General features: G+C 35.9%; 8 protein-coding genes, 1 long non-coding RNA gene and 1 pseudogene across 9 annotated transcripts; 7 read left to right on the top strand and 3 right to left on the bottom strand.

The window, feature by feature from the left end:
• The first annotated feature begins 33,416 nt into the window (after nt 1-33,416).
• LOC113347910 (vacuolar-processing enzyme-like) lies at nt 33,417-37,131 on the top strand. The gene is made up of 9 exons (XM_026591598.1): nt 33,417-33,730; nt 34,597-34,761; nt 34,855-35,011; nt 35,146-35,231; nt 35,335-35,534; nt 35,654-35,702; nt 35,811-36,020; nt 36,135-36,341; nt 36,639-37,131. The coding sequence occupies exons 1-9, from the start codon at nt 33,521-33,523 to the stop codon at nt 36,819-36,821; spliced, it is 1,467 nt and encodes a 488-aa protein (XP_026447383.1). The 5' UTR covers nt 33,417-33,520; the 3' UTR covers nt 36,822-37,131.
• Nucleotides 37,132-37,879: 748 nt separating this feature from the next.
• On the bottom strand, nt 37,880-38,666 carry LOC113353443. The gene has a single exon (XM_026597043.1). The coding sequence runs from the start codon at nt 38,476-38,478 to the stop codon at nt 38,026-38,028; it is 453 nt and encodes a 150-aa protein (XP_026452828.1). The 5' UTR covers nt 38,479-38,666; the 3' UTR covers nt 37,880-38,025.
• A 13,948-nt stretch (nt 38,667-52,614) lies between these two features.
• Nucleotides 52,615-54,100, top strand: LOC113347909 (purine permease 3-like). Its single transcript, XM_026591597.1, has 2 exons — nt 52,615-53,413; nt 53,505-54,100. Exons 1-2 carry the CDS (start codon nt 52,625-52,627, stop codon nt 53,841-53,843), a joined length of 1,128 nt encoding a protein of 375 aa, XP_026447382.1. The 5' UTR covers nt 52,615-52,624; the 3' UTR covers nt 53,844-54,100.
• A 167-nt stretch (nt 54,101-54,267) lies between these two features.
• Nucleotides 54,268-58,236, bottom strand: LOC113347908. Its single transcript, XM_026591596.1, has 8 exons — nt 58,086-58,236; nt 57,019-57,279; nt 55,997-56,075; nt 55,803-55,831; nt 55,377-55,470; nt 55,172-55,261; nt 54,890-55,067; nt 54,268-54,701 (listed from the first exon to the last, which is right to left on the bottom strand). The coding sequence occupies exons 2-8, from the start codon at nt 57,273-57,275 to the stop codon at nt 54,289-54,291; spliced, it is 1,140 nt and encodes a 379-aa protein (XP_026447381.1). The 5' UTR covers nt 57,276-57,279; nt 58,086-58,236; the 3' UTR covers nt 54,268-54,288.
• Nucleotides 58,237-58,361: 125 nt separating this feature from the next.
• Nucleotides 58,362-61,719, top strand: LOC113347907 (IAA-amino acid hydrolase ILR1-like 4). Its single transcript, XM_026591594.1, has 5 exons — nt 58,362-58,798; nt 58,897-59,022; nt 60,096-60,410; nt 60,755-60,883; nt 60,968-61,719. Exons 1-5 carry the CDS (start codon nt 58,439-58,441, stop codon nt 61,376-61,378), a joined length of 1,341 nt encoding a protein of 446 aa, XP_026447379.1. The 5' UTR covers nt 58,362-58,438; the 3' UTR covers nt 61,379-61,719.
• Nucleotides 61,720-76,603: 14,884 nt separating this feature from the next.
• On the top strand, nt 76,604-99,243 carry LOC113351265 (annotated as a pseudogene).
• Nucleotides 99,244-109,844: 10,601 nt separating this feature from the next.
• On the top strand, nt 109,845-110,650 carry LOC113351264 (purine permease 3-like). The gene is made up of 2 exons (XM_026595281.1): nt 109,845-110,183; nt 110,375-110,650. Exons 1-2 carry the CDS (start codon nt 109,845-109,847, stop codon nt 110,648-110,650), a joined length of 615 nt encoding a protein of 204 aa, XP_026451066.1.
• A 501-nt stretch (nt 110,651-111,151) lies between these two features.
• On the bottom strand, nt 111,152-113,007 carry LOC113353442. Its single transcript, XR_003361289.1, has 6 exons — nt 112,948-113,007; nt 112,754-112,782; nt 112,334-112,427; nt 112,137-112,226; nt 111,886-112,032; nt 111,152-111,680 (listed from the first exon to the last, which is right to left on the bottom strand). It is a non-coding gene; the product is annotated as an uncharacterized LOC113353442 (long non-coding RNA).
• Nucleotides 113,008-121,688: 8,681 nt separating this feature from the next.
• On the top strand, nt 121,689-123,626 carry LOC113347906 (IAA-amino acid hydrolase ILR1-like 4). The gene is made up of 5 exons (XM_026591593.1): nt 121,689-122,082; nt 122,164-122,289; nt 122,429-122,743; nt 122,951-123,079; nt 123,159-123,626. Exons 1-5 carry the CDS (start codon nt 121,726-121,728, stop codon nt 123,570-123,572), a joined length of 1,341 nt encoding a protein of 446 aa, XP_026447378.1. The 5' UTR covers nt 121,689-121,725; the 3' UTR covers nt 123,573-123,626.
• Nucleotides 123,627-134,536: 10,910 nt separating this feature from the next.
• On the top strand, nt 134,537-137,553 carry LOC113347905 (IAA-amino acid hydrolase ILR1-like 4). Its single transcript, XM_026591592.1, has 5 exons — nt 134,537-135,010; nt 135,127-135,252; nt 136,225-136,539; nt 136,771-136,899; nt 136,973-137,553. Exons 1-5 carry the CDS (start codon nt 134,654-134,656, stop codon nt 137,378-137,380), a joined length of 1,335 nt encoding a protein of 444 aa, XP_026447377.1. The 5' UTR covers nt 134,537-134,653; the 3' UTR covers nt 137,381-137,553.
• The last annotated feature ends 6,626 nt before the right edge of the window (nt 137,554-144,179 follow it).

The following is a 144,179-nucleotide window of genomic DNA, read 5'->3' as shown; positions in this document are numbered from 1 at the left end:
AATGAAAAAGTGTCTTTTCAAGAAACAGGGTAGTCTGTAGGTTAAAATGAAAAAGTGATAGTACATTTTTTCTAGAAAATGGGGATAGTATGTGTGATTTACATAATCCACATAGATAAGAGAGATAGATTTCATCAAAATGAGATAAGCGGAAGTGGAAAAAGTGATTATGTGACCATTTCTTCGACGGTCGACTTGGTCCAATATTCTCAAGAATGTTGTTTGCTCTTTATCCGATTTATAAAAGGTACCAATATTAGAGGGAGTGATACATAAAGTACCAATAAAAACTAACATATGCTGACTGCCAAGTTTCTCAATTGATATCCCACCTGCTAATAATGGTATCCCTTTCTATAAATCATGGCTCTTTAGCCCTCACAATTTTTTATTAATTTGTTTCCCTCGAAGAATTACGATGTTTACGAGGAAATCTAGCATAAACTTAGAACTTTTTGGTATATGCATATTTCAATTTTAGGAGGATTTAAATAAAATAAAGAGATTAAAATATTATAAATTACTTAAGAAAATAATATAAAAATTAATTAGATTAGCATATAATAAAATTAATTGGACGAAAATGACTAAAGCCTAAATGGCTTGCATCATAATTTAAAAATAAGACACATTATTTAAAAAAATATTAGTAGTACTCTTTGTTTCTTTCTTCCAATTTTAAAATAGCCAATTCGTTCAAATTAAAAATTATTTATAGGCTTTCAAGAACAAATACATCAAATAACAAGTAACTCAATAACCTATTACTGTGAAAGATACAATAACCAAAAAAGATCGAGAAGAAGAAGATCGAAATGCCGCAAAATCGTATCAAATTCTATAAAGAGTTTGGCGAAGGAATGGTATTAGGAATAACTCGTTGTTTCGGATGGTATTATATGAGTACATTCCGGCTTCTCCTATGTAGGAATTACCAATAGGTATTATTATGGTAGTCTTAGTTAATGGCAGGTCCACCCACTAAAGCCCAGTAACCAGAGGTCCATAATAAAAAGAAAAAGAGGAAATTGGACCAAATTTTTTATCCCCTGGTCCGGTACACGTGCGGGATGTCATAATCCACTTTTAAAAATACCCAAACAACCCATTTCCTGATAGTACATATATATTTCTTTAAAAAAAAATCACCATTTTTTCCAAATCTGAGTTCCGTCTCCTCCTCTTTTCTACTTCTGCTCAATTTTTGCTCCTTCTTTTGGATTACGAGCTAGAGTTTTTTTGAAGATCTCTTTGAAGATTTAAAGGTATGTTATGTAATATCTCTTTTTGCTGTTCTTGTTTGTTTTTTCAACTGAATCTGTGAAGATCGGGTCGTTTTGATTACATTTTCACTTTATTGTTTCGTTTTTTGTTTGTTTTTTGCGTTTATTTTTGTTTTGGTTTGTTTTTTTATGAATCTTGATCGTAATTATTCAATTTTTTGGTTAGATTGTAATGTTTTTAACATATTTGAACTTTCGATTTGATTATCTTGTTGTTTTCGCTTCTTTATTTATCAAAATCGTGCTTGTTTGTTGTTTCAGGGGTATTATCCAACAGTACATATGTTGCATACTGATACAAATTGCTTTTGATTTTGTTTTGTTCTTAATTTTATCACTTGTTGTTGTTTGATTCATAAGTATATATCTTCGATACTGAAGTAAGACTCTCTCGATTATGTTATTTTGATAGATTCTTTACATACAATTATTTTTTAGTTCATGAATCAGCAGTACATATGTGGCATACTGATACAAACTGTTTTTTTTGGTCTAATCGTTGTGGTGTTTGATTAAGATTTTGATCTCCATGTTTGATTTCTTGATTATTTACTAGATCTAGATGAATAATCACGTTTTTAGTTCATTTCGTTATTAGATTTGATCATACTAGTTCCATTTTGTTGTTTTTAGATTTGTTTTTTTGTATGAAACAACAGTACGTATATCCTGTATTGACAGAAACCTAGCTTATTTTGAATGAAGAAGAACAAGATGGTGCATCGTTATGATTTACGAGGAGAGTATTTGTTTTCTGTTTCCAGGTATGCTTTCTAATCATCTTGTTTGATTATTTTGTTCGGTTTTTCTTCTTTTGATTTGTTTTTTTGATTGTATTCTGATAATCAAATCGATTTGATTGACGCTTTTATGGGTTTTAGGTTTGTTACAGTTGTTTTTCGTGTATGAATTGACAGTACATATATGGCGTACTGATACAAAACTCTTCTAATTTTGTTTTATTTGAAGTTTTTCCAATTTTTTTGGTTCGATCTATGAGTATGTATGTATAATACTGATAGGAAGTGCTATTTGCTGTGTTTTTGCTCCTTTTTTAGTCTTACCCTGTGTAGTCAATTTCGCTTGTACCGGCCGAAATATCGGCGGAATTTCGTGTACCGGTGTTAGAGCGAAACGAAAACACAAATATCGCGGTACGATATTTAGCCGATAATATCGGCCGATATATACGAAACGATACAGTCCGGTTTTCCCGATATGGGACAGTTTCGGAATTGTTTTGTGAACGTCAGGTCAATTTAGGAATTTTAAGTGAAGGGAAGGATAAAATCCCTAAATCTCATCGAAATTTTTGGCAGAAAAATCTTCAGAAACCCTTCTTGGCATCCGTTTTTTTCTTCTTCTTAATGTCAATGGCGAGATTCAATTGATGGTCGATCTGTTAACAAGAGGTTAGGGTTTTGATAGTTAATTTCTTCTTTTGCTGTGATTTGTATCTAATTATTCTTTGATGAATTATTTGTTAAATCTTGATACATCTTGATAAAATGGTTTTCATCATTAACAAATTAGTTTCTCCATCTTAATTGATAGTTCCATTCTTGTTAGATCTAATCAATTTATGTGTGTTCTTTCTGTATGAAACTATCAAACCAACTGTGAATTCTCCCATTTTTCCAATTTGAACTTCATACGACGACTCTTATGTTTTGAATGAACTTGTTTGTTTTTCTAAAATTGATGCATTTTAATGTTGTATAATTTTGTGTGAAACAATATAAATTATAGATATAAATTTAGAACCGATATCTCCCCGATATTTGAAACCGAGATCTCCCCGATACAATGTTGTACCAGTGTACCGGTCCTCAGCCGAGACAAACCGGTATCCGATATTGACTACATTGGTCTTACCCTTCAGTACTTATGTGAAATACTGTAATATGTCTTTCGATTCTCTTATTTTTCATAGATCTGTCACCTGTTGTTGTCATACTGTTGATTTGTAGTTCATGAATCTTAAGTACATATATCGCATACTGATAGGAAGTGCCCCTTGTTATGTTTAAGGAGAAGTGAAGAAGATGCAGGCATACAGTGGAGATGCAATAATGGGTGCTGCTGTACAACAACCCAATCTTTTTACTAAAGGTTCTTCAACTTTTTTCCCCAAGTTGGGTACTACTACTGCGGATAGATTACCTTCTCAAGTTAGGTTTAGTTCCGTGAAGACTTGTAAAGCGGCGTCTTCTTCAATCGAAGGGAGCTTGGTTACAGGAAGACCACCATTTTCTGTATCAGTTCTTATTCCTGAGATGGGAGGTAATCTAAAAAGAAGATTTTTTGAATGATTTTTTGTTTCCGTTATAGCATTTGTTGTTATTTGAATTTTAGAATGAGTTTTAATAGCACTTGCAAGCATTTTTGAGATGCCCGTTTCCTGTATGTAATCGGAATGCTTGAGCATTTTTAAATGGTATGATCTAGTATCAAACCAATAAGGAATCGGTTAGTGTTCTTAAATGTTCTAATTGGAATTCGTAAGCTTTTCGGTTGTTTATTGTTCTTTCATTTTACCCTTCTTTGAGCTGTTTGTTTTGGTCTATGTATTAGATTGGTTATCTATTATCAAACCTAGTACTAATCTGGTTTGGGTAGGCTTCAAAAGCCTAACGATAGCCTGGGTTGTGAGCCTGGGTTGTTCGCTAGATACCAAAGTGAATGAATAAGAATTATCAATTATGTGTTTTACCTGCATTCGTTGACTGGAAGAAATACCTAACGAGTTTCATGCCTGATGTCTTTTTGTATTTTTTTGTATTAGGTAATGGAAGAGGTTTTATAGACCGTAATTTGAGTGAGGCAGACCCTGAAGTACGTTCAATAATTGATAGTGAGAAGAATCGTCAGTTTAACAGCTTGGAGCTCATTGCTTCAGAGAATTTTACATCTCGCGCAGTGATGGAAGCTGTGGGTTCTTGTCTCACAAACAAGTATTCAGAAGGGCTTCCTGGTAAAAGGTAAAGATGGTGCTTAATGTTGTATTTTTTCCCTGTATTTGTATTGAAATGCATTTGATCATTTCATTCTGCAATGTACGTACTATGGTGGCAATGAGTACATTGATGAGCTAGAGACACTTTGTCAACAAAGGGCTTTGGATGCATTTCACTTAGACCCAAAGAAATGGGGAGTTAATGTCCAACCTCTGTCTGGTTTTCCTGCTAACTTTGAAGTTTACACTGCACTTCTCAACCCACATGAACGTATTATGGTAAGTTGAGGCCTCTTTCTCTTTCTCTCCAATTTTTTGAAATCAGTTTTGAACCCCTAAGGGACGTAATCAACTCTCCTTTCAAAATATGGGGTTGTATTAATTTGTTCATGTAACTGGCACAGGGTCTGGATCTTCCTCATGGAGGTCACTTGTCACATGGATTTATGACTCCTAAAAGACGGATATCTGGGACTTCGATTTATTTTGAATCGATGCCCTACCGTCTTGATGAATCAACAGGTGCTGCTCTGCATTCTTATACTGTGTAATGACTATGTGGTCTATTGTTGTTCATTATAATTCGTTGATAATTTGCATTCATTACCAAATTCACTTGCAGGCCTTATTGATTATGATATGCTTGAGAAAACTGCCACCCTCTTTCGACCAAAACTCATCATTGTTGGTGTTAGTGCTTATCCTCGTGATTTCGATTATCCTCGAATGAGAAAGGTATACACATATCTTTTGATTGTCAACAGTTGTGATTCTTAGTGATCAGAGAATCAGACTAGTTAACCCATTACGCACACCTAATTCCCTTTCCTGCTATGTTTCTTGAAGATTGCAGATTCTGTTGGGGCTTTTCTCATGATGGATATGGCTCACATAAGTGGTCTCGTTGCTGCATCTGTACTTGCCGACCCATTTGAATACTGTGATGTTGTAACAACCACCACTCACAAGGTACACCTAGTCCCATTCATGAAGTATGCAAGACTGCAACTACTGACACCAACACAAGCAACATTTGTTTTTATTGGTTTATTGGATACATACTCTATATGTAAGCAGTGAGGCAGATACATACTTAGATTTATACGTAGTGTAGCAGATATGTACTCAGATTTGTAAGCAGTGTACCGGATATGTACTCAAATTTGTAAGCAGTGTAGACACGCACGTTTGGTAGTAATGGGTATTATGGACATTTCCATGTTTTAATTATTTTGGACCTCCAGAAAAAAAAAATTCGGTTGGATCCTACTATAAATAATTATATGGGTCTAGGACCAAACAAGAAATTTTCCCTCTCCTATTTGTTAACAGAATTTAGAAAACCACTGATCAATTTTACTATTTTTTTTATTCCGTTTGAAAATTAATATGTGCAGGGCTCTTCCCTTTGCCTTCGTCCTTCCCAAAACTCAACTACGTTTGCAGGCTTGCAGCCCTCTTTTCTCCGCTCCATATTTTTCATTAAAATCAAACTCTTCTATTTCCCTGGCTTTTGTATTCAGACAAGCTAAAATTGATTAAAAGTTTGAGAAAACGAGATTTTTCAAGTTTCAACCATAAAAGGATAAGAGAGAAGATAGTCTAAAAAGCTTAGATCAGATCAGATTGAATTGGGTCCGGTAATTTTGTTAATCTTGCAAATATTTTGTTTCCGGCAATTAAAAAAACAATCAATGAAGTTTAGATCAGATTGAAGACAATATTTTCTGAGGTTCAAAAAGATAAAATGACTATTCATAATCTATTGAACATGATCAGATATTCGCCAACTAGTGATAGTTCGGATGCCGATCTAATATTTCTTCATGGCTATCAATTTATCATTCAATCAAACAATCATATAATGAGTTACAGACAATTCCGAATGAATTTCATAACCATTTTGATCAAATAAAAAAACGTGATTAAAGAATGTTAATATCATGAGAATATGATGCAAAAGTGATCAGATCTTCATCTGTGACTTCTTAAATTAATCTCGTTTTGTTCCTCTGCTTTGCTACACATTAACTGCATTGAAAATGGAAATTGTAATATTTATTACTTTCAAAAATAAAAAAATCCTTAAAATTAGGTTTCTCGTTGGTGGTTTTGTGCCCAATATTTATCCAATCAGGATGACCCCGGAATGTGCACCCGGATTTTGTGGGGGTGCACAAATTTACACTCGCTATTATATAGTGTGAGATATGTAAGAGCAAATAACTATTGGACTTTTGTTATTATCTAGTGTGAGCTATTTATTGGACTTATTCAAAATGAGAATTTTTATTCAAAAAAATCTAAACAAGTAATCAAAAAAACACCCTCAAAACTGGCACTAGCACAAAGGATGAGACCCTACAATCCAAAAATTGGTCTCTGCTAGTTTTGGAGGGGCGGGTCCAACCCTTATTTTTAGAGAGGCGGGGTTTAAGATAATCTATTTTTGGTTATTTGTGTATAATTACTTTTCCTTGGTTTTTCATGTAAGAATTTCTTAAAAAATCGGCCTCTTCAACTATATTCGGCCATCATCACACATCTATGATACCTTATACTAAGGGTCCGTTTGGCACGCTTAAATCGGAGGTAGTTGGAAGGCGTAGTGCAGTCAAAGGGAATAGTCAAGTGCTGCATTCAAATGTTGGGTGTTTGATGTAGTTTTTATGTTGTTGTAGAAAGTGGTAGTAAAGTATCGTTCGCTCGGACTTGTTGAGATTGATTTCAGACTTAATAAACAAAAATATATACAAAAGATGTCACAAGATCAAGAGGTACTGAGACTTCGGATTCCACCATTAATCACATTCAATTGGTTCATATGATGACTCACAACAATTATAGCTCTTTTTATGGACTCTATTTCCTTGCCAAGGTAGATTTCTAAAATATTAGATGTAAATCACAAGCATGGTGTATCAAAAGCTCTTACGTCTAAGCATACACCATCAAACGAAATTACAATTAATTAGTAAAAATCATAAAACAATTAAAATAAGTGCAAAAAGTCTTAAAGAATCAATTATATTTACCAAAAAAATGTGATAAGGCTTCCTCCGTCGTCCCAATGATGGGGTTTCGCTCATGATGTTAAATACTCGTTCAAAATAGTAATCCATGGCTCAAAAGATGTTTTATTGAAGAAATATATGGAAACAGAGTTTTGCAACGTTGTCACTGTGTTACAGACTTCACCGTTACAAAGGAATAAGACTGCAGAGAGAACGATAGTTTGTTATTGCAGCAAAATATGCGACTGTCTCCGTGAGTCAATGTTCTTCGTCTTCTCATTCAGCAGCAGCCGAGAGCTTCTCTGCAATTCTTATTATCCGTTCCTGAGCCCTCTGTTGGCTCTCCTCACACCCCCAAAACTCTCGACTCCCTTCCTGGGACTCTAAAACTCTTATATATACACAACAGGTGAAAGAAATCACGAAAATATCTTCCCTTTTCTTCCCGGCCAAGCTGCGATAATATTTCTCTGCACGCTTCCTACCTTCCCTGAGTTATCTAAACTCTCCACACTCGGTAACTAAATCCTGGAAGAATCCAAACACGATATCCTCTCCAAAATTGCACGTAACTTCCAAAAGAACAACCAAACTATCCCAATAAACTTTCTTCTTTCCCTGTTTCGGTGCAAGTCCGGTGAACTTCCATCTTTACCTAATCCAACTTCAATACCTTCCCTGTTTTGATGTACTGGATGATTCCCAGTCCATATCCAATAGAAATTCCACTAAATTCTCGTCCAAATGAATCCTGAAAAGTCCGCAACTTGTTTTCACCCTGTTTTATCGAGTACTCCTATTTTATTTCAATTCTGGCACACGTAGTAGTCCCGTTTTGTTGTAACACTCATACCAAGTCAAACTGACGAGAAAATCCATCAAAACTCCGATCAAATCTGCCAAGAAAATCATCGCTGCTAACTGACTTCTTTTTCGCCAAAACTCTGTTTTCCCGAGAAGAAAGCCTCCATTTTTGCCGGCCTGAAGCTCTACCTATGACGTGTTTAAACACGTATTAATCCTCCCTTTAACTGAACGTATTGAAATCTCCCTTTCTAACCCATAAAAACTCGGTTCTTAAATAATTCAGAATCATCGCGCGCCTGAAGAAAGTTTCCCGCCATTATCATATTCAAAAGGTGAAGGAGGTATGCCCCTATCCTATGATGGGGTGCCAATAGCCGTGAGGTGTCAATAGCAATTAGGGTATCCCTTATCAGTGGAGTACCCCTTAGTGATTGAGATGCCCCTTGTCCAAACTGAGAGCCCGAATAGTAAGTATCCCCCAGGTGCCTTTATCAACTTTCGAGTCGATTTCTCCACACATGTTTATTTCTCCAAAAAACACCTACAAAGACATAAAATACCAAAATAAGCACCAAATCGAGTACTAACATTACAGAGAATTGAGACTAATATAGACACATAAATGCGTCTATCAGTGTTTGGCATGGATCTAACTACACGACATAGCAACTACATGTAGTTCCTACTATATTCGTTGACAAATGTTGACCGCTTATTTTATTGTAGAATCAAATATATTTTTATTATATTCTTTTTAAACTTTATTTGTTGACTATTAAATATTCAGTTTTAATTTTTTCTGTTAATTTATCTTTTATTATTATTTTATTATAATAATTATTTATTTCTTTTCTTATAATTTTTCTTTTTTCTTTTTTATATTATGTTCATTTTTAATTATTTATTTTTTTGGTTTCCTTTTTTTAAATTATTATAATTTTTTTGGTTTCTTTTTATTATTTTTTGAAAAAAATTCTTTTTATAATTTTAGTTGTTATTAAAAAAAAATTATAATGTTTTTTAATATTTTTTATTTGTTTATAATTTTTATTTTTATTATAATTAGATTTTAAAGTTAAAAATGCATTTTTGTATTACATTTATCTTATTTTCATGCCAAACATCAAACATTGAACTACATGTAGTTTTAATGCATGACATTACAACTACATGTAATTGGCAATGTCATGCATTACTAATACTGACGTGCCAAACGGACCCTAATTGTTTTATGATGGGATCAGTTTACTCCAACATTTCAGATACCTTTTCCTTTTGACACAAATACTTCTAATTCAGATGTTTACAGATGTCGCAAACAATTTTTTCTTTTACGGCTCAACCACAACATTAGGTTTTCATATGATTATAGAGAGAAGCGAAAGGTGCATAAAATGAGCTTGTCACGAAATGTTCATGCCAAATTAAAAAAATGTGATTTAATTAATTTGTTTAGGCCGAAACAGGAAATGCATCGAACCTTAAGTTTTTTAGATACCAATTTTATTTTATTTTTGATCGATAAAGAATTTGGTGCTTGCGAGTTGCGAACCCGGGTCTCTGATATCATCACCCAGCGATTTTACCACAGTATTACAGTGACATCGGCTTTTTAGATACCGAATAGTGACCAAGATTCAATTTGAAGGGATACCTCAATATGATTTGAGTTTTTCTGACTATTTTTGTAGGTATATTACATTTATACAAATTTGCATTAAAAATCCTAAAAAGATAAAAAGAAAAAACAAAATCTTTTTCGGATCATTCTTCATTTGATCCTTTCAATCGATATATATGTACACAAGTAGATCATACCGGAACATACCCGGGTGAGAATTTGTATATTTTTAATCATATTTTTAAACAAAATTATTGCTGCTAATATCAATTTAAAACGGTACTAAAAGTTTCATTCATGCTATGCTGTGTGCATGAAGGTGAAGCATGTGCGACTGATGCCGAATGTTGTGGCTTTGAATGCACTGGTCATTTGTTGGTTTAAGTTTTCCAAGTCAGTTAGCATACATGAGCAACTTCCCACACATGTCCACATTTGGTTCTGCCTGAAAGTTTGCAATCTTCTTTAGCAACAAGTAAAAATACTTGCAAGAATAAAACATGATATAAGTCGCACATTATATCCTATTTCTTGAGATTCATTCATCAAAATGTTTAGATTGTTGGACACGTACATATTTTCATAATTTATAAAGGGATACCAGTTCTACTAAGTGCTGATATCGTTTCATATAGGACAAAAAGATCCCACCGATCCTGACCGTTGAATCGATGACATGGTATCAGCACTTAGTAGGACTGGTATCCCCTTTATAAATCGTGCATATTTTATGTCATTAGATGGATTACTTATGATTCATGAAATAAATAGTGAAAACCGAAATTAGCCTAGTATACAGGTTTTTAACAGAAGTCATAATTAAACTGGCTCACAATTTGGAGACAAGAAAAAGAATTATGAATTTTGCAGTTTTTGCTATATTGGTTTTAAAAATTGAGATGTTGGTAGAAATTGAGTTACGTTTAATTCTGTTGTATCTTTGTTTATAAAGAAATTTATTCTTCCATCTTTATGCAAACATGGCTAGATTTTTCCATGTTGAACGTCTGGGTGGAAACTCACATCAAACACTTAGTCTTATCCGGAGATTATATATGCTAAAGTGATTCTGTGACGCATCTCCCATATATTTTGAGAAAACCTAGAAATCACCTAAAATCTTTTATTCACTGGACATTATGTTTGAGATCGAATTACCTCATACCTTATTTCATGTACTTAAACCTATTAAACTATCAATCTTTTCTAATCAAGAGATTATCCATGTTTTTCTTTTTTAATCGAACAAACAAAATAGATTAAAAGCACACAAGCCGTAAACTGTGTTCTGGCAGATACAACTAAAGATGAGAAACAATTCAAAGAAATAATACTGAAACAAATCTAAAATTAAAGAGAGCAAATTTCTAAGAATGCAAAGAAGAAAACAGTAGAAGACCCATTTTGTCGAACCTTAAATCCAAAATGCAACTTGCAAACCAAAAATAAGAAAACTGCCTATTATCAAGTAGAATAGTCCTTAACATCCTCTATGATTAAAGCATTATGATATTTTTCAAGATCATTAAACATCTGTTGATTATTATTTTTTTGACCGGTCAAATAGAAGTTTCATGGAAAGAAGGCACTTAAGAGGGGTGTCGTAACCCAATGTTTACAACCGAACAAAAAAGGGGAACCGAAAGGGGATTCGGCTACCCAATTAAAAAAAACACAAAAAATTACGGAGACCGGTATAATAAATCCCATAAAAATATCACAATATTTGTCGTAAGCCCTAACATTCTTGTATTTGATTCGGATCAAAAGAATGCTTGTAATTCGATATCTCTAATGAGGCTTTCCAAAGTTTTCTTTTTGTTATTGAAGGTTTTTGCATTTCGCTCTTTCCATATACCAAATAGCAACCGAGATGTTATTCCATATGCGAGTAAGTCTTTAGTCTCCAAATTAAACTTCCAAGTCTTGATAGATACAATGATATTAGGGTCGTATGACCATCCAAAGTGGCACCCTTCAACAAAGTAATTTCATATTCTCCGGGTTCTCCAACAACCATAAAACAAGTGCAAACTCGATGCATCGTCTTCCTCGCAAAAACGACAAACACTAGAAACATCCATACCTCTTCTTAAAAGTTTATCCGCTCTCATTACCCGATCCTGAGAGAGAAGACAAAGAAAGAAATTGATTTTGTGAGGGTACTCATTACTCCATACAACATTGATTGCATAATCCGGCTCACCTTGATCGTCTTTACTTCCATCCTTAACCGTATATTGAACATGATCACTACCAACCGAAATTCGGGTATCCGTAACCCCTTCTTGAATAGAGATGAAAGAGAGAAGATTTGATATAGATAACACTTCACTTGTAGTGGTTTGAGAGTATCTTTGTCTAGGCATAAACGCACACCTTACACCATCTTCCCTAACTTCATACGTACTGAAAAGACGAGGGTACCCAAATATACCTCAAACTAAAAAAAAATCACATATAAGTCCTTTCTCCGAAAGTGATTGTCTATAGATTGAGTCGAGACAATACAACAAATCGGTTCACACTTTGTGTGATCATCTATGGATACGAGATCGAGACAATAGAGAAACGAAGTATGTTTACTTGATAAAAAGTTCGGACTTAACCAAACACAATAGGATTACTTATCAAGTAAATAGGAATCAACGTTTGTGTAATTTACTTTAAATTATAACAACAACAATTACAACTGCGGAAAATAAAAGTAAATGACACAACAAGATTTTATTAACGAGGAAACCGCAAATGCAGAAAAACCCCGGGACCTTGTCCAAAATTGAATACCCTCAGAATTAAGCCGCTATACAAAATCAAACCAACTTCGTATAGTTGAGACCAAGCAACTAAACCTGTAGTTGACCTAGTTCTGTCTGTATTCCCACGCCTCCGAACTGTAATAAGTCACGTACTTGGAACAATTCCTTTGGTTCGTATCCCAAACAGTAAAGGAACAACAAATCTGTTTGGTATTAACTCTTTTCAACCAAGTGATGTGAGTTCGACAAAAGGCTCTTCTGTTTATCTCAATAAAATCCTTTCTCAGGTTCTTAGATGTATCTTATTATCAACTACCAAAGTAATTGTTAAGATTTTGCAATCAATACTTTTAATCACAAAAAATTGTATTGATACCGATCTACACAACTAATCAATCTGATCTACCACAATGATAAACCAATTATAATTGGATCCTCTTTTACCGAAACAAGTATGTGCACACCAAAGATTATGAACCCAAATCAGAAATCTTCAAAGTATTCTTTGTCTTCAAATCTTCTTGGATCTTCAATAAACACCTGCACACAATCAACTTGAATCTCTTGTGATCAATCACGCACAGAAAGGAGTCTGTTAACAATGTATTATCACAAGACGTCTTTAGATCTACAAACAGTCTAAAGATCCTCGTCGAAACTTCGATCTAGTTTGAGTGAATCTTGTATCAGAAGAGAAGATTCTCAAGCATAAACAAACTAGGTTCAATCAAAGTTCAACCACCATTAGTCAATCAAATCAATCGAAAACAAAAAATAAACCGCAATTATCTAGTTTCCCACCAACGGTACTAATAGAGCTTCTCAATCCCAAAGAAGTCTTTAAACTGAGCGTCCTTAAGAGATTTCTCCTAATTAGGATACTCTCCTCTCCGAATAGGCGGCTTCACCAGCAGCAGCACAACTGAGATAGTTTCGTTGTCTCTGAGGATTAGTTTGCTCGAAATGCAAACTTTCATATTTATAGACCAAAGAAGTTTGGACACCAAGGAATTTCCAAAACCGAAAATATTATCAAGATATGTAATATATTCCATATTTGGTTTCCATAATTCCTGGAAATGCTTTGTCCAAATATTGACCGAAAATCTCTTGGAAAATCTCCAACTAGTAAATGCACATTACTATTTTTCATTTTCCTAAAATAAAATTAAAAACCTTAAATAAAAGATTCTCAATTTATTTTATTTGATCCGGGTTTTTCTTCCTTTAGATATTAAGGAATAACTTTCAACAATTAAAATTAGCGTTACTGCACATGTTCAAAGTATGTCGACATCCTTACTTTGTAAGTCTTCTTTCATACTTACAATCTTGAAACCGATTTTCCACACTTCCAAACAAGTTTAGAATTGGTTCATTTGACTTTCAAGAACTATGTGATTGATCAAAAACACTCAATCACCAAACATGGGTTTCACGGTTCTACCAAAACAAGTTTCGGTTCTACCTCCATGTGAGTACTTTTCATAGTCACGCTAGTTACCAAAATTCGGTTGACTAGGTACTAGGATCGGTTACCCATATATATATGGTATCTAACTTGTACTTGCTGCACATGTCCATAGGATCAGTTACCCTTTTCCTAATAACGTGTTGCACATGTCCATAGGATCGGTTCCCCTTTCTACTAAAAACTTGTTGCACCTCATACAAGGATCAATTCCCATTTGTGATAGGTTGCACCTCTTACTAGGATCGGTTCCCCTTTACCCAGAGTCAGTTATACCAATAACACAAAATCGATCATACCATCTCAGGTGATTACTTAAAATCGGTTTCACTAATAAAAGTCATACCCATACAAAAGTCAGACCTTTGTGAATAGTTTTACCAAGAACATAAACAAGTCATGAGTGGTTATACTAATCACACATATTGGTAGTTCAAAAGATATGCAATGAATAACAATACCAGTAAAGCCTGGCGATTTCTCTTTTGATTCAAAAAACAAGGTCATGAATTTACTTCCTTAAAACAAATGTAAAACATTGTTTCCTAAGATGAAATCTTCACCTTATACCCATACATAATCACAATAGCATTCAATCGATTATGTTGATGTATTATATACAAAGTTTAATGGATAAGCAATAAACCTCGTATTGTATTCCTTAATACTATGTCTAACTAGAGTATAATCATTCATTCTTCACAGTTTTGTTTTCAATATGCACGACTTGAAAGATACATTAGGGAATGAAACAGTTCAAGTCAAATATCACTAACCTCAAGTGGAAGGATGATGTTGTCGTTGTATCTCCTTTCTTATTTAGTTCTTCAAGTCTTCGCAATACTTGTAATGTCTCATATCCTAATACTTTCAAGCTAACCTATACGAAGTTGACTCTAGTACATAATCAAGCGACTCTTTAAATGAGTTTTGGCTCACTAAAATATGACAACCAAACTTGACATACCAACGCTTGGTGGGTTCAACCGAGCTATGCTCTAACACGTACTGGCCACCACAAACTTCTTGGTCCTTGAAGCTTCATAAGCCAAAGGATACATATCACACAATCTTCCTTCACAAAGCCAATAATCTTCCCAAAATCTAGTTTCCTTACCCGCTCCAATCTTGAATCTAAAATATGACAACCAAACTTGACATACCAACGCTTGGTGGGTTCAACTGAGCTATGCTCTAACAATATCCCCCTTTGTCAATTTTAGTGAAAAACTCTTACATCATATGGATAACCAAATTACAAGAATTCATTACACATACGCTTGATTCCCGAATTCAACAACATAATAACCTGTATACATTCAATCCATAAATGCCGATGTTGATATTATAATAACAAAGCTAATACTCCCCCTAAAGGTAAGATAGGTAGATTTTCAATACGCACGTCTTTTTTATTCCTTTGTAGTCCATATAACTACAAGAATCATATGATATGGTACTCCCCCTTAGTCTATGCTTTCACTCTTTCGTTAGATAAACGTTTAAACACCAATGTTCTTTCCCTTAGTGATACCAATCAATATAAATCAATACCAGTATCACTTGTTTACTCCATATATTTCTCTCCCTTTTTGTCACAAAATGACAAAGAAAAGAAAAAATAAAGGATAAACCGAAAAGATCTTACCAATCTCAAAAGACTTGTAACCTATAGAGTTAAGCACGAGGGTTCCACACACCATTTTTGATAACCAATATCAAAACTGAAACTACAAAGTAATTTTATTTTGATATGTTACCAAGGAAACAATTGCCCGAAACAATTTTTCCTAATAGTTTAGCAAACCAAAAATCAACTAAGCACCTTAGTTCCTTTCCTAAACCGATTGTACAAATACAATCGCTTGTTCGATAAGACCAAAATAAAGATAACTCTATTTTTCTTATCAAGTTCTAATTATCCATATAACTTAGACCTTTAATTTTTAAACAAGACAAGTACTAGGTTAGTTAACTAGCATTTCTTGTTAAGGCACTTGATTAGACTTGAATAACCGAAACCTCCCCTTTGATAAGTCTAACTAAGATCAGAATTAACTTACTTTCTCTTATCCGGAATCGAATTGGACTAAACAATTCATCCCGTAAACCTTTTCTTTCGTTAAGCCATAAATAATTCATGCAAACCAAATAAATAAACTTGGATAATTATTCACCTCAACCGGAAGCAATTGAAACAACATAGACATTAAAGCACCGCAATTGCACCGAAATTTTGTAAGCCTAAATGATTGATACCAAACAATAAAACAAGATAACAATAGTTTTTCTTAACCGGAAACAATTGAATCACACACACATCCATACACAAATAATGTAATAAAACATCAATTGTACCGGAAATTTTGTTAAGCAAAAGCAATAAATATACGCAATAAAATCAGTCTTTTCTTAAACAGGAAAACGATTAACTAACAAACTCGTTACCTCATATTTCGCATCTTCTTCTCCAATATGTTGCATCTTTTTCCAGGGAGAATTGATATAGAAATATCATTATGTTGTCATCCTTATGCAAAACAAAAGAATAACAACAACCAACCTTTACCAGAGAAAGGTTGAAAACCGGTTTTTAACTATTGCAAGCAAAGGTTGAAAACCCCGAAATACATAAGCTTTATGCTAAACCAAACGATTCAACATATTGTGACTTTTTCACATATTGTTTCAATCAGAACCCCTCATGATCCTTTGATAAAGCCTACCAAAATGGGATAGAACTTAATCCTTCTAAACCAAAAAGTCACCCAAACCATAAAGGTTCACAACATATGATATAGAATATCAAGGTTAGAAAACCGAAATCAAACATCCCATAAACATACATAGGAATAAGATAAAGCATTCAAGCACAAGCTATATAAATCAAAAACTATCACAAGAAAAATTATAAATCAAATAATTTTATTCATAATAGTTTTATTCAAAATAGACTTAATATAATCATTGAAAGAAATCAAAAATTGATGTCTATTATATTTTGCAACTCATTCCTTCATATCAGTGCTAAATGAAGGCGGATTATTACTTTCACTCTTCATCTTGTGAATTTCATCAAGTAGAAAACCTTGTTGCTTGACCAGAATTTATCGCTGGTGAGAAATTTTCGTGAAGGATTCTGCAAGAGCATGTAATTTTGTCTTTGATTGAACACAAAAGTGTGTCAATGCTTCAATACTCTGATCTTTACTTAGCGTATTCTCTCTTTCCTTCTTGCTAAGTCAATCTCCCTTTTTGATTTTACTCTTAGTATCAAGAGAAGATCCAGACTTAATCTTAAGTTGATCTTTCTGATCTAGCATCTTGCCAAGAGAAGATGTTGGATCCAGACTCATGGTTCAGACAAGGACTGACCAAAGAAGGAGAAGGATCTTTTTAAAATTTTCATACTTCCGAAAATATAATATTCCTAAAAATACGAATTGTTGATGGTGGTTTTTAGCTTAGGGTTAAAATTGTAAAACCTTGCATCTGATGTGACATCACTCTGTAAGGAAACGGATCCATGAGTGTCAACCTCTCCACTGGCATATTTATTGATCCGTTCAATATACTTACATGAAATTTATCCAGACTAGCGGATGTAGCAACAATCCTAGACACTCTGTAAATTTCGGCACCTCACAATACAAGACTCACTGAGTACTTTTCCTGTGTTATGTTCCCTGGCAGAACCCTTAATATCGGTATGGCATGAAGGATTTATGTTCACTCGCAGCAGAGTAGCATGGACCTCCAAGTACCAAAGTTAAGGCCATTGCACAAAATGCTCAGACGGAAAGCACACTGCATTCTGTAAACAAGGATTTTTGTGGCAGCACACAAAATCCAGCCAATTATTGTGATAACTCAAAAAAAACTCATAAACTTGACTAATTTGCAGAAATTAGGGTTTTCGCATCCTGTGCAATACATTAGACCCCACTGGTCGAAATTATCCATCGCGGATTAACTGGTGCAAAGTCCTGCCGCAAACCAGAAAACTTGCCCTACTAAAGATGGTTTCCCAAAACCGTGCCCACATGCTAATGGCTTGCCAAACCTGCCAAAACATGCCAGACGCGCATACCAGGTGCACATGCCAAAACATGCCAGACGCGCATACAAGGCGCACATGCCAAACGCGCATGCCAAAACATGCCATACGCGCATGCCAAACATGCCAAAAACGCGCATTCCAAGCGCACATGCCAACCGCGCATGCCAAACATGCCAAGACCCGCATGCCAGGCACATATGCCAAACGCGCCACTTACCGCGACAGCATGCTCAAACTTGCCTGCCCACTCTCCGTGCGTGACCAGCTTCACAATGGACTTCAATTTGGTTAGCCTGAACCCTAGGCGCGGCCATGCTCTAGTGGCGGTGGATAAAACCCTAATTCCTAATCGTGGCACAACATTATGCCACCTCGGGCCCGCAACATCCCCCCTGAATTCTTCCTGAGTTTTACTGTCGGGCTGGTTTCACCTCCTAGACGATCTCAAACCCTAAATATTACAACGTGAGGAGATAGGAAATTCTTTTCCGATAAGAATGGAGTGGAGGACCGTCAAAATTCGAGTTCGTATGAAAATTCTACAACGATTTTAGTAAGGGCGCTAATTAGGGTTTCAGCATGCCAAACCCTAATTTAGACAAAGTTGTCGGGCGCCGACATAAGGTAGCCATAATCAACGGCTACCCTTCCTCTTGAGATGCAATCTCATCCGTCCAAGTTGGCCACCAAACTGACAGACTTGTGGCAACTTTTAGGCGACCAGCCGCCTAAATCCAGTGGACATGGCCACGCCAGGCGCCACTTACATCACCATGCACGAGCCATGCCAGCCAAACCAGCCATGCCGTAATGCTGCTAGCGGTTTAAAGGCGCCACTTCCAACAGAAGGTAGCCATAATCAACGGCTACCCTTCCTCCTGAGATGAAATCTCAGCCATCCAAGTTTTCCACCGAACTGACAGATTCATGGTAACTTTTAGGCGACCAGCTGCTTAAATCCAGTGGCCATGGCTATGCCAGGCGCCACTTACGCCACCGTTCCACTGGCATGCACAAGTCATGCCAGCCATGTCGCAATGCCACTGGCGCGCGTTAAAGGCGCGACTACTCCATTATCAGGCGCCAACATAAGGTATCCATAATCAACGACTACCCTTCCTCATGAGATGCGATCTCAGCCATCCAAGTTTTCCACTGAACTGACAGACTCGTGGCAACTTTTAGGCGACCAGCCGCCTAAATCTAGTGTCCATGGCTACGTCAGGCGCCACTTACGCCACCGTGCCACTGGCATGCACAAGCCATGCCATCCATTCCGTAATTCCACTGGCTGTGTTAAAAGCGCCACTACGCCATTATCAGGCGCCGACAAAAGGTAGCCATAATTAACGGCTACCCTTCCTCATGAGATACGATCTCAGCGATCCAAGTTCGCCACCGAGCTGGCAAGCTTGTGGCAAATTTCAGGCGACCAGCCAATATGATCACATGTTATTTTCCTGCGGCAAGCCTCTCAATTTTAATTTTCCGCACGTAGCAAAGTGCTTCATGTTTTCCACGAAAACACTCGAGATATCAAACATGTCACAAATTGGGGGATGCTCATCAGGGTATTGGTCTGGCGGTTTACAGCATGCGGCGTGCAAAACGCCCGTTACAAAAAGTGTCATAAAGCAGGGCGGTTAGTAATGGCAAGGAGTAATGGCGTGAGCGGATCCACCTCCCTCATTATGGAAACATAAATCCCGACGTTACACATTACTCTTCCACCACTCAATCGCTTCCACTTCTTATGAGACCAGGGTACGTTTTATTTGCGACTTCTATAAATAGGTCCCGCCTATTTTCACTAAACGACAAGTTTTGGTCAGGAAAAAATACAACATCCAGAAATCATCTGATAGATTTTCATCCATCTAGCCAGTTCAACTTTCTGATACAAGTCATAAAACACCCACACTTCCAGAATGACGATTCTGGTCTCAACACTTTCTTCGCTTCCCTCCCTAAGACCAACCCTTCTCCTTCACTTTGTGACCGAAGCAAGTCTGGAACGACCATTTCTTGGTTTAGGCCAGATTTGTACAGATTGATCTCTCGAATCAAAAGTACTCCCGTGCAGTACATTGTTTAGGGTTTAGACTAAGTTTCTCAACCACACACGAAATTACCAAAATCAGCAGAAACGGTTTTCACCTATAAAAACGAATATATCAAATATTTTCAAATACTAGATTTTATTCCCATAATCTGCACATAAATGCCTTGATTATTCTTCTTCCTCACTCAAAATTCGGCACACATGGTGAGGAAAGAATTCTAATACCGATCAGGTGGTATTAGTATGAGATTTTCTCTCACTATAGAAATTTGAACAAACAGAGTGTCCTTGATCTAGCATCATATGAGAAATTCTCCTCTTGTAACCTCTAACTAGCGAAGTATCTTGAGATTGACTTAGGTTGCCAATGCAACTTTTAGCAGTTCTGTTTTTGAGACAGTTTTTGCATCTTGTCTCATTTTTCCCTTTTCCATTAGATGATTTAATAACATCGGAAGACATGTCCATTTTAAAAATGGGTAAATCACTAATGGAGGAGGAAGAAATAAGATTGTCAACTAATGCAATATTAGTTGTTTCCTCTTCTTCAGAATCATATGAATCGGACCTCTCATCTAGAGTTATAGCCAGAGCCTTTCTTCCAGTGTATTTCTTAAGATTGGGACAGTCTTTAGCAATATGACCAAACCATTTACACTTAAAGCACTGCAGCTGATATTCATCATCTTCTTCATGATCCTTTTTTACAGGAACTCGATCATGTAGACGACAAGATCGATGAGTATCCTTAACGAATCTCTTATTTCGCTTCTTTAAGATATCTTGAAAAGTAATAAATGATAATGATTGTTCAATTTCATCATCAGAATTTTCTGCAATCTGTTCATCTGAATCATCCATCTTTCTGTTCCTCTCCATTGGAGCTTTCGGAATTTTTGCATCTTTAAAAGCGATTCCTTTACTTTGAATAGACTGTGATTCATGATCAAAGATCTTTAATTTCCTAACGAGTGTGCTTCGTGAGAGAGTTGAGAGATCATTTTCTTCTATGATTGCATTCTTCTTAGAATCGTATCTTGGTGGCAAAGATCTGAGAATTTTGCACATTATATCCTTTTCAGAGATAGTCTTTCCAAGAGATAAAGAGGCATTGATTATCTCAGAGAGTTTAAGATGAAACTCTTCAAAAGTATCATTGTCATCCATTCGAAGGTTTTCCCAATCAGACGTAAGAGTTTGAAGTCTAGCTTCTTTCTCTGAAGTGTTTCCTTCTAATATGATTTGAAGATTATCCCAAGCTTCTTTCGAAGTTTGACATGTTGATACATGATGTTATAGATAACGACTTACAACATGTATTACAGCATTCAAACCATCTGAATTCTGCTTTGCAAGAGCCTTTTCGTTTGAAAAATCTACTAAGTGTTTAAACTCAGTTTCTGAATTTTCTATCTTTGGGCGAATGTAACCATCAACGACTAATTGCCATGTATTAAAGTATTGTGATTGAAGAAAAGATCTCATAGAAGATTTCCACCATAGATAGTTTGTTCCGTCAAATCTTGGCGATACGTTAATTAAAGTCGACTCATGAGAACTCGAGTTCATTCTTATAGGATGGATCACATCAAACACAGATTGTTATATCTTTTTGTATTTTCCTTCTCTGATACCAATTGAAAAAACGAGAGCACCCAAATATACCTCAAACTAAAACTTTTCCACCTATAAGTCCTTTCTCCGAAAGTCATTGTCTATGGACTGAGCCGAGACAATACAACAAATCGGTTCACACTTCGTGTGATCGTCTATGGATACGAGATCGACACAATACAACAACGAAGTATGTTTACTTGATAAAAGGTTCGGACTTAACCAAACACAATAGGATTACTTATCAAGTAAATAGGAATTAACTTTTGTGTAATTTACTTTAAATTATAATAAAAACAATTATAATTGCGGAAAATAAAAGTAAATGACACAGTAAGATTTTGTTAACGAGGAAACAGAAGATGCAGAAAAACCCCGGGACCTTGTACAGAATTGAATACTCTCAGGATTAAGCCGTTATACAAAATCAAACCAACTTCGTATAGTTGATACCAAGCAATTAAACCTATAATTGACCTAGTTCCGTCTGTATTCCCACGTCTCCGACCTTTAATAAGTCACGTACTTGGAAAAATTCCTTTGGTTCGTATTCCAAACAGTAAAGGAACAACAAATCTATTTGGTATTAACTCTTTTCAACCAAGTGATGTGAGTTCGACAAAAGGCTCTTCTGTTTATCTCAATAAAATCCTTTGTCAGGTTCTTAGATCTCTCTTATTATCAACTACCAAAGTAATTATTAAGATTTTGGAATCGATACTTTTAATCATAAAGAATTGTATTGATGTCGATCTGCACAACTAATCAATCTAATCTACCACAAGGATAAACCAATTATAGTTGGATCCTCTTTTACCGAAACAAGTCTTGTGCACACCAAAGATTATGAACCAAAATCAGAAATCTTCAAAGTCTTCTTTGTCTTCAAATCTTCTTAGATCTTCAATAAACACCTGCACAAAATCAACTTGAATCTCTTGTGATCAATCACGCACATAACGGAGTCTGTTAACAATGGATAATCACAAGACGTCTTTAGATCTACAAACAGTCTAAAGATCCCTGTCGAAACTTCGATCTAGTTTGAGTGAATCTTATAACAGAAGAGAAGTTTCTCAAGCATAAAAAAACTAGGTGCAATCAAATTTCAACCACCGTTAGTCAATCAAATCAATCGAAAATAAAAGATAAACCGCAATTATCTAGTTGCCCGCCAACGGTACTAATAAAGCTTCTCAATCCCGAAGAATTCTTTAAGCTGAGCGGCCGTAAGAGATTTCTCCTAATTAGGTTACTCTCCTCTCCGAATAGGAGGCTTCACCAGTAGCAGCACAACTGAGATAGTTTTGCTGTCTCTGAGGATTAGTTTGCTCGAAATGCAAACTTTCATATTTATAGACCAAGGAAAATATTATCAAGATATGCAATATATTCCAGATTTGGTTTCCATAATTCCTGGAAATGCTTTGTCCAAATATTGACCGAAAATCTCTTGGAAATATTCAACTAGTAAATGCACATTACTATTTTTCATTTTCCTAAAATAAAATTAAAAACCTTAAATAAAAGATTCTCAATTTATTTTATTCGATCCGGGTTTTTCTTCCTTTAGCTATTAAGGAATAATTTTCAACAATTAAAATTAGCGTTACTGCACATGTTCAAAGTATGTCGACATCCTTACTTTGTAAGTCTTCTTTCATACTTACAATCTTGAAACCGATTTTCCACACTTCCAAACAAGTTTAGAATTGGTTCATCTGACTTTCAAGAACTATGTGATTGATCAAAAACACTCAATCACCAAACATGGGTTTCACGGTTCTACCAAAACAAGTTTCGGTTCTACCTCCATGTGAGTACTTTTCATAGTCACGCTAGTTACCAAAATTCGGTTGACTAGGTACTAGGATCGGTTACCCATATATATATGGTATCTAACTTGTACTTGCTGCACATGCCCATAGAATCAGTTACCCTTTTCCTAAAAACGTGTTGCACATGTCCATAGGATCGGTTCCCCTTTCTACTAAAAACTTGTTGCACCTCATACAAGGATCGATTCCCATTTGTGATAGGTTGCACCTCTTACTAGGATCGGTTCCCCTTTAACCAGAGTCGGTCATACCAATAACACAAAATCGATCATACCATCTCAGGTGATTACTTAAAATCGGTTTCACTAATAAAAGTCATACTCATACAAAAGTCAGGCCTTTGTGAATAGTTTTACCAAGAATATAAACAAGTCATGAGCGGTTATACTAATCGCACATATTGGTAGTTCAAAAGATATGCAATGAATAACAATACCAGTAAAGCCTGGCTTTTTCTCTTTCGATTCACAAAACAAGGTCATGAATTTACTTCCTTAAAACAAATGTAAAACATTGTTTCCTAGGATGAAATCTTCACCTTATGCCCATACATAATCACAATAGCATTCAATCGATTATTTTGATGTCTTATATACAAAGTTTAATGGATAAGCAATAAACCTCGTATTGTATTCCTTAATACTATGTCTAACTAGAGTATAATCATTCATGCTTCGCAGTTTTGTTTTCAATATGCACGACTTGAAAGATACATTAGGGAATGAAACAGTTCAAGTCAAATATCACTAACCTCAAGTGGAAGGATGATGTTGTCGTTGTATCTCCTTGCTTATTTAGTTCTTCAAGTCTTCGCAATACTTGTAATGTCTCATATCCTAATACTTTCAAGCTAACCTATACGAAGTTGACTCTAGTACATAATCAAGCGACTCTTTAAATGAGTTTTGTCTCACTAAAATATGACAACCAAACTTGACATACCAACGCTTGGTGGGTTCAACCGAGCTATGCTCTAACACGTACTGGCCACCACAAACTTCTTGGTCCTTGAAGCTTCATAAGCCAAAGGATACATATCACACAATCTTCCTTCACAAAGCCAAGAATCTTCCCAAAATCTAGTTTCCTTACCCGCTCCAATCTTGAATCTAATATGTTTATTGAAATTTTCAAGCTCTTTATAGATATTAAACCACAAGCTACCACCTTTCGATCCTTTGGGTTGGAGAGTTTCCCAACCGGTAAATGTGTCATCAAAATTTTCAACTATGATCTTCCTCCACAACGCTTCTTTCTCTACGCCAAAGCGCCACCACCATTTTTTTAGCAAAGCCGAGTTCACTTGCTTAGCTCTTCTTATACCAAGACCACTTTTTTTTTTTTTTTTTGGTTTTAAAGATAATTTCCAACCAATATTGTGAGTTCTTTTCTTGTTTTGATCATCCCATAAGAAATTTCTCACAACTCTATCAGTTTTCTTAGTTATGGAACAAGGAACAAGAGAAATAGAGAGATAATAATGGGTAGACTAGCTAAAACGCTTTTGATGAGAATTAGCTTACCTCCTCTTACTATTGTTTTTCCATTCCAAGAAGTAACTCTTTTCCCATAAATTCCAAGTGGCTTCTCCCATTTTTAAGTGCCTTTTACTTTGTCTTCCAAAAGTAGGCCAAGATCTCTGGACGATTATTAAAGGTAAAAAAAAAAACAGACTATCCGTTTATCCTTCATGAAACAACGTGTTTACTCTTTTTAGTGGTTTCGTTTTGAGTCACCAACTGATTCCAGGCCATTCGGATTTTCATCCGCAAATAGCAATACGGATACACAAAAATTTAAATAATAATCTCTCGTTGTCATACTGTGCAAGAGTCATGGGCTATAACCAGTGATCCCTTTCATTGTCATCTTCAATGTTGGATTCTACAAGTTGGGGAGGAATCTTTGAAGTATTTCATTAGGGGGTGATGTAGCACGTAGCTGAAAACTTGATATTTTTTTATATGTTTCCTTTCCTTTTCCCTTTGAAAATCAAGTAAAGAAAATTATCACATTTATGAGCATAACGCCTCTCCATTAGCTAGTTGTCCACATCGCATATATATTCTTTATCTTGTCAATCATTCAAAAATAGTACATCTGATAAGACTCTAGTATGTGTGTGATCGGGGATCGCAATTGCTGAATTTGGCTCATTTGAGGTCGACTTATACCGCTTCCACAATCGACTTTGTCCATATTAGATGCTGTCATTTGAACATCAAGTGACAAGAAAAACACATACACCGTTGATAAACACTCTCAATAGGTGCTGGAAGTAGTAACTTGCGTAGGTGCATCAAACAGCTGGACAACGAATGCACCCCGTTGGTTTGGGTCTTACTCGTAATCTGTATCTGACTCGACCTGAATTTTTCTTTCGCGGTTGACTCAACCAGTGTTAGATGTCAAATCTTTTTTGTTTACTTTAATTATTTTCGGATATCTGCTTCGAGGTCTAACTTGGCCCATGCATCTGATCCGGGGCTATTTGAGCCCGATATCATTTAATTCCTGACTCGCTCACTAGGCACATTTCTGATAAGATTTAAAAATTTTCTATAACTCTATTAGGTTATATTTTTTGAGTCAAATTAATAATTCATATTCAGATGTAATGACTCAAATCTAGGTGAGTCATATCCATACGAATCACTTGAGTCGAAAAATAAACGACATGTTGGTCTAAACATAGATGCGTCATTTGAGCCTCCGTCTCCGTTAAGTATTAGCATGTTTGGATATACATTCTAAAGTTATTTTCCGACTTTTGAAAGTGGACTTGCTTGTAAAATTAGCTGAAAAAAAGTTCTGTGAAGCAAAATAGTTTTGCTTATATTTTCTGGGATGGACTTTTGATTTTGGACATTCTATTAAGGCCTTAGTAAAGATGCAAACTTTTATTTCTCGCACCTGAACATCCTTCCATGCTTCGAGTGATCAAAGATGCTGTAAACTTAAGCAGCTGCAAATTTTCCCCACGTAAGAACTGGACTCATAATCATCATCGCAGTACAAATCCGCCAATAATTTGTTAGAGAAAATGAGTTTATAAAAATTGAGTTTATAAAATAGTTTGGTTTTTTGGTCTTGAAAGGATTGGAACTTAGGACCTATTGGTCACTAAGGACACTAGCTCATTTTCGCTTATTGTGAATGAACCTTTAGTCCCACATAGGAAAAACTAAAGATGATACCTCTCCATAAGTATTGAATTTTTTGATATTAAGAGTGGCCCTTGGGTCATTAGCACTTTTGTGCGAGGGGGAGGACTTAGAAAATGGGCTAGTTGGTGCAACCACATATTTTCACACACGCGCGGTGCTTCGCACCGAAGCACGCACGCCGCCGTCCGTGCGTGCGGGCGGGCGGGTCGGGCTCGGGTGTGGGAAGACTTATCTTTTTGGCGAAACTTCCTTTGAATTATTATCTAAAAGATTTTAAATAAATCATTTCTTAATCGTTGGGGGCGTCTGACCCGGCGGATGTTTCCTTACGTTTTACAAACACATTATGATGCATGAAACGTGCATGAACGTTTTACAAACACATTATGATGCATGAACGTTTTATAACCACATTATGATGCATGAAACGTTTTAAATCAATACATGAACGTTTTATACTGTTTCGAAAAATTTGAATTAATTGAAATTAATTCCATTCGATTTAGTGCGCATCAATGAGACTTCTCTCACTTCTCCTCTATATAAACCGACCACATTTTTCATTTTCAATTTGTGTCTAGAAGAGCTACTATCCTCTTCTTTTCGTCTTCTCCCCCTGTGTGGTCCTTTATTTTCATTCCGTGCGCAATTGCTGTTGAGGTCGTAAGAGTGGGCAAGTACTGTAGTGCTAACAGTGCTTGCAACAGGCAGTTTTATCCTGGATACGAACTTGACCATAGGGTATAGGCATCACTCATTCTTGAGGCGTACCGGTCAAATATCGTGTTAAGGACAGCGTGTTGAACACGTGACTCTGTCCTCTGTTTGCAGTCCAATTGAGTGTTTATTTACTTTCCAGAAATCAATCCTTTTATTCTAACATCTCTCTAACATCTTTCTCGGGTGTTTTATTGTTACAGAGGCAACAATCTTAACACGATATTTCTGTTTTCTGTCTGTAACAATGGGTAAGAACGATGTTGAGAGACCAACAAAGTTTTCTAGAAAAGACTTTAAGAGGTGGCAGTCAAAAATTTTATTTTTTCTGAGTTATCATGAGTTGGACTCCTATGTTCTGAAACCGTTTGATGAGTCATTGAAGAATGCTGGTAGTGAGTCTCTTTTTGATGAATGGAAGAGGAACAATTACGTGGCTAAAAATCATATTCTGAATTGTTTATAGGATGCCTTGTATGATTTTTACAATGCTAAGGACAACTTTTCTGCTTTTGATTTATGGGCTGCTTTGGAGGCAAAATACCAAGCTGAAACTGCCGGAAGTAAGACATTCTTGGTAGCCAGACTTTATGAGTATAAAATGATGAATGAAAACTCTGTGGTTGATCAATTCCTTGAACTCCAGCAAATTATGAATGAAATTCTTGCCGAAGGTATGGTGATTGATGAAACTTTTCAAGTGTCTACTGCTATCGAGAAATTGCCTACTTCCTGGTCCGAGTACAAGAAGAAACTGAGACATGAAACTGCTGAAGTTACTATGGTTGAACTGGGTAAGAAAATTCAAGTTGAAGAATTGTTGTGCTCCAAGGACAAAAATGTATCTTCTTCAAGGGACATGTCTTACAAATCTCATGTGACTGAACACAAAGGTTCCAATGCTGATAAGAACCGAAACAACTCCAAGAAACCTCCAGGCAAGAAAGGTATGTTTCAGAAACCTAAATCTAGCATTAATAAAATTAAGGGTGATTGCTATGCTTGCGGAAATCCTGGCCATATGGCGGTTCACTGTAGAAACCGTAAGGACCTTAAAAAGAAAAATAATGCTAATTTGGTTGAAAACAACAAAGATGAATTTTCTGGCACGGTGTCTGAAGTAAATTTGGTAACAAATGTGAGGGACTGGTGGGTAGACTCTGGGGCTACCAAACATGTCTGTGGGAACAAAGAAATGTTCACCTCCTACAGTAAGGTAGGGGAAGGAGAGAAACTCTATATGGGTAACTCATCTGCAACTGCGGTTGTAGGAAAAGGCAAAGTTGGGCTCAAGCTCACTTCTGGCAAGACTCTCACTTTGAATGAAGTTCTTCATGTTCCGGACATCTGCAAAAATCTTGTTTCTTGTGCTGTTTTAGATGATAAGGGTTTTAAAATTGTAATAGAATCTGGGAAATGTGTTGTAACTAAGGGTAAGGATTATGTGGGGCAGGGTTATAAGACTGAGGGACTGTATAAGCTTAATGTAAACTCTGATGTAATGAATAATAATGGTTCTTCTGCTTATGTTTGTGAGTCTTTGAACGTTTGGCATGGTAGACTTGGACATGTAAATTATAAATCAATGCTTAAACTAGCCAATGTGGGTTGCATACCCAAATTTAGTTTGGAAAAGGAACACAAATGTGAAATATGTGTAGAATCAAAGTATGCTAGAAAACCTTTTAGCAAAAATGTTCATAGAAATTCTAAACCCTTAGAATTAATTCACTCAGACCTAGTTGACATGAAATCAGTTCAAACTAGAGGCGGTAAGAAATGGTTTGTTACCTTTATAGACGACTGTACTAGGTACTGTCATATTTATTTGCTTAGAGGTAAGGATGATGCCTTAGAAGCATTTAAGAGGTATAAACTAGAAGTTGAAAACCAATTGAATACTACCATTAGGTCTGACCGTGGTGGTGAGTACATAACTCCTATAGGAGATTTCTGTGTAGAACATGGCATAATACACGAGGTTACCCTTCCTTATTCACCTCAGTCGAATGAAGTAGCTGAACGTAAGAACCGCACCCTTAAGGATATGATGAATGTCATGTTAATTAGTTCAGGATTACCTTCGAACTTGTTGGGGGAAGTTGTCCTCTCGGCCTGCTATATCCTGAACAGAGTACCTTTTAAAGGATCAGACAAAACTCCATACGAATTGTGGAAAGGTAGACAACCTTCTTTAGCATACTTTAAAGTGTGGGGGTGTTTGGCTAAGGTTCAGATCCCTAAACCTAAAGCAACCAAGATAGGACCCAAAACTGTTGACTGTGTCTTCATAGGGTATCCTGAGCATACACCTGCATATAGATTTATGGTTGTGAATTCTGATGTTTCTGAAATTGGTGTGCATACTATTATGGAGTCTAGGGATGCTGTGTTCTTTGGAAATATTTTTCCTTTAAAATCTGACTCTCGTAAGAGATGTGTTGATCCCCTAGATGTTCCTTCAACCAGTCAGACTTTACTTTTAGAGGAAGATGAAGTAGAATTTGATCTTAGGAGGAGTAAAAGAGCTAGAACCAATACCTCTTTTGGACCTGACTTCATAACACTAGCAGAGTCTGATCCTCAGACTTATAGAGAAGCCATGACTTCTTCTGAAGCTCCGTGGTGGAAAGAGTCTTCTATTAGTGAAATGGAATCCATCAAAGAAAATGATACATGTGAGATAGTAGATTTACCTCCAGGGTGTAAGGCCATAGGATGTAAATGGATCTTCAGGAGGAAACGTAACATAGATGGAACTATTCAAAAATACAAGGCTAGGTTAGTAGTCAAAGGCTACAAACAAAAGGAAGGTGTAGATTTCTTTGATACTTACTCACCCGTTACGAGAATTACTTCCATTAGGATGTTAATTGTTATAGCTGCGGTTCATAACCTAGAAATACATCAAATGGATGTAAAGACAGCTTTCCTACATGGTGAATTAGACGAAGAAATTTACATGGAACAACCTGAGGGCTTTGTAGTGAAAGGTTGTGAAAACAAAGTTTGTAAACTGAAAAATCTTTGTATGGATTGAAACAAGCACCTAAACAGTGGCATGAAAAATTTGATCATGTAATGTTTTCTAGTGGTTTTAGAATCAATGAATCTGACAAGTGTGTATATACTAAGCTTGTAAATGATGCATGTGTGACTGTATGCTTGTATGTTGATGATATGCTTATACTTGGTACAAACATGGACGTAATTAATTCCACTAAGAACATGTTGAATGAGAACTTTGACATGAAAGACTTAGGCCCTGCAGATGTAATCTTAGGGATGAAAATTAGGAGAAATTCTATCGGTTATAATCTTAGTCAATCTCATTATGTTGAATCTGTGCTTAGAAAATTCAATCATTTTGATTGTAAACCTGCTTATACTCCGTATGATCCTTGTTGTAAACTCAAAAAGAAAAGAGGTAATGGAGTATCACAACTTGAATACTCACGAGTTATAGGAAGTCTGATGTATTTGATGAACTGTACTAGGCCAGACATTGCTTATGCTGTGAGTAGGTTAAGTAGATATACTTGTAATCCAGGGCAGGAACACTGGGATGCACTTTTTAGAGTGTTGAGGTATCTGAAATACACGTTGACCTTTTGTTTGAATTATGAAAGGTATCCTGCTGTCCTTGAGGGATTTTGTGATGCAAACTGGATATCAGACTCAGAGGAGTCTAAGTCTACGAGTGGATATGTTTTCACTCTAGCATGTGGGGCTGTTTCTTGGAAGAGTTCCAAACAGACCTGCATAGCTCGATCCACTATGGAATCTGAGTTTATTGCGCTAGATAAAGCAGGAGAGGAAGCCGCTTGGCTAAGATGCTTTTTAGAAGGATTTCCTCTCTGGCATAGGCCTGTGCCGGCTATATCTATACATTGTGATAATCAAGCTGCCATAGCTAAAGCTAAAAACAGCTACTATAATGGGAAGTCTATACATATAAAAAGAAGACATGATACCCTAAAACAACTAATCTCAAAAGGCGTTATTTCCATTGATTGGGTTAAGTCCAAGGAGAATATCGCGGACCCTTTGACGAAAGGTTTGTCCAAGGAGATAGTTAGTAATGCATCTAAGGGGATGGGGCTTAGGCTCATTAAATAAACTTGTCATGAAGGATACTCAACCTTGATGACTGGAGATCCCAAGATCAAGGTTTCGAATGAGAAACTAATTTGTGGCGGGTCAAGGTAAACACTATCAGAGAATTCATTCTCTGCCCCTTCCCTATGGTGTAGACGTGATAGTGTGACTGCATGTGAGGATGACTTTGTATTAAGTCTTAATGAGTTCTATAGTTTCAATTTTAGATTGAAGTGGGGTGTATCAGTAAACACTCTTGATGGAACTCACCTATCTGAATGTGGAAGTGGGTCGCTTCCTATGAGAAAAGAGCTGATTCTCTAGAGCATTCGGAGAAACAGGATTTGTCCAGGGCCAAAAAGGACACAACGACACGAACTCGACAGCACCTAGAGAGATATCACGCGTGGTTATTATCGCGAATTACACTAAACGATGGTAGTTCAAGACATCGCGTTCACTGTCCATCAAGTAGTTCCGGCAATTTGTTACTAAGCAAAGGTTCAAGACCTTATGGACACCTCTTGCCTAAGTGGTATTTCTCGTTTTCCGTTTTCTGATTTTTTATCGGTATTTCATTCATGTGGGGGATTGTTAGAGAAAATGAGTTTATAAAAATTGAGTTTATAAAATAGTTTGGTTTTTTGGTCTTGAAAGGATTGGAACTTAGGACCTATCGGTCACTAAGGACACTAGCTCATTTTCACTTATTGTGAATGAACCTTTAGTCCCACATAGGGAAAAGTAAAGATGATACCTCTCCATAAGTATTGAATTTTTTGATATTAAGAGTGGCCCTTGGGTCATTAGCACTTTTGTGCGAGGGGGAGGACTTAGGCAATGAGCTAGTTGGTGCAACCACATATTTTCACACACGCGCGGTGCTTCGCACCGAAGCACGCACGCCGCCGTCCGTGCGTGCGGGCGGGCCGGGCTCGGGTTCGGGTTCGGATGTGGGTGTGGGTGTGGGTGTGGGTGTGGGTGTGTCAAGACTTATCTTTTTGGCGAAACTTCCTTTGAATTATTATCTAAAAGATTTTAAACAAATCATTTCTTAATCGTTGGGGGCGTCTGACCCGGCGGATATTTCCTTACGTTTTACAAACACATTATGATGCATGAAACGTGCATGAACGTTTTACAAACACATTATGATGCATGAACGTTTTATAACCACATTATGATGCATGAAACGTTTTAAATCAATATATGAACGTTTTATACTGTTTCGAAAAAATTTCAATTAATTCCATTCGATTTAATGCGCATCAATGAGACTTCTCTCACTTCTCCTCTATATAAACCGACCACATTTTTCATTTTCAATTTGTGTCTAGAAGAGCTACTATCCTCTTCTTTTCGTCTTCTCCCCCTTTGTGGTCCTTTATTTTCATTCCGTGCGCAATTGTTGTTGAGGTCGTAAGAGTGGGCAAGTACTGTAGTGCTAACAGTGCTTGCAACGGGAAGTTTTATCATGGATACGAACTTGACCACAGGGCATAGGCATCACTCATTCTTGAGGCGTACCGGTCAAATATCGTGTTAAGGACAGCGTGTTGAACACGTGACTCTGTCCTCTGTTTACAGTCCAATTGAGTGTATATTTACTTTTCAGAAATCAATCCTTTTATTCTAACATCTCTCTAATATCTTTCTCGAGTATTTTATTGTTACAGAGACAACATAATTAACCAAGAGACTACTAGTGCAGTAACTCTAGTTGCCCTTGAAAGCCTTCTCTGATTTTTGACATCATCGGACAGAATCTTCGCTATAGAATTTCGAAAAATTAAAAAATCCACCAATAATTTCCCAAAAATATTACTCCAAATAGAACCTTGGGTCCCATTTAAAATCCAATCCGAAACAAGAACGGTCTACCTAACGGCCACGAATCATATCAATTCACTAGTTAAAGTCAAAAAGAAGTTTCTTTTCTTTTCTATAAAACACAAAAACAATTCTCTCTTCTATACATTCCTTCCTTCCTTCCTTGCACTGATTTAACAGCACACAAAATCTAAACCTAAAAAATCAAATTGAAAGGTAAAAAATGGTGAAATTATTATTTTCAGTGATAATTCTGTTCTTTCTATTATCGGTATGTTCTGGTAGGAATATTGAAGAAGATGGTGTAATTAGATTACCTTCTGAAGTCAAAGAATTTATTAATGGTGAAAACATCGACGATGATTCTGTCGGTGGGACTAGATGGGCTGTTTTAATTGCTGGTTCTAGTGGGTATTGGAATTACAGACATCAGGTGATCATCTCTTAATTTTCTTAAATTTTGTTTCACTATTTTTTTTATTTTTTGAAATTTTTTATGCAATTGATTTTAGGTTTTTTTTGTTGAAACTTTTGAGTGAATTATGCTAAATTTTTGTTTTATCTGTATGGGTTTGGGTTTTAAGTCATGCGATTTAGGTTAATCTGAAGTGGAATATGCATGAATTTTTTGGTAATGACGCTAGTTATCAAAATTCAATCACTTTAAGCACAAACTAAAGCAAAATCCAGTGCAGAACAGCTGAAGTTAGAGCTTATTTGAAGTGTGTTTCGGATGGTTTGAAGACATTTTTCTCATGAGATTTATAGCAACATACTTTTACTGGATATAGGCTTTTGAGGAAGTTTTTTAGCTTCAATTATAGCTTAATAATTAAGATGATGTGGGTGTGCAAGGCAAGATGAATTGAGAAATTTAGCATAGTCTGCGTCTGGGCGCATGCTTGTTGTGCTTATTGGGGGTTAAAGGATGTCTGTTAGATGGATGATTACTTGAATTAAGAAAAGAGTACTTGTGTTTTGTAGTGGGGGATATCTATCTGGGTATATTTGACCTGTTTTAGGCATCCATGTTACAATCAGTATGCACTGTGAACTAAACTAAGTTAATAGGTTTTGATGAATAAAACATGCCACGCATTCTTCTTCCGTTTGATTTGCCTTGTTTATGAAAGTTTATGGGGGTGAATGCTTTTTAATATCTTGTAGCTTGCATGGTAGTTGGGTCTTATGTGGCTGCAATTTTGGATATAATCGTGGATGTTTGTTGTTAATAGGATGTCTTGAGTTCATGTATCACTGACTTGGTATACTTATCATGTGACTGTTGAAAATGTGTAGGCCGACGTCTGTCATGCTTATCAAGTCCTGAAAAGAGGTGGAGTAAAAGAGGAAAACATCGTCATTTTCATGTATGATGACATCGCGCTCAATGAGGAAAACCCTAGGCCTGGTGTCATTATTAACCACCCTAAAGGTGAAGACGTCTATGCTGGAGTTCCAAAGGTTTGTTTCTATTTTCCCGTTATCATCCAAGTTTAGCATGTTCTGATATTGTTAAGCTGACATTGTACTAACTTGGTGATCTTGGTGTTGCAGGATTATACAGGGCGTGATGTTACTGCTCACAACTTTTACTCAGTTCTCCTTGGAAATAAAACTGCTGTTAAAGGGGGTAGTGGGAAGGTTATTGATAGTGGTCCGAATGATCACATCTTTATCTATTACAGTGATCATGGTGGTCCTGGGGTGCTCGGTTAGTAGCTTCATTACGTGTTTCTGTATTAGTTAGATTTATTTTTTCTTGGTCTCATTGAGATACGCTGATGCATCTTTCTATATGTTGTTGGGAAGTAAATTAATTTGTTGTTCACATTTTTTCGAATGCAGGGATGCCAACCTATCCTTACCTTTACGCAGATGATCTGGTTAATGTATTGAAGCAGAAGCATTCATTAGGAGCATATAAAAGCTTGGTAACTTCCTAATTTTTCTAATATTTGTATTTTGTCATCTTTAGGGAGTTTCTTAAGATTACAGTAATGTATGTTGCATACTAACTTCCCATGATTTTGGTAGGTGTTCTATCTCGAAGCTTGTGAATCTGGAAGTATTTTTGAGGGTATTCTTCCAAAGGGGTTAAATATTTATGCAACCACAGCATCAAATGCAGAAGAGAGCAGCTGGGGAACCTACTGCCCTGGAGAGTTCCGTAGTCCTCCTTCAGAATACGAGACCTGTCTGGGAGATTTGTATAGTGTTGCTTGGATGGAAGACAGGTTTGTTATTGTCCCCTCAACTAGTGAACTTAAACGGATTACATTTACGACCTTGACTGGCTTGTTCCTTAATTATTTCTCGGTTGTTAACTTGTGCTGCACTGTGAATCCATGAACAGTGACGTACATAATTTGCGAAGTGAAACTCTGAAGCAGCAATATCATCTGGTAAAAAGCTTAAGCTCTTTTTCTCATTTTAGATAAAACTAATAAGAATGTTTCCTGGTATTCCCAATAAATATGCTTCTTATATTTTTGATTTAACTGATTTTGAAGGTTAAAGAAAGGACTCAAAACGCAAATTCTGCCTATGGGTCCCACGTAATGCAGTATGGAGACCTCGAAGTTAGCAAGGAAGATCTGTTTCTATACATGGGTACCAATCCGGCAAATGATAACAATAAGTTCATTGAACAGAACTCATTGCCTACACTTTCAGGGTCTGTTAACCAACGGGAAGCAGATCTCATTCATTTCTGGCATAAGGTTGCTTATTTTACTTTGTAATTTGGGTATTTTCTTCTGTTGGATTATATATCCCCTTCGCATTAACCAATCTCTATTTATTAATGCATTTTTCAATTTCTCTCATCAACACAGTACCGAAAAGCCCCTGAAGGTTCTCAGAGGAAAGCTGACGCACAAAAGGAGTTTGTAGAGGTAATGGCTCACCGAATGCACGTCGATCACAGCATTAAACTCATTGGAAAGCTTCTATTTGGGTTTGAAAAAGGTCCTCAAGTACTTGAAGCTGTTCGTCCTGCTGGACAGCCCCTTGTAGATGACTGGGACTGTCTTAAGACCATGGTAAGCGATTACATCCTCATTTTTGTTCATGCTTTTCATTTGTCCTTTTTATTCATTTTGAACACTCCAACATCAGTAATGCAAGATGAAGTTTTACTTATAAATACTGTGATCCGCTTCTGATGGGCTTGGAATTATACTGGAGTCTGAAACTCTTTTTCTTAATGCTTGTGAGGAAGATCTATACATGATGCAGTCATTGTTCTCGCAGCTCCTGTGTCATCTCCATGTTTTAAACATGAGATGGGAATGTAGAGTCGAGCTTTTCCCACTGACACGTTATATTTCTTGGTGCAGGTGAGGACCTTTGAGACCCAGTGTGGATCTCTGTCACAGTACGGAATGAAACATATGAGATCTGTAGCAAACATTTGTAATGCAGGAATTAAGAAAGAACAGATGGCTGAGGCCGCATCTCAAGCTTGTGTTACCATTCCTCATGGCTCATGGAGCTCAACTCACCAGGGTTTCAGCGCGTAATTGAATGCGGAGGATTGATCTTGTTTAAAAAAGACCACTGCAATTTCAGTTATGCTTGTGTCCGTATACGTCTGTCTAGTTGGCGCTTACAGCAATGTCTATATCGGTATTGTTTGTGATGCTTGTTCCATTTTGTAAATACAAGCCGTCGGAACAAACTAAAATATAAAGGTGTGTAATGAACTAATGCTCTGCTTAAAAATGTAAATAATGTTAATTTGCTTTGAAGGTTTACTGTTCCAGATGTAACAATATCGGGCTGTTTCGACAATGAACTAAACTTTGTCTATATTATTATTACTGAGTAAGCAAAACTGGAGAACTAAAAAGAAACTGTTAAATGCTGAAAGGCCACAGTTAAAGTAATCATGGAAATGCTGTAATCTCCTTGATTTGTATCCGTGTAGTTCTTATCAGTGATATGGAACAGGTTTGGCATATACAGAAAACAAGCCTGGAATCTTAATGAGAGTTGGCAGACTCACTGGGTTTAACAGTATAACATAGGACTGATGAAATTGGGAGATCAACTGATAGCAGCATACTTGTATGTGATGTGCATGGTATCAAGAAACAAAGAAATGAACGTATCCAAGGATTTGGAAAATCTCCCAACATTCTTTCTGCAAACTTGTATTCTGGGCAGTCTCCCCAACCTCCACATATTATATCTTCAACGATATGATTTTCATGGCAAACTGCAGGACAAAAGCCTGCGTGCAGTGCATTAAACAACATTTTGTTTCATGTTTTTCATCTTTTTAAAAGCTGTTCATTCTGCATCTGTCTAGATTAATAATATTGGTCGGTCGGTGGTGGGTGTCTTTCTTTGTCCCCCCAAATAATCCACACACTACACTACTACAGTACAGTACAGACAATAAACCCCTACTTTAGGGCTTACGTCGTTTTGCATTCTCACTCAGCGTTCACTGTACTCCCACTCCCACCAAGAGTCGTGCTAGGCAACGGTCGCATTCGCAGGTAGGTTCAGAGTCAGTCAATGTTAGTCAACATAAGTCAAGATCATATCAAAATAATCAGTAATAACATTGCAATCGACTAAAATTGTTTGATATTATTATCATTCATACTCGAAATTTACATTTATTTTGCGTTATTCATGGCCTTTTCAGGGTTCAGATTCCTTTAATTAAACTGACCTGAAAACCTCTGAATGGAAAAATTAAGACAAAACTAAAAATTACATCAATTTGATTTCACTTCCTTGAGCTACTGATTCTAAATTAATATGATCTGATTTCTTAATAGACTTTGTATCTTCAACTGGGGTTTGATCTGTTTCATCAATTTCATTTTCTTCATCTTCATCTTCATCAGTATCATCATCATCTATGGTTTCTAAACATACTTGAGGAGCAGCAACATAATCTAATAACCCTTCACCAGCTTTTTCAGCACAAGATAATAAAGACTGATCATCATCAATTTCAGAAGATGTACTCAAAGGTGAAACCTTTGCAAAGAAAACAACAGTGAAGAGAAAAAGAGCAGTTGATACAAACAAAGGCCAAAAGTATGAGACAATCGTAAGAAATCTTGGAGCTAACAGAACCAGAGAAAGAAATGATAGAGAGATTAGGGATGAAAAGATTATGTAGTACTTCAACTTCATTAGTTTCTCTGGGATTTCCATGGTTTTTTTTTTTTTAGATTCAGAGGAATGATGCAGAAACTGGAGAGAGTGGGTGAGTGGGTTTTTGCTGTTGAGATGGAAATAATTTGGATTTGGATTAGAGAGTTGTGAAATTGAGAGGAGGAAGAAGAGGGAGTTATTATCACTTTCTTTCTTCCTGACAAGATTCTCTGAGACAAATGTTTTTTTTTAGGACTTTTCTGAAGAAGGAAAAAATGAATATCAATCATTTTTATATTTATTTTTACCGGCTGTTATTTTCTGCTTATGTTAATTACCTCTATTACCCTCCTACTTTGTCCTCGGTAGTCTATCCTTTTTTGAAAAGTTTAAATTTCTTCGGTTTGATACTTTGATTTAACGATATGTTTAAATTTCTTTAGTTTGATTTTTGTTAAAAAGAGTACACAAATTTTAACCGACACTGAAATGTGAGTCTTGATTACAATTTTTGCTCTTCTTGTAGTATCTCTTTTGGTTCTTCCAAACTAATTCTTTTTATTTTGCTACATTTTCTTTTTAAACTAATTTTTATTTGTTTTGCTATATTTTTTTTTCATAAAAGAGGCAAGCCTCAAATATACAGGGTGATCAGAGCAGTTTACAATCAACAAGACTTGAAATTCTCCGCTAGTTCTCGATTGTTCCTACAATTCAAACCATTATGACCGTACCAGAATTCCAATCATATAGTAACAGGACTAATAGACCAAATTTGTTTTGTTTGGAAAACAAATTTGCACCAATACAGATTCGTAGCCGTGGGATCTTTAAGAGATTCGGCCAAGTTTTTTCGAAAAACCAAGGATTTTTTATCACTTGGAGATAAGAGTAATAAGAGTAACAATATCATAAGTAACCTAGGTTTTCTGGTTCGGTTTGAATCGATCGAAATCTGTTGGAGTCTGTATGAATCGGTCTCAGAGTCATTGTAAACGGTAACGGAGTCTTTGTAAACGTTGTTCTTGTTGATGTAATCTCTGCTTCTTCTGATGTTCTCGATGCTGGTGATGTTTTAGTGATCGTTGCTGGTGGTGTTGATTGATTTGATGTTTTATGAAATGTTGCTGAAGTTTTTCCTGAAAGAATCATGTTCTCTAATCTCTATAAATAATATCATCTGAGTTGTGCAAATCACCATCTCCCACTTAAGCTTCCTCACCATTCGATGAACATAATCATGATTAAAACTAGTAACAAAAGGAGAAACCCAAGTAGAGAAATCCAAAACGAAATTAATGAAATTAAAACCTATAATTACTAAACTTAGAAACTAATAAAGGAAAACAAGTTGATGGAAGATCAAGAGAAAGGTTGATCTGCTCCAAAGGAGCACATCTGAGCAGATGGAAATTTAGGCGCCTAGGGTTTCTACTAGAGGAGAGGAAGAGGAGGAAGACTGAGAAAAAACTAAGTTATCCAAATCCATAAGCCTTCTCAAATTATGATTCTTGTTGGACGATGGAAAAAACCACCTCAGAATCACATTCTTCTTAAAACACCTCCAGATTGTGGAAAGATGAACCTTCCTAGCAAGAGATGGGTTCCAAATTAAATGTCATAGGGCAATAAAACTTGATTTGAGAAGCGGTTTTGAAGTGGTTTCGAAGGACAGTCCATTAATTATTTATTGAAAAATAAAATAAAACACCACTAAATCGTTACAAATGAGATATGACTAATGTAGTCGATCTTCGTCCAAATGAAATCTCTTAATCTCGGCGAGACGTGATCTGACTGGAAAACCCGCTGAGACGGTCGAGATTTCACTGAGATGCGGTTGAGATCTCTCTGAAACAGTTTTACATATAAAAATTAGGAAAAACAAATTAAATCCAGTCCTAAAATTATTTTTGTATATCAACTCAATTTTTATTTTATTCTTAAAAATTGATACTGTTTTTTATATCTATATAAATTTAACATATGCAAATCGTGAAAATGTTTGATGTACATATTATGGGTATAAAAATTGAAAATAAAAATTCAGAGATTTTTCCGACAATCTCTCCAAGATAAAAGTATCTCATTCTCTCGCACCCAATCGAGACGGACCCATATCCGAGATTGACTATATTGAGCAAGATTAAAACGATTTCATCAGTTGTTAAAGTCAACCATCGATTATAACTATTAGATTCCTTAGTCGATGTTGGTTTTGGTTTGTCCATATCAGTATGAATTTCACGAACCTTTAAAAGCCTTGGATTTACTGGGAGGTTTCAAAGAAGTTACTTATTTATGTTTTTATCGCAAGGAAATCAAATTAGAGATTACCACAAGTACAAAATTACAATTTTAAAAAAATAAAAAGAGATTCTCTCAAACAAGGTCTCCCATTAAAACCAAAGCAAAAGAATTTAAAAAAAGTTGCAAAGCTGTAAGCCTTTTGCTAGAGCACTGCTCGGTCGAACTCGTAATTTTCTTATTTCAAGCTTGTTGTCGGTCTTCAACACTATATCTTGATTTCTGGTCTTCTAAAGTCTAGTCTCGGACTAGGGCTAGAGTACGCAGTTGAGTATCCGACATCACAGAATAACCCTCAAAGATAGAAAACTGAAGGACAAACGACGATATGTGCGAGAACTTCATCAACAAAGAGGTATGTGTAGACTGAACCATCCTATTTACTCACGACATTTTCCATCATATCTAATGAGACTATGTCACATGATTTTCGTAGATTTAAATTTTGCAACGAAGAAATTTCGAGTCAGGCTTATCTTGATAAATCTTTTGGAATATGATTCAGGCAATGGATGTTCTAGGTCCATTAAAATCTTGGTTAAGAACAAATTACTGTTCATGAACTATTTTTGTTTCAAGTTGATTATTTGAAAATTTTCCAAGCAATGATATTTTATAACCATGGCTATTGGGAATGTTTCAAATTGTTTAAAGAGAGTTTTCAAAAAAAAAAAAAAAACTCTGAATTCTTGAAGCAGGGTAGGTATGCATAACCAATACGAGTACCATGTTGGTATGAGTTCGAGAATGGGGGGAGTTTGTGAACGGACAAAGTATGCATATCCGGTACACAATACCCTTGGATCCTGAGTTTGAAAATGAGAGGGTACCAAGTACGCCACTTATTGTTTTGTTTTATAGGAAACATTCTGAATTCTTTAGGCAAGGTAAGTACGCATACCCAACACGTGTACCCTGTTGATTTGAGTTTGAGAATGGGGGGAAGGTATGCATACCCAGTATGCGTACCCAAGAGATCTGAGTTTGCGAACAGAAAGGTATGCATATCAGGTACGCGTACCCTTGGAGCCTGAGTATGAAAAGGAAAAGGTACCAAGTATATCACTAACATCTATATTTGATAAGAGTAAGAACCTGTATAGTACTTTTAACAATCAAAAGATGCAAAAAAGTAAAAAGAACATACATAAGAGTTTTTTTAAAGAGAAAAACTACACCTACAGAAAAATCTCGGGACCTCGTCCGTCTTTGAACACCAAATTGTATCAAGCTGCTACAGACATTAACATACTATCAGACTTCAGAATGGAATGTATTTGAGACTGAACTAACCTTCCAAGCAACTCAGCTGTTGTTGTGATCCTTATGTCTCTTGAACCTCGCAAGATTCTATGCAATTGATTCCCTTAGCTAGCGTCCTTTACATCCTAAGAGTTGCTTCAACCTAAGTGAAGACTTTTGATACCAATCTTCTTCTAACAGATAAGTCTATTTGATTTTTTTAATATAGGTTTGGAAATCTATCTGTAATATACAAAGTCCAGCAAACCTCACGAATCTGGAACACTTATGCTCAGTTAGATAAGAAGCCTGGATTACTAACCACCTCTCAAGAACAATCCAAACAAATAAAAGAAAATTTTGGATATCTATATTGAGGAGTCAGAAAGTCTAAGACGAAGAGAACTTTGTGATTTCTATCTATGTCGTTCCTGATGTGAGATTATGAAAACCTCAAGATCAATAAGAACAAGATCAGGATACAAGAGATATCATGTACAAGATAGCCTGACCTGACTTCAGGAATCCCTAAGTGAAGTCTTTAATTCGTAACCTAGAATACAATTGATGAAGAATCTAGGCTATAGAGGACGACTCTAGTTTAACAACTAGGACACAAAACTATCAGAGATTGAGAAGTAATTTTGCAAGAGTCTCTTTATTTATAGATTTTCAAGGCTCCGGGTAGTTTTGAATTCAAGCTAAGATAATTAGAGATCCAAGCAAACACTTTCTCAGTTAGAGGAAATTCTTATTAGGAATTCATGCAAGCATGTGAAAATTCCGCCTCGAAATTACATAAAAGAATATACACTATGGTCTAGGGTTCTGGAATCGTGTATAATGATAGTTTTTGTTGGAAAGTATACCTTTTGAACTTACAATCATAAGTTATGTCAGTAACACTTAAGACCTAAATCAAAATTCACAAACACAAAGTGATTTAAAGAAAAAAGTTTTCTTGAAATTATTTATGAGAGGTGTACCAATACCAAACATAATTATGAAAATAGTTTATGACCATCTGCATAAACCAAAACTGGGCAGTCCGCGAACTCATGCTCCAAGGATAGGCGTACTAGGTATGCATACCTTGGTCATTCGCAAACTCAGATCCCATAGGTATACGTACTAGGTATGCGTTCTCGAACCCTGATCAACATGGTATGTGTACTGGGTATGTGTACGTACCATATGTACAGAATTCATGTTTCCACTTGGTAACAGCTGAACCAACTGCAATGAGTTATTTTTCATGTTTGGATAAGCCCATTTCCGTAGGACCCAAAGGCTTCCTGAAGAAGGAAATTGGCATGCCCTCCTGCATTAAGACAACTCCAATGCTAGTAGCACAAGCCTTTGTTTCCAATACAAATGGTTTGGAAAATTCTGGTAAAGACAGTACTGGAGTTGTAGTCATTGCTGTCTTGAGTGTATTGAAGGCTTGTGTAGCATGGTCAGTCCAACAGAATGAATCTTCCTGAGTAAATCTGTAAAGGGCTTACTAATCACTCCATTGTGTCCGACAAATTTTCTGTAACATCCTGAGAGACCCAAAAACCCTCTGAGTTATTTGATATTTTTTGGAAGAGTCTAACTAGTCATGCCAGAAATCTTAGATGGATTAGAAACGATTCCTTTTGAAGTAATGATATGAACTAAATACTCTAGTTCAGATTGATCAAAGTAGCACTTAGAGAGCTTAGCAAACAATTGGTGTTGTCTCAAAAGAGAAAGAGTGATCTGTAAATGTTTGACATGAGTTTCTAAATCAGGACTATAAATAAGGTTATCATCAAAGAAGACCTAAATGAATTTTCTTAGATAAGGTTGAAAGATGTCATTCATTAAGGCTTGAAAGGTGGAAGGGGGATTAATGAGGCCAAAAAGAATAACAATGAACTTATAATGACCCTGGTGGGTTCTGAAAGCTTTCTTGTAAATATCCTGCAATATAATCCTGATTGGTGATAGCCTGATCTTGGATCAATTCTAGTAAGCACACAGGATCCATGTAATTCATCTAAAAGTTCATTAATTATAAGAATAAGGAACTTATTTTTTATGGTAATGATGTTGAGTTTCCTATAATCCACACAAAATTTCCAACTGTTATCCTTTTTCTTAACCAAAAGAATTGGAGAAGCAAAGGGACTATGACTAGGTTAGATGATGTCACCTTGTAACATTTCTTGCACCATTCTATACATAAGGGCACTTGTATGGCCTTTGGTTCATTGGAGTGGAATTGGGCTGAAGATGAATATAGTCATCAAGAGATCTGTGAGGTGGGAGATGAGTAGGTGCAGAAAAACATCTTGAAATTCTTGAAAAACTGCAGAAATGATAAGGGGAATAGGTTTTGATAGGGGTAGGAGTAACAAAGAATAGATGAGAAAAAATTCCATGAGAATTCTTCTTGAAAAACTATTTCATTCCTTCAGGACCAATCTTCCTTAAGGCAGGATGTGTATGAGATCCAACAAGTGTGATTTCCTTTCCGTTGTAAGTAAATGTGATACTAAAGGTAGATAGATGAAAATAGTATCACCTACACCTTTGAGCTAATCTGCTCCAAGAACCATGTCACATCCTCCAAGTGCAAGTAATCTCAAATTGCCAGCAAAATTATGATTCTGCATTGTCCGTTATAAGGAAGCCAGTACTTACTGTCTTTTCACCATTTGCAACAATAACTGACAAGTTGGCAGTTGTAATAATATAACAACCAAGAGATTTAGCTAAATCACAATCAATAAAACTGTGAGTACTGCCAGTATCAAGGAGGACAAAGATTACATGATTATTAATAAAACCTGGAATTCGAATAGTATCTCCAATGGCATTACCAGTAAGAGCATGAAGAGAGATTTCCATGTCACTCTCCACTGCTAGAGGATCCTCACTGTCAGCAAATGCTTCCTCTTGCTCACTACAGTCTGCCTCAACTTCTGTGGCTACCATCAAGTATAATTGTTTTTTCTTACAAAAATAGTTTGGCCTATAAGCCTTATCGCAATTAAAGCAAATCCCTTGAGTCTTGCGTTTTTGCATTTGCTTTGGTGTTAACCTTATAATAGGAAGTGGTGTATCACTAGAAGAGTGAATGTTTGTTGGTGGTAGTGGGAGAAAGGGTGGGAGCACTGGGAGGGATATGGGTTTAGGAGGAAAGTTTTGTTGGGTAGACTGTCTTGCGGTAGAAATATTTATTGGTCGGCCTGACAGTTTTTGTTGATTATTAAGAGTTTGTTCTTGCATCCTAGCAAGGAAAAATGCTTGCATCAGTGTAGTAGGACGAAACCTACTAACAGAGTGTTTGATCTCATATTTTAATCCACCAATGAAACTCATCACGAAGTAGTATTCATTTAGCACAGGGTAGTGGCGAAATAAAAAGGGCCTTTAGGTTCTCAAATTGCTCAAAATAATCATCGACATTAGTGGTTTGAGATGACTGAATATGCCTAGGATGTTTTCATTAGCAGGGTTTTAGAATTTAATGTAAGCATGCCCAGCTAGTTCAAACCATGAAGTAATAGATCTAGTTGTCTATAAATTTGTTTACCATTTATCTGCTTTTCCATCCAGGTGCATAGCCGCCATTGTAACCTTATGATGTTCATCCTTAATGTTGTTGAGAAAGAAATATCTGTCACACTTTTGAATCCATCCTTTAAGGTTCTCACAATCAAACCTCAGAAAATCCAGCTTAGGCATACGATGAAGGTTGTTGGGCTCACGACTCCCTTGTTGATAGTTGAATATTGCACCACCTTGGTGAAAATAGTTTGAGTGAGATCCTTCTAATATTGAATCTCTTTTTTCTTCATTTGTCTTCCATGCATAACTCTCCATTTATTTTATGAAATCGTCCTTGGATAACATAAATTCCTTTATATCCTTGTTCTGCATAGCGAGCTCATTGTATTATGAAGAGATATCATCAAATTGTTTAGTAAATTTTTCAGAGAATTTGTAAAAATATCCATCACTTCCTTGATGGTGGGATGATTTTCTCCACCTATGGCGAGGATAGAACGGCTCTGATGCTAATTGTTGTGTTTCCACAACAAATTAACACACAGATTAAGGTAACAGAGAAATCTGATTCAAAGAATCATCCCAAGAGGAAGAAGAGAAAACTAACTTTACTGTTTCATTAATTCTTAGTCTCCTCCAACCAAAGTTCTTAGACATTTATTGGTTGAACCTTATCCCCAAGGTCCAACCAGAGTTATTACACATTTATTGACACGTGCACTCATCCTAACGGCTAACCCAGAGTTATTCTCCAACCTAAAATACTAGTATACGCACATATATTAATACTAGCAGACTCTAACATAAATGAAAAGAATATGGAAGACATATGACCCAGACATATGTCACTTAATCTTAAGAAAATAAGCACGGGCTAATAAAAAATGTAGGACCTAGGCTTCCTTCAGAAGCGAATGTCTCGTCAAAATCAATCCTTGTGATCTGAGAATATCCTTGAGCAACAAGCCTTGATTTATTCCAAACCATCGATTTCGTCTGACTTGTTCTTAAATATCCATTTGGTGCCTATAATATTTACATTTGAAGAGAAAGGAATAAGATTCCAAAATTCTTGTCTCTTTAATTGATTTAACTCATGATGCATACCATATACCTAGGGATCACTTAGAGCTTCATCAATATTTTTAGGATCAACCTGCAATAGGTAGCACGCAAACTTGCATAAACTTTCAAGCTTACTTTCCTCACGTTTTAGAAGAAGGGGCCATTCCTCCAATGATATTTTTAATATCATGATACTTTTGAACCCACTTAAGACGAATAGTGGAACGTTCACTATAAACACCCTTGTCAGGGATTTTCTCCTCAACTAGTCACATCAAGATGAGTAACAGTTGGAAAAAATTCCACTGACTATGGTTCTTCTTTTAATTTCTCAATTGTCTCATAACAGGCAACTCAGTGGAAGAATCATCATCATAATGACCCGACCCTCAATCGATATTGTCCCCTAAGGTTATCCCTCAGTGTAAGGTCTTCAACGAGCATCCCTGCGGTCATACAAATACAACTTCCCAAGAGGACACCCATTCATGGATTGCTCCCACCCGGGAACACTTAACTGCAGAGCTTTTTGCTAACTCTGGAGCCAACCGTGCTGAAATACCTTAGTGTTGGGATATGAAAAATATTACTTATATTCCATTCGTCGAGCCAATGCAGAAATCAGGTTATTACAATACCACTACTTTAAATTGGAGCCATCCTCGGCTCCGAAATATGTTCAATCCCATATATCTGATGTTCCCTGTCCCTCATGAGACCAGTTACTGACCTATTCCGTCAAGCGTACTCTCTCACCCTCGACAGGTGACCCATCATTGGCTCTGATACTGTTTGTAGTGACCCAACCTTCCATCGATATTGTCCCCATTTAGCCATTACAGTTATCTGGTAGTGCGGGGTTTTCATGAACATCGCTATGGTTATCCTGAAGCAACTTCCTAGGAGGTCACCGATCCGTGATTTAGTCATACTCGAGCACGCTTAACTGCAGAGATTTTTGCCAACTCTGGAGACAATTATGCTGAAAAGACCTCAGTGTTAGGAGAGGACAAACCATTTATATTCGAAATCGGGGTATTATAATCATGATGAGAATTGCTTAGGTCATCAATAATAACATTTGTTGATTCCATCATAACATTAGTTCGGAGGTTGTATACTATGAACTCGCGACTATTATAGGCATAACCTAGGAATATTTCATCGTCACTTTCTGAATCAATTTTTTTTTGTTCTCGATCCTTTCAAATGTAGCACTTGATTCCAAACACATGTAGATACCTCAAGTTAGATATCTTACCATACTATAACTTGTAGGGAGTATTCAAGGTATGTGACTTAAGTATACCTGTTGGTCAGGTAACATGCTGTAAAGACAGCTTTTTCAGAAAACTTTAAAGGTAGATTTTGTTATGGAGCATTACCTTGGTCATTTCTTGGATATTCATGTTCTTTGTTTCTGCGACCCCATTAACTTGTGGAATTATAGGTGGTGAGTATTTTTGAATTATACCCAGCACGCCACATAACTCAAATACCTTAATATCTTTGATTTCGTTCCACGATCAATCCTGATTTTTATTAGTTTGCGAGCTTGTTCATTCTGTATTCTATACACAATAATCTTAAATTCACTTAGGGTATCATTTTTATGATCTAGGAACGTCATCCAAGTGAATCCGGTGTAATCATCAACCATTATCAGGGCATATTTCTCCCTACAACATTAGGTTGTTGAATTGAGCTAAACAGATCCATATGAATTAAATCAAGTGGTTCTTTTTTGGAAATATTTTGTGATGAATTACATGGAATTCTAGATTGTTTACCTTTTTCACAAGCACCACAGACACCATCGACCTTGGTATCGATTTTGGGTACTCCCTTGACAAGTTCTGTGTTAATGATCTTGCCAAGTAAGCGATGATTGATATGACCAAAATTCTCATGCCAAAGGTGCGTAGATTCAGCATTGGTCAAGTTGCAACAAAGGTTAAATTGAATATCGAAAATATAAAAGTTTTTTTTGTCACGAATGCCATGAAAAATTAATTTGCCAGACCTATCTTCAATATCACATCCTTTATTATTGAAGGCAACTTTAAGGACTTCGTCGCAAATTTGACTAACATAAAGAAGATTAAAAGTGATACCTTGACGTAAATAAAGTCATCAATTTCAGGCACTACATGAAGTTTGATCATCCCCTTTTTGCTAATGTAGTAACAACCATCATCTCCAAAGGTTATAGGTCATCCTTAAAATCGACGGCACCCACGAAACATGGAGGCCTCCTATCATGCGCCGACTACAACCACTATCGAGAAACCACTGAAAGGGTGAAGTTCATTTTAGAGCAAAAACTCCCACACTGACATTAATTTTTTCTTTTTCACGATATCTTGTTGTATTCTTTGTAAGTCTTCTAACATTAGAAAGAAGTTTTTCAGACCTTTTATGGAGAGATTTAGTTATCTTTATCTTTTATCGAAAGAGCTTACATGTATGTTGATAATGATCATATGAACCACTGAACAAACATAAGGGAACTGATGAATATGTTGCAGCATCAGGTCCTTTCAATGGAATTTGAGTCATATCAGGTTTCAGAAAGTCAAGGCATCATTTATCTCCTGGTCGTCGATAATTATTTATACAAGATTCAAGAGATGGACGATTCAGATCATTCGAGGATTCAGATGCTTCCGTTTCAGTTCTCAAATCCACAAAAGATTTTGCCAAGCCAGCCTTTGAATCAACCAAGATAACAACAGTTTCCTTGTTTATGCGGATTCGATCATCCTATCCTTTTTGAAGAATCCTCTCTCTTTCAGATCCTTCTCGAACATCAGAATTCTCTATATATAGATCACCATAAAGTACATCAATTTTCCTTATCAATCGTTGTTTCTCATAACAAAGATTATCAATAACTTTATTTAGATCGGTACACAGATTTTCATTGATGGTTTGTAGAATATCCTCAGAATCTTTGGTCAAACTGCTCCTATCAAAGCAAGAGATCATTATGTCGTTTTTACACCGTAGTACACGACCCTTCCCTGATATCAATTAAAAATGAAAGGATACCAAGTACACCACCAACTTTTTTGTTTGATAGGAGTATGAACATGGGTAGAAGTTTTAACAATCAAAAGATGCGGAAAAATAAAAAGCGCACACACATAAGAATTTTGCTAACGTGGAAAACTGTATCTGCATAAAAATCCCGGACCTCGTCCAGCTTTGAACACCAAACAGTATTAAGCCGCCACAAACACTTACCTACTATCAGAGTTCGGACTGGAATGTAGTTGAGCTCGAATTAACCTTCCAAAAAATCAGTTGCAGTCGTGCTTTTTACGTCTCTTGAACCTCACAATGTTCTACGCAATTGATTCCCTTATTTGACATCATTTACTTCTTTAGTTTGCTTGCTTATCAAATTGTCATTTCCTCCCCGGTAATCTAGCCTTGACTCCTTGGTCAACACTATTTTACCCTCGTTAACTTCCCTTTTCTTGTGGATATTTGTTTGGGGCTTGGACTCAGTCCCCAATTTCCCAATAACTCGATGAGCCTGGGCCTCCAAATAGAGGGTAATATCTCTTACTCATTGGTTTGTAAGACTTTTCTCGAGAACATCATTAATGGGGTATCACCAATCTCTTTCTGTTGATCAACATTTTCTTTCGCTTATGCTCGTGGAGTTCAAAAATGGAAGTCGAAAAATGCGTGAAATGTATCACTAATTAATAATATTCCATCAAGTGATTCTTTCCACTCTTCCAATTAAAATTCAATATTTAAAAAAAATTAAATTCGGATGAAAACTAATGATTTAGGGGAGCTGGCTTCTAAAAATCTAATATTTTAGGGGAATTGGATTCAAATAAAAATTAATAGTTTATGGGAATTGGATTCTGAAAATTATTATTTTCAATTCAATCGAAAATCCGATTCTTGATTTCAAGAATCAACTTTTTCAATAATTGGGTCGATTCCATCTGATTAAATTCCTGGGCCATTTCTATCAAATAAAACATGTGAAAACTACAGGGAGACCCATTTTCCATGATGTTTCTACTGTGAAACCCACGCTCCCAAAATTACAGGCGCGCACCCAAATTTTGGAAGAAAATTATTCTCAAACCCAAAATATATAAAATTCTGTTTCTGTCTTTTTATTTTCTTCTTCTTCTTCGTCTTTTTTTCTTCTTCTTCTCCACTATACCTAGATCTCAGAAAAAGGGAGAGATTCGACTGATTTCGAGAACAAATTCATGCCTAAATTCGATTGATCTCAACAGCAGCACCAAATCGTCTTCTTCTTCGAATTAACGACGAACACTCTTACTACCGATTCTCTTCATTACAATTTAAATTCACTACTGTTATTAATGGTAGCAGCAAAAATCCCTAAATGGGTTTGTAGAACACGGTTTGGTCATCATAGATTTATGATCAAAACTTGTTTTCAATGAAGATTTTGAAATGAATTTCAGATTTTTATGAAACTCTCAGCCGTGAATTGAGTTGGAGTAAGCAATACTGGATGAGTTGTGAAGAAGGTTTAATTGCAGATGATGGTGTAAATACATGAAAGAAGATGATGGTGTAAATACATGATTTTGACCAAGAGCCCCCGAATAACTGAAAGATAATGGTTTGTGGGAGTTAATGAAACATGAAAGAAGATGATGATGTGGTTATGACTGCATAACATGTCATTCAGTCGAGAAACTGTCTGCATAACATGTTATGCATTCGTGAAAATAGATGCATAACCTATTATGCATCTACAAAATTTGTTGCATAACTTGTTATGCAGTCCAGAAAACCTGCATAACCTGTTATGCAGGTTTAATTGCAGATGATGGTGTAAATACATGAAAGAAGATGATGGTGTAAATACATGATTTTGACCAAGAGCCCCCGAATAACTGAAAGATAATGGTTTGCGTGGGAGTTAATGAAACATGAAAGAAAATGATGATGTGGTTATGACTGCATAACATGTCATTCAGTTGAGAAACTGTCTGCATAACATGTTATGCATTCGTGAAAATGGATGCATAACCTGTTATGCATCTACAAAATTTGTTGCATAACTTGTTATGCAGTCCAGAAAACCTGCATAACCTATTATGCGTCCGAAAATATGGCTACATAATGCATTATGCATCGAGAAAATAGATGCATAACCTGATATGCATCCGTAAATATGGATGCATACTGCATTATGCATCAATTTTTTATATGTACGGCTAAAATCAACCAAAACAATGGTTACATAACTTGTTATAGATGTATAACTTGTTATGCAGACGAAAAAATGGTTGCATAATTCGTTATGCGTCTGCAGAATGTGTTATGCATCGTTTTTGGTGACTGCATAATGGTTAAGTATCAAGTTTTCAAAAAATTTCCCTAAAATGAGGATCACCTCCGATTTTTTTCGTTAAAAACAAAAATTTGATATTCTTGTTTGTACTCGTTGCGTAGCTCTTTTAAAAAGATTTCCAACGATATAAAATTTGTAAAATTTTAAGGCGCGGATTTTTAGATATGTTATGTCCAAGTTGCGCTGCCAATTATACCCCTGAAAAAGATAGTATGCATAACGAGTTATGCCTGAAAAGATAGTATGCGTAACCAGTTATGTATTGATTCATATAATAATTTCATATAATTATGGGTGTCACGGTATACAAAATTAATTGTGGGCTTGAGAACGAAAATATTGTCACCTAATAACTATGCGGTTATACTACACTGTTATTGACATTTGGTATCGGCATATATTATTACAATAATATCCTACCAATTCAAGACAATTACTATTTTGTCCTATATGTATTTTGGTACATCCCAAGCAATTTGGTACTTCTTAGCAAGCTTGAAAACCGCTTAGCCTACTTTCAAGCTGAAGGGGAGCTCGACTTGAAGGCACATCCCGAGTCTCCATAAGACTCAGCCTCAGGAGGATACTACTACTCATCTTTCACCATTCTAGGCAGTATATATATACCGCACCTTCACACCTGTACTTCTTTGCAACCCTCTCTTTGTGCAGTTAGTCATCATTTCAATGGCTACATCCGAGATGAACCTTGAAACACTAGAAAATCTAGGAGCAACCGAGAATTGCAAATCAAAACTACATACAGAACCACCAACCAAACACAAAAACTGGCTATTAACTTGTATTAATTGTGCCATAGTTTTTTGTGGTGTAATAGGAAGTCCTCTCTTACTGAGACTATACTTTCTTCACGGCGGCGATCGTAAATGGCTTAGCAGTTGGATTCAAACAGCTGGTTTTCCAGTTCTCATACTTCCTCTCATTTTTCTCTACATTCGGTCTGAATTATTCGCATCACGAAACAATGATCACGTATCGTCTTTCTTTATGGAACAAAAGTTGTTTCTTTCGAGTGCTGCAATCGGATTTCTGTATGGTGTTGTTAATTTCATGTATGCCTTGGGGTTATCTTATATTCCTGTATCAACTTCATCTATTCTTTGTGCAACACAACTATGTTTCAGTGCTTTCTTTGCATGGTTGATTGTGAAACAAAAATTTACAGCATTTATTATAAATGCAATAGTTATAATGACACTTGGATCGGTCTTACTGGGTATTAACAGCAACGGTGATCGACCAGTTGGGGTATCAAAAGCTCAGTACTTGATAGGGTTTGTTATGACGTTGGGTTCTGCTGCTTTAAGTGGCCTAATCATGCCTATGATTGAAATTGCTTTCAGTAAAGCAACCAGAAGTATTACTTATTCTAGTTTGTTGCAGTTCCAAATCACTCTTGCCATATCTGCAAATGCCTTGAACATCATCGGGGTGCTAATAAACAAGGACTTTCAGGTACCGAGTACTTGGGTCGTGATTTTCTTTCATTTCTATATGCCGTTTTTTGCAAGTTAATATAGATATAACATTCTGATTCATTTCACAGGCTATACATAGAGAAGCAAATGAGTACGAACTTGGGAAGACCAAGTACTATATCATATTGTTTTTCACAGCATTTACATTTCAATTGATGACCATGGGAGTCCTTGGTGTGATTCTATACACGAGTGCTCTTTTCAATGGTATATTCACATCAGTCCTCATCCCATTCACACAAGTTGCAGCCGTCATATTTTACCACGAGAAGTTCACAGGATTAAAAGGAATGGCGTTGGCGTTATGTCTTTGGGGTTTCTGTTCTTACTTCTATGGAGAATACAAGATGCTGCAGAAGGTTGTCGATAGAGAAACTCCTGAGAAATATTATAAAGCAAAAAAATGAAGCCTAAATGATTAGATGATCAGGCAGAAGCATAAACTGTACACTGCATATGGAACATATTTTTGTATGTTTTTTCTCTTGGCTTTAATGTCATGCAAGATGATTAATACTCCCTCCGTTACTAGAAAAGTGCTACTTTCATTTTTTTCATTTTAGTCCAAGAATGGGTCAAATTGAAAAAGTGAAAGTAACACGTTTCCAGAAATAAATGTAATATAAGTTAGTATTAAATGGCTTTATGATCAATAAGCACACCACATCGCGGGCAATTAGCTACCTACCAAGTTGTGTTCTCAAACATTCCGATAATCAAGGGCATAATAAAAATTATGAAAAAAAAAGAGGATGAAAATTTTCGATAAATAAGAACGCATATTAACTAGGTGACTGCAAGCAGAATGGACTTGGCAAACCCAAAAAATCATGCTCAAACATCCTGCTAAATTTAGAAAAGTGTATCCTTTACACTACCACCAGTGAGCAGGCTGAAAAATGGATCTTTTTCTTCACTAGTTGGCACAGTATTAAGTAAGCTGCTTTCACTTGTTTGGGGTGCTTTCGGTTTTCCAATCGAGATAAATGCTACCTTTCTCTTCAATTCTACTTGAGGTTTTGGAGATTTTGGACTTGGACTAGCAACTTCGTCTTTATCAATGCTTGAACTCTTGTCAAATGAGTTTTCGTTACTTTCATTGCCTTCATCTATGATAGACTCTTGGTGTTCAACTTTTGCGCTCATACTGATATTCATGGGTTGTTCTGCAGATTCACCAACTCCGAGTCCATAAATGTTTATAGGATCTGGGTGCTCTTCAATGGAGTTATCTGTGTCCATCTTCTTGTAACCAGGTTCATCATCTACACATGCAACAAAAATGACGGTTAAAGGGCCTAGAAAGGATCAGTAGGACCACGAGCACCTACTTATTTCCGTTAGCAAAAGGATAGCACAACACAGAAAAGCATATAGCAGAACCATTCCTATACAATAAACAGAAAAGAGGTGGTAAAACAAACTCCGCCAGATCAAAGTTTAAGTTTCTCACCTCCAAGTCCTAGGAATGCTTCTACAGTCTGATATTTTATATTTGATGATTGCAGATCTGATTCTCGCTTCTTGATCTCAATTTTATTCACTTTCTCAAGCAAAACAAACTTATCTTTTTCCCATACACACTCCAATGTTACAACTACATCATTCGAGGGATAGTACTCCCTGATGACCTGCACGAGTAGAAATAAACATTATAACATTGATAAAATCCCCAGGGGAACAGAGTGCAATTTGTTAACCTAGAGGGTTCAGTCGATGGATAAGGTAAAGATACCTCAATTCCTTGCCGATTTAGTTTTACAGAGTGCTCCCTTTGAGATATAGATGAAATCATGTTGTAAACCGAAACGACATCAAGTAGTATCTGTCGACAATGAAGCAGAAAGCAAGCATCAATGCAAAAGATCGAGATTGGGTATTGTACTTACTCGAAATAAAACTGCACCAATGATGCTATATAGATTGGGTGTTGTACTTACTTGCTGAACTAGAACCCGCAGACGTCCAAGTATAGCCAGAATTGTCACAGAGAATCCCATGAAAAAAGATCGAGCAAGTAAGGATGATATCTCACTATAAAACAGTTAAGGAACACTGCTGTGTAATTTGATGACTCATTTGCACACCAACAAACTGAAAATTTAGTGCTTTTTATATAGAATACAGCTGAAATCCTATGAGGTGGAGAAGTTCTAATTTTGAAAATATAACTTTACCACAAAGTTTGGTTGGGTTCTACTTAAAGCTTGGTTTATTGCAGTACATAGTTTCTTCCCCATAGGAAGGAAGAAAACCTGACAAATGTACAGAGTACCCGAATTTAGATGTAATACGATAAATCAACATAACGTCTCAAAATCAAATAAAACCAAATTAGCCAAACATTTTTACAAGCCAAAGGATACATAGCTGCCTTCACCATAGGTTCAACCATCTGCCATAGTTAAGAGATACTATCAGGATATGATAGCTAGATATATGCATATTCACAGAACAAGTGGAAAGCTTCACGGAAAAAAGTCCACACAGAAGAGACCAATGACAATGTAAGACAGAAGTACCAAATACAATCAAAAAAAGAAAATCAACAAGAATCCACCTGCGATAATAAACGTGCAACTCCCAAAAGCCGCTCTTGGTAATTATACTTTTCAGTGTTACATTTTCTCCTCTTTAAACTGAAAGATCACAGCAACAAGCAGGTCCAATAAAATTGATGAAAACATAAAGACACGGACACACATAAACCTAAGAAACTATTTTGTTCAGATTTGTTAGTAGGAATTAGGATGCAGTCAGGATTTTCCAGAAAGAGAATTCCAACTCAGACAGTACCTAAACACATGGATAAGCTCAAACTATCCCGTCATGACATTCATGACCCTGAGTCTAAGAGTTTTCGAACTCAGGTCATGAACATCAACATCCATTTTCCAGAGACTGTTTCAAGTGATATTTACATAGTCTATCTCTTGACACATGCTAATTAATTCTTGAAAATTTCCCGGTTCCTTCCGATGGAAGCATCACTCTTGGTTGAAAGTTGATTAACATTAGGAGCACACAAGTGTAATACCTTTAGTCTTCCTTAAACTTGTGTGATACATGTTATGATTGCATATCTAATTAGAACTGTTTTCCAGATCTAAATTGGGTTTGTATCTGGCATTCTTCTACATTTGTGACCGTACAGAACTACAGATATCCTTGGACACTCAGAAAAGGTGCTTTTACACCCCTCTTAGTATCTTTAAGCTTCTCCCCGTATCAAACTACCATTACCTATGTGATAAAGTGTATCAATTCACTGGGTTCTCTTTGGATCACCTTCTGAAATAGCCTAATGCTTACTACAGTAATATCATTGCGTGCATTGGTGGTGGTCTATAAGTCAATAACACGCCATACAACAATTTATTCACTCATGTACCTAAATAATGCAATTTTCTTGGTTGTTTTCATCATAAAGAGTTACAATTAGGATCTTTCTTGCTATTATACTTCCATTTCGTCAAATTGAAGGATGGGAAGGGTAGATGCAGTTGGTTTTTTGCAAAGTGATAAAGCTAATAGCTGACCTTGTTAAGATTAATCTGTTAATCAAGAAAAAAGAGAAATTACCTTTCAAGAAGATTGACTGTCCTCGTAGGTTTCTTTTCATTAATAATTTGAAACAAGAAATCCAACATCTCTTGTAACCCAGCTGATAACAGAAGTTTCACATCCCTCCTCACTTTCATGATATATTGAAAGTAGAAACATCTTCTATGCTGATTCTTTCCTTTGTAAACAATCCTATCAAGGATTCTAAACTCATTTTGCAGTTGAATCAAAAATGATTTCAGTCTTTCTTCCAAATTCACACTTTCTGAGTCCATCAAACTTAAAAGAAAAAAAAAAACAAAATGTTAAACGTTTAAGATAAAAAACATGAAACAAAGATGAAGAAGCATGGCTCTCCTCATTAAAGTTGTAGATTTTTTCTACTAACTTCGCAGAGGTGGGAGACTCTCCACCTCTGCAAATGTTAAACTCATAACTCAAATTAAAGAGACAAGTAGAGTGGACGTGCATTGCACGTTGGCAAACTTTAGTTTTTTCATACATATTTCCCATTTTTGCAAAACTATGACACTCTGCAGAACCTCTCAGTTCAAACCTCTGTCCATTGACCACTGTTCTTTAAGAACTCATCTCATTTTTCTTTTCTTCAACTCAATCCCCTGAATGTTGTATACATAATTAACAAAATCTCTTGTTTCACTAAACTGATTGCAATATCAGAAAATCCTTCATCTTCAGTTGATTATAGTTTACGAGAGAATAAGTAAATGTGACTCCTTTCTAACAAAATCAGCATGAGTTAACAAAATTATTACCACCCGTGTATATGAACACAGATCCATGAAAAGGAAAAAAACAAAACTTCCAGAGGAATTTAATCAAACATGTTGTGTGTACAAAACGTTGTAACTATTCTTCACATATAAACAATGGTGACTCTTTTACACCATTGATGTCATTGAGAAACTTAAAAAAAAATGTATAAATATAAGATTTTGTCAATTACACAAAACTAACATAACCAATTTTGTAATAAACTATTAAGTGTAGAGAATTTGAATTGAAAGCTAAAACTTAAACTAAGAACTTACAGTCAAATAAGTGAAGTAGGTATTGAAAATTACCAAGATGGCGGCAGTAGTGAGGATCTTCTAGTCTAGCATGTGGTATTGATGGCGATGGTGATGAAAGACTTACTATGCAGTATACCTTAAACCCCTAGAAAACCCCAATCAGAAGATCATTTCTTTCTCTGCTTCAATTTGGTCTTTTCAATGGCCGATAGAAAGGGTCAAAAGAAAAAGAACAACCCGTTTGGATTAAGACCCATATCCGATTCAAAACAAAAACTCTTAAAGTGGGTCCCACAACATTACATCACACAGTCACTCACACTCTTCCCACTATTAGGTTGATAGGTTCACTTCAATGATTCAATTCTAGCTGTTTCAAAACCTTAATTTGCAGAGACTTTTCAATGGGTTTCTTCAAATTTGTGTCTGTGATTTTGGTTTTTACTCTTTTTTGGCCGCCAATATCCATTTATTCACTGAGACTGAGTTCAGCTGAATTAGCAGATATTCCAACCAATTTCTTAAACTATGCTAAGAAACCAGAGCTTGCTAAATGGATGGTTGATGTTAGAAGGAAAATTCATGAGAACCCAGAACTTGGATTTGAAGAATTTGAAACAACTAAGTTGATTAGAGAAGAGCTGGATAAAATGGGTATTGTTTATAAATATCCAATTGCTGTTACTGGTGTTATAGGTTATGTTGGAAGTGTTGAACCACCTTTTGTTGCTTTAAGAGCTGATATGGATGCTCTTCCTATGCAGGTTGGGGTTTTGATTTTGATTACAATTTCTTTTTTGTTTGTTTTTTATTTGGTTATTATGTATATGAGATTTTGGTGTAATTGGGGTTGTTATTACAGGAGATGGTGGAGTGGGAACATAAAAGTAAAGTTCCTGGGAAGATGCACGCTTGTGGGCATGATGCTCATGTTGCAATGCTCCTTGGTGCAGCAAAAATCCTTCAAGATCATCGCCAAGAGTTGAAGGTACATTAGCTGCTTTTTTTTATGGTAGAAATGTGTTGGTTTCTTGAGCTATTGATTGATCAATTAGTGTAGTTACAATAGCATCTTTGTTATCCGTAGATGAGAATATCATGTTTTTATTCTATGGTGCTTCCAAGGTAGAATTGCGGAATTCTGTTTAGGGATTGACTGAAAGAGAACATAGCTTACACTGTCAGTTTGTAGGTATGATGACCCAATTTGTCTACCTTTAGGCCTTCGCGCTATGATTATAGTGATTTTAGCTGCAGTATCATACTGTGGAACTGTGAAACGTTGAATTGGTTTCCTTTAAAACTTTAGCAGCTCTCAAAAGAAGTGGAGCTTTACTTACTATTTGAGGTTGTTTGTTGGTTAACTTCATAAGAAATCTTCTTTTTTTTGTTAGGAAATTTATGTAGAATGCCTATTTTTCGGAGCCCTAATCTTAAGAAACCAAGATGTTTACCTACAGATTTACCCTGTATGGAGTACTTTGACTTCTTGGGTGGTTAGGAAACTAATGTAGAATGCCTATTTTTCATAGCCCTAATCTTAAAAAACCAAAATTCTGTCCAAGCCTTCTCGGTGATTCACTGCCATGGGTAGTTAGACAGGGACGGCTTGCAGCCAAGGCAAGATTTGAGTCTGTTCATTTCGAGCATACTTATAGAGAAACTAAGTTCTCAGCCGATGAAATGGCAAAGAGAGGCTGCTCTCTCAGTATAGGTAGTATGGCCGGACAACATTTATTTTCGTTTTAAGTAATGTATTTTTGTCTTTAAGGGCACATTCTGGTTTGTGGATAGGTGCCGCTTTGTTTGTAAATACTTTTGCTTTTTAATGAATCTGGACTTGAACCAAAAAAAAAAAGAGAGTACTTTGACTTCGACTGTAGAGTTACCATAGTTGTAAGGTTTTTGGTTGTCTTCAACAGGTGGCCTTTGCATTCAAGTGTTTAAAAGATTTCTGCATCAGCTTTGAACTATTCAAACTCGTTAATAAGAGAATGGCATTGAAGATTTAGTTTCAGTTGACTCGATTGGTTTATGTTAACAAAAATGTTCTTCTGACAGGGAACCATTGCCTTAATTTTTCAACCTGCCGAAGAAGGAGGAGGGGGTTCAAAGAGAATGATAGAAGCTGGTGCGTTGGAGAACGTCGATGCTATCTTTGCATTGCATGTGACTGCTAGGACACATGCTGGCTCTGTATCCTCCAGACCTGGCCCTATCCTAGCTGGGTGCGGCATTTTTGAGGCAGTGATTAGTGGAAAGGGGGGTCATGCAGCAATCCCACAGCATACGGTCGACCCAATATTAGCTGCATCGAATATAATCCTTAGCTTGCAACATCTTGTTTCACGTGAAGCTGATCCTCTAGACTCACAGGTACTTACATCTTTCAGTGTTTTTTGCATGATAGGTCTTAAATGTAAGATTCTTATTAGACTTATCTTCAAACTATTCAAGATCTCTTATGTCGACATTGAATCTATACACGGATATACCGTATCCATTAAAGTTCTCTCTTGTGACTTGTCATATCAAATTTGGAGTCAATTGAGCTATCTTTGGCTCTTGACAAATGACAAAATCCAATAACTGGGAAACTATCAAAGACCTTAATTTGGGTACATATGTATTTTGTACTCAGGAGTCATCTTGCACTGTATTGTGATGATCTGTTCCATGTTGTATATTCTTCATGAAAGAAATTAAGACCCATTTTACAGGTAGTAACAGTTGCAAAATTCCACGGCGGTGGGGCATTCAATGTTATTCCAGATTCAATCACCATTGGAGGTACTTTTAGAGCCCTTTCGAAGGAAAGCCTTGTGAAGCTCATGCATCGGATCGAAGAGGTATATATTGCTTTAAACTTGTCAATGTTCTTAACTTTTTATCATTGATTGGGGATTGATTCTCTTCCACCGTGAATATTATAGGTCATCGTAACACAAGCTGCAGTCAACAGATGCAATGCTAGTGTCGACTTCTTCGCAGATGATAAGCTTTACCCTGTAACTTATAACAATGAAGCGCTGCATCAGCATTTCATAAATGTAGCAGGAGACATGTTAGGTACCCGAAAAGTGGAAGACATGAAAACAATAATGGGATCAGAAGATTTTTCATTTTTCTCCGAGCAGATTCCTGGATACTTTTTCTTTCTCGGGATGAAGAACGAATCGCTTGGAAAATTTGAGACGGCTCATTCCCCTTACTTCACTGTCAATGAAGATGTACTTCCTTACGGTGCAGCATTGCATGCATCATTGCCATTGGCTACTAGGTATCTACTTGAATTCGAAGTGTTATCTCATCTCTTGAAAAGAAATGTCCGCAATGAATTGTAAGGACTCTTTTCGTAATTACTGTATGTAGGATTCTTTTCTAGAATAAGAATAGCACTATTTTGAGAACAATGAAGAAGAGCCAACAGAACTAGTGGAGGACCTTGCTCACAAAACTAATCGCTTGTTTCATTCCCACTTGTTTCCATGCTGCAAATGTTTTCAGCAGCTAAATTGCTTGTAAATATCATGGTCATGGACCACCCATTCTTTTAATCTCTTTGCTTTCCTTACAAACTCGTGTCCATGTGTTAAATGACAATGTTATGAGTATTGAGATTTGAGAGGATACCAGCGTGATGCTACACTTACAAGTTGTTTGTTTATTCTCACTCGTTTGAATCTGACCGTTTTTTTTTTCTTTTTTTTTTATTTTTTTATTTTTGAATCTAGTATATCACAGAACAGGATTGAAAGGGATATTTAAGTTTTGTCAGAAATTTAATAGAAAATTGATTCAACGATCAAGATTCTAAGGTTAAAAGATTGATAAAGATATCCTCTAAACAAGAAGGCATAGCCTTTAAATAGGTTCACAAGAACCGACTAAACAGAAAAGAAAAAGAAAATTGACGTAAACTAGGAAAGACAAAGGCTTGCAAAGCAAGTAAGCTAAACAGAAACGTTGGATCAACTGTTATACTTGATACGCGCACAAAGGATCAACAGTCATAGTTGATACGGCTGTAAAAGGATCAACAATCATTGTTGATACAAAACAATGGATCAACATAAAGAGTTGATACAGAGAAAGATGTACTACATCAGTCCCCCCTTCTTGAAAGAAACTCGCCCACGAGTTAATGAGTAGAAAGAACTTCATTCTCTCCATGAAAAGTAAATATTTCTTGAACATTGAAGATATTAAAGATGTTCTAATTCGATGGAAGACCAATAACATATGCATTATCACTGGTTTTTTTCAAAATCTTGAATGGTCCATATTTCTTCATCTTGGTCTTATTGTAAGTACCAGTAGGAAATCTTTCTTTTCTAAGATGAATCATAACCAACTCTTCTTCTTCAAAAGTTTTAAGTTTTCTATGCTGATTTGCATCCTCCTTGTACTTGTTATTAGAAGCTGCAAGCTTTGTTTTTACTTCTTGATGTATGATTGAAGCTTTTTCAACAAAATTGTCTGCCTTAGCATTTGATTTTCCCAACTTGGGAAGCACCACCAAATCCAAAATATGATTAGAAACTTTAGAGTAAACAATCTCAAAAGGTGTCTTACCTATGGATCGATTGATTGAAGTATTATAAGCAAATTCCATATTGGGAAGAAAATTATCCCATTGCTTCTCTTTTCCTCCAATAACTTTGGCTCTAATCAGATTTCCTAAAGATCGATTAACCACTTCAGTTTTCCCATCTGTTTGAGGATGAGCAGTTCTGCTATACTGAAGTTTAGTTCCCAAACGCATCCATGAAGACTTCCAGAAATAGCTCAAAAATTTAGTATCTCTATCAGAAGTGATTGTTTTGGGAACTCCATGCAGACGTACCACCTCTTTGAAAAATAAATAAGCAACATTGGAGGCATCTGTAGTTTTCTTGCAGGCTATAAATTGAGCGATTTTTGAATAACGATCAATAACTACTAAAATAGAATCATTCCCCCTGACAGTACGTGGTAATCCAAGCACAAAATCCATGCTAATATCCACCCAAGGAGCATCGGGAATTGGAAGTGGAGTATATAAACCTGTATTTTGAATATTTCGTTTAGACTGCTGCAAATCATGCATTTGTGTACGTACCTTTGAACATCACGTTTGAGAGAAGTCCAGAAACAACGTTCTTCAACCAAAGCAATGGTTTTATATTTTCCAAAATGTCCACCAAGCCCACTTCCATGTAATTCTTGAATAAGATGAAGACGTAAAGAACAATGTGGAATACACAAACGATTCCCTTTAAAAAGAAATCCATTTTGAATAAGATAATCATCAACACTGCATGTTGAAGACCCACACTTTTCCCATAAATTCTTAAACTCTTTGTCTTCACCATAAAGATCTTTCAAGAAATCAAAAGCTAAACTCTCATGTTTAAGAGTAACTAGAAGATGAGCTCTCTTACTCAAAGCATCAGCAACTTGATTAAGTTTTCCACTCTGATGTTTAATGGAAAATGTATATTGATTGATAGTTGATAACCACCTATCATGCATCCTGTTAACCTTTGCTGAAGTTTTTAAAAACTTGAGAGCTTGATTATCAGTGTTAACAACAAACTCACTGTGAATAAGATAAGAATGCCAATTCTTAAGAGCTTGAACAAGATAAATTAATTCCAACTCATAAGTTGACCACTTCTTCTTTGTATCTGAATTATTTTCACTATAATATGCAACTAGATGTCCTTCTTGAGATAACACAACACCAATGCCAACAACAGAAGCATCACAATGAATCTCAAAAGGTTTATCAAAGTTTGGCATGGCAAGAACAGGTGCACTGCACAATTTTTCCTTAAGAAGATTAAAGCTCTTATCTGCTTCTTCAGTCCATTCAAAAGTATCACACTTCAAACAATCTGTCAAACCGGCTGCAATTGTACTAAATTTTCTCACAAATCTTCTATAGAATGAGGCTAACCCATGAAAACTTCTTACTTCACGTATAAATGTTGGAGTAGGCCATTCTACAATTGCCTTAACTTTAGAATCATCCATAGAAATACCAATATCAGAAACAACATAGCTTAAGAAAGTGACTTTGTTTGTAAAGAAGGTGCACTTCTTTAAGTTCACATACAAAACATTGTCTTGAAGTGCTTTAAAAACTTGAGATAAATGTGTAAGATGTTCTTCTTCACCGTTGCTAAAGATTAAGATGTCATCAAAATAAACAATGACAAATTTTCCAAGAAAAGGTTGCAAAACTTGATTCATGAGACGCATAAAAGTGCTAGGAGCATTAGATAAACCAAAAGGCATTACCAACCATTCATATCAACCTTCTTTTGTCTTGAATGATGTCTTCCACTCATCACCTTCATGGATTCGTATTTGATGATATCCATTATGCAAATAAAGCTTAATAAACACTTTAGCACCAGAAAGCATATCAATCATGTCATCAATTCTTGGTATGGGAAACCTATATGGTATAGTAACTCTGTTTAAAGATCTACAATCTATACACATACGATATCCACCATCCTTCTTGTCTACTAAAAAGGATGGACTAGCACAAGGAATTTTTCTAAGTCTTATCAAACCTTTTTGTAACAAATCATCAACCTGACCTTCTAAAATATCATGCTCTCTAGGACTTAACCTATAATGAGGTTGATTAGGAATAGAAGTTCCAGGTATGAAGTCTATCTGATGTTGTAGATATCTTAATGGAGACAAAATATTTGGTAACTCAGTAGGAAATAGGTCACTAAAAGAAGATAATAAAGGTTGTACCTTGTCTGGAATGTCCACCATTGTCTTAGTAACTTCATGAGAACTTAGAGAATGAGGGTTCAAAGAATGAACAACGGTAGCTACTAATGTAGTAGTCTTCTTATCTGCTGGTTACTTGATTGAAGAAGAAGATTGTAAAGGCCACAAAACCTTGGTAAAAACTTCATGAATAAAGGAATAATTATTCTCATAGCAATTATGAACAACACGAATATCATACTGCCATGGTCTTCCCAATAGTAAACTTGATGCAGTCATGTTGATAACATCACACAAAGCATAATCAGAATAACCAGGGAAAGAAAATTTCACCAAACATTGATGAGTGATTTGCTGAGTGTATGAAATGTTTATCCAACCAAATGAATATGGTTTTGGATGAAGAGTAACAGATAACCCAAGTTTCTCAACTAATTTAGCAGAAACATAGTTCTTTGTACTGCCACTGTCAATGATCATGTTGCAGAGCTTTTATTCAATAAGACAATGAGATCTGAAAATACTATGTCTTTGAGTAGGACATGGTTCAGTAATTTAAACTGGTCGAATTACGCCAAGAAAATCTGCATCAAAAGTCTCATGTTCCTGAAGGTAAAGTAAATCATCATCTCCAAGAGCTTCTTTTTCCAGTTGTTCTTTCTGAGTTTCATTAATGTAAGCATGAAACTTGCGACACTCACTAGAAGCGTGACCAGTTTGGTTTCACTTATTACATCTATCCCCTCGAAACTTTGAATAAGGATTAGTTGTTTTAGGTAAAGGAGGAAATTGTTGTTGAAATTGATTACCTCTGGTATTACGAGTAACATCTCGTTGTGGAGCATCCTAAGATGGCTTAGCAGATGGTATATTCATCATTGGAGCAAATTCTGAAGAAACAGATGTTTGTTGTTGTTGATATGGTTGGCTTATGCTTCTATCATGTGGATCAACAAAGACAGTTGAACCTTTCGAATATGGATCAACAACGACTTTTGAACCTTTTGAATATAGATCAACAACTACTGTTGATCCTCTTTCACCCTGGTAACTATAAGAAGAGTTATATGGTCTGACAGCTTTAAAATAATGTTGATAACGAGCCTGGCGTGGAGTTGTTTGTCTAGAGGTATTGAGGACACGCCTTTCAATTTTAATAGCTTGTTGGATTCCTTCAACCATTGTAAACACAGATGGTGTCATGCCCTGTTCAATTAAGTTGTTCAAACCATCAACAAAACGTGCAACTAATTGCTCCCCAGTTTCATTCAATTGGTTACGAGCAACTAAAGCATAGAACTCAGCAACGTATTCTTCAACTAGTCTGGCTCCTTGTCGACAGTTCTGAAGCTTAATAAAAAGTTGTTGCATGTAATCTTTAGGAAGAAACTTAGCTTTTGACAATTCTCTCATTCGGTTCCATGTACGTATGGGAGGTTTATGAGCATTGCGCCGATCCTCACCGAGTTTTTCCCACCAAACTGCAGCTCCACCTTTTAACTTATAAGCTACCAGCTTAACTTGAGAAAATTCAGGAACTTCCATGAAGTTGAAAAAGGAATCTATTTCATAAAACCAATCCAGTAATTCTTCAATATGTAAACCACCATGAAAATTAGGGATATCAGCCTTCAACTTATATTCTGGTAAAGTTCCATAAGGATTCACACCATTTTTCAATCGTTTTTCATCAATCCATTGTTGCTCTTGGATTTCTTCGGCCTTGTCATATTCATCATAATGGAGGGGAACTGTAACCATATTTTTGTTGACATAACCTTCTAAAGGTTCTCTACGGTTAAATTTATGGGAGATATTCTCAGGAATATTATCATTCTGAGTAAAAGAAGGTTTAACTTCTGGAGTTTCATCATCTTCTTTTCTCCAGTTTTATTTTCTCTTTCTTCCTCATCATCAGTTAACTTAGGCATCACCAAGTCACCAAGACCAGTATGTTTCCATAATTTGTCTAGACATTCTCCATGCAAATCAAGTCTTGTTTTAAGGGTACTTGTAGCTGAATCGATCTTAGTTTCAAGCTTGGTTTCTAGAGAATTAACGGAAGTTTTAAGTTCATCAAATTTGGTTGCAAACCTATTGTTGAATTTGGCTTCAAATGCTGTGACAATGGCATCAATATCAGTTTGCATTAACTTGTCTCCCATTGTAACAAAAGGTAGGTTTGTTGCTGAAAAATTTAGGGTTTTGAATTCTTGCGGAAGCTGTGAAAAGGATCTGTTTCTAGATAAAAATCTAAAAACTCTGTATCTGATACAAACTAGTATAGCACAGAACAGAATTGAAAGGGATATTTAAGTTTCATCAGAAACTTACTAGAAAACTGATTCAAGGATCAAGATTCTAAGGTTAAAAGATTGATAATCAAATTGATAATAATGATATTGATAATAAAATGTCCTCTAAACAAGAAGGCATAACATTTAAATAGGTTCACAAGAACCGACTAAACATAAAAGAAAAAGGAAATTGACGTAAACTAGGAAAGACAAAGGCTTGCAAAGCAAGTAAGCTAAAAAGAAACGTTGGATCAACTGTTATAGTTGATACACGCACAAATGATCAACAGTCATAGTTAATACGGCTGTAAAAGGATCAACAATCATTGTTGATACAAAACAATGGATCAACATAAAGATTTTATACAGAGAAAGATGTACTACATCAGAATCCGACTCTTTATATCTGACTCAAAAATTATAAAAATAATACAGTTACAAATTTGTCAGATTCTAGTCAGATATGCGCTTGCGAGTCAGCTACAAAATAAACCCCACTCAAATAACTCCGAGTCATATGTATGAGCCGGGAAAAATTACCTTTCAAGAAGATTGGTTTTCCTTGCTGGTTTCTTTTCATTAATAATTCAGGCCGTGAGTTACAACACCAAAGGTGTCACTATCCATCCACAAAAAACCCATCAAACAAAAGTAACACAAAAACCCCAAATAATATGAATATGGACCTTTCTTGTTTGGTCCAAAGACCATATATTTATTTCTTATAGGGTCCAACCGGATTTTATAGTTATCCGGAGGTCCAAAATTAATTAAAATATGTAAATGACATATCTACCCATAATATGAAGCGTGTGAAGAAAACTAATCTTGTTCCACGATTTCGTTTCTCTTTCACTTTGCCTACACACACCACCTCCAAAACCAGAAACCAAAAAAAATCAAATTCTCTCATCAGAAATTCTTGTGAATCAATTGGATAATCACAAATCAAAAACCTAAAATTATAATTTAAAAGAAATCAAAACACAGAAACCAAAACCTAGATCCTGATTTTCAAACTGAATCAATTTTTTTTTCCAGATCTACGACGAATAAAAATCAAGAAAATGATCACAATAAGACGAATTGGTAACAAGATTTAAGAAGAAGAAGTAACAGAGGGAGATAGTACTGCTCGTGTATCAGAAGAAGATGATTATGAAGAATCACCAACACCAATAACCAAATCAGCTAGAAAAAAAAAAGAGTACTAAAGTCAAAGAAGGAAGGTATTATAGTGTGTTTTATTTCAGTTCTGTTTCTAATTTTTGTTTCCATGAAAATGATTCACCAGTACATATCTTCTATACTGGTGAAAAACATAGTTTATGCTTGAAAAAATCATGAGAAAGTACATGATGCTCGTTATTTTTGTTTTCGAAACAATGATCCACCAGTACATATCTCCCATACCGGTGGAAAACACAGTTCATGCTTGCAAAGATCATGAGAAGGTAACATGCTACTTGTTATTTTTGTATCTGAGACAATGATCCTCCAGTACATATCTGACATACTAGTGAAAAACAATTTATTTCATTGGAAATCATTATGTCGCTTGTTATTTTCTGTTTATGTCACAACGAACCACTAGTACGTATCTCCCATACCGATGAAATAAGCATTTTTAGTCCTTCGTTTATGTCTATATGTGTTTTAGCCATTATGAATTTGTAGTACATAACTTCAATACTAAGCAATGACATACTTTCGTTTATGTTTATCTTTGCCTTAGACACTATGAATTTGCGGTACATCACTCTCATACTGATGAATTAAGTAGTTTTAAGCTTTCATTTATGATTCCCTCTGTTTTAGGCACTACGAATTTGCAACATATTACCACCATATTGATTAGATAAGTAATTTTATACTTTCGTACATATATGATAGTATGTGTGTTGGACACTATGAATTTGCTTTTGACAGTATAAATTGGTAGTACATATATGACGTACTAAACAAAACTGGTTCATTTTGACTCATATGATCTGTCGATGCATACACAATAGTTTTCTTTTGATTTTAATAGTGCGAATTAGCAGTATGCATCTGTCATACTGTAAAAACCTAGTTGATTTTGACTAAAATGATTCATCCAGACATATGTAATAGTTTCTCTTTCTTTTAACAATATAAATCAACAGTATTATTTGTTGTATTGAGAGAATCCTTGTTATTTTAGCGCCCATTGGTGCATATATGGTAGTTTCTTTTGCTTTTGACAATATAAATCAGGAGTTAACATATGCTACACTAAAAAATCCTAGTTTATTTTTATTAAGATGAGTCGTAGGTGCATATATATGATACTTTCTTTAGTTTTTTCTTGTGTGAATTAGCTGTACATATCTGTTGTACTGTAAACACCAAGTTCATTTGGCCTATTGATCCATCAGTGCTTATATGATAGTTTCTTTTGCTTTTGACAACATATATCAGCAATACATATGTGTTGTACTGGAAAAAATAGTAGTTTCTTTTGACTAAAATAGTTCATCATTTCATACATGATAGTTCATTTTTATTTTGATGGTATAAATCATGGGTACATATGTGTTATACTGAAATAAAAACTTAAAATTTTAACTTGCAGTGAAGGTGGTGGCGCTGGGAGGCTATGTTTTGGTTTGAATCTGGTGGAAGTGGGTTTATGGTTGTGGGGTGACAGTATAACAATACAGTAGAAGATTAGAAACATATTTGATTAGAGCATTTTCATTTTGTAAAACCAGAACCAACAACGAATAGGCAGAAGTTGGGATGAAACAAGAATGAATATGATCTAAATCCATAGGATAACTGACAAAAATTTGAATCGATTATACTATAATTTTTGCAACATTCTTAACATTCCTCGTGAAAGTCTTCAAAGAGGAAATCATATTGTAATTTCTTTTTTTAGTTGGATTGAATGTAGAGATTATTGATTTATGAATATTGAGAACGATTCTGACAATTATATAATGGATGTTTTTTAGTTCTGACAACTGTATAATGAATGTTTTTTAGTACATCATTTATGTACCATGGTATTTCTGGAATAAATTATTTTCTTATGCGTCGTGTTTGTTCTGAAGTACATCTTTTTTACGATGTTTACACAGTTGTATGAACTAAATACATTTCATATAAAATGTTTCGTAAGATGAAAATGCAAACTTACAACATGTTTAGTCTGAATTATAACTTCCACATGTTATTACATTGATATTAAGTAATGATAGGTTGACTTAAAAGAGAAAAACACACTGAAACAACAAAATGTTACATAAAAAAATAAGTCCATTTGGTGCATTCAAATACTTTGAGGTGTAGACTTATAGCTATCTCGTTTCCTTTCTGCATGGTAGGTACAACAACGTCGGCTGTTGCCAGGAGCACTATTATTCATGTTAACACACAGCAAAATGTAAGCATAACACCCGTAAGCCATAACCCAAATAAATAAATATTTTATAGTGCCCACTCAATTGTAAGAATTTGAAAACAACCGTATCTATTTTCTTAGCTACTGAACTAACATTGGAAAGTATGCCTACTCAATCTATCGTCACTAACCTGATCCAGCAAAAAAAATTCTGCAAGAAGAGCTTTCCTACTTGCAACCATGTATTCATCCTAGCATCAACGAACCAACATACTAAGTTTCTGAATATGTTCTAGTACATATTTGTTGTACTTCTTTGATTTGGCTTTCCTCTATAACTCTAGCATAATATAACCAGAATAGCGTTTATACACTGAGAAAATAACATAGTATAGCGTTTACATACTGATTTTTCAACAGTACATCATATATGCACTATGGTTTTTCTGTAGTATAGCGCTTACGCACTGATTTTTCCAGAGTGCATCACTGTATGTACAATCGACAGTTTTTGTCAAGAAAGATTTATTAACAGAAAAGAATACCTAAGGCAGAACATGACCTTATTTTGTTTGCACAACGAAATTACACCAAAAACATATTCTGATGATATCATTTTGACCATCTACAGTGTCTACCTACAAGGTTGGACGACTACGAATATATATGGATCCAAACCTCCTTAGGTGAATTCAATTTTTTATTACTGTATAAAATCAATTCTAGTACAAGTACTCATAAGATAACGAATAAAAACACCAACTACGTATATGACTAGTTAGTTACTCACCTGTGAATGGTGATCCATATGCAAGCAGTACCGGAAGAAAGAATTGCAGTATATCATATAAGATCACATCTGGGAGATCAGAAATTGCAAAAGAAAAAAAGTACTTATGTAGCTGTGCATTTTTTTCTTCAGTATTCCGTATATGTACTGTTGGATCATGTCAAAACTAAAAACACAGAAACTAAGTATCATGAATGAATTTATTAAGAAATGGATCAGAAACACAAAATAAGAATATCAATCAAAAAAAAAAATCCACTTTGTGATCATATTTTCAAAAAATAAACTAGGTGTTCAGTCGGTACTGCATATACGTACTGTTAGTTCATACAAAAATCTAAACTGAAACAAACCTAAAACCAACAAAATGAAACTAATGAAGTCAAACCTAGTGACAAATGAAATAAACTAACGAGATTATCCATATGGATTTGATCTATTTCATAAGATTTAAGTAAACAATCAACTAATGAAGCATGAAGATCGAATATAGATATATATATATATATATATATATAATGATAAAACATAACAACAATGTTCAAACTAGGTACGACGGTATTAACTAAATACAAATGTCAAACCCTGTGGATGAACTAAATACGTAGAAAAAGCAGTACAACATATATGTACTATTGAATTATATCCATATCAACTGAGTAAATATGAATCAACTTAAAACAAAAAATCAGAAACAAAAAATTCAGAACTACCTAGCCTAAATTTATGATAATCTCCTCAACCAAACAAATATCGTAACCATTATAGATACAAAACAAATATATTATTTTCAGTACGACATATATGTACTGTTGGATAATACCAAAATTCAAAACCAAAATCAAAATAAAACTCTAATAATGAATTTGGAATTACCTTAGGACTCTTCTCATCAAGTAGTATATCTACTTCATCATATTTACATTCCTCATCAACTTAAAAAAAAAAATCAAATTTAGATCTATAAATTAGAAGAAATATGTATCTTCAACAAATATTAGATCAAAGATCAATCTAAGATGCAAATCGAGAAGAAAACCTAAACTAAAATCAACAATAACGAAAATCACTTACTAAATGCAAAAATTTGAGATTTAAATGATTGGGAAAAAAAGTTTAAATAAACTGAAAATATATGACATTCTAAATAAACTCCAAGACAAATTTTTTTAAAAGAATCGAAACAATTTAATTCAGTATTTCATATATGTACTGCCAGAATTCAGAATCAAAACAGTTTTTCAGTATTCAATATATGTACTGCTGATTCATAAACTAAAAATCAACTGCATGTAAAAATTAAGCAATGAATATATGAATTTGACAGAATTAAAACAGTTTTATTTCAGTATTGCATATATATACTTCTGGATCAAATTTTTTTTGATAATACTATAAATATAACAAATTCAAAATTATTTTTTTCAGTATGTCATATATGTACTGCTGGATAATACCATCTAAAACACTAAACAAAGATGCTTTCGAGAGAAAAAAAAAAGAAACCAAAACAAAAAATTACCAAATCAAAAGTTAAACTAAGCTGAAAGCATAATAATCTAACATAAAATCGAACAATCACAAAGAAGATTTATAAAAAAAAAAGCAATTCATGAATAGAAATATAAAAAATGTAAACCCCAGAAATCTGTAATAGAGAGAACATCATTATAAATCGAGTTACCAAAATCATGAAATCGATCTAATTTTTATGATTCAGTTGAAAGCATAACAGAAAACAAAAACGAACATGTTAGAGAAGATTAGATAACATAACTGCAAAAAGAGCGCAACCTTTAGAAACCCTACGTCGAAATTCACTAGCACCAACAGAAACAAAAGAAAGAGAAAGGAGAGAAGAAAACCGATCTGAAATTTTTTGATCGAGAATATAGAAAACTGGAAATGTTATTTGTTAGGTGAAGTTTATTTTAAGAATTTTTGAAATACACATTTTTGGTCCCGCACGTGTACAGGACCAGGTGATAAGAAATTGATTCCATTTTTCTTTTTTTCTTTTTATTGTGGACCTCCGGTTACGGGGCTTTAATGGGTAGACCTGCCACTAACTAAGATCACTATAATAGTACCTATTGGTAATTCCTACTATGAATATTTGGGGTTTTTGTATCAATATCCACCACTACCATCACCAACCACCACCACCACTACCATAACCAACCATTACCAACATATCCAACCACCACCACCATGTCCACCATCAATATATACTAGCACTATCATCACCAACCACTACGATCACCAAGCACCACCACCATATCCACCATCAACTACCACTACTAGCAACCAACACCACATCCACCAATAAATACTAGCACTACCATCACCATAAAAAGCACCACCACCAACCACCACCAGCACTAACCGGAAATAGTACCAACAAAATTTCGTTTCGTCGTAAACTTACTGTTTCATCATTAAAAATTTTGGTTTCATGATACAAAAAATAGGAAAAAATAAGATGAAACCAAATTTGGTGAAACCAAATTTTGTTTAGGGGTTTTTGTACCAATATTTAAAAATTTAGGATTTTTGTATCAAATTTGTTTAATACGGAGTTTTAATGGATCCCAACATTTGAATGGAGTTTTTGTACTCCAAGTTTGGTCATCTTTGTGTTTTACTACTAGTTTTGTTTGCAACAAGAAATCCAACATCTCTTGTAACCCAGCTGATAACAAAAGTTTCACATCCCTCTTCACCTCCATGACATATTGAAACTAGAAACATCTTCTATGTTGATTCTCTCCTTTTTAAACAAATCATATCAAGGATTCTATACTCATTCTCAAGTTGAATCAAAAAGGATTTCAATTCCTTTCTTCCAGATTCATACTTTCTGAATCCATTCAGAGAAAAGGGGAAGGGAGATTGAACTTTCAAGTTCCCTTAAACCCTAGAAAATCTTGCATTTTTAGGAGCCACTCAAAAGGAATTAGGGGCCATTCTTTTATTCCCAACTATTGAAGAGGGTAAAGGGATGTCTTAAAAAATAGAGAATTGTCTATATTGTCCTTCACCTTTATACTAAATCTAAACCTATATCCTTTATTTTCATAATCATATCATTCCCTTTCTTCTTCTCTTTTCTACCCACTGAATTTTTTTTCATCGTTTTAATTTTGATTGAAACCAAAGATCTTCGATCAAACAAATTTTATGATTGATTGTTTAAAATTAAAACCCAAAATTCATTAACCTTAAAGTTGAAACTTAGAACATCAAAAAAAAAAAGGAGTTAAACAAACAAAACGAATAAATGATACTAGTTGTGATCCAAAATTAGGATTTGATTACTTGAAATCAAAAAATTGATCCGAAATTTTTCTTTGAATTACAGTAGCAGAAACATAATCAGTAGGTAACAATCTATTACACCTACCGATTATGGCTGATGTTCTTGGTTTACAATAGCAGAAACATAATCGGTAGATAACAATCTATTTTATCTACCGATTATTCTTGATTCGAAAAATTCAATTTCTCTATACTAAAAGTTAATCACAGTCGGTAGATAATGAACACCATTTACTACCGATTATGAAAGTAGAACATTTCAAAATCGAATATATTCGGAAGTTAACGCAACACAATTTACTACCGATTATGACTAGTACAAAATTCGTTTGAGTTTTTTTTCCAAAATCTGATTTTTGGGCCACTCTATATTCGGAGGTTCGAGTAACAATATAAACCTCCGAATATAGTAGTGCCAAGGCTCTATATGCCCAGGCTCATGGTGGTTCCAAAGCCCTATATTCCAAGGATCATGGTGGTTCTCATTTGGGAGCCAACACATATTCGGAAGTCAAATGAATTACTTGGTCTTCCGATTATGACTAGTACAAAATTCGAAAATTTGAGTCTTTTTCCAAAATCTGATTTTTGGGCCACTCTATACTCGGAGGTTCGAGTAAAAATATAAACATCCGAATGTAGTAGTGCCAAGGCTCTATATGTCGAGGCTCATGGTGGTTCCAAAGCCCTATATGCCAAGGCTCATGGTGGTTCTCATTTGGGAGTCCACACATATTCGGAAGTCAAATAAATTACTTGGTCTTCCGATAATAACTAGTACAAAATTCGAAAATTGGAGTTTTTTTCTTCTGAAATCTGATTTGTGGGCCACTCTATATTCAGAGATTCGAGTAACAATATAAACCTCTGAATATAGTAGTGCCAAGGCTCTATATGCCGAGGCTCATGGTGGTTCCAAAGCCCTATATGCAAAGGCTCATGGTGGTTCTTATTTGGGATCCAACAGATATTCGGAAGTCGAATGAATTACTTGTTCTTCCGATTATGACTAGTACAAAATTCGAAAATTTGAGTTTTTTTCCAAAATATGATTTTTGGGCCACTCTATATTCGGAGATCGAGAAACAATATAAACCTCTGAATATAGTAGTGCCAAGGCTCTATATGGCGAGGCTCATGGTGGTTCCAAAGTTTCTATATGCCAAGGCTCATGGTGGTTCTCATTTGGGAGCCAACACATATTTGGTAGTCAAATGAATTATTTGGTCTTCCGATTATGATTAGTATAAAATTTGAAAATTTGAGTTTTTTTCCAAAATATGATTTTTAAGCCACTCTATATTCGGAAATCTGGTTAACTACTACTGCTTCTGATTATGTCAAGTCCAAAATTCGATTTTTTTTTTTCCAAAATCTGATTTTTGAGCCATTCTATATTCGGAGGTCTGGTTAACTACTATTGCTTCCGATTATGTCAAGTCCAAAATTCAAAAAATTTCACTTTTTTCCAAAATATGATTTTTGAGCCACTCTATATTCGGAAGTCTGGTTAACTACTAAAACTTCCGATTATCTCAATTCCTCCGATTTTAATTTTATCTTCCGAATGCTACTCAAACTTCTTCCTAAAAATTTCTTCTTTACGGATGCTACTCAAACTTCCGATTGTCTCCTTATCTTCCGAATGCTACTCAAACTTCTTCCGTAAAATTTTTATCTTTACGAAAGAAGGTGAAACGTCCGGTTGTGCACTTATCTCCCGATTATATAAGGACAATTTTACCATTTAGAAATATGCGAGATAAGGGGTGAACTCAATTTAGGTTTAGATGATCCTATTTTGTTTTATTATTGGCCCTAACCTCAGTTCCCCCTTCATAATTTGGAATATTTTGGAAGTGATTTGTTGAGGCCCGTATATCCAAAACTAACTTTCTAGTGGGTCCCACACCAATTTGCTTCACGGTCCTACTCCGGGCACGCTCTCCCACTTTAATCAAAAAATTCACAACTTTTCTTTATCCAAACACTCATTGAATTTGTAGAGATTTTTTTCTCAATGGGTTTCCGCAAATTAGTGTCTGTGATTTTGATTTTTACTTTGTTTTGGCTTCTGCCAATATCCATTAATTCATTGAGTTCAGCAGAACTATCAGAAATTCCAACAAATTTCTTAAGTTATGCTAAAAAAAACCAAAGCTTGTTAAATGAATGGTTGATGTGAGAAGGAAAATTCATGAGAACCCAGAACTTGGTTTTGAAGAATACGAGACTAGTAAATTGATAAGAAGTGAATTAGATAAAATGGGTGTTGTTTATAAACATCCAATTGTGTTAGTTATTGAAGACTAATTATTATTTTCTACAGTTAGCCGTGGTTATTTGGGGAAGAGGTTTTCTAAACCGGATAGGATTCTTGGTGGCCACGTCTGTAACCTATATAAATAGGTAATTAGGTCTTGTAGAATTGTATTGTGTAGAAAACGATTAAGAGATCGGTGAGAGATTTCTTGTATAGCTTTTAGGGATAAAGCTAAGATTTCGTTGTGATAACATATTGGTGAGGAACAAGAGACAAGGTTATTGTCTCGGGTAATTGTTTCGGTGTAACCAAGGGTTTGCTGGGATTCACACGACGTTGTAATCGTTTTTCTTCATAGTGGATTTGAGTTGGTGCGGCTCAAACTGGACGTAGACAATATATACAAGTTGTATGTATTTGGTCGAACCACTATAAATCTTGTGTCTTGTGAGTTGATTTATCTTTCTCGTATTATTATAGTTGCTTATGCTTGGTTTACTTATTATTCATCATAATATCTCAAGATCCGTTATTCCGCGGTTGTCAGTGATTCCATAAGAAAATCCTGACAACTAGTATCAGAGCTCGGGTTAGATCTTTAAGGTTTATCGTAGTACGATTGGAGTGGGAGTTATGGGTGATAATAACGAAAGTAAGGTAGCTAGAGTTAAAGTTTTCAATTGGAAGAACTTTGTGTTTTGGAAGTCTCAGATGGAAGACTACCTATATGAGAAAGACCTTGCTGATCCATTGGGTGGAGTTGCGAAAAAGGGAGCACGCAAAGACGATGAATGGACAACTCTTGATCGCAAGTGTGTATCCGTGATCCGTAGATGTCTAACAGAGGAAGTCTACAATAACGTACAAGAGGAAACTAGTACGAAGGATCTTATGGATAAACTTGAAAAGTTGTATCAAAAGTCATCAGCCTCGGGGAAGATTATGTTGTGTGAAGAATTATTTAATCTGAAGATGCAAGAAGGCGAAGCGATTTCAGCACATCTTGGGAAGTTTAAATCAGTTATTTCTCAACTTTCAAAAGTTAGTATTACCTTTGATGATGAAGTTCAAGCTTTACGGTTGTTGTCGTCATTATCAAAGAGTTGGGAAACGACAAGAACAACCATTAGTAATTCCGCAGGTAGCGAGAAGTTGAAGCTTGATGATGTACAACAAAGGTTAATTGCCGAAGAGGAGAGAAGAATATAACAAGGTTACAGTTCTAGTACTTCAAGCTCAGCCTTAAGTATGCAAGAAGAAGATAGAGGAAGGACTTCAAACAGGAACAACAAAAACGCCAGATGAAAGTCTAGAGGGAAGTCTAGGGGGAGATCTCAATCCCGTCCTAGAGGTGTTGTTGAGTGTTGGGCGTGTAAGAAAGTAGGATACTTCAAGATCGATTGTCCGGAAAACAAAGGTGCTAATAATGGTGGAAACAAAGGTAATCAAGAAGAGGTCAATGTAGTTGCAGCTGCGGAACTGGTGAAGGTCCTTGTTGATAACAAGAAGGTGATTACAGAAGGATTTCTACTACTCTCTGAGGACAAGCAAGATGAGTCTTGGATTATAGACTCGAGAGCTTCTTTCCATGCAACGGGTGATAAGAGTGTTACGATCTCTTATAAAGAAGGATACTATGGCCAAGTATTCTTCGGTGACGATGAAGCATGCGACATCATTGGTTTGGGTGATGTGATCTTGAAAGTCAACGGTTCGACATGGAAATTGAAGGATGTACGACACGTTCCAAATTTGAAGAAGAAATTGGTGTCTGTGGGCCAAGTTTGTGATGATGACTGTGAAGTTGTGCTTACGAAACACAATTGAAAAGCGAAGAAATGAGCTATAGTATTATCTCGTGGAGTTAGAGTCGGTACTCTATACCGGACTTCAGATGGAACTACTATAGCAATGGCTAGTAGTGGTGAAGACACTAGCTTATTGCATAGAAGATTAGGGCACATGAGTGATAAGAACATGAAGGTTCTATGTTCGGGAGGATATCTACCTAAGGTGAAGTCTGTTGATATGAGTTTTTGCGAAGACTGTGTTCTTGGAAAGCAAAAACGGGTTAGTTTCAGCAGAGGCGGCAGAGCCTTGAGAAGTGAGAATCTTGATTTGGTTCACACAGATGTATGGGGACCAATTGATGTTGTATCTCACAACGGGTTCCAATATTATGTCACCTTTATTGATGATCACTCAAGGAAGGTGTGGCTTTACTTCATGAAGAATAAGTTCGAGGTGTATGAAGTGTTTAAGAAGTGGAAATCTTTGGTTGAAACATAAACTGGTCTAAAGTTGAAGTGTCTAAGGTCAGATAACGGTGGTGAGTATGACAAAACAAAATTCTTACAGTTATGTGCTACAAATGGAATTCGTTTGGAGAGGAAAGTTCCAAGGACGCCACAGGAGAATGGAGTAGCAGAACGTATGAATTGGACATTGAATGCACGTGCTAGGTGGTGGCTCTCTAAAAGAGTCACAGAAATGATGCCTGCAAGTGCACAGGGTCTGTTGTAGTGAGTGTGCAAGGCAGGGTCGAACCACAGAGACTTGGGTGTGAATTGAAGTAATGAAGCAAGTGACAGTTAACAAGAAAAATCAGTGGCAGTGAACAAGAACAGTGAAACAAAGACAAACAAACCAAGGCTGTTAGCCAAGGGCAGTGATAAAGAAACAAAGGCAGGTCTTCCAACTATGTTCTTGTCCCTTGTTAGTTATCAGTCAGCTTCTAGGCTTTCTGAATAACTAGAAGACAGTTGCGGTTCAAAGCCGGTTGTTCATCTAAGGGTTGGTATAGAAAGGAGGCTAAAGGCACTAAGATGAATTCTAAACCTTGTGGTAGTTGGGGCTCTCACACTGCAACTACCCGCAGAGAAGCTTGCTTAGTGTTTTAACAACCTATAAGGATATTCAATCCTAGACAATTCAATCACAATAAGATCAGAGCATGGATAGGATAAAAACAATTGAAGTTTACAACATCATTTAAAATAAAAACTAACCCTTGAGGTCTGGACTAGCCAGTGATTCACCCAAGAGGATTGGAATAGCCAGTGCCTCAAGGGTTAGTTTTTATTTTAAATGATGTTGTAAACTTCAATTGTTTTTATCCTATTCATGCTCTGATCTTGGGCCCTTGACATCTCTCTCAAGGGCCCAAGATCAGATATGATTTTCTTGGGCCCTTGACATCTCTCTCTCAAGCCCATGTCTTCTCTTATGCCAGTGAATGTAAAGAGATTGCAAAGTCTTCTTCTGTGACACTTCTTCCGCACTCCTCATAGACTTCTAGCTGCATTCTTTCCTCCACTGTTACATACCACGAATTTTCTGCTCCTCTTCTTTTCCAAGCACCAAGCTTTGTTTAACTACCTAAACTTACAAAATTAAGTTAGAATAAACAAATTTACTTGAAAACAATAAAATACAAGATTTGAAATAAAATGGGAAATTAAGGCACATGAATGGGATAAATGCCAGCAAAATGTTATAGAATTATGCATTCTTAGGCACCGATCACTAGGTGCATGAGGTTGCAGTCTGGTTTGCCCGAGACCTTCTGGGTACATGAAACAGAAACGGCTGCTTATCTAATCAATAAGACACCTAATAGTCCATTAGATATGAAGATACCATAGGAGGTTTGGACCGGAAAAAAGGTAAATATTTCATATTTGAAAGTTTTTGGTTGTGTTGGTTATGTTCATCTTAGTCCCGGTGAGAGGTCTAATATAGGTGCTCAAGCAAAGAAGTGTATATTCCTTGGTTACGGAAATGACGCTTTTGGGTATAAACTTTGGGACTATGAGGGTCACAAAGTTATTAGAAGTAGAGACATCATTTTTAATGAGAATGAGATGTACAAGGACAGGAATAAAACAAAAGTTGAAGATGTTGGATCAAATAACGTCGATAAGGAGTTGTATATCGATATTGATGATGTTTCTGGAAAAAATGTGGTACAAGAAGAGCACGATGTTGCTGATGGCGGAGAAGTACAAGAAGGGACTTCTGCTGCAGTGGGAGTTACTCCTACAGTTCCACAAGAAGTACGAAGATAGTCAAGAACTCCGAAACCGAACCCAAGGTACGCTCTGAATTATCTATTACTTACGGATGGAGGTGAACCTGAAGATATTAGAGAAGCACTAGCGGATGATGATTCAGTAAAGTGGAAACTTTATATGGAAGATGATATGAATTCACTTGAGGAGAATGGCACTTGGGTGTTAGTAAAATTACCAAGAGGTAAGAAGGCGTTGCATAACAAGTGGGTTTATCGGATGAAGTCTGAAGTAAATGGAGAAATTCGCTACAAGGCGAGGTTGGTTGTGAAATGTTTCCAGCAAAAACCTGGTGTTGATTACAATGAGATATTTTTTTCCAGTTGTGAAGATGACTACTATTCGAGTAGTGTTAAGTCTAGTGGCTTCTGAAGATCTCTACCTTGAATAGTTGGATGTAAAGACAGCTTTTCTTCATGGTGACCTAGATGAAAAAATTTACATGAAGCATCCAGAAGGATTCATAGTAAAAGTCAAGGAAGAGATAGTGTGCAAGCTAAAGAAGAGTTTGTATGGTTTAAAACAAGCCCCGAGACAGTGGTACAAGAAGTTTGATAACTTCATGCATAGAGGTGGTTACTCACGGTGTAATGTAGATCATTATTGTTACTTCAAAAGGTGTGGTTCTGACTACATCATATTATTACTGTATGTGGATGATATGTTGGTTGCCGGAACATCTCTACAAGAAGTTGAGAATTTGAAGAAACAATTAGCAAGTGAGTTTGCTATGAAAGATCTTGGTGAAGCAAAGCAGATTCTTGGTATGAGGATCATAAGAGACAGAGCTAAGGGTATACTTATGCTTAGTCAGGCTGAATAATATTGAACGAGTGTTGAAAAGGTTCAATATGGAGAATGCTAAACCAGTTAGTTCTCCACTTGGAAGTAAAATTCGTCTTTCAAGTATGCAGTGTGCGAAGACAAATGAAGAAAAGGAGTACATGGCTAACGTACCATATTCTTCGGCGATTGGGAGTCTAATGTATGATATGGTGTGCACGAGACCGGATATTGCACATGCAGTGGGAGTAGTGAGTAGATATCAAAGCAACCCAGCAAAACAACATTGGGAAGTTGTGAAGTGGATTCTCAGGTATTTAAGAGGTAACACAAACGTACCATTGTGTTATGGAAAATGTGGTTCTATCTTGAGGGGTTATGCGGATGCAGACTTCGCATGTGATGTAGATAAAAGGCGAAGTACGACCGGTTATGTTTATACTATGGGGTCAGCTGCAGTGAGTTGGAACTCATGGTTACATAAGTTGGTAACATTTTCTACTACGGAAGCGGAGTACGTAGCAGTAACAGAAGCGAGTAAGCAGATGATTTGGTTACGAGGTTTATTAGATGAGTTTGGAAAGGAACAACGAGATAGTGTTCTGTTAAGCGACAGTCAAAGCGCTGTACATTTAGCCAAGAACTCAGCTTATCATGCTAGGACGAAGCATATAGATATTCGTTATCATTTCATTCGAGATCTCTTAGAAGAAGTAGAGTTGAAGCTCGAGAAGATTCTTGGTTTGAAGAATCCGACGGATATGTTTACCAAGGGAGTTACATCAAAAAAGCTAACGCTCTGCAAGGATTTAGTTGGTCTCTCATAATGAAGATCTGGGAAGGGAGCCGCACTGACAAAGAAGATGTTTTAGCACCGTCAATCCAAAGTTGAAGAAAGGAAGAATTGAGGACAACAAATGAGTCTTCAAAGTGGGAGATTGTTAGTTATTGAAGACTAATTATTATTTCCTAAAGTTAGCCGTGGTTATTTAGGGAAGGGGTTTCCTAAACCGGATAGGATTCTTGGTGGCCAAGTTTGTAACCTATGTAAATAGGTAATTAGGCCTTGTAGAATTGTATTGTGTAAAAAACGATTAAGAGATCGGTGAGAGATTTCTTGTATAGCTTTTAGGGCTAAAACTAGGGTTTCGTTGTGATAACATATTAGTCAGGAACAAGAGACAAGGTTATCTTCTCGGGTAATTGTTGCGGTGTTACCAAGGGTTTGCTGTGATTCACACGACGTTGTAATCGTTTTTCTTCATAGTGGATTTGAGTCGGTGTGGCTCAAAGTGGACGTAGACAATATATACAAGTTGTATGTATTTGGTCGAACCATTATTAATCTTGTGTCTTGTTAGTTGATTTATCTTTCTCGTATTATTATAGTTGTTTGTGCTTAGTTTACTTCTTATTCATCATAATATCTCAAGATCCGTTATTACGCGGTTGTCAGTGATTCCATAAGAAAATCCTAACAAATTGTTGTTACTGGTGTTATATGTTATGTTGGTAGCGGTGAACCACCTTTTGTTGCTTTAAGAGCTGATATGGATGCTCTCCTGATGCAGGTTTGGTTTTCATTTTTGATTTCGGAATTTTTTTTGGTTATGTACATAAGATTTTTGGTGTGATGGGGGTTATTTTTTTTCAGGAGATGGTGGAGTGGGATCATAAAAGTAAAGTTCCTGGAAAGATGCATGCTTGTGGGCATGATGCTAATGTTGCAATGCTTCTTGGTGCAGCAAAAATACTTCAAGATCATCGCCAGGAACTGAAGGTTTGTTTTCCAGATATGCCCTACTCATTCCAATATTTTTCTTGAGGTTGTTGGTTGTTTTTTTACAGTAGAAATGAGTTGGTTTCTTGAGCAATTATTCATTGCTCCATTAGTGTAATCAACATTGATTAGCTTCTGACAGGGAACTGTTGCCTTATTTTTCCAACCTGCCAAAGAAGAGGCAGGGGGTGCGAAGATAATGATAGAAGTTGGTGCATTGCAGAACATCAATGCTATCTTCGCGTTGCATGTGACTCCTATGATAAAATCTGGCTCCGTATCCTCCATACCTGGCCCTATCCTAGCTGGGTACGGCATTTTTGAGGCTGTGATTAGAGGAAAGGGGGGGTCATGCAGCAATCCTACAACATACAATTGACCCAATATTATCTGCATCGAATACAATCCTTAGCTTGCAACATCTTGTTTCACGTGAAGCTGATCCACAGGACTCACATGTACTTACGCCTTCGAACATGTTTTCATGATAGGTCCTAAAAATAAGATTCTTATCAGATGTGTCTTCAAACCATTAAAGGTCTCCTTTGCCATGTCTAATTTCGAGTGTTTCGAGCTGTCTTTTGTTCTTGACAAATGACAATGTCCAATAAGATATGAAACCGGGAACTGTTGATGACCCGAATTTGGGTAAATATTGTGCTTATGAATTATCTAAGAGGGATTTACTTCTTAGTCCAGAAAACCCGACCCAGGTTACTGGCTAGTCCAGCGCCAAAAAACATTTACTCCCTACTCCAAAAAAGTTTTGAAAAGAGTAAATTTACTCTACTAACCCTAGTATATAACATTACGTATAATAATACATATGTTACTACATATGTAATATGTAGTATACTTGTATACTAGTAGTAATTAGTAGTAACTAGTATGTAGTATGTAGTAATAACATATGTAGTATGTAATATACTAGTAGTAACTAGTATGTAGTATGTAGTAATAACATATGTAGTATGTAGTATACTAGTAGTAACTAGTATACTAGTAGTAGTATGTTATGTATTGATACTACATATTGACATGTAGTATGTTATATATTGATATGTAGTATGTTATATATTGATACTACATATTGATATGTAGTATATTATATATTGATATGTAGTATAGTATACTAGTAGTATATACTAGTAGTAACTAGTATACTAGTAATAATTAATAATAACTAGTATGTAGTATGTAGTAATAACATATGTAGTATGTAATATGCTAGTAGTAGCTAATATGTAATATGTAGTAATAACATATGTAGTATGTAGTATACTAGTAGTAATATGTTATATATTGATGCTACATATTGATATGTAATATGTTATGTAGTGATACTACATATTGACATGTATGTTATATATTGATATGTAGTATGTTTGATATGTAGTATGTTATATATTGATACTACATATTGATATGTAGTATGTTATGTATTGATACTACATATCAAAAAAAATTTGTTATGTATTGATACTACATATTTTACTACTAATACTAGTTACTACTAGTTTACTAGTTTACTATACTATAGTAGTATACTAGTTTAGTATAGTAAAGTAGTTACATAATTTACTAGTAACAATAAGATATTTTTGTTACTACTAATACAGTACATATTAATATGTAGTATCACCGTATTGATACTACTAGTATGTAGTAACATACTACTAGTAACATTTACATGTGTTGATACTAATTAGACCTGGAAGGGTGTTTTAGGAATTTATAAAATAAACTTTATAGTCTCCACGAAGTTTTTGGACTAGAGAGTAAATAATCTAGTCCAAAAACATGTTTTTGGACTAAAGAGGAAATCTTTTCCACGGATGGACTAGCCATTAACTGGGTCTGATAGAACTGGACTAGCCAGTAATTCCTACATTATCTAACTGCTGCGTATTCTGATGATCCATTCCATGTTATATTTCTTCATGTAAATTTAGCACATGTTTTGCAGGTAGTAACAGTTACAAAGTTCCATGGAGGTGAGCATTCAATGTTATTCCATATTCAGTCACCATTGGAGGTACTTTTAGATCCCTTTCGAAAGAAATCCTTGTGAATCTCATGCATCGAATTGAAGAGGTGAAATTAAAAATCAAACTTTAAATTTGTTAGCATCCTTAACTTTCTACCATTGGTTAAAAAAATGTTGGAAAACGATTAATAAAATATGATTTTTAAAGTTTTAATAAAAATTATAATTTATTGTTTTCTTTTGTGAATGAAAAACTTATTAGTCCCACGCCGTGGAGTTTCCACTTTTTAATTGTTTTGAGAGACTATATAAGCTTTTTAGTCCCACATCGGGGAGTTCTTCTTTTTAAGTTGTATTATTCCATTATATAAAGAAATTCACTACTTTTGTAAAAACTATGGGAAAGGGATTTCTCTATATTTTAGAGGGACCCCCAAGGGAAGATATTTATATTATTTTCTTATGCGTTCGCGATTTTCTTTAAGGGTTTTTTCGGAGTATCCAAGCTCAAGTTAAGCATCTACTACATATGCTAGTAGTAGGTGTAGTAGGGTGTTTTATCCTGGAGATATCCGTCCTGTGAGGGTTATAGCATCACTCTTGAGTGTATCCGGGTGCTAATATCTTAAGGGAAACGTGTTGAACACGTGACTCACTCTGTTTTCCAAAGTTTTTCCTTGTTGGGATTGCGAAGATCTGGGGAGCTCGTCTGTTTCATCAAATCGATCACTTCCACTATAAAGGAGCTAAGTATCAGTAAATTTTGTTTATTTAAATTTTTCCTTGTTTTTGATTATTGCACCCAACAATCTTAAGACATTAGAAATTTGTAATAATCATGGATGTTAATTGTGAAGTGAAAAACAAAAAACGAATTTTTGGTTAGCGGTAGAGTTTCAAATTTATCTCTTCACCTAAAAGGAATTTCGATGAACCCTTTTGACCTAATGTAGTAGACATCCTGATAGTTCCCCACATAAAATTTCAGAATTTTGGAGTTGTAAAAGTTTTTTTTTTTTTTTGATATTTTACAAAACAGAGAAACGTTCCTGAAAGATTCTGATGAGCAGAAATTTGTTGTTAACTAAATTAGTTTTTATTGGGTAACCATGAGTTTTTTTTTTTGAAATGGTAATTCAAACAAAGTTTGTATATCTAGATGTTATCTTCAAAACTCATATTTTATTTTCCGATTTAGAACTAAGGTTTGTGAGATGTGGTGTTTTAGGTGATTGTGAAATTACTATCTCCCTAGTCAGAGTATAAACGAAGATTGTGACATGAAACTGGAAAGGGACATGGCTAACAGGCGCATGTTGATGAATTCAAGTCTTCCAAAGCTGACAAAGGCGACAACATGAAACAGGACCCTAAGTGTAGTCTTCATAAGAAAGGTATGTTTCGTAAACCAGAATTTGGCATTACTTTAATTAAGGGTGATTGTTATGTTTGTAAAATTCCTGGCCACACGGTAGTAAATTGTAGATAACATAAAAACCTTAAAAAGTAGAAAGTTAATGCTAATTTAGTTGAAACAAACTAGAACGAGTTCAATGGCATGATGTCGGAAGTTATTTTAATAACCAATATGAGATACCAGTAGGTGGACTCTGGAGCCACCAAGAATGTTTGTTGAAACAGAGACCTGTTCACCTCCTATCAGAGGATAGGGGATGCCGAGAAACTCTTTTTAAGTAACTCATCTTCAATAGAGGTTGCATAAAAAGAAAAGGCCGAGCAGAAGCTCATATCTGTAATATTCTCACATTGAATGAAGTTTGAAGTTTTCATGTTCCGAGCATATGCAAGAATCTTGTATCTTGTTCTATTGTAGATTGTAAAAGATTTAAGATCTTAATTGAATTTGGAAAACTTGTTGTAACTAGGCAACGATTTTTTAAGCAAGAGTTATATGACTTTGGTTCTATATAAGCTTAACGGAAAAACTGATGATGTGAACATAGTTGATTCTTGTGCTTTCTTTGTGTGATTGATTGTTTTACGTGGTAGACTTGGAACCGTAAACTTATAAGTCAATACTTAACTGGATAGCATAGGCTGCGCGTACCCAAGTTTAGTTTTGATTTTGAACACAAAAGTGAAATCTGTGAAGAATCAAATATGCTATAAAACCATTTAGCACAAATGTTCAGAGTAATTCTAAGCCTTTAGAACTAATTCATTTAGGCATAGTGGACATGAGTTCAATCCAAAACCACTGTGGTAAAAGATGGTTAATAACTTCCGTAGATGATTGTACGAGGTACTATCTTGTATACTTGCTTAGGGATAAGGATGATGCCTTAGAAGCCTTAAGATGTATAAACTTGAAGTTGGAAACCAATTAGAAGCCTTGAACATAACAACCTTATCCTTAAGGAGATAATAATTTCCATGTTGATTAGTTCAGGATTACCCGTGGCCTTGTGGGGGGAGGCAGTCCTCTTAACTAGTATATCCTGAATAGAGTACCCTTTTAAGGATCAGATGAAACTCCATATGATTTATGCAAAGGTAGACGATCTTCTTATGAATGCGTCAAAGTGTGGGGGTGTTTTACTAAGATTGTAATTCCTCTTCCAAAAAGAACTAGATTGAAACCAAAAATGTTGATTGTGTCTTTATATAGGGTATGCTGAGTATACTTCTACATATATATTTTTGGTTGTGTGTTCTGATTTTTTCTGACATTGGTGTGAATATTATTACGGAATCCAGGGATGCTGAGTTCTTTGAACATGTTTATTCTAAACATGTACCTCATTAGAGATGTGTTGTTGATCCCCTAAATTTATTTTCAATTAGTCAGAACTTTTTTTAAAGGAAGATGAACTTGATGTTGAGCCTAAGAGAAGTAAAACAATTATACTTGAGACTTCTTATGAAATCGACTTCATAACATGTCTAGCTTAGTCTGAGCCCAAGATTTGTAAAGAAGCACTGATATCTACTGAAACCTCATTCTGGTAAGAAGCTTCATTTAGTGAAATGGACTCAGTCCGTCGGAACCAGACTTGGGAGCTTGCTAGTTTACCTCCAGGGAGTAAGACCATGGGATGTAAATGAGTCTTTAAGAGGAAACGATAGGTAGATGGAACTGTGGAAAAATATTAAGTTAAGTTGAAGGTGTAGATTTCCTTGATTGTTATTCACTTGTGACGAGAATTACTTCTGTTGAGATGCTAATTGATATTGCTTCCATAAACAACTTGGAGATACATCAGATGGATGTTAAGACAACTTTTTCTAAAACCGTGAATTAGATAAAGAAATTTACATAGACCAACCTGAGGACTTTTTAGTGAAAGGTTATGAAGACAAAGTTTGTAAATTGAACAAATCTTTGTATGGTTTTCAAATAAGCACGTAAATAATGACATGTAAAATTTTATCATGTGATAATATGTAGTGGATTTAAGTTAATGAATCTTACAAGTGTATTTACAAGTAACTTGTTAAGGATGCCTGTGTAATTGTATGCTTGTATGTTGATGATATGCGTATACTTTATACAAACATAGATGTGATTAATTCCACTAAAAACATGCACTGAATGAGAACGTTAACTAGAAAGACTCAGGCTCTTTTGATGTAATCTTAGGGATGAGGATTAGAAGATAATCAAAAACTTATAATCTTAGTCGTTCTTATTATGTTGAATTTGTGCTTATTAGATACAATCAATCTGATTGTAAGCCTGCGTGTACTCCATACGATTCTTCTTATAGACTCGAGAAAAATAAGGGTAATGGAGTATCTTAACTTGAATACTCAAGAGTTATAGGATGTATGATGAATTTAATGAACTGTAAGAGTCCATACATTGCCTATACTGTGAGTAAGTTAAGTATATATACTTGTATTCCAGAACAAGAGCATTGGGATGCACTTAGTAGAGTATTATGGTACCTAAAATACTCTATTACCTTTTGTTTGATTTATGAAAGGTATCTTGTTGTCCTTGAGGGACTTTGTGATGCAAACTGGATAGCTGACTCAGAGGAGTCTAAGTCTACCAGTGTATATGTTTTCACTCTAGCAAGAGAGTTTGTTTTTTGGAAGATTTTCAGACAAACATATATTGCTCAATTCATTATGGAATCTGAGAGTATTGCGTTAGATAAAGCACGAGAGGGGGCCGAGTGCCTAAGATGCTTTTTAGAAGACATTCCTCTCTGGCATATGCCAGTGCTAGATATATCTATGCATTTTGTTAGCCAATCTATAATAGCTAAAGCTAAAAATAACTAATCTCAATCGGCATTATTTCTTGATTGGATAAAGTCCAAGGAGAATATCACACAACTTTTGATGAAAGGTTTATCCAAAGAGATAGTTAGAAATATATCGAAGAGGATGGGGCTGATGAGTGCTAAAAAAGTGCATATTTCTATATATTTTTCTTGGCATTTAACTCATCTTTTGTGCATTAATTCTACATTTTATCCCATATTCTGTATTTTCTTTGTTTTCAAGAATAAATATTTTTATTAATTAATTTTGCATTTTTAGGTTGTAAATAAAGTTTGGATGAATTGCGGAGCGAAAAGAGAAGAAAAGTAATGAAAAGTCGGGAGGAGTTACACAAGGAAGCCGCGAAAAATGTCGTGCACAAGACCAAAAGGCTATAAGTGGGCTTGAAGAGGAAGAATTGTTCTTAAAGAAGATATGGGCTTGGCATACCCAAGGCCCAAAACCCTTACCCAAACCCATTTTCTATATCCAAGCCCGTCTCGGATTTCAGCCGTCAGATCGAAGCATTTCAGCATCCTACGGTCGCTCCATCATCGCACATCAAACTCCGAAGCCCCCGCTTTACATCGCAACGCCCATCTCCATCTTGGGTCGTCCGTTTTGCTACATCCCTTCATCCGACGGTCGCTCCACGCTTACCTCCGTATCGCCGTTGGATCCACCTACCATCTTCCCATCCATCGCTCCTTGTCGCACATCATCAAACCTCGCTGAACCCGCCTAACACCCAAGTATCGAACACCCTATACCCAACCAAACGCACCTTTCTTCCCAAAACCATCGACTCCATCTTCTCCATTCCTCTACAGACGCCATACCACCACCATCTCCACCACCTGCTCCTCCACCTGCTCTCCCAACTGCTCCGCCATCACCACCATAATCACCACAGCGTCAAACAATGATAACCCATCATTGTTCCCCTCTCCCTAGTCCCTCTACTTTACTTATTTCACACATTTTCAACCGAAACCCTAAAGTGTGAAATAGGTAAATTAGGTCGATCTAGAGGCAAATTGACGGTATGGGAAGCAAGAGAAGACTAATTCTAAGCATGGGTCGAAGTTTGATTGGAGTCAGAGATTAGGTAAATTTCTAATTTTAATTTCTAAAACCCTAATTTTTCTGATTTGGGAACTTTTGGGGGGAAATCAATTGTACGTCTAATTGAAGCATGGGTTGGTTGATTGGGTTGTTATCAGTGTGTTAGGTGAGTGAATTTTGGATTTTTTTGGGAAGAACCCTAACTTGTAATTGGGTATAAATATGACTGTGGGTGTAATGTAAAAGCTTATGCTGGAATAGCCAGTGTCCAGAACTTTGATGTTCTGCATATGTTCTATGTTTGGTTTTGTGTAATGTTCATGATGTTTTAATTCCATTTGCTAGGGATTTGATGAAACCTTAGTGTACTATTGAATGATGAATTGCTAGGAAGGCCTGTTTGCTTGAGTAATGGGAAGAGGTTGGTGCTCTGATATGCCTGTGATTGACTGTGCTTTCAAAAGACAGTCAATGCTAGGGGCAAATCAGTGAGCAAGCTGATTTTCTCCCCATTCTAGTTGGATGCTTAAGATTTTAAACCTAGAATTGCATTGTTTAGCTAGGAAACAAGGTGGATTCTAAGCCTTAGCTTAGCCACAGCCGCAATCTCCTCCCTGCCCTTGGCTAACAGCCTTGGTTTATTTGGCTTTGTTTCCTGTTAACTGCCACTGTTACCTTTGCTTCATTGTTTTTATTCTACTTCACTGTCACATTTACTTCACTGCCTTCACTAGTTCAGTTACAACCATTGTTCACTCTTACACATTTTGACATCTCACTGTCCTCAGCTGAGTTGTGTCTCAACACAGCTCAAAGTTCTCAACTGCCACTGTTTTAGCTTAGGAAATCTTCAAACATACACCCAAGTCCCTGTGGAATGACCTGTTCTTGCACATACACACTACAATGACAACTGTGCACTTGCAGTTTAACATGTAGGCCTTTCTGTCTCCCTTTATCCTTTGTCTTATTTTCTTACTCCTTTAAAATCCTACCAAGTTTTTGGCGCCGCTGCCGGGGACTTGGCTGCCGTGTTTTTGAAGTTTTTCTTGCTGTTCTTTGCATGCTCATACCTGCTGTGTAGTTCTGATAAGCATCTTAGTGTACTCATCTTGCATATTGCATCTGTAGCTGTAACTTAGTACCACCTCTAGTGCATCTGCATCATTTGCATAATCTCTTCTCCTTTGCTTCAACTGCATCATTCTGGGAACTGAACCTCTTCTCTGAGTTGCCAGGTGCTTGTGGTGCTGTTGTTGCAGCATGTTGCTGCTGAATTGCTCCTGTTGCTGAAGCTGTTGCCCCTGCTGTTGTTGCTGTGAGGCTGAGAACAAACCTCTGGTGCTGATGTGCTGCTGTGAAGCCCAAATAGAGCTGAGCTGCTTCTCCTGCTGCTGCTCCTGATCCTGCTGCTGTTCCTGGTCCTGCTGCTGTGCCTCAGCTGTTGCTGCTATGCAAAGGCAAGTTGTTGCTACCCCCTGCTGGTCCTGCTGTTGCTATGATCCAAAGCCCAACTGGGCTGATTCCAAGCAGCTGAAAAAGAACAAAGCCCAACTGGGCTTTGCAACTGAAATACCCAACTGGGCCTCAGAAAAGCCAAAGCTTAGGATGATCTAAAGCCCAACTGGGCTTTTGCAACCTAACTGAGCAGCTGGGCTGTGCTTAAGCAAGTAAGCCTAAACCCATTAAGAGAACCCAACCTGTGGGCTTCCATTTTTAATTGTGGGCTTGTAATATTAAAGCCAATTTTTGGGCTTTTTATTTTTATTGGGTTTGTAATTAATTTTTGTGGGCTTGTTTGTTTAATTTGTGGGCTTGTATTTAATTTTTGTGAGCTTGTTTAATTTGGACTTGTATTCTGGGTTTTTAAACCCAGCTGAGCTTGTAACCGATCACGCTAGGTTAACTCGTTAGTGGGCCGAGTACCCAAATTCTAGGCCGAGATTTTGGACTCAGTTTCACCAAACGTTTTCAAACCAGCTGAGCCAAAGCAAACACAAAACCAACAGTGGGCTTGCTCCCATTCAAAAACCAAATTTTATTTTCTTTTTTAAAAAAAAAAAAAAAAAAAAAAAAAAAAACCAAAATTTTTTACTTTTCTCCCATTCAAAAACCAAATTTTACTTGCTCCCATTTTAACAACCAAATTTTTTTCTTTTATCCCATTAAAACCAAACTTGCTCCCAAATTTTAAAAAACCAAAAATTGCTCCCATTTAAACCAAATTCCCAAATAGGCTTTATCCTTAAAGTCTAAAACCAAAATTTTGAAACCCATTACTGAAAATTGTGGGCCTTATTCTCTTTTTAATTGTGTAATTGCTTGATAAACATAACATGTCTGGATTTTGGTCTGCTCCTGGGGATGGAAATAAAACTCTTAGAGAACTTACTTATGGGCTTGTACAATTGTTCATTGAAGATGAGCATGATATAGGAAAAATTGAATCTTCTGTAGACACTAATGTTCCTATAATTGAAAATGAATTAGTTGTGTCTGATTCCATGCCTAAGTCACAAGATGCTGTCCCTTCTGATGTTGATGTGAGTACTTTGGACAATCATGATCCCGATTTAGGTCTTGATGTTTTGTTCCATGAATGTGTGCATGATTTACCTGTTTCTGATTTAGGGAAAGTATGTGCTAGTACTATTGATCGTACAAATGAAAATAACTTAGATGCACCTACTTTCTCGCCTAAATCACAGATTGAGATTTTTCCACCCAAGCTAGATTTGGTTTGTCACAAAAATTTTAAACCAACTATTCTGAGAGTCCCTAATCTAGGATTGGAACTGTGTGCCTCCGAAGTCCTTTTGGACCATTTTGCATCTAAATATAACATCTTTAAAGAAACACAGTTGGAATTAATTTCTCTGACCATCCCAAACACAGTCCATTTTGAGCTAGACCTTGTGCATGATGAACCCCCAAAACTGCGAGATTTTGTTTCCAAAATTTTATCCGTTGAAAAATCCAGGCTTGGGGGTAGCTCATTTTGTTTCACAGCTTCACTTGCATGCCTATCATATTATTATTGTGTGAAACTGTTGAAACCTCTACACTTTGTCTTTTGGGTTGATCCTCAACTCTTTAGATTGTTAGTGTATGGTGAATTTTTGTATATAATCCAGTAGATAAAATTTCTTAAAACCCTTTTGTTCCTTTTGTATATATTTTGCTAATCCAATATGATCTCGGCTGAAATATGTTGGATTTTTTTTTTCCTTGAATAACGGAGTTTTAATTCTGCTTTCGCCGAAATCGGGTACTCTCTCTCCTTTTACTCTATTCAGCATGTCCCTTTCCATATGTTGCATTTTAATTCCTTCCATATTTTTAAACATTGAGGACAATGTTTAGTTTAGGTTTGGGGGTATAGAGTAGATACCACGATAATATGCCATAAGTGAAAACAAAACTCCATCTTTTTTTGAAAAAATTGAAAAATTCCAAAAAAAAAAAAAAAAAAAAAAAAAAAAATTGAAAAATCAAAATAAAAAATTAAAAAATTAAAAAACATAAAAATGGAGCTCATTTACCTTGAAATGTTGAATCTTGTGCAAATATGTATTTTTATTAGGAGTCTTAGTCTAGATATTTAGGCACCCTGATTCTAGCACAATTCACATAGTGATAAGAAATTTGCACGCGCACGATCTACCAATACATGTATGGCCTCGATCTTCAAGGTGTTTGATAGGAAGTCACGATTGCCAATCACTTTAGAATACTGAACGAAACTTGACTAGCTTGTTCTTTGGTTGGTTGGGATAGAAGGTGGAGGTTACATTAAGAAAGACAACCATCGAATTTAACTGGGTGCATCAAAAAGGGCTACCTCTTGCAAAGTGTCATGTAATCTTTTGTTTCCTTTTGTATTTGTATCAAAAGTGTTTCCTTATTCAAAAAAAAAAAAAAAAAAAAAAAAAAATGTATATTTTCAAAAAAAAAAAAAAAAAAAAAAAAATATCAGAAAAATACAAAAAATCAAGTATTTATCAATTCCATCATCTCTTGTTCCAAAAATAAAAAGAGAATAGTCAATGTAAATAAGAGTCATGTAAATAGTCATTTTGTTGTTTCATTGTAATAAGCAAGGAAGGGTGTATGCCATTGATGTACAACGCGAGTAATTGTGAAATACCTCCAACTCATTCACAATTCTCGTAAAGTCCGGACAGCTAGCTAGATTTCGACCTTGGTTCTTAGCCTGAGAAACTATCTCTTGGTGATTAGTAGTCATAACTTCAGATCTTTCTTTACACATGTGTAGATACACTTTACACTCTTATCACATGTCTTTTTTTGTTATTAGTGCTAGGATTGTGCCTTTGATAACTAGATTGACATCTCCATTTTGCTGTGAGCTTAAACTGACTTGCACATGTCACATTTGATGGAATCTGAGCTCATATTTTGACCTAGAACTTTGTAGGTACGTTCTAAGCAAACCTTCACGAGACTTCAACTCGTCCACTAGGGACACTTAGTGGTTTAAAAGGCTTAGTGCATACGCTAAATGCATTCGAGAGACCAGCGACAGTGGTATAGTTAGGATTTCCTTAGTTTTGTTTTACTTGAGGACAAGTAAAATTCAGGTTTGGGGGTATTTGATGAGTGCTAAAAAAGTGCATATTTCTATATATTTTTCTTGGCATTTAACTCATCTTTTGTGCATTAATTCTACATTTTATCCCATATTCTGTATTTTCTTTGTTTTCAAGAATAAATATTTTTATTAATTAATTTTGCATTTTTAGGTTGTAAATAAAGTTTGGATGAATTGCGGAGCGAAAAGAGAAGAAAAGTAATGAAAAGTCGGGAGGAGTTACACAAGGAAGCCGCGAAAAATGTCGTGCACAAGACCAAAAGGCTATAAGTGGGCTTGAAGAGGAAGAATTGTTCTTAAAGAAGATATGGGCTTGGCATACCCAAGGCCCAAAACCCTTACCCAAACCCATTTTCTATATCCAAGCCCGTCTCGGATTTCAGCCGTCAGATCGAAGCATTTCAGCATCCTACGGTCGCTCCATCATCGCACATCAAACTCCGAAGCCCCCGCTTTACATCGCAACGCCCATCTCCATCTTGGGTCGTCCGTTTTGCTACATCCCTTCATCCGACGGTCGCTCCACGCTTACCTCCGTATCGCCGTTGGATCCACCTACCATCTTCCCATCCATCGCTCCTTGTCGCAGATCATCAAACCTCGCTGAACCCGCCTAACACCCAAGTATCGAACACCCTATACCCAACCAAACGCACCTTTCTTCCCAAAACCATCGACTCCATCTTCTCCATTCCTCTACAGACGCCATACCACCACCATCTCCACCACCTGCTCCTCCACCTGCTCTCCCAACTGCTCCGCCATCACCACCATAATCACCACAGCGTCAAACAATGATAACCCATCATTGTTCCCCTCTCCCTAGTCCCTCTACTTTAATTATTTCACACATTTTCAACCGAAACCCTAAAGTGTGAAATAGGTAAATTAGGTCGATCTAGAGGCAAATTGACGGTATGGGAAGCAAGAGAAGACTAATTCTAAGCATGGGTCGAAGTTTGATTGGAGTCAGAGATTAGGTAAATTTCTAATTTTAATTTCTAAAACCCTAATTTTTCTGATTTGGGAACTTTTGGGGGGAAATCAATTGTACGTATAATTGAAGCATGGGTTGGTTGATTGGGTTGTTATCAGTGTGTTAGGTGAGTGAATTTTGGATTTTTTTGGGAAGAACCCTAACTTGTAATTGGGTATAAATATGACTGTGGGTGTAATGTAAAAGCTTATGCTGGAATAGCCAGTGTCCAGAACTTTGATGTTCTGCATATGTTCTATGTTTGGTTTTGTGTAATGTTCATGATGTTTTAATTCCATTTGCTAGGGATTTGATGAAACCTTAGTGTACTATTGAATGATGAATTGCTAGGAAGGCCTGTTTTGCTTGAGTAATGGGAAGAGGTTGGTGCTCTGATATGCCTGTGATTGACTGTGCTTTCAAAAGACAGTCAATGCTAGGGGCAAATCAGTGAGCAAGCTGATTTTCTCCCCATTCTAGTTGGATGCTTAAGATTTTAAACCTAGAATTGCATTGTTTAGCTAGGACACAAGGTGGATTCTAAGCCTTAGCTTAGCCACAGCCGCAATCTCCTCCCTGCCCTTGGCTAACAGCCTTGGTTTATTTGGCTTTGTTTCCTGTTAACTGCCACTGTTACCTTTGCTTCATTGTTTTTATTCTACTTCACTGTCACATTTACTTCACTGCCTTCACTAGTTCAGTTACAACCATTGTTCACTCTTACACATTTTGACATCTCACTGTCCTCAGCTGAGTTGTGTCTCAACACAACTCAAAGTTCTCAACTGCCACTGTTTTAGCTTAGGAAATCTTCAAACATACACCCAAGTCCCTGTGGAATGACCTGTTCTTGCACATACACACTACAATGACAACTGTGCACTTGCAGTTTAACATGTAGGCCTTTCTGTCTCCCCTTATCCTTTGTCTTATTTTCTTACTCCTTTAAAAGCCTACCAGGGGCTTAAGCTCATAATTAAACTTGCCATGAAGGATACTCAACTTGCTGACTGGAGATCCCAAGATCAAGGTTTCGAATGAGACAAATAATTTGTGGTGGGTAAAGGTAAACACTATAAGAGAATTTCATTCTCCGTCCCTTCCCTATGGTGTAGACGTGATAGTATGACAGCATGTGAAGGATGACTTTTAAGAAGTCTTAATGAGTTCTATAGTTTCAATTTAAGATTGAAGTGGGGTGTAGCAGTAACACTGTTTATGGAAACTCACCTGTCTGAATGAGGAAGTGGGGCCGCTTCCTATGAGAATATGAGCTTTGATTCTCTAGAGCTTTCTGAGAAACAGGATATGTCCAGGGCCAAATTGGACAAAACGGCACGAGCTTGGCAGCAACCTTGGAGATATCATCCGTGGTCATTATCGAGAATTACATCAAATGCTAGCAGTTCAAGACATAGTTCAATGTCTCTAGCTAGTAATTCCGGTAATATCTCACTAAGCAAAGGTTCAAGACCTCATGGACACCTCTGCCTAAAATGGTATTTCCTGCACTTTTTATGTGATTTTCGTGTTGATGGTTTTGGTATTACCGGAACTTAGGACCTAAGGGTCATTAAGGGTTCACTAGTTAATGTTTTTCACTTTGGTGAAAGGAACCTTTAGTCTCACTTGTGAGGAACTAAAGATGAAAGATATCTATACTCTATGATTTTTGCAATCCATAGTATGACCCTGGGGTCAACACTGTTGTCTGAGGGAGATGGCGTTGGAATGGCTAGTACGACTTCAACATGCACGATCTGTCTGTCTGTTCAGTCAGTTTCGCGAGATTGAGTTGTTGATTTACCAAGATCTATCTGTGTTTTCGTGTTTTATTGAGTTTTCATTCATGTGGGGGATTGTTGGAAAACAATTAATAAAATATGATTTTTTAAGTTTTAATAAAAATTATAATTTATTGTTTTCTTTTGTGAATGAAAATCTTATTAGTCCCACGCCGTGGAGTTTCCACTTTTTAGTTGTTTTGAGAGACTATATAAGCTTTTTAGTCCCACATCGGGGAGTTCTTCTTTTTAAGTTGTATTATTCCATTATATAAAGAAATTCATTACTTTTGTAAAATCTATGGGAAAGGGGTTTCTCTATATTTTAGAGGGACTCCCAAGGGAAGATATTTTTAAATTATTTTCTTATGCGTTCGCGATTTTCCTTAAGGGTTTTTTCGGAGTTTCCAAGCTCAAGTTGAGCATCTACTACATATGCTAGAAGTAGGTGTAGTAGGGTGTTTTATCCTGGAGATATCCGTCCTGTGAGGGATATAGCATCACTCTTGAGTGTAGCCGGGCGCTAATATTGAACACGTGACTCACTCTGTTTTTCCAAAGTTTTTCCTTGTTGCAACTGCGAAGATCTGGGAAGCTCGTCCGTTTCATCAAATCGATCACTTCCATTATAAAGGAGATAAGTATCAATAATTTTTGCTTATTTGATTTTTTCCTTGTTTTTGATTATTGCACCCAACAAAAAATATTGGTTCTCTTCTTCCACCGTGAATATTACAGGTTATCGTAGCACAAGCTGCAGTCAACAGATGCAATGCTACTGTCGACTTCTTCGCAGATGATAACCTTTACCCTGTAACTTACAACAATGAAGTACTGTATCAACATTTCATAAATGTAGCAGGGGATATGTTTGGGACCCAAAAAGTGGAAGGCATGAAACCAAGAATGGGATCAGAGGATTTTTCAATTTTCTCGGAGCTGATTCCCGGATATTATTTCGATCTCGGCATGAAGAACGATACACTTGGAAAATTTGAGAATCAACATTCCCCTTACTTCACTCTCAATGAAGATGTACTTCCTTATGGTGAAGCATTACATGCATCATTGGCTACTAGATATCTCCTTGAACTCGAATCGTTATCTCATCTCTCTCACAGAATTGGACAGGATGAATTGTAAGTTTTACTAATTCCATCCGTAATTACTCTAAGTAAGATTCTTTCTCCAACAGTAAGATAGTGTCAGTATAGCTTAAGAGATATTGTGGATGACCTTGCTCACCAAACCAAGGGGTGTCTGAATGCTGCGAATGTTACAGTAAACATACCTTTGGTTTGGTGAGCAAGGTCATCCACTATTTCTCTTAAGCTAAATTGTTTGTAAATATTTCACATTAGCAATTGTAAATAAACGTACACATTTTCTTGTAGTTTGTAAATTTTACCTCATTTTTCCTGGTGACAAATGACCTGCTGATGATAAAAGTGAAGTTTATATTAGTCAGCAGACAAAAAGATCGTTCTTGCCGACACATCACAAGAAGTAGTTTTTCAACTTAAAGGCGGATATTAGTTTGGGAACTAAATTTCAGAATGACTTCTAGAAAAAAAAAAAGAGCAAAATTACTTGGCTTTTCTTGATTCCGGAGGTTTCCTAACAGACTCTCAAAATAAAAAAATTGTGGATACAAAATATCGCTCAACCAATAAGAACACTACGTCAATCTAAAGGAGAAGGGTACAAGCCCACTACGTCACAGCTGATACACGCGATGACGTCACAGGAATCACGCAAAACGTGTGAAGGAAAGCGCGATGATCACAAGTGTTAGTGATAATATCGCCTCCCAGATCCGAAATAAAGTGCTTTATCAGCTGTCCTCCACTATGTAACTTCTATAAAAGGGACAAGGAGCAATTGTATAAGAGAGAGATCTTTTTGGGAGTCTGCGTAAGGAATTCAAGAGAGAGAAAGTAATTTGTTTTCCAAGTTAGGGTTTGATGGTGTTTGTATGATAATTTATCTCTCAATAATAATACTTAGAGTTTTTATCCAATATGACTTAGATCCGTTTCATATTACCTCTTGGGTGCGACTACAGATTTCCTATAGTTATATTTTAGCGCATAGAAACAACTTGGAGGAGTAAGAGGGTTGCTCCTCACCTGTGAAGTTTTCAAAATAATTTAAATCCATTATCTATTTTGTTTTTCAAGATCTTAAACTTTGTTTAAAACTAAAAAACACCGGTAGTTGTTTAGATAGATATTTTTCAAAAGATTTGACAATTTTTGGAGATCATTTCCATACCAATGTTTAGATCTTAAAGAGGGTTTGAGTTTTCTTTCATATTTAAAAATCTCACGAGCTTTCAAGAATATTTTCTGTTCTAGCAGCTACTATTCTAGATTTTGAGAGATTTTATCATAACCCGTCAAAATAAGATCACACCACAGATACCAGATTGGTGAGTGTAACATCCAGATTGAAACATGTCATAGAAACAAGGAGGAGTAGACAAGTTGAAAACAGAAGAAGAAGAGAAATGGGTGAAACATCAGGTATGGGTGAAATGCGTAACCAGATCCAGCATATGCAGGTAAATGATAGCATCCACAGAAACATCTATGATGAAGTAACCGTGCAAACAACTGACACGGACACATCGGAAAAGGATGGAGAAATGATCCATGAAAAGGGACTAATTCCAGGATATGAAGAAAACGTGACCACAAAGAGAAGAAGAGGAAAGATCGAATCTGAAAAAGCGGGGGTCTAAAAACCACACCTAATATTTCACTCAGCAATCTGTATGGACTGACTCCAGTATACTTTCAAGAGAATCAACTAGACAGTCAGACTCAATCTTAAGAAAAGTATATCAAAGAGTTATATCTCAATCTCTCTATTCAATTCGCAATCAAACAAATAATAATTTGCGATCCCGATTGAGTATAAGAGAGATAACTTGAACGGTACCAAAGACCAATGTTCAAGGATCAATCAATTTCAATCATCAACCAAAGGTTGGATTTACAAATTGATCGATTAAATGCACAACCTGTGATATTTCAATTATATAACAAAATATAATTTAGAAAAGAAATAAAACAGACACCAAAAGTTTTGTTAACGAGGAAAACGCAAATGCAGAAAAACTCCGGGACCCAGTCCAGATTGAACACACATTGTATTAAGCCACTACAGACACTAGCCTACTACAAACTAACTTCGGTCTGGACTGTAGTTGAACCCCAATCAATCTCACACTGATCCAAGATACAATTGAGCTCCTTAGGTCTCTGATCCCAGCAGGATACCACACACTTGATTCCCTTAGCTGATCTCACCCACAACTAAGAGTTGCTACGACCCAAAGTCGAAGACTTTAATAAACAAATCTGTCTCACACAGAAAATTCTAAAGGAATAGTTAAATATGTCTCTCACAGAAATACCTACGAGTTTTGTTCCGTCTTTTGATAAATCAAGGTGAAAAGGAACCAATTGATATACCATACTTATAGTCCCGAAGAACAGCCTAGAAATATCAATCACCTCACAATAATCTTAATCGTCTAGCGAAACAAGATATTGTGGAATCACAAACGATGACGAAGGTGTTTGTGACTACTTTTCTATCTTGCCTATCGAATATATAAATCTCAAGCCAATCTTACGATTGTACTCAATCACGATAGAAACAACAAGATCAGATCACGCAATTACAGAGAAAATAGTTGGGTCTGGCTTCACAATCCCAATGAAGTCTTCAAGTCGTTAACCTACGAGGTCTCAAGAGAAACCTAAGGTTAAAGGAGAATCGACTATAGCTTATACAACTAGTATCACACAGGTGGTGTGGGGATTAGGTTTCCAGTTTCTAGATTTCTCCTTTATATAGTCTTCAAATCATGGTTTGCAATCTAAGTTACCTTGGTAACAAAGCATTCAATATTCACCATAGATGAAAATCTGATTACATTCAAGCTAATATCTTTCAACCGTTAGATCGAACTTAGCTTGTTATACACAAATGAAATGTAACTTCATTTAGGTTTGAGTAACCGTACCTAAATGTGTATACCTAGTTGGTTCAACAATAGTTAACCAATGGTTAGCCATATGAGCACTTCCATATCAACCTTATTCATCTTCGCCATAACTAGTTCAAGTGACTCAAATGAACTAGTTAGAGAGTTGTTCAATTGCTTAGATCTCATAGAAGAATACAAGACACAATCGAAGCAAAATCAGTTTTGATTCACTGATCGATTCATGAATATTATAGCCACGGTTTGCAAAGATTGCATTGCTTATTATAGAAATGTTTTAGTTTATGAACAAACCGATTTTAGAAAATAACCCACCTAAGTATGCAAACGGTTATGCGTACTTAAGTAGCTGGACCAAGTTTGGATTTCTCCAGTACGCGAACGGGTACGCACACTTGGTACATTTCCAAACTCCAACAAATATTCACGGAATGTGAACTTACGCTAGTACGCGTACTTGGTCTCCGGACTTCCAACAACCGCCAGTACGCGTACGGGTACACATACTTTGGGTTCCCGGTTTTGGACTTTTACATGAATGTGAAAACACACTATGATTATATCCAGAGATGGTTACATGTATGGGCTGTCGTAGGCACAAAAAATTAATAAATATATTTCCCACTAATTAACTGGTAATATAGCGGTAGTAAGAGATCGTTCCCACAGAGAGATGTGTAATTAATAGGTTATTTGTATTAGCCAAATAAAGTAAATAACAAAGCGTATTTTGGTTATGATATGAATAAAAAGACAATAAAGAAGAAAAGAGATGATTAAGGAATCCTTCGTCGTTACCAAGCGATAACTGGATTATAATACTTATCTATCTTCCGTTTGAATCATTCATCACCAACCGTAGAATAGCAGGTACGCTTAGCTATCCCCAAAACTCCTTGTATCACCGGATAACAGGTACACTTAGTCACCGGTCCAACTGAGCCTCCTTGAGGTACGCTTACTAGGTGTAACTCAATCGAACGCTTTAGGGTTTGTGCATTTAGGTTTGATCCCAGCAGTTAAATTCAGTACACTCGGTTCACTTACTGGTGTTGTTTCCACACACGATTGCTTTACAGAATCCCTCTGCAAGGTCTCATGTTCTCTACTTGTGTAGGAGATGCACGACAATTACGGATCACTCAACTCTCTACTAACAATAGATTAATTAATAGGCTAATCTAGTTGCACACTCGAACCAATCTAAGAATCAATCATAAACCCTAGATATAATGAAAAAAAAAGATGATGACTAAAACCTCAAATAGACTTGTATTATTAATAAAGCTTCACGCTTAGAACATTGAATTCATCCTTAATCAACAAAGGATTTAGCTTCTCATGATTACACAATTACCAAGTTTCCCTCTAAAGGGGTAAACCCTAAAATGTTAATGAAAAACAAAAGTATAATATGAGATTCTATCATATGTGAAAGGCCTAATACCTTTTTATAGGTTTACATTGCTTGGCTATCAAGTATTTAGTTTGGTTCAAGAACCCGACCCGAAAATACGACATAAAGACTCCAAAACGTGACCTTAGGCCTTTCAAGGTATTAATACACGTTTTCCTACTTGATAAGTACGCGTACCAGTCTGCGAACTTCAAATTCGAGCAGAAAATTTCGGAATTAAAGTATGCGTACCCGGTGTGCGAACTTGGTATACGAACCTTACTGTCTTCGATATTGATAAAAACTTGTTTTGGCCACAACTTCTTCATCCTAACTCGGAACGAACTCAACATGGTGATGAGAAATCCTTAATTTGAATGATTTAAGATCGGTCTTCGGCCCTTCTCTTGATTTTGAGCGTTTTGCTCCTTTTTGTCGCACTTCTTCCACTTCTCTTGAACTTGGGAACTTAGATACTTGGAATACTTCTCTTCCTAGATATTTTCAGCACTTTGTAGCTCCTTTTTTGATGATTCACCTAATTGAGGCAAATAAGAGAAAACAAGAGTAATAATACGAATACATGCAAGAATAATAGCGAAAACAAGTATGGAATAGATACTAAAATCATATGAATTATGAACTTATCAAATTCCTCCACACTTAGCTTTTGCTAGTCCTCGATCAAACTAAATAAAACTAATCCTAAATACAACAACTCCATCTCGTTCAGAATACGGTTACACTTAGCATGTATAACAAACCTTTAAACCCCTAGGTGTCCCTAGTGGACGAGTTATAGTCTCGCGAGGTCTTACAAGAGGTATACCCCCAAAACCTACTCCAATTTCTCGCCTTGGAGGAACCACTAAGGATAGACACAAAGAAAAAATCCAAGTAATTAGCTTGTATATGTTCTTTAGCTGCAAACATCCCACATATATTCCAATCATCACACACAAACAATTACTTATGTGTGACATTCAACCTGCTTGCAAAACTCTACTAAGATAGTCATCGTACTTGTTGTAGCATTTGTCACAACACTCGCATACTGAAAATCATATGGATAGATAAGAAAATGGAAATAGAAAAGTGAAGTGTGCAAATGTCGACTAAAGTGAAAGATATTACCCACAATACTTGTATGAATGTCATCAAATGATATTTATTTATAGCGCAATAGTTGAGAGAAGAACCCATTCAACTCGAACACATGATTAGATACTCTAAGCGCATGTTCCTTTTCAGCAAGTATGTGATAGTTGCCTTGGATCATACGTTCCATGTTTCCTTAGGCGACAGAGACAGGGACAACATTTCACACATACTTCTTTCAAAGTGTCAAGAATCTCATCAATAGTATTTTTGACTTGCTATATAATGATGATATGGTTTTTGTTTTCATCGATTATGATTAGTCCAAAATTCCGGACCTATCATTTATTAGTGTTGATAAATGAAGAGGAGCCTTATTTATTTTCTTTTCTTTTTCTTTCCTTTTTTCTTTCTTTCTTTCTTTCTTTCCTTTTTTTTTTTCCAGCTCACTCTTTATGATTGTAAGACAATTTTCTTATGGGGTTTGAAATACTCAACCAATGATTACCTTGCTACAACATCCACTGTAGTATCAGGATCCCACCAAATCACGTTAGAGAAACATATAACTGCAAAATAAAAAGAAAGTGATTCAGTAATGATTAACTGCGAGATAAATATTTCAAACGACTATCATATCTTAGTTTCACATTCAATTAGAACACATATATTTAATGATTGAAATAAATGGAACTTAAATTGTTTCAACCTTAAGAGGTTTAGAGTGTCATCCTAAATAGCTCATAATTAACTCAAAAAAATTAAGTCTCAAAAATGCAAGAAATCAAAGAGTATGATTTTTTTTATTTCTTTATGCAAGCCAAACATGCTTAACTACTCTCCCACACTTAAACTCAACGTTGTCCTCCATGTTCAAAACCGAAAATTCTGATTTTTGACATAACAGCTCTGAACTCGAAAACTGTACAAATGGGTAGGGAACTAGGAAACATATCCTAAACGAAAGTTGTTCACCTACGCCTTTTCTATGAGGTGTCAAAATTTCACAGTGTTTCGATAAATGGTATGACTTTTAAGGTCTCCAGACTGACAGACACGCACCCTGAAAAAGTTCTGGAAAAAATACCGAAATTCAGATGTCCAGGCCAACCGCTCCAACTTAACAGACTCCGAATTCAAATTTTCTTTTTTTTAAAAGAAATATGCATCTGTACTCTTTAAAATTTGGGGTCAACCACTCAAATCGGACTCCGTACGAAGTCTCGAGAGCTGTTTTCGTGACAAGTGCGCAGTCAGAATTTTCTGAAGAGACTTCGTCAAAACTTTCATTATAGATATAGGACTTTGTAAAATCTAAGATGAGAATGCAATATATGATATTAAAAACTAAGAAAACTAAAAATAAATGGGATAGAGATACAAAACCGATGGGTTACTTCCCATTAAGCGCTTGGTTTAACGTCGTCAGCCCGACGTTATTGTTATCGTCCATACACCAATAATCTGAAAATTTGGTAGTCCTTCCAAATAACAATCTGAAATTCAAATAATGTCTTCATAAAAAAATTAGCACAAAATCCAAATATTGAAGCTATCAATTTATTGAAGTTTCCCCCACACTTAGTTCTTTGTACACTCGGAAGTGAATAGAGAACATAAAGTTCGGGAACTTCAAAAGGTTCATCAGCTTGGTGAACCTCCCCAATACTCGAATCAAACACATAAAGTGGTGGATACTTAGAAGTAAAATAATTCTTAAGATTCTTAGAAACACAAATACTCAATCCTTCAATTTGGGAAGGAGGATCAAAATATTTAGAAATATGCAAAGGATTAGACAAACCTTCAACAATCTCTTGTATTATGGGATCCTCATCATTTTTACAGAATTGCAATGAATTATTTACCTCAATTGTATCGTGGTCCTCTATCAAACTATTTAGCCATTCTTCGTCTGCTTCAACCGTAATTTCAGCATGATTATAATCCTTGGCAAGCTCAATTGGGTCTTCCACAACTTTAGTCAATTTAGTTCATCCTCAATCTAAATCTCTTCAACAACCTCGTCATCGGAATCAGAATCCTCTTATAAAAAGTCAAGTTCATTGATGCAACTCATAATATCTCCGTTTGAGTACGTTACACCATTTATAACAATAGATATGTCATACCCAACCTCCTCCTTTTGAATAGGCGGAGGATCTTTATTATGATCTGGAGTCGAATAATCGTATCATTATTGTAAGGAATTTCGAAATGTGGTTCATCTACATCAGAATCACTGTCAACCTCAGAATCATCAACATCAAAACGACGTTCGAATTACATGTCTATGGCCTTGTTAATTTCGTCAAGAGTCTCTTGTGATGCACCGGCTTTTTCTAGCTGCCCGTGTTTCTTAAAAAGTTTTTTGACATTAACACGCTTTCCACGGTTATGCACAATCTCCTCTTTTGGAAAGAGTGAAGGAAAAACACGACGAAGAGGAATAAGTTTTGATTCAGTATCATAACTTTTTAATTTCAAACTCTCGTCCATCTGCACATTACTAGAGAACAATTGATTAGAAGTATAACTATCCTTCCATCCTCGTGATTGTTCACTTACATGCCTGTCATAAAGTTGTTGACATGTATGAGAATATCCATAAGGTTCCGTAGGATATTGATCATAGCCAAAAGATTGGTTTTGATTATACCCATATGATGGTTGGTAGTTGTCATATGAATGAGATTGAAAATCATATTGATTACCACTATTAAATGTTGATTGGTCTTGTGCTCCGTACATGTTATTTCCGTAAGCAAACATGACGACTCACAAGAATAAGAGAATAAAAATATATACAAAAATATAAAAACTAAAAAAAAAACAGGCTAAACAAATAACAAATCAATTAGCGACTGCTGCGCCAAAATTTTGGACAGCTGCGCCAAAATTTGTATGGGCTGTCGTAGGCACAACAAATTAATAAATATATTTCCGACTAATTAACTGGTAATATAGCGATAGTAAGAGATCGTTCCCACAGAGAGCTGTGTAATTGATAGGTTATTTGTATTAGAAAAATAAAGTAAATAACAAAGGGGGCTTTGGTTATGATATGAATAAAAAGACAATAAAGAAGAAAAGAGATGATTAAGGAATCCTTCGCCGTTACCAAGCGATAACTGGATTACAATACTTATCTATCTTCCGTTAGAATCATTCATCACCAACCGTAGAATAGCAAGTACGCTTAGCTATTCACAAAACTCCTTGTATCACCGGATAACAGTGACACTTAGTCACCAGATTCTATCCAACTGAGCCTCCTTGAGGTACGCTTACAAGGTGTAACTCAATCGAACGCTTTAGGGTTTGTGAATTTAGTTTTGATTCCAGCAGTTAAACTTAATACGCTCGGTTCACTTACTGGTGTTGTTTCTACACACGATTGCTTTACAGAATCCCTCTGCAACGTCTCATGTTCTCTACTTGTGTAGGAGATGCACGACAATTACGGATCACTCAACTCTCTACTAACAATAGATTAATTAATAGGCTAATCTAGTTGCACACCCGAACCAATCTAAGAATCAATCATAAACCCTAGATATAATTAAAACAAACGATGATGATTAAAACCTCAAATAGACTTGTATTATTAATAAAGCTTCACGCTTAGAACATTGAATTCATCCTTAATCAACAAAGGATTTAGCTTCTCATGATTACACAATTACCCGATTTCCCACTAAAGGGGTAAACCCTAAAATATTAATGAAGAACAAAAATATAATATGAGATTCTATCATATGTGAAAGGGCTAATAACTTTTTATAGGTTTACATTGCTTGGCTATCAAGTATTTAGTTTGGTTCAAGAACCCGACCCGAAAATACGACATAAAGACTCCCAAACGTGACCTTAGGCCTTCCAAGGTATTAATACACGTTTTCCTACTTGCTAAGTACGCGTACCAGTCTGCGAACTTCAAATTCCAGCAGAAATTTTTGGAATTAAATTATGCGTACCCGGTATGCGAACCTGGTATGCGGACCTTACTGTCTTCGGTATTGATAAAAACTTGTTTTAGCTACAACTTCTTCTCCGAATTCGGAATGACCTCATTATTTTTGCATTATTTTTATCTTTCAATTCTCTTCAAGATGGTAATGAGAAATCCTTAATTTGAATGACTTAAGATCGTTCTTTGTCCCTTCTCTTGATTTTGAGAGTTTTGCTCCTTTTCGTCGCACTTCTTCCACTTCTCTTGGACTTGGGCACTTAGATACTTGGAATAGTTATCTTCCTATATAATTTCAGCACTTTGTAGATACTTTTTGTATGATTCACCTAATTGAGACAAATAAGAGAAAACAAGAGTAATAATACGAATACATGCAAGAATAATAGCTAAAACAAGTATGGAATGGATATTAAAATCATATGAATTATGCACTTATCATTACACGTTCTAAACTCTCATTTCAATCATTGAAACATTCTTAGAGGATGTTATATAATTATTATCCACAAACTGTTTTTCATCAAAGCGATTTTCAAGATATTGAAATAATCAACATGACTTTCGTCACGAGTAAAGATGAACTTGGCCAAAGCGAAAGATTGATGACGAAATTACAAACTCTTAGAATGCATGAAGAAATGTCTATTATAGATCATATTGATGATTATAATAAATTTCTCTTGGATTTGGCAAATATTGATGTCAAAAGTAAAATCGTGTAATTTTATTAAATGCCACTAATATTTCTCTCCTATCTATAAAAAAAATAAAAAATAAAAAAAAATGGAAGATATTTTGGTAAGAGAAGGAGACACAAAATAGGAAGAAGAGGTACACAAAATTCTCATTAGATTAGCAATGCTTCATACTCATGCATATTTGGGAGGTTAGAAATGGTCTGCATATTGGTGCTTTTAGGGACACTTGGATTAGCAATGCTTCGTCACATTGATGCATCTCTTATCCTAACCCTAATTATAAGTTCATTGATCATGATACTCATAGTTGGAATGTTAGCCTCATAGAATCTTTCTTTACAGCTGACAACTGCCAGAAAATCTTAAAAACTAGAATCCTAATCTCTGGCCAAGACAGACTAATATTCCTTTACAGCTGATAACTGCCATACACACTGAGAATGACTCACTTACAGTTAAGTCTGTTTATAGAACAACTACTAGTAACACTTCTAGTTCCTCCAGTCCTGCCGCTGTCAATCCTAATACCCCCTCTATAAAAAACTATGGGGCACTAGTGTCATGCATAAGGTTCAGCTGTTCATTTGGAAATGTTTTGAAAACGTTCTTCCATCTAAATGCAAGCTTGCTCAGTATAATGACACTTGGATCGGTCTCGTTGGTATTAACAGCCACGGTGATCGACCAGTTGGGGTATCAAAAACTCATTACTTCATAGGATTTCTTATGACGCTTGCTTCTGCTGCTTTAAGTGGCCTTATCATGCCTATGATTGAGCTTGCTTTCAGTAAAGCAACTAGAAGTATTACTTACTCTACTTTGTTGCAGTTCCAAATCACTCTTGCGATATCTGCAAATTCCTTGAACATCATCGGGGTGCTAATAAACAAGGATTTTCAGGTACATACAACTAACTATGTATGTATAAACGTGTATATACAACTATCGCAGGGGCTCTGAACCGCTTCCATAAAACTGTAACTCATGCAGGGGCTCTAAAAGGCCGTGAACTAGGGGTGTTGATTTTCTTTCATTTCTACGCGCCGTTTTTGCAAGTTAATATAGATTTAAAATTTCGATTCATTTCACAGACTATCATGCTGTTCTTCACAGCATTTACATTTCAATTGATGACTATGGGATTCCTTGGTGTGATTCTATACACGAGTGCTCTTTTCAATGGTATATTCACATCAGTCCCCATCCCATTCACGCAAGTTGCAGCCGTCATATTTTACCACGAGCAGTTCACAGGTCTAAAAGGAATGGCATTGGCGTTATGTCTCCGGGGTTTCTGTTCATATTTCTATGGAGAATACAAGATGCTGCATAAGGTTGTGAGTAAAGAAACTCCTGAGAATCTGTGAAGTAAAAAAATGAAGCCTAAATGTAAGTTTTTGTATTATTAAATGGCTTTAAGGGGAAACCCATTGGGCTGAATGTGGGCTAAGGAGAACGAACAATTAACAATTGAAAACACAACACATCGCCATTATAAATATTCTCAGTAGAGAAACTTCTGAGAATATTTATGAAGTAAAAAATGAGGCCTAAATGATCAGGAAAAACCATAAACTGTACATTGCACATGGAACAAGTTTTTGTATGTTTTTTCTCTTGACTTTCATTTCATGTAATATTAAATGGGCTTTATGATCAATAAGGAGCAGATCTATGGTGCTCTGCCCTACATAAATAACCCATTTGGGATGAATGTGGCTAACCAGGAGAACAGACGGCCGAAAGCACACCACATCGCCGTGGGAGATTAGTTACCTACCTACCAAGTTGTGTTCTCTAGCATTTTCTGATAATCAAGGGCATAAGAAAAATTATGAATAAAAAGAAAGAAATAGAGACGAGATAATTTTCCATAAATAAAGCACATTAACTAGATGACTGCAAGCAGAATGGACTTGGCATACTTAAAAAAATCATGCTCAAATATCCTGCTAAATTTAGAAAAGAGTATCCTTTACACTACCACCAGTGAGCAGGCTGAAAATGGGTCTTTTTCTTCACTAGCTTTGGTGGCAAGCAAATTAGTAGTTAGCACATTATTAAGCAAGCTGCTTTCACTTGTTTGGGGTACTTTCAGCTTCCCAATTGAAATAAATGCTACCTTTCTCTTCAATTCTATTCGAGGTTGTGGAGATTTTGGACTTGGACTAGCAACATCGTCTTTATCAGTGCCCGAACTCTTGTCAAATGAATTTTCATTACTTTCATTGCCTTCATTAATGAGAGACTCTTGGACTTCAACTTTTGCGCTCATACTACTGACATCCATAGGTTGTTCTGAAGATTCACCAACTTCGCGTCCGTAGATGTTTATAGGGTCTGGGTGCTCTTCAATGGAGTTATCTGTGTCCATCTTCTTGTAACCAGGTTCATCATCTACACATGCGAAAAAAATGGAGACACAGATGCTTAAATGGTCTAGAAAGGATCAGTGGGGCCACTGCTCACCAGCTAGATCCCTTAGCAAAAGGATAGAACAAACCCACACTGAACACAAGAAACGTATAGCACAATCATTCCATTTAAACAAAAAATAAGCGGTGAAACAAACTTTGCCGGATCAAAAGCTTAAGTTTCTCACCTCCAAGTCCCAGGAATGCTTCTACAGTCTGATATTTTATATTTGATAATTGCAGATCCGCTTCTCGCTTGTTGATCTCAATTTTATTCACTTTCTCAAGCAAAACAAACTTATCTTTTTCCCAGATACACTCCAGTGCCTGATGACCTGCACCAGTTAAAACAAAGTTTATAACATTGATGAAATCCTTAGGGGAATAGGGCGCAACTTTTTAACCTAGAGGGTTCCCTTAATGGGTAAGGAAAAGATACCTCAATTCCTTGTCGATTTAGTTTTACAGAGTGCTCCTTTTGAGAGATAGATGAAATCATGTTGTAAACCGAAACTACATCAAGTAATATCTGTCGACAATGAAGCAGAAAGAAAGTGTCCACACAAACAATAAGCATATATTTCTTGCAACTAAAACAACACAAATGATTTTATATAAGGAGATTGGGTATTGTACTTGCTGGACCAGAACCCTCAGGCGTCCAAGTATGGCCAGAATTGTCATGGAGAATCCCATGAAAAAAGATCGAGCAAGTAAGGATGATATCTCACTACACAACAGTTAAGGAACCCTGGTGCAATTTGTTGACTCATTTCCACATTGAAACACTGAAAATCTAGCAATTTTTGAATCAAATACAGCTGAAATCCCATGGTGTGGAGAAGTTCTAATTCCCAAAATATAACTTTACCACAAAGTTTTGTTGGGTTTTACTTAAAGCTTGGTTTATACACAGTTTCTTCCCCATAAGAAGGAAGAAAACCTGACAAGTGTATAGAGTACCTGAATTTAGATGTATAAGACGATAAATCAACATAACGTTTCAAAATCAAACAAAATCAAATTAAGCAAACATTTTTACAAGCCAAAGGATACATAGCTGCCTTCACCATAGGTTCAACCATCTGCCATAGTTAAGAGGTACTATCAGGATATGATAGATAGACATATACATACTCTCAGAACAAGTGCTTCATGGAAAAAAGTCCACACAAAAGAGACCAATGACAATGTAAGACAAAAGTACCAAAAACAAAAAAATCAAGAAAAGAAAATCAACAAGAGTCCACCTGCGATAATAAACGTGCAACTCCCAAAAGCCGCTCTTGGTAATTATACTTTTCAGTGTTAGATTTTCTCCTCTTTAAACTGAAAGATCACAGCAACAAGCAGGTCCAATAAATTGATGAAAACACAAAGAGTCAAAGACACAGACACATACACAAAAAAAAAGCTGAAATCTATTCTGACAGTAAAGAAACGCATGGATAAGCTCAAACTATCCCGTCATGACATCCATGACCTGAGTCTGAGAGTTTTCGAACTCAGGACACCAACATCCATTTTCCAGAGACTGTTTCAAGTGATATTTACTTAGTCTATCCCTTGACACATGCTAACTAATTCTTGAAAGTTTTCGGATTCCTTCCGATGGACGCATCACTCTTGGTTGAAAGTTGATTAACATTAGGAGCACACAAGTGTAATACCTTTAGTCTTCCTTAAACTTGTGTGATACATGTTAAGATTGCATATCTAATTAGAACTGTTTTCCAGATCTAAATTGGGTTTGAATCTGGCATGTATCTACATTTGTGACCGTACAGATATTCTTGGACACTCAGAAAAGGTGCTTTTACACCCCTCTTAGTATCTTTAAGCTTCTCCCCTTATCAAACTAACCTATGTGATAAAGTGTATCAATTCACTGGGTTCTCTTTGGATCACCTTTTGAAATAGCCTAATGCTTACTACAGTAATATCATTGCGTGCATTGATGGTGGTCTATAAGTCAATAACACGCCATTCAACAATTTATTCAGTCATGTACCTAAATAATGCAATCTTCTTGGTCGTTTTCATCATCAATTAGGATCTTTCTTGCTATTATACTTCCATTACGTCAAATTGAAGAATGGAAAGGGAAGATGCAGTTGATTCTTTGCAAGGTGATAAAGCTAATAGCTGACATTGTTAAGATTATTCTGTTAATCAAGAAAAAAAAAGAAATTAAGATTGACTGTCCTCGCAGGTTTCTTTTCATTGATAAATTGAAACAAGAAATCCAACATCTCTTGTAACCCAGCTGATAACAAAAGTTTCACATCCCTCCTCACCTTCATGATATATTGAAAGTAGAAACATCTTCTATGCTGATTCTTTCCTTTGGAAACAATACTATCAAGGATTCTAAACTCATTTTGCAGTTGAATCAAAAATATTTCAGTCTTTTTTCCAAATTCACATTTTCTGAATCCATCAAGCTTAAAAGAAAAACAACAAAATGTTAAACGCTTAGATAAAAAACATGAAACAAAGATGAAGAAGTATACTCTCCTCAATGATATCATTTCTTCAATAAAAACAGCAGTTAAAGCTAAAGTTCCTCATTACAAATGAGAAGTAAAGTATCAAATCAATCTCAATCACCTGAATGTTGTATACATAATTAACAAAATCTCTTGTTTCACTAAACTAATTGCAATATCAGAAAATCCTTCATCTTCAGTTGATTATAATTTATGAGAGAATAAGTAAATGTGAATCCTTTCTAACAAAATCAGCATGAATTAACCAAATTATACCGACGTATATGAACACAGCCATGAAAAGAAAAAAAAACTTCCAGAGGAATTTCATCAAACTAAAGAGAAAAAAAAGGAGAAACTATTCTTCACATATAAACAATGGTGACTCTTTTACACCATTGATGTCATTGAGAAACTAAAGAAAAAAAAATGCATAAATATAAGATTTTGATAGTAACCCGTAAATCAATTACACAAAACAAACATAACCCATATTGTAATAAACTAATTAAAAGAGAGAATTTGAAACTAAGAATTGATAATAAAATAAGTGATTGAAAATTACCAAGATGGTGGCACTCAGCTGGGTTGCACCAATACGCCCATTGGGTCGCCGTATCGTGTGTCCGGCCGTATGGACACAGCCACATACGGCAATACTCCAAAAATACGGCAGGATCTATTTGTTGTAACGATCACCTACTTTCAAGGGAGGTAAAACTTGGTAAAACGTGTATGTTAGCCCATATTACAGCTGTGTGGTTGTCATCGTCGGCACATATTAGCAATCGATGGTTCCAAAGATAATAAATATCTTTGACTGAGATGAAATCTGAAAAACCAGATCTATTTGTTGTGTTCCATAAAAAATCAATCTCTATTCTTCTTCTTCTTCTTCTTCTTCACCATATTCCATCACTCATGAATCTGTACTAGCACCGGTAAACAAGCTAAGCTACTTAGTCTTTTGTTGTTGTAGTAATGTCAGAAAACTTAGATGCACCATTATGGAAGTATGTTAACAAACTCTGTAGGAGTAAAAGTGGGGGCGGAAATTGGGATATGGAATGCAAGTTTTGTTCAAAACCTTTTAAGGGATCTTATTCAAGGGTTAAGGGTCATCTGTTGCTAATTAAAAAGCAAGGGGTTTTTTTGTATGACTTTTTTGTAAGTACCACTGCCACTGGTATACATGATCACTTCATGCTTTTTTTATAAGCTTTTTGCAAGTATAAGATCAAAACTAAAAATCTAATTGAACTTTTGTTATATATTTTGAATCGACATTGAAATTATGCCATGTTTATATGTTTACATATCTTTAAAAATTAACGATATTTATGCCTACCGGTGTGGCGCCGTATCATGGTTTTTTAAATTTGCCGTATTGGACACACGGAAACACGGGTGTGGCGGACACCCGTGGCGGTATTGGTGCAACCCAGGGTGGCAGTAGTGAGGATCTTCTAGTCTAGCATGTGATATTGATGGCGGTGGTGATGGAAAGACTTACTATGGAGTACCTTAAACCCCTATCAGAAGATTATTTCTTGCTCAGCTTCAATTTGGTATATTTTTTTAATGGCCGATAGAAAAGAGGCCAGATGGAAAAAGAACAACCAAAAAATAAAGTGAAAAATATTAGAACCCCCTTCTATATGGGTTCAATATATAGAAGCCCCACTAAATGGATCATCCATTGTCAACTCCGTACTTTCAGATTTTGATATTTTTAGGCCCAGAACTTTTAATATTGGGGCCAGGTTTTGAAATTTCCCTGGTCGATGACGTCATAAAAAAGAACTAAAGTACCAAAACTAACCCTCAGATATATACCTAGTTATATTAGAAACAGAATCAGGAAATCAGATTCATTTTTCTTTTCTCTTTCAGAAACTTCCAGAGCTCCAGGCGATTTTTTTTTTGTTTCTTCTACGTGCAATCGATTTAGAGGATTGAATCGATTTGATTCCATATATTATACAACTAATGATAAATTAATCTACAAACTCAAATCATTCACTCAATCGATTGATTTGAATCTAAGTTTTGAGTTGGTTCCAAGTTATTTCAGGTTAGGTTTTCGTCTTTATTTGTTCGATTAGCTTTTAATTTTTGTATTGATTGATTCAAGCATCGAAGAAGAACAACCAGATTTGTCTTGAATCAGGTGATTTCACTTTTTTTTTGAACATTTAGGTTTTTCCTCCTGGATCTAAAAATTGTTGACTCTAGAATTTCCTTATGAATCTGAAATTGCAGCTTCGTCAGATCTTCTTTATCTCTCATCTATTCAGAAATCTTCTATAACTGGTTATTGTTTCATCTCATCAATTTCTTCTTTCATCTTCTTCACGGTTCTTTTAAGTTGTAATTTCTTCTACTTTGTTGTTTCTCATGTGTGTTCTAACCTTAATGATTGCTTGTTGTGCAGGTTTAACAATGGAATTAAGAAGATCTTCAACCACAACAGATATGAAATCGTCGTCATTCATCTTCAGCTTTTACAACAACTAATGAAAATGCACCTAATATAATAACACTTTCCTGATTGAAAATCAAACTCTAGGTTTGTAATCAACGCAACTTAATCTCTATTAACTATCAAAATTTTCTTATTCGATGTTCTTTTGAATTTTGACCTAAAGGATTTGATATGCATTTGGTGTTTCGTATATTTATAAAGAAAACAGAAGGTTTCCAACCTATGATTTACTATAACTAATGAAGAATCCCTTTCCTATTTCAGAATCAGTTCTCAAGGTTCCTGATTATGATGAAGGAAAATTCATATAGTTATTGATCATAATGTGTACAAGGATATTTGAATGCATAATAGTACTATTTCAACCACATCATTAATTACACAATGTCCAGATCCTCCGCGAGTAAATGTGTAACTTCCGGATTATTCATCTGGTAAGGCTTACTACGGCTCAAACCCATCTTTCACTTGGTAACTATTTGATATCCCTGTGAATGTTGTATATATTACCTCATAGGTAGCTGACATTGTTATATCTTCCATATGTATGAAGTTTTGGTATTTCCAAATGTATATCTTACCTCTTAGGTAGTTATGGCTTTGTACTTCGTGTTGTGTTGTTGGTCTTTCTGGCATGGATAATGTTTCTCCTCTTTAGTTCATCTTTGATAGTTGTATTGCTACCACTAGGACGTGTACTGCTCAGTTCCATTTTTAATATCCCAATACTCATGGTGTGAAGTGAAATAATAATTAATGTCCTTGTAATTGTACTTTCTGCTATATTTCATGCTTTTTCGGTGAATCTTATTATTAACGCTAAGCTTTGAAATTGAGAATCTACTCGGCTGTTGTAGATTATAGGCTATTGTATCCATACAACTATATTAAGTTTCCTTTGAGGATTGTTGAGCCTCATCCAGATGGTATGAAAGTTACAACTCATAATTTCATTTTTTTTTGCGAATGTATTTCAGTAGTTATATGTATGTGTAACTAGTAATTACACAAGCTATATGGATGTGTAACCACTAGTTACACAAGATATATCGATGTGTAACCGCTAGTTACACATGCTGGGATATAATGTGTATGTTATATATATTTCATTTTCTTACATTTTTTGCACTAAGTTTCGTACTAGTGGACTTGCCTTGTCTTGCGAACTCTTTCCATGTTTGCCAACTGAGGTTTTTATGTTAATTCGCAGTATGTTATGGTTCTACTAAAAGGATCAGTCCCTATCTGAAGAGAACAACGATTTTGGTGAGCTAAATCTATAGGAGGTGGTAATGCCAATGTAAACAAGAAACTGAGTGCAACAATTCTCGAAGACAAGATCTCTGTCCAAATCTCGCTTCTTTATCAAGTTCACTGACACAAAGGCAAGCAATCTAAAACTCCTTGCAGATCTACTTTGGCATATGTTGCGTAGTCATTCATTTACTCATTGATCTAATGCATGCTTACACCACCGAATTAGAAAATATAGAGAATACCATCCAGTGTTTCAAAACCACTAGAAATGTTCTTTTCAACTTTCAAGTATCATTAAAACATCTTCTGATTGTACTTCCAGTAATTTTTTACCTCTTCAATTAGTATCTTTTGGTACTTATGCCATTGTTTCTTTTGTCTGTGCAGGGGTGAACTTTGGATGGAATTGGTCCGCTTTCTAAAACCTTTCTTGTATCTTAAATTTCTTTTGATGAAATTGTGTGGCTATAAGCATGTGTATCTACTAGTTACACATGCTTTCTAGCATGTGTATCTGCTAGTTACACATGTTTTTAGGATGTGTAATTGCTGGTTACACTTGCATGTTGGATGCGTAATTGCTGATTACACATGTATTTAGTGATGTATATCTGCCATGTATAGATGATTCTTCTCTCAAACTATACATTTCAAAAGGAAAATAATATAAATTTGCTTACTTGGGGTTGTGCGGTTCGCATTTGATGTCCTTATCAACGGTCTAGCAATTATGCCCATATCGATGGTCTAACATTAATTAACAGTATTTCAATGTAAGAATTAAGATCTGCCTTAGTATTGTTCAACAGTCTGCTTGACTTCTCCTTGAGTTATCATTATTTAGCAAGTTGAATTGATTTTTTTTTCTCTTTTGCATTTTGGGCCAACAGGTTATCACAGTGTTCCAACTGGTTTTAGTTGCTGCTGCTCTTGTACAACAAGAATTTGGCACCTTAGAAACTGAAGAGTACATCAAATACTTGAGGTATGCTTTTTTCTGCGATATCAGTTTAAGTTCTCAACTGAACATCCATTAGTGATGACGACTTTGTCGATTTACAATGAGTACTAGCTTAATATAACGACTAATAATCTCATCAACATCTGTGGCTACATAATGAATCACGTCGAATATAAGTATCATCTCTTTAAAGTATCTTAGCTACTATATATTCTCCATGAGTACTCTTAGGTCAAAACTGATGCAATATGCTTATCTTTGATTGAAATATTTTAAATTTTCTGAACTTTATGTGACGAAATTCACTAACTTGGCAAGCTAAATGGGTGTGTAGCTACTAGTTACACATGATAATTAATTGTGTAGCTTCTAGTTACACAAGCTAAATGGATGTGTAGCTACTAGTTACACATGCTAACCAAATGTGTATCTTATAGATACATATGCTAATTGGATAGGATAAAAAGTATACGTTTTTGTTTGTGCAAGCTCTTACGGAATGAGATATCATGCAGATTGGATGATACTGTAAATTGTATAATAAGATGCACAATCTAATAAGATTAAACTATAAATTGTATGTGCCAGGTACACGAGCCTTCTGACTTTACGAGTGCTATATGGATGTGTAGCTACTAGTTACACATGCTAATTGGATGTGTAGTTGGTAGTTACACATGCTAGTCAACATTGTTTTGAGCCAGATTATTTGTCTGGTTGAGACAGCCCAAATGTCCAAAGATCCTGTTCAGAAATTTGTTGATTTTGTAAGTATCAATGAAACAGTTACTTATGGTGCTTACTTTTATACATATTTAATCTATGAAATGTCTCATGCTAAATTTTTTTGCTTTATCTTCTACAATATTGAAGTAGTGTTGTAATTGTAACTATGTGACTTTACTATTCTCATTATCTGCATGTCTCATACAGGTTGCTAGGATTTTTGTCCCCACAGTTGTCGTATTGTCATTCTTGACATTGGTTAGTTGGTGCATAATTTATTATCTCAGTTACTATGGTTTTCCAGCCAGAAAATGAATATTCAGATTCTAGTGTGTTTTGTTTGGCTATTCAGCTGATAACCTTTTCGACCATCCTGATACTCTTGCAGGTATATCTTTGGAGCATTAGGAGTATACCCAGATGACTGGTTGACTAAAAACAACAATCATTTTGTATTTGCCCTCATGTTTTCAATCTCGGAGAAACTATTGTAGTCATTGCATGCCCATATGTAACCAATAAACATAGAATTATTGTAAATGAAATTATTATTTCAATAACAACTGAATATATGTTTCTTTTTGGCGTGTAACTGTTGAGATGAACATTTATATGCATGTGTAACTTGTAGATACACATGTTATACGCATGTGTAACTTCTGCTTACACGTGTAACTGTTGAGTTAAATTATTTTAATAATTTTGGGTCTGAATTTAAATTTTATTTAATTATGGGCCTGACAATATGCATAAGGGTATCAAAGTCTTTTAATATTTCGGGGCCTAGATTTAAACTTCTTTTAATTAAGGGCTTGATATTATGGGTAATCCATGGGTCGGGCCTTAGCCTAATTTTCCCAAAAATAAATAAATAACCGATTTCGGATTAAGACCCATATCCGATTAAAAAACGAAAACTCTTAAAGTGGGTCCCACAGCATTACATTTACATGGTATTTTGAACTCCCTCCTCCAACTCCGCCCTTCAACTCCAGTCCGCCCTCAACTCCACCAGTGCCAAACGCACCCTAAGATTAAATTCTTTGCTTCAAAATTTGGAATATTTTGCAAGCCGATTTGAATAACGGGTTAAGGCCCATATATCCAAAACTAACTCCAGTCCGCCCTCAACTCCACCAGTGCCAAACGCACCCTAAGATTAAATTCTTTGCTTCAAAATTTGGAATATTTTGCAAGCCGATTTGAATAACGGGTTAAGGCCCATATATCCAAAACTAACGTTCCATTGACGCCCGATGCTGCCATTGGTCCTCCTGCCTCTTTAACGGAAGGTTCCGAACCTGTGTTGTTTAAGTTGCCTGTAGTCGAGGACTTCATCAGAATTATATTGGTACCGAGGACTAGTCCCCTAGTGAAGTCGTCAAATGTAAACACCCTTAAATTATTACAGGGTAATAAGGAAACTAATCCCAGTACACAATACCATTATTTGGAGAACTTTAACCATTTCTGGGAGAATTCTCTCCTTATATAGGCAAAGCTGACATGTAAGTACCGTACACGTGTATCCTAACACATTTTCTAGTAAGTCTTCTATTATTAGCCGTACACATGTACTATTACAGCTGGGGTTATCTAGACACCCATTGATTATCATCTTCGAGACAAGCCGCCTTTGAAACAACCCACTCATACTACGTCATCGTGCATGGTGACCCGTCCCTGCCAATGGTGGCTTTGGTTTATATCCAAAGCCCCCATTACTGTCCTCGGCTCTCGGTTCAAATCATGTGTTTACACTGGTACCAAACGTAAAATATCGCTTGATTCTTTCCTTTTGTAAACAATCCCATCAAGGATTCTAAATTCATTTTGAAGTTGAAACTTGAATCAAAAATGATTTCAACCTTTCTTCCAAATTCACACTTTCTGAATCGGGAGGGAGATTGAACTTTCAAGTTCCCTTAAACCCCTACAAGCCGATTTGAATAACGGGTTAAGGGCCTTTAGGCCCATATATCCAAAATTAACTTTCTAGTGGGTCCCACACCAATTTGCTTCACGGTGGCACGCTCTCCCACTTTAATCATAAAATTCCCAACTTTTCTTTATCCAAACACTCATTGAATTTGCAGAGATTTTTTCCTCAATGGGTTTCCGCAAATTAGTGTCTGTGATTTTGATTTTTACTTTGTTTTGGCTTCTGCCAATATCCATTTATTCATTGAGTTCAGCAGAACTATCAGAAATTCCAACCAATTTCTTAATCTATGCACAAAAACCAGAGCATGTTAAATGGATGGTTGATGTTAGAAGAAGAATTCATGAGAACCCAGAACTTGGTTTTGAAGAATTTGAAACTAGTAAGTTGATTAGAGAAGAGCTGGATAAAATGGGTATTGTTTCTAAGCACCCAATTGCTGTTACTGGTGTTATAGGTTATGTTGGTAGTGGTGAACCACCTTTTGTTGCTTTAAGAGCTGATATGGATGCTCTCCCTATGCAGGTTTGCTTTTGATTTTTGATTTCAGAACATTTTTTTGGTTATGTATATGAGATTTTTCTGTGATGGGGGTTATATTTTCAGGAGATGGTGGAGTGGGATCACAAAAGTAAAATCCCAGGAAAGATGCATGCTTGTGGGCATGATGCTCATGTTGCGATGCTTCTTGGTGCTGCAAAAATTCTTCAAGATCATCGCCAGCATTTGAAGGTATGTCAGTTGTTTTCTAGATATGCCTTGCTCATTCCAATATTAATCTTGGGTTGTTTGGTCTTTTTAACCGTAGAAATGAGTTGGTTTCTTGAGCAATTAGTGTAATCAGCATTAGACTATAATATGCTTCCGACAGGGAACTGTTGCCTTATTTTTCCAACCTGCCGAAGAAGAGGCAGGGGGTGCAAAGAGAATGATAGAAAACGGTGCATTGGAGAACATCAATGCTATCTTCGGGTTGCATGTGAGTGCTGCCATACTTTCTGGCTCCGTATCCTCCAGACCTGGCCCTGTCCTAGCTGGGTGCGGCATTTTTGAGGCAGTGATTAGTGGAAAGGGGGTTCATGCAACAATCACACGGCATACAATTGACACAATATTAGCTGCATCGAATGTAGTCCTTAGCTTGCAACATCTTGTTTCACGTGAAGCTGATCCACTGGACTCACAGGTACTTGCGTCTTTGAATATTTTTTCCATTCAAGGTCTCTTTTGTCGACAATGAATTCTCATTCATCTACGGAGTCATTTAACTCTTTTGATCTGTCTTTGGTTCCTGAAAAATGACAAATACCAATAAGATGTTAAACCGGAAAACTAACGATGACCCTGATTTTGGTACATATGTATTGTATACTCATGAATCATGTAATTGCAGGTAGTGACAGTTACAAAGTTCCATGGAGGTGATGCATTCGATGTTGTTCCAGATTCAGTAACCATTGGAGGCACTTTCAGAGCCCTGTCAAAAGAAAGCCTTTTAGAGCTCATGCATCGACTTGAAGAGGTAAATGTTGCTTTAAACTTGTAGATATTTATATTCTTAACTTTCTATCATCCATTCTCTTCCACCCTGAGTGTGGCAGGTAATCGTTGCACAAGCTTCAGTCAACAAATGCAATGCTACTGTCGAATTCTTCGCAGATGATAACCTTTACCCTGTAACTTACAACAATGAAATACTCCATCAGCATTTCATAAATGTAGCAGGGGATATGTTAGGGACCCAAAAAGTGGAAGTCATGAAACCAAGAATGGGATCAGAGGATTTTTCAATTTTCTCCGAGCTGATTCCCGGATATTATTTCTATATCGGGATGAAGAATGATACACTTGGAACATTTGAGAATCAACATTCCCCTTACTTCACTATCAACGAAGATGTACTTCCTTATGGTGCAGCATTACATGCATCATTGGCTACTAGGTATCTACTTGAATTCGAAGCGTTGTCTCATGACTCTCATCTCTCTGAAAGAAATGGAGACGATGAATTGTAAATTTTACCAACTCTTTCCATAATTACTTTTTCTCCAACAATAACAAAAATTGTGTTGCCAAAAGGGTGTTCCAAATGTTGCATTGCAATTAAATAAATGAGTGGGTCCATCCAACAAACAGATGATGAAATCCCATTCGTTTATAAAATTTCCAATATCAACATTGATACTCTCATCCAACACACAAGAGTACAATCCAGTGTTCAAAGCGATTCTCTCACCTCCAAATCAACGGATTCGTTAAAAACTTGTTTCTACAACAGAGAATCTTCAAACTCAAATCACTCAGCAAACAAACAAAAAAACATGGGATTTTGGAAAATTTTAACTTCCGTATTGATTCTGAACTTATTCTTGTCAAAACCCATATCTTTAAATTCATCGAGTCCAGCAGAATTATCAGAAATTCCAATCAATTTCTTAAACTATGCTAAAAAACCAGAGCTTGCAAAATTCCAATCAATGCTAGCTGGGTGTGGCATTTTTGAGGCAGTGATTAGTGGAAAGGGGGTCATGCAGCAATCCCACAACATACAATTGACCCAATATTAGCTGCATCGAGTATAATCCTTAGCTTGCAACATCTTGTTTCACGTGACGCTGATCCTCTAGACTCACAGGTAGTTGCCTCTTTCAATGTTTTTTGCTTGATAGGTCCTAAATGTAAGATTCTTTTCAGACTTTTCTTCAAACCATTCAGGATCTCTTTTGTCGACATTGAATCCAAATGGATAACTTGTCACTTGCTAACCCTTGTTTCAAGCAAGTGGGAAATGAAACACATGGACACGAGTTTGCACCAGTCATATCAGACTTTTCTTCAAACCAAAGGTCTCTCTTCTCATATTTAATTTCGAGTAATTTGAGTTGTCTTTGGTTGTTGACAAGTGACAATCTAATAAGATACTAATCAATGACCCTAGCTTGGGTACATATGTGATAGAAGCCGGGGTCTAACAATCATGCTCAATATTGCGCTTAGCAATATGTATGAACAAATTCCAATATATTTTCTAGAGAATCAACTAGACAGTCAGACTCATTCTAGATAAAAGTATATCAAAGAGTTAATATCTCAATCTCTCGATTTGATCTATACTCAAGCAAATAGAAAATATGCGAGTCTTTATCAAAGAGAGATAACTTGGATGGTACCAAAGACCAATATCCAAGTGTCAATCAATTTAGATCAACAACCAAAGGTTGAATATTCTAATTGATTGAACCTAACGCACAACCTGTGATATTTCATTTATAAAGATAAACAATATAATGCGGAAATAGAAATAACACAGACACCAGAATTTTGTTAATGAGAAAACCGCAAATGCAGAAAAACCCCGGGACCTAGTCCAGATTGAACACACACTGTATTAAGCGCTACAAACACTAGCCTACTTCAAACTATCTTCGGTCTGGACAGTAGTTGAAACCCAACCAATCTCACACTGATTCAAGGTACAGTTATACACTTATACTCCTACGACTCTGATCCCAGCAGGATACTACGTACTTGATTCCCTTAGCTGATCTCACCCACGACTAAGAGTTCCTACGACCCAAAGTCAAAGACTTTAATAAACAAATCTGTATCACACAGAAAAGTAGTATCGGTCTGGCTTCACAATCTCAATGAAGTCTTTAAGTTGTTAACCTATTTTAGAAGAAGAAACCAAAGGTTAAAGGAGAATAGACTCTAGCTTAGCACAACTAGTATCACACATAATGTGCGGGGAGTAGGTTTCCCAGTTGCTAGAGTTCTCCCTTATATAGTCTTTCAAATCAGGGTTTGCAATCAATGTTAACTTGGTAACAAAGCATTCAATATTCACCGTTAGATGAAAACCTGATCAGATTCAAGCTAATATTTATCAACCGTTAGATCGAAAACATAGCTTGTTATACACAAATGAAATGCACGTTTCTAGTCTTGTGTAACAATACCCAAACTTGTACATTAGTTGGTTCAACAATAGTTAACCAAATGGTTAGCCATATGATCACTTTCATATCAACCATACTCTTCTTCACCATAACTAGTTCAAATGACTCAAATGAACTATTTAGAAAGTTGTTCAATTGCTAGGAAATTTCATGTACTACACAAGACACAATTGAAGCAAAAACGATTTCATTCACTTGAATCGTTTCATGAACTACATAGCCACGGTTTGCAATTGCATTACTTAGTTAATATGAATAAGTTCACAATCATCGTTTTTAGATATAACCTACTCAAGTTCGCGGACTGGGTTCGCAGACTTAAGTTCCCGGATGGAGTTCACAAACTCCAGCAGAAATTCTCGGGTTTGAGAACTTCGCCAGTTCGCGGACTTAGCTCACGCACTACTCCGGTTCACTTGATCAACAAAGTTCGCAAACTTTGGTTCAAGGAATAAGGACTTATACATATATGTGTTTCCACAACAATGTTTATATCCTCCAATAGTTATATAATCTAAACTCTCATTTCAATCATTGAGACATTCTCAAAGGACGTTATATAGTTGTTATTCACAAACCATTTTTCGTCAGAGCAATTTTCAAAGTGATTGAAACATAACATGATTTTCGTCACTAGGTAAAGATGAACTTGGTTAAAGGGAAAGCTTACCAATACATATTTTAAGAAATAGATAGGCGAGATAAACTCGGCTCGAAATACCAAATGTGTATAATCTAAGTCTATATAGCAAAACGACTTTTGTCACAAGATAGGAGATAAATAGACTTTTGAGTGATAGATAAGTTCAAGTCTCCACATACCTTTTAGTCGATGAAGATCCACCAGTTCCTTGAGTAGTCCTTCGTCTTGTATGATGATTGCCATGGAGTTCTTGAGCTCAACTACATTTTCTATCCTAGTTCGAGACCTTATCTATAATAGACTAGAAATCAAGACTTATAGTTTTGATCACTAACATTGAAAAACATGCTTGAGATAGCAACGCATGCGAGTTCGACCGAGCAATGCTCTAACAATCTCCCTTTTTGTCAATTTTAGTGACAAAACTCTCAATACATATGGAATACAAAAAATATATAAATAAACTTTTGTAGCTCCTATTCAACATGCCTAATCTTCAACATTACTCGAAATCTTCGTCACTTCCAAGTACTCCAATGATCCCAAAGGTTGTAAGTTTAGCATCATCGTTGTTGAAAATCCGTAGCTATAACAACGAGAAAACAAGAGTACTCAATCGTTGTTATACAATGCCATAGTATCATTACACAACGTCAAATTTCAATTGTATCACAACTTTAACAACAATACTATGGTTATATGTCACTTCCCCTTAGTCAATACTCCATCTCTCATGGAAACCACTCCCCCTTACATAATGATCCGAAAACCATATGTATTTGTAGTGTGAACTACATATTAATTCTCCCTCTTTTTGTCAATAAAATTGGGAAAGGTACAAGAACGAGATCCTAATGAAATTTCCGAAAGAGACATTTCATGACCAAATGAAATCATATATCATCTTATTTTGATGCAATCATAAAGGCGCCGAATCTAAATGCATTCATGAAGGAGTCTATAAAGATACAAGCTAATCCCTATAATATTTCACAGCCGCACTCCCCACAAAGATTTCGCAATTAAGCACAAGTTCAATTAAGAACTCTCCCCCGTAAAATGTCATTCTTGAAAGAACAACAAGAGCGACCTTAATTTCAAAAATAAAAGAAGAATTTCTTTGGACATAACAAATCACATATGAGTATGAATTTGAATCCAAAATATGCAATTAAATTAACCATAAGAGAGCCCATTATTAATTTAATCAAACATGCTCAACATAAGTAAACTTATGGAGACTTAAAAACACTCAATTAGATTAATCACAAGAAAACTCATAATTAATCTAATCGAAATACACAACTAAACTAATCATAAAAGTAATCAATTCAATCGGTCATGCTCGACACAAAGTATCTCATGGAACAACAACTATGTTAAAACAATGACTCAATCGATAGAGCTCAACATAAGACACCTTATGGAACAACACAATATGTACATAAAAATTGTGGATCGGAGATCGACCTTATACCGTGGAATAAGCAAGGACTCATTCTATTTTCCATCACCATTTGCACAATGACATTCAATAGACATAATCCTTGAAAAAGAAATATTTTAACCTATCTTCCATCAAAAATTGACATAATAGGCTTAACTTTTGTATTTGTCAAAAGTCAGTTCATTCTTTCATCAATACATGCATATCAACTCATGAACGACTTTACTTTTGACAAAGTATGGGAAAATCAACTTCACGGACGTAAACACACATATCCCATAACAATATTGCAATATATAAAACCATAAATATTAATACTGCAAAAATCATCTTCCAAAAATTTTAGATTTAAACAAATAAACCTAAAAACATGAAGATGAAAATGTTAGACATTGCTATGTGTAATCACAATAATGTCTATTCCAAACTCTAGTAATCCTTCTCAAAAACAAGAATAAATTCTCATAAGAAGTTGAAAAAGCGGGGGTCTAACAACCACACCCAATATTTATCTTAGCAATCTGTATGGACAAACTCCAATGTACTTTCTAGAGAATCAACTAGACAGTCAGACTCAATCTAGATAAAAAGTATATCAAAGAGTTTATATCTCAATCTCTCGATTTGATCTATACTCAAGCAAATAGAATTCTGCGAGTTTTTTTTATCAAAGAGAGATAACTTGGATGGTACCAAAGACCAATATCCAAGTGTCAATCAATTTAAATCAACAACCAAAACGTCGGATATTATAATTGATTGAACAACGCACAACGTGTATTATTTCAATTATATAAACAAATATAATGTGGAAAAGAAATAACACAGACACCAGAAATTTTGTTAACGAGGAAACCGCAAATGCAGAAAAACCCCGGGACCTAGTCCAGATTAAACACACACTGTATTAAGCCGCTACAAACACTAGCCTACTCCAAACTAACTTCGGTCTGGACTGTAGTTGAACCCCAACCAATCTCACACTGATCCAAGGTACAGTTATGCTCCTACGTCTCTGATCCTAGCAGGATGATATGTACTTGATTCCCTTAGCTGATCTCACCCACAACCAAGAGTTGCTACGACCCAAAGTCGAAGGCTTTAATAAAAAATCTGTATCACACAGAAAAGTCTATGATAATAGATAAATCTGTCTCCCACGAATATACCTACGAGTTTTGTTCCATCTTTTGATAAATCAAGGTGAACAGGAACTAATTGATAAACCGGTCTTATATTCCCGAAGAACAGCCTAGTATTATCAATCACTTCACAATAGTCTTAATCGACACAGCGAAAAAAGATATTGTGGAATCACAAACGATGAGACGAAGATGTTTGTGATTAATTTTTATCTTGCCTATCGGAGATAGAAATCTCAAGCCAATTATTACAGTTGTGCTCGTACGATAGAAACAACAAGATTAGATCACACAACTATAAGAAAAGTAGTATCGGTCTGGCTTCACAATCCCAATGCAGTCTTTAAGTCGTTAACCTGTTTTAGAAGAAGAAACCAAAGGTTACAGGAGAATCGACTCTAGCTTAGCACAACTAGTATCACACAAAATGTGTGGGATTAGGTTTCCCAGTTGCTAAAGTTCTCCCTTATATAGTCTTTCAAATCAGGGTTTGCAATCAATGTTAGCTTGGTAACAAAGCATTCAATATTCACCGTTACATGAAAACCTGATTTAGATTCTAGCTAATATTTATCAACCGTTAGATCGAAAACATATCTTGTTATACACAAAAGAAATGCACGTTCCTGAGCTTGTGTAAGCATACCCAAACTTGTACATTAGTTGGTTCAATAATAGTTAACCAAATGGTTATCCATATAATAACTTTCATATCAACCATATTCTTCTTCACCATAACTAGTTCAAATGACTCAAATGAACTAGTTAGAGAGTTGTTCAATTTCCAGGATATCATATGTACTACACAAGACACAATTGAAGCAAAAACGACTTGATTCACATGAATCAGTTCATGAACTCTATAGCCACGGTTTGCAATCGCATTCCTTAGTTTATAAAGATAAGTTCACTAAACATCGTTTTTAGACATAACCTACTCAAGTTCGCGGACTGGATTCGAGGACTTAAGTTCCCGGATGGAGTTCACAAACTCCAGCAGAAATTCTCGGATTTTAGAACTTCGCCAGTTCGCGGACTGGGTTCGCGGACTGATTTCGCGAACTTAGCTCACACATTTCTCCAGTTCACTTTATCAACAAAGTTTGCAAAATTCGGTTCAAGCAATAAGGACTTATACATATATGTGTTTCCATAATAATTCTTATATCCTCCAAATGGTTATATAGTCTAAACTCTCATTTCAATCATTTCAACATTCTCAGAGGACGTTATATAGTTGTTATTCACAAACCATTTTTCGTTAGAGCAATTTTCAAAGTGATTAAAACATAACATGACTTTCGTCACTAGGTAAAGATGAACTTGGATAAAGCGAAAGCTTTACCAACACATATTTCTAGAAATAGATAGGCGAGATAAACTCGGCTCGAAATACCAAATGTGTATAATCTAAGTCTATATAGCAAAACGACTTTCGTCTCAATATTGGAGATAAATAGACTTTTGAGTGATAGATAAGTTCAAGTCTCCACATACCTTTTAGTCGATGAAGATCCACCAGTTCCTTGAGTAGTCTTTCGTCTTGTATGATGATTTCCATGGAGTAGTATTGGTCTGGCTTCACAATATCAATGAAGTCTTTAACTCGTTAACATGGTTTAGAAGAAGAAACCAAAGGTTAAAGGAGAATCGACTCTAGCTTAGCACAACTCGTATCACATAGAATGTGTGGGGAATAGGTTTCCCAGTTGCTAGATTTCTCCCTTATATAGTCTTTCAAATCAGGGTTTGCCATTACTGTTAGCTTGGTAACAAGCATTCAATATTCACCGTTAAATGAAAACCTGATTAGCTTCAAGTTAATACTTATCAACCGTTAGATCGAAAACATAACTTGTTATACACAAATGAAATGCACGTTCCTGGGCTTGTGTAACCGTACCCAAACTTGTACATTAGCTGGTTCAACAATAGTTAACCAAATGGTTAGCCATATGATCACTTTCATATCAACCATATTCTTCTTCACCATAACTAGTTCAAATGACTCAAATGAACTAGTTAGAGAGTTGTTCAATTGCAAGGAAATCTCATGTACTACACAAGACACAATTGAAGCAAAAACGATTTGATTCACTTGAATCGGTTCATGAACTATATATCCACGGTTTGCAATTGCATTCCTTAGTTGATATGAATAAGTTCATAACCATCGTTTTTAGATATAACCTACTCAAGTTCACGTACTGGGTTCGCGGACTTAAGTTCCCGGATGGAGTTCACAAACTCCAGTAAAAATTCTCGGGTTTGAGAACTTCGCCAGTTCGCGGACTAGGTTCGCGGACTTAGCTCACGCACTACTCCGGTTCACTTGATCAACAAAGTTCCCAAACTTTAGTTCAAGGAATAAGGACTTATACATATATGTTTTTCCACAACAATGCTTATATCCTCCAATGGTTATATAATCTAAACTTTCATTTCAATCATTGAAACATTCTCAGAGGACGTTATATAGTTTTTATTCACAAGCCATTTTTCGTCAGAGCAATTTTCAAAGTGATTGAAATATAACATGACTTTCGTCACTAGGTAAAGATGAACTTGGCTAAAGCCAAAGCTTACCAACACATATTTTGAAATATAGATAGGCGAGATAAAATCGGCTCGAAATACCAAATGTGTATAATCTAAGTCTATATAGCAAAACGACTTTTGTCTCAAGATAGGAGATAAATAGACTTTTGAGTGATAGATAACTTCAAGTATCTACATACCTTTTAGTCGATGAAGATCCACCAGTTCCTTGAGTAGTCCTTCGTCTTGTATGATGATTGTTGTGGAGTTCTTGAGCTCAACTATACTTTATATCCTAGTCCGCGACCTTAGCTATAGTAGACTAGAAATCAAGACTTATAGTTTTGATAACTAACATTGACAAACATGCTTGAGATAGCAACGCATGCGAGTTCGACCGAGCAATACTCTTACAATATGTATTTTGTACCCAGGAGTTATGTAATTGTTTTGTATTCTTATGAGCTGTTTCATGTTAACACGCGTTTTACAGTTAGTTACAGTTGCAAAATTCCACGGAGATGGGGTATTCGATGTCATTCCAGAGGTAAAACTAAAAATCATACTTTAGACTTGTTAATATACTATATTTTTAACCTTTTATCATTGGCTGATAATTAATTCTCTTCCACCGCGAATGTTACAGGTTATCGTAGAACAAGCTGTGGTCGACACATGCAATGCTACTGTCGATTTCTTTGCAGATGATAGCCTTTACCCTTTAACTTATAACAATGGAGTACTGCATCAGCATTTCGTAAATGTAGCAGGAGACATGTTAGGTACCCAAAATGTGGAAGACATGAAAACAATAATGGGATCAGAATATTTTTCATTTTTCTCCGAGCATTTCCTTGATACTTTTACTTTCTCGGGATGAAGAACGAATTACTTAAAAAATTTGAGACTGCTCATTCCCCTTACTTCACTATCAATGAAGATGTACTCCCTCATGGTGCATCATTACATGCATTATTGGCTACAAGATATCTACTTGAATTCGAAGCGCTATCTTATTTCTCGAAAAGAAATGTCCACGATGAATTGTAAGGACTCTTATAGTAATTACTGTATGTAGGATTCTTTTTTAGAATTAGAATAACGTCATTTTGAGAACAAGAAAGAGCCAATATAATGGACACCAAGCCAAAGACTACTGACTCTTGGATATGGAAAGGAATCCTGGAAGGCATTGCATGCATTCAAAAGTATTATATCTGGAAGATGGGGGGTGGCAAAAATATTCATATTTGGGAGGATAGATGGATACATAACCTACCTGACAAAATCCAGAAACCTACCCACTGCCCCCTCAAGCCTCAAAACAGTCAATCAACTATTCAATACCTATGGAGAGGGGGACACAGACATCCTAACCCTTTGGTTCACCCATGATATTCAAAACCTCATATTCCAGAAAAATCATAACTCTAGCACTGAAGACTCTATAACATGGAGCTTAACTCATACAAGGAAATTTATTGTCAAATACTTATATGACAAGCAAATCTCTGATAAGTATGCTAATGACATTCTTATAGCTCCTTGGGATCAAATCTGGAAACTTGATACAACACCAGTTATTCAACTCTTTACTTGGAAATGTGGGCATGACATTCTGCCAACTAATGCCAAGTCATCTAGCATCATACTCTACATTGATCCCATATGTAATCTCTGCAAGAATGCTCCGGAAGACATCACCCATGGTCTCTTGACTTTCCCAGCTGCCTCTGATGTTTGGGAAACTCTATTTGGGAAGAACCGCCAACTTTTCAACGCCTACACTTCTTTTCATAATTGGTTCAACAGTTGCTTTCTTCCTAATAATCCCATTGCTAGCTGGAATGCTACCTTTGATACTATCTGTTGGTACATCTGGAAAGCTAGATGTGATTTGGTTTTCAGAAACATAAGCCATACTGCTGCTACTACTGCTCTGAAAATCACTCAAAATCTATGTACCTTTTCTAGAGTGAATCACAACCCTGAGCATATTCTAAACAATCTCTATTACCAAGAGAATTCTAATGATCAGAGCCCAAGTCTTAGCAGTATGATCAGAAACAACCATGAAAAATTTGGAATCACTATTAGCATACATATATCAGAAGTTCACAGTAATATGACTAATAGTGATTTACCATCTTATACTAACTTTGTTTCTTTGGCAATGGCTTTCATAGGTCAATGCATGGGAGCGAGGAACATCAAAGACACTACAACTGGTATCAGTAGAGCAGACAGAGCAAGCAGATGAGCTAATCTAGTACTGAACTAGAGTAAGGAAATGCAAGACCAATATTGATTTTGCAGCAGAGGAAGAAGAAGTGTTACAAGCCATCCAGACAAGCTACCAAATACAAGTCCAAGAAAGATTTCAAGGAAACTTTATGCAAAACAATGACAGGAATTTTGAAGCAATTGATTTTGTCTTAGGAAAGCTTATCAAACTAGCCTCTCACCAAAACATTACTACAACCAACATAGCTAGGCTATCTAGTCACTCGCCTTTACTTCAAAACTTTAACTGAAAATGTTCCAATCTCCAGTTACTTTTGTCAGCTTTACATTTTACCCCAAACAATGTCTTTATGGATAACTGTAATAACTCTAATCTTATTGTTAGGGGACATCTTGGAGCTAGTCATAGCCCAGATGGTCACCCTGTGGATCCTTTGAGTAGGTAGCTCAGTTGAGCTGCTCTTCTCTTTTTCTTATAAAAAAAAAATAGAAAGAAGAAAGAGCCAACAGAACTGATGGAGGACCTTACTGTATGTAGAGTTCTTTGCTAGATTGTTTGTAAATATCATGCCATCATGGTCATGGACCACCCATTCTTTTAATCTGTTTGTTTTCCTTGCAAACGCGTGTCGTGTCCATGTGTTAGATGACAATGTTATGAGTATTGAGATTTGAGAGGATACCAGCGTGATGCTACATTTACAGATTGTTTGTTTATTCTCACTCGTCTGAATCTGACCGTTTTTTTTTTTTGAATCCGACTCAAAAATTATAAAAATAATACAGTTCCAAATTTGTTAGACTCTAGTCAGATATGCGCTTGCGAGTCAGCTACAAAATAAACCCCACTCAAATAATTCCGAGTCACATGTATGAGCCGGGTCAGATCTCAAATCACATCGTATCAAAGTATCAAACCCCAGGCCCACAGTGTGGTAACATCAGTTTACACGTGCCTTATTTACACAAGGGCACAAGAGTTTCATGAACAGACTTTTCCGTCCAAAACGATTCTCTCACCCCCGAATCGTTAAAAGACTTGGTTTTTATAGAAACAGAGAATATTTAATCTCAAACTCAATCTCAGACTGAAACTCAAATCACACAGCAAACAAACTAAACCATGGGAATTTGGAAAGTTTTCACATCAATTTTGATTCTGAACTTATTCTGGTCAAAACCCATATCATCAAATTCATTAAGTTCAGCAGAATTATCAGAAATTCCAACCAATTTCTTAAACTATGCTAAGAAACCAGAGCTTGTTAAATGGATGGTTGATGTTAGAAGAAGAATTCACGAGAACCCAGAACTTGGTTTTGAAGAATTTGAGACTAGTAAATTGATTAGAAATGAATTAGATAAAATGGGTATTGCTTATAAGCATCCAATTGCTGTTACTGGTGTAGTAGGTATGATTGGTACTGGTAAACCACCATTTGTTGCTATTAGAGCTGATATGGATGCTCTTGCTATGCAGGTTAGTTAGTCTTTGGGTTGTAAATTTTTTTTTATTTTTTTTTTGGGTCAAAAATTGATTGTGTTTGTGTATGCTGAATAGAGTTTGATTGGATTTGTGTATGTTATTTATTGCAGGAGAGTGTAGAGTGGGAACATAAAAGTAAGGCTCCTGGAAAAATGCACGCTTGTGGACATGATGCTCATGTTGCAATGCTTCTTGGTGCAGCAAAAATCCTTCAAGATCATCGCCACGAATTGAAGGTTTGTAATTGGGTGTATGTGTGTATTTTGCTTACAGTTATGTTGTGAGTTTGTGTTATCAATGTATTTTGTTATATAAGTATAATCTATTAGCTCAGAAACATTGAATTATGTTTTCATGATTACACTGCCTATTGGTGGGTCTATATGCTAACCATGTTCAACATGTTGCTTTTGGGCAGCTTCAAATTCCAATTGGTAGTTCGTTATGGTATATACTCTCCGTATATGTTTTCTTTTGTTATGTTAGGCAATTTGCTTGTGTATCGGCTATCATTAATTTTCTTCGTTGCAATAGATTAATGGAACAGGAGTATGCCAAGCTAGTCTTACACTGCTTTGTCCTGTATCTTTCCAGTGATTTTTAGTTGTCTTCCCTGCAACCTGTGTTTATGACATGTGTTTATTGGATAGGCAAGTAGGAAGAGAAAGACCTACGATGATATAAATCAATCAGTCAAATATCTACATTTTTTAGCTTTCACAAGGCTTAGAATTTCGACTCCCTCATTCAACTGCAACATCTAGAGTTTTCTTATAAAACTGGCTTATTCTTGATTTCCACCCTTGATGTACCAACTTACTCTAATTGGTCTTGTTTTCCTTCTGGATTCTTCAAATCCTTCTATGGGATTTAATGTTGTACGTTAACATGTAATTCATATCTGTGCGCAGTGGGTTACTTTTTTCACATTTTTCCTGGCCAGTTTCCTACCTCCTAAAGTTATTCCTTCGGCTTCAATCACACTTCCATCTTGAGATGAAACAGATTTTTCTCGACCACCCAAAACTACTTTGCATACCTTTGCTAATCCTGTTGGATAGCTAATTTCTTGACATTATGCAACTTCACGTAGCTTTATTTGTAAAATTCTGGTTGGATACAATTCAAACAGTGAGGTTGAACATATTATACACTTAAGTTTTGTTAGGTTGAAAACGTTACATGATTTCAGTTTGTGCTTTTGACAGGGAACTGTTATCCTAGTCTTTCAACCAGCCGAGGAAGGAGCCGGGGGAGCAAAGAAAATGGTAGAAGATGGAGTCTTAGACAACATTGATGCTATCTTTGGGCTCCACGTCTCAGCTGACCTGCCAATTGGCTCGGTTGCTTCCAGAGCTGGGGCTCTTCTTGCTGGGTGTGGCTTTTTTGAGGCGGTAATTAGTGGAAAGGGGGGTCATGCAGCAATCCCTCAGCATACAATTGATCCAATTGTAGCCGCATCAAGTGTAATTGTTAGCTTGCAACACCTTGTCTCACGTGAAGCTGATCCACTGGATTCACAGGTATCTGCGTTCCATTATGTTTTCGTGTTAATAGTCATATATACTTGTCTAATGCAGAAGCCATAGAATATCTCCTCCTCCTCCTCATTTATCCATCAATTTGTTTATTTTCATGAATCATGACTGCATCTAGAAGTCGGACACATGTCTTGTTGAACAAATGAGAGTACCAATTATGTATCAACCTCCATTTTCATCTCCGTCGATATAAACAAGCATTGTTTTGTTCAGGTTGTAACAGTTGGAAAATTCCAAGGAGGTGGGGCTTTCAATGTTATTCCAGATTCTGTCACCATTGGAGGCACCTTTAGAGCCTTCTCTACTGAAAGCTTTAAACAACTTAAGAAACGAATTGAAGAGGTACAACCATTTTTACAAATTCATCCTTATTCTTAATCAAGGGACTGATGCTCTTCAACTTACGCTGTGACAGGTTATCAAGGCTCAGGCTGCTGTTCAAAGATGCCATGCTACAGTGGACTTCCATCCAGAGAATAAGATATTTTTCCCCGTCACTGCTAACAACAAAGTATTACATAAGCATTTTGAAAATGTCGCAGGGGATATGCTGGGGACTGCCAACGTCAAAAACATGCAGCCATTAATGGGATCGGAAGACTTCTCATTTTACTCAGAAGTGATACCAGCATACTTCTCTTTCATAGGAATGAAAAATGAAACACTTGGGGAATTCCCATCTGTGCATTCACCATATTTCACTATCAATGAAGATGTGCTTCCTTATGGTGCAGCACTACATGCATCATTAGCTAGTCGCTATCTCCTTGAATTCGAATCAAAATCTCATATCTTTGATGAAAAGATCCGTGATGAGTTATAATGGCAGCAATAGTGGGCTCATTTCGTAGGACCATGCTAATTTGTGTATATTGGATTTTCTTAGTTTGGCTGTGGCTAAAAATTCTACAACTAGGTGAGCTTCTCATGACTTAATAGAAACTGAACATTGTTGTCACCAATAATATTAATTGCAGCTTCTCATCTTCTCTGTTAGGAATTTAAGTGTAAGCATCTACGTTAGGTCCATTTTAATGTTGTGTTGAATCTCCATCTTGGCAGCTGCTGGTTTTCCAAAGTTGAGTATCATCCGTTTGTGCTTGAAAATCTGCCAGATTAGGATTCTGACACAGTAGTCATAAGGTTTAATTTTGCTTGATGCCGCCCTAGTTGCTCGATCGTGTGCTAAGGTGGACATGCTAAAGCATCCTGGATCTTGAGGGTCAACGTGTTTTCTATCATATTGAACACCAAATTGAACTACGAAATCAATAGGGAAAGGTGGTTTGCATTTGGACTAACAGATATGAAAATCATGAGAACCGTTATACTTGTTAGATTTATATAAGAGTAAGGATTAGATGAACAAAAGACACAAGAAATTAAAGTGGTTCGGCACTAACGCCTACATCACAAAACCCCGTACGGTGAAATAGCATTGATCATCAGAATATTCTGAGATAAATTACATTTACATGAGTAATTCCTATTTATAGGAATGATAAGTCAGTAAACATAGAACAGACTAACTGCTCTGACTAGGTAAGGCTTATCTACATAGAATAAGCAAAACTAACTTGTAATTGACTTGGTCTTATGCAAATCTTCTGTGCACGTACATCTCACCGCCTTGGTGACATGCCATATATTTCATTAATACTTTTAAAATACTGGGGTTGATATTTTATTAATAACAAACGGTTTCGACCATGACGGTCTTACAAAGCAAGACATACAAGAAATATCAAGAAAATGATGAACCATGCATCATCTAACAAGCACACAACGCACATAAAATAACCAAGAAAATGAATATGAGCACCGATCAGTCTTGTGCTACAGTGTTTCCGCTACACCAGATAAAGTTCTAGCAAATCAACGCGTAACATTTCTAAGTGATCATAATAATCGTAAAGAAATCCAACCCCACACCAGACGAACTTCAGGATACGTTCGCAGCTGGATAATGGTTTTCCAGCAAACCCACGTTCACTCACAGGTTGCCAGACCAGCCAACTTCAAGAAGATATTACCTTCGCAGTCTAAATGGTGTATTCCACCATCACAACATGCATACCTGAAACCTCCACAATAATCACCTTTTCCGTTGCAATATACACATGTATCGCCATTACATTCTGTTCCTGGACCGCAATCACCGACGTCACCGGCCCAACAAGTTTTACCAACAGGGATACATGGTACCCAAGCACAATGAGACGCCGAAAAGAGCATAACCAACACACAGAAAAAAAAGTAAACTTCTTTCTCTCCATGATATCGGACCTTGACGTTTGAAATTTCTTGTCTTACGATTTTGCTGGTTGTACTATTGATACATGTATAGTTTGCTACCATATACCTATATATAGGATTCGAGAAGTTGACATTTTCACGTACTCTTTCCATTTATGTGCTATCACATGAATTTTGAAAGATATTCTTTTCTATATTATCTTGTGCAACGAAAGAAATTCTTTTCTATACATTCTCTTGTGCAACTTTCCGAAAATTCGTTACAACAATATCTTGTGCAACAACAAGATTCCCGGAAATTCGTTACAACAACAAGGTTATAGGTTCCGTCCTCGCTCTTAATTCCATGTTATTAGTACTGACCTAGTCCATAATTAATTGCACCATGTCCATGTGCCACCTTTATTATTTAGAAAGTCTCGATTTCTAAATAATACAGAGTACTTTTTTTTTCTGATATCACGTTGCTAGATAGCCAACAATTAAGTACTTTTTTCTTTTTTTCTTTTTTTTTTAAAATGTAACCTTGTTCTCATATTTCATTTTCTAAACATCATATAGAGTATTATAATTTCGGAACATCATGCCTATGGCTACGAATCAAGATCAATGACTACACTTTTTGCGTTATACATTTCGATTGTTATTGTGTAATTTTCTTGCTCTGTCATCTATATTAATAAAAGATTTATCAGTTTCATTTTGAACAAAAAGAGAGATGAATATGACGGACCGAGAGACTAGCTATGAAGGGCGCGGGAATGGTCGCTTATACGTGCGAGCCAGTATCAAAGAAAGATGCAAAAGAAGAACACGTCAGATCTTGATCGTTTTCTTATTAGGCTGTGTTTAATAACAGAGAAAGGAAACAATTTCATGGAAAGTGTTTCCATGGAATCAGTTTTCTGGAAAGGCAAGGAAAGATTTTCCATAAAATTCCACGAAATTGAGTTTAAAACATATTTTAGACCACGTTTTTATTGCAAATCCATGAAAACAGATTTTTGACCAAACGACGGAAAACACGTTATTTCCATGGAAAGATGGCTAATTCCATGGAATTAACTCATATCAAACACAACCTTAATATTTGTTGTGGAATGCATTGGATTTATATAGCTGGTTAAGTCAAAGATACGATGGCAGTTCTTTGATCCATGGGTAGAAACGATGGCAGTTCTTTGATCCATGGGTAGAAAAACAGATCGTACTCCTAATAATACTGGCATTATTTATGCACTCGTTCATATAATATTAGTTTTTGTTAATTTTATACCACCGATTTAATTGTCCACGTGTTAGACCCAACGAGGCTACATATGAGGGGGCGTGTTGAGATTATTAGTCCCATATTGTCTGGGCAATCTAAGATCCTGTAGTTTATAATCTCTTAGGGCCTCTCCACTCATAACCAATTGGTTTTGAGTTGGATTCCCGTGGACTTTAACATGGTATCAGGGCAGGCTATTTGCGTCGAGTCATTGACTGTGCTTTTACTCCGCGTCACCCGATTTAATTGTCCACGTGTTAGATCCAACGAGGCTACACGTGAGGGGGCGTGTTGAGATTATTTGTCGCATATTTTCTGGGAAATCTAAGATCCTGCAGTTTATAATCTCTTAGAGCCTCTCCACTCATTGTCAATTGGTTGTGAGTTGGATGCCCGTATCATCACAACCAAGCCCTGTATGAGACTGAGACCCAGTAAAACCCAAGAAGGCATGGCAACCATGCAGAGGTCCATATGAGATGTGGGGCTGCTCCACTTATCATAGAAATGATATTAGTTCGTTGCGCTAAATTTGAAGATACATCGAACCTTATCTTTTATTGAAAGCGTCTATTAATCATTTTTTTTTATGATATCTCCAAGTTTGTGGATCAAATCTTTTTTTTAATTTTTTAATTAATTTATATTTCTTTTGATGGAAAAGAAAGCTTTGTTCATAATTAACTTTACATAACTTTTGACTAACAGTCCTATCATCCCTTATAAGTTGGTCATGTTTTTCATTGATGAGTCTTTTCTGGGACATAAGTTGCCTGAGTTGGAGCAATAACTTTTTCCATCAATGGTACACCAAAATTCGCAATAATTTTTTCCATCAATGGTACACCAAAATTCAAAAGAGGAATGTTCTCTTAACATAACTTATTACAATCAAAATCAATCAAGTCAAAAAAACTTCAAAGTAGTAGGTGTTTTGAAGAGAGTTAACTATATTCTGACAGTCTGTTTCAAAGATTACATTATCAAGCTTTTTCTCTTTGGAAATTTTATAGGTGTTTCTTTATCCAAAAACCTCTTCTTAGTGGATCTCTAATATCAATCAGAATCAAAACTTTTTGAACTTTACCTTTTGGAACAATACAATCTGGCGGATCTAATTCTTTAACTTCACCCATCACACTAGCAATACCCTTAACCAAAATAGGGTTTGCAGGTTCTGGCTGCATGTTATAGAGTCTCAACCAGAGGAGTTTCTTAGTAAGATCCACTGTAGGTTTTGGTATTAGAGGGTCCCAAGGATCTAGAAGTAGCAAATCACCTTCTATCAACCATGGTCTGTTCTTGAGTACAAGATCATATTCCTCTTGAGAATAAAATTTAATCATGAAACACTCATTGTCTTCTAAAAATATCCTTACTTTTTATCGACAGCCTTTTCAATTCCTTATCAAAGTCTCCAACAGAATAAGTTTTGTTTGTGTAAGGCGTACCCAAAAAACTGAATTTCCATCGAGAAACACCTTGAATTAATTCCTCCAATGAAAACTACGGTTGTTTCAAAGTTCCAAGTGTTTCTAAAATTGCAGTATGTTCCATTTTGTCCTGCACCTCTTGAATGTTTGCGTCCATCATAGCATGCCAAAGAAGAGAAGAATAAAATAAACTTAATGATAAAACAAGAATAAAAAGCAGGATAAGTGATGCAGCACCTCCGCCATGATGAGTGAATGTATTACACTTGTTCATAGTCTTTCTCCGCATGTTAATCCTAGACCTATTATATAGGGAAAAGACGACTAGGTTGTCTACGGTCAGTTTTAACGGCATAAGAGAGAGAAAAGGTTGAGAAAGGAAATCAAAGAACCGAGTGTGATCTTCCAAAAGGTTTTCTTCAAAGGTGAAATATTCATCTTCTCGTTTTAATCAAAGAACAAAGTAGAGATTTATTAAATAAAAAATCAGAGAAGAATGAATAGGACAATCAGGAAAAACCACTCCAACGTCCTAGGCATTCATCCAACTGCTGATACCAAAAACCAACAAATCAAAAAGAGAAGGATACATTAGTTTATGAATTTAATAAAATAGTATCAAGAAAGGCAAGATTTAAACATGCAAAAGATAAAATCAATGATCAGAGATTGCCACGACGAATTAAAAGAGGAAGAATTGAATCTGAGTTGACTCCGAGTTTTTGCCGAGTTTTATTTCATAACGATTGAGTAAAGTTAGTTACAAATCTTATTTTTAATTGAAAGCGTCTATCAACCATTTATTTATGATATCACAAAATGGGGTTGTCAACCTGTTCGTGTCTTCCAGGATATGACTAGACCCGACCCTATTTAATAAGTCCGTTGAGGTTTCTTACGTTTTTGGGTCCGCTAAATTTATGGTGGTTTTGAATACACGTTGAGTATTGAAAAATTATCACCAACAACCTAAAAACTTAATTATAACATGCTTCACTCTAAAATAAAACTAGCACTTGTAGATTTTATCTTTCTTTTCATTGGCTGGTTACCGTAACCACGCTCTCTCATTGCTCGGACAATTCGTATTCATTGGATGAAATTTGGTGATGTATATATGGCGCGTTGATGGGGAAACGTGCAGGTAGGTGGTTGATACATACCCAACATACAACTCTCATTATTTGATTGTGTGACGGTCTTGGTTCGAGCGGCCAAAAATTGTTACAAATAATTACAACGGGTTTACATATTTTTCAAAAAATCATTGTCGTTGATTTCCTGGGATATACTCGAACATTGATCTTATTTTTCTCCAAAAAAAAAAATATGCTATATTAATCTAACTTTAATTGTTTGGTGTATTTGGTATGAAAGTCCCAGGTACCAAATGCAAAGCTGGACGTAAGTTAGTTAGACCAAACACTAAAGTTGGTCAAAACCTAAGTACCAAACACCAAATAACCCTCAATTAAATGGGTAGATTTAGAAATATCCATTATTTAAGAACGCGTAATTGGGGGATACTTAAACTAATTGGGGATATAGGATAAAGACAAAAACGAGATTTAAATAGTAAATCAAGGTCACCCCTATCCGGGTAATTTATATAATTCGTAATCTACCCTCACTAATCATGTCTAGTGGTTAAATATAATTAGTTAAGTTAATAGATTAGTTTGATAATTATTAGAATAAATCATTATCATTGAATTTGTTGATGCAACAACACTAAATCAAGATATTTATGATCATGAAGGTTTAGGTGAAGAACCAACCCAGGAAAGTAAACAAGCTGAACATACAAATGCTCCAATTACTCATATATAAGTATTAATGTATTGAGATTTGATTTTTTTCATTGAATTCGCCATTGTTACGCCTAAAAAACTCAGTGCCGGCATGATAAAAGTATGAATACCATGCCGACAACATGGTATTCATACTTTCACCATGCCGATACACAATATCCCCCAATGTTGAAATTGTATTCGGCATTTTAAATATAAATAATTCTCACTGCCGGCATAGAACGGTCATTATCGAGCATGTCGGTAGTGGTGCCGGCATGGTACATTACTTAACTTTTTGTGCCGGCACATGATGCAATTTTCCCAGAAACTTGAGTTTTTTTCACTTGGATATCGGTATTGATAAACTTCTATCGAGCATGCCAGAAATTTGATCATAATTTCGGCATGGTATTCATATTAAAAGCAGTGCGACATAGTAAAACCGAATGGTGTTCATGCTAAAACTACAACGTTACGTAAAACCGTCATTATACTCATGATGAATACAATACCGGTATTAACTCAAACTGAAAATTTTCAGTTACAATTTTTGATTCTAACTTAAGCAAACGAATTCTTTTAAAGAAAATCGATGATTAAGTTTATTTTTGAAACAACGATGAAATCGATGATGGAGAAAATAAAATTCAAAAAGAGGAGCCGGCAAAGAATGATAAGTGAAGATAAGAAGAAGAAAAGGGGAAGGGAAGAAAAGAAGAAGATAAGAAGTTCAAATACTAAAGGGTATTTTAGTATTTCCATACCAAAAAATCGCCCCTTAGCATAAACTATTGATGGAGATATTAGTTTATATCCCTTAAGTAGAATAAGTATCCCCAGTGGCGCGTTTTTATTTAATGATAGTGTTAG

This window comes from Papaver somniferum, chromosome 2 (assembly GCF_003573695.1).
Source record: "Papaver somniferum cultivar HN1 chromosome 2, ASM357369v1, whole genome shotgun sequence".
NCBI classification, from domain to species: Eukaryota; Viridiplantae; Streptophyta; class Magnoliopsida; order Ranunculales; family Papaveraceae; genus Papaver; species Papaver somniferum.
The sequence above is the reverse complement of the archived record's forward strand: the minus strand, read 5'-3'. Positions and strand labels throughout refer to the sequence as shown.

What these genes read in the sequence shown, in the direction of transcription:
- LOC113347910 (XM_026591598.1), top strand. Translation starts at nt 33,521, where the DNA reads ATGGTGAAATTATTATTTTCAGTGATAATTCTGTTCTTTCTATTATCG. An exon ending in TCTATGCTGGAGTTCCAAAG is followed by an intron (nt 34,762 to 34,854) that starts GTTTGTTTCTAT and finishes TTGGTGTTGCAG; the next exon opens with GATTATACAGGGCGTGATGT. An exon ending in TGAAGCAGCAATATCATCTG is followed by an intron (nt 35,703 to 35,810) that starts GTAAAAAGCTTA and finishes CTGATTTTGAAG; the next exon opens with GTTAAAGAAAGGACTCAAAA.
- LOC113351264 (XM_026595281.1), top strand. Translation starts at nt 109,845, where the DNA reads ATGCATAAGGTTCAGCTGTTCATTTGGAAATGTTTTGAAAACGTTCTT. An exon ending in TAATAAACAAGGATTTTCAG is followed by an intron (nt 110,184 to 110,374) that starts GTACATACAACT and finishes TTCATTTCACAG; the next exon opens with ACTATCATGCTGTTCTTCAC.
- LOC113347906 (XM_026591593.1), top strand. Translation starts at nt 121,726, where the DNA reads ATGGGTTTCCGCAAATTAGTGTCTGTGATTTTGATTTTTACTTTGTTT. An exon ending in ATCATCGCCAGCATTTGAAG is followed by an intron (nt 122,290 to 122,428) that starts GTATGTCAGTTG and finishes TGCTTCCGACAG; the next exon opens with GGAACTGTTGCCTTATTTTT. An exon ending in CTGATCCACTGGACTCACAG is followed by an intron (nt 122,744 to 122,950) that starts GTACTTGCGTCT and finishes ATGTAATTGCAG; the next exon opens with GTAGTGACAGTTACAAAGTT.
- LOC113347909 (XM_026591597.1), top strand. Translation starts at nt 52,625, where the DNA reads ATGGCTACATCCGAGATGAACCTTGAAACACTAGAAAATCTAGGAGCA. An exon ending in TAATAAACAAGGACTTTCAG is followed by an intron (nt 53,414 to 53,504) that starts GTACCGAGTACT and finishes TTCATTTCACAG; the next exon opens with GCTATACATAGAGAAGCAAA.
- LOC113347907 (XM_026591594.1), top strand. Translation starts at nt 58,439, where the DNA reads ATGGGTTTCTTCAAATTTGTGTCTGTGATTTTGGTTTTTACTCTTTTT. An exon ending in ATCATCGCCAAGAGTTGAAG is followed by an intron (nt 59,023 to 60,095) that starts GTACATTAGCTG and finishes TTCTTCTGACAG; the next exon opens with GGAACCATTGCCTTAATTTT. An exon ending in CTGATCCTCTAGACTCACAG is followed by an intron (nt 60,411 to 60,754) that starts GTACTTACATCT and finishes CCCATTTTACAG; the next exon opens with GTAGTAACAGTTGCAAAATT.
- LOC113347908 (XM_026591596.1), bottom strand. Translation starts at nt 57,275, where the DNA reads ATGGACTCAGAAAGTGTGAATTTGGAAGAAAGACTGAAATCATTTTTG. An exon ending in TGCGGGTTCTAGTTCAGCAA is followed by an intron (nt 55,262 to 55,376) that starts GTAAGTACAACA and finishes CATTGTCGACAG; the next exon opens with ATACTACTTGATGTCGTTTC. An exon ending in AGCATTCCTAGGACTTGGAG is followed by an intron (nt 54,702 to 54,889) that starts GTGAGAAACTTA and finishes TTGCATGTGTAG; the next exon opens with ATGATGAACCTGGTTACAAG.
- LOC113347905 (XM_026591592.1), top strand. Translation starts at nt 134,654, where the DNA reads ATGGGAATTTGGAAAGTTTTCACATCAATTTTGATTCTGAACTTATTC. An exon ending in ATCATCGCCACGAATTGAAG is followed by an intron (nt 135,253 to 136,224) that starts GTTTGTAATTGG and finishes TGCTTTTGACAG; the next exon opens with GGAACTGTTATCCTAGTCTT. An exon ending in CTGATCCACTGGATTCACAG is followed by an intron (nt 136,540 to 136,770) that starts GTATCTGCGTTC and finishes TGTTTTGTTCAG; the next exon opens with GTTGTAACAGTTGGAAAATT.
- LOC113353443 (XM_026597043.1), bottom strand. Translation starts at nt 38,478, where the DNA reads ATGGAAATCCCAGAGAAACTAATGAAGTTGAAGTACTACATAATCTTT.